Source organism: Mus caroli, unplaced genomic scaffold (genome assembly GCF_978045245.1).
Source record: "Mus caroli unplaced genomic scaffold, Mus_caroli_1 scaffold_14, whole genome shotgun sequence".
Lineage (NCBI taxonomy): Eukaryota > Metazoa > Chordata > Mammalia > Rodentia > Muridae > Mus > Mus caroli.
In genome coordinates, this window is record NW_028227269.1 from 20,236,353 (window position 1) to 20,352,500 (window position 116,148).

Below are 116,148 nucleotides of genomic sequence, written 5' to 3' on the forward strand. Positions count from 1 at the left end.
GTGCAGGCTGGGATGCAGGAGATAAAGAGCAAGCAGGGACCAACCACACCCTAACTCTCTCATCTGTGCTTGCATTTGTATAATCTACTGGTGCACAGACATAGCCAACAAGTTTGGATTTTAATTGATGCCAGATGCAGTTAAGATAACTGGCCAAGATCAGTGGTCATGGGGTTAAAAAGAAGCTGGGCAGCACTTTCTTCACTGTCACCAGTTGGATACCAACTCGGATGGATTTTGTTAAACCTGGAACGGTGCTGGCATGGAAGAGGTGCACAGTGAGAGTTAACTGTGGCAGGGAGCTTGGGTAGGAGGTCAGCAGTGAAGACAGTCAGTCCATTCAACAGACACTGTGCTCAGGGGCCAGAGCCGTGCTACAATGGTGGCTCTTGTCAGGAGTTCAGGCTCCACTGTGGAAATGGACATCAGGAGTTGGCTGTAATATGAAACTATAGCCTGTGGGGATGTGGTCTCTGAAGGGGTATAGCAAAGACTTGAGGAATGATGCTTGGGAGTGGGCACCTCACTCTAATGGAGACTCCAAGCAATTACACACTCAGTCCTTCACTGAGCCACATCTGACATCCCCTAGGGCAGATCTCTTAGAGACAGTTCCTCAGCTCAGAGTGGCTGAGCAATGCAGCCAGAGCTGGAAGGGTTTGCTGGTTTCTTCTCTGGTGTCTGTGACCAAATATCTTCAAAAAGCAACTCATGGGAGAAAGGGTTTCTATGGCAGATGGTTTAAAAGGATGCAGTCTATCATAGCAGCAGGAAGCCCAGAGAGATGAGTACTGGGACTCAGCTGGCTTTCTCCTGTTTATGCTCTCTGGAACGCTAGCTGGGGGAATACTGCTGCCCATATTTAAGGTGAGTGACTCTTCCCATTTCAATTAACCTGACAGATAATCCCCTGAAGACATACCCTGAGTCATATCTCTATGGTGATTCTAGATCAGTGGGTCTCGACCTGTGGGTCTCAACCACTTTGGGGTTGGTGGTGGGGGTCACATATCAGATATTTACAATCTGATTTGTAACAGTAGAAACATAAAGTTTTGAAGTAGCAACAAATAACTTTGTGGTTCGGAGTCACCACAGCACAAGGAACTGTATTAAAGGGTCGTAGGGTTAGGAAGGCTGAGAAGAGAATTGCTACACTAGATCCTGTCAAATTAACAACTAATATTGAGCAACCACAGAGGGTCAATCACAGATCTCTTCCAATGGAACTCCTGGCCCACTGAGCCTCACTGCGCTGATTCTTAAAATTTGGGTAGAAGAAAAGTTGCCACCAATGTGTCTCCCCAGTGGGCACAGACTAACGACAGGGAGATAAATGCCTTTCCTGACCTCCAGTAACCACTGTGAGCATGGGTTGTCAGGGGCCTTGGAGTGAGGAAGGCCAACATTAGGTACTATAACTATAACTCAGCGTGGAGATGACCGCCCCTTCAGGTCTTGGGGCTGAGCAGAAATCAGTGTCAGAGGACCAAAGGAGGAAGAAAACTCTATCGTGCTCAGGGCTGCATGGAAAAGGAATGGAGGTCAGAGAGCCACAGTCCAGAGATGCAATTACACTGCACAAGTACTTAGAACTGACGATTCCCTATGTTTCTCCCCAGCCATGACAGGCAGCTCTGTTAACAACAGTGTTAATGTTCAAGGTGTGGTTGATCCATTATTCCTGCACTAGCTGTCAGAGCATGGCAGCTAAGGCCAGGACTATACAAGACTTCCATTCAGAGTTTCAGCTGATACCTGCTAGTGAAGATCTCCCAGGCCCAGAAAGACAGACATGCCAGATAGTCCTGAGGTAGCCTCCAAGTTCTGAATGGGACCCTGCTCAGGTCACTGTGGGACCTGGAAGAGAGATGCCCAGTCTGACCTGGAATGTTCATACAGGTTGCCTGAAGCTGGTACGGGGAGTTATGGAGCTTAGGTGGCAAGCAGGGCCACCTGGGGAAGAACAAGATGCATAAGATAGAGGCAAGATGATCAGTGGGAGGGGAGGGGAAGGGAGGGGAGGGGAGGGGAGGGAAGGGGAGGAGAGGGAAAGGGGAGGGGAAGGGAGGGAAAGAGGAGAGGAGGGAAAGGGGAGGAAGAGGGGAGGGGAACGAGAGGGGAGGGAGAGGGGAGGGAGAGAGGAGGGAGAGGGGAGGGAGAGGGGAGGGAGGGGAGAGGAGGGGATGAGAGGAGAGGACTGTCTGGGTCTTGCTGGTATTTGTTAACAAGCTATGAGATGAGCCAGGGTGCAGGTCAGTTAGAGGTCAGAGGGAGGAAGGAAGGAGACTAGACTGACATCAGAGCTTTCTCCCTCAGCCACACAGACATAACTGGCCAACGCTCACTAGAGCATTCTTTGTCATAAGAACTGAACATCAATCCCGAGAGATGCAGTCAAGCAATTTTGGGGTATGGAATGCAGTATGCAGAATATGATACACAGAATGTGATATACAGACATAGGTACATACATTCACAAGACTAAGATATATCTAAATAGCCACATGAAAAACCTTGGCATGCTTCTGTGTATAAGAATAAGGCACCAGGCAGTGGTGGAGCATGGCTTTAATCCCAACAGGAGGCAGCAATAGCTGAATCTCTGAGTTTGAGGCCAGCCTGGCTACAGACTGAGTTCCCAAACAGCCAAGGGTAACCAGAGAAACCCTTTCTCAAATAAATAAATAAATAAATAAATAAATAAATAAATAAATAAATAAATAAATAAATAAATAAAAATAAAGGAAAGAGATGAGAGGCAACCTCCTTAGGGGTCCTCAGGGGTTCCAACCTCAAGCAACAGGTGACTTCTAACATCTAGTGATAAAACAGGCCCCTGAGTTGGTCTCTATCAACTTATTGCCCACTCATTATGAGGAGGGAGGCTACCTGCCAGTGTTAGGAGCCCTATAGAGAGGCCCAGGTAGCAACAGCCCACAGGAACCAGGGCCTGCCGGCTGCCACCTGAAAACACACAGAGAGAAAGTTGCCCTGGCCACAGCCCAGATTCTGGGCCAGCTGAGCTACTGCATTCCTGAGCGACAGGAATGCTGGGAGAGCAAACACTAAGAGTTTAAGGGTAACCTTGGGAGGAGGTCCACTGTCTAAAGGCACACCAGTGGGGACCCATGGGGAATGTGAATGCTTCCTGAGAAGTCCTGGGCTGCTGACAGTCACTAAGGGCTCTTCAACAGTTACAGACAACATTTAAAACAAAAATAAGACACGCTAGAGAGATGGCTCAGTGATTCAGAGCACTGGCTGCTCTTGCAGACAACCCCATTTGGTTCCCAGCACTCACACAGCATCTCACAACGGTCAGTTTCTCCAGTGACTCCCTCTTCTGGTTTTCAGAGGTACTGCACTCATGTGGCACACCTACATACATGTGGACCAATGCTTATACACATAAAATTAAACAACCCCTTTAAAAAAAAAAAAAGCAGAAGCCAGGCACGGTGGCATATGCCTTTAATCCCAGCACACAAAAATACAGCCTGATCGACAGCCTGTATCTACATAGTGAGTTCTAGGACAGCCAAAGTTACATTATAGAGAGACCTGGTCTGTGCTGAGAGAGGGAGAGAGAGAGAGAGAGAGAGAGAGAGAGAGAGAGAGAGAGAGAGAGAGAGAGAGAGAGAGAGAGAGAGAGAGAGAGAGAGAGGGCGAGGGAGAGGGAGAGGGAGAGGGAGGAGGGAGGGAGAGGGAGGAGGGAGGGGAGGAGGGAGAGGGAGGGAGGGAGCATTGGGCTGAAGTAAAGAAATGGCCCACTCATCCCATCCTATTTCCCACCATGACAACTGCTGGTCTCCAGCACAGACTGGCCAGCAAGTAACAGGGAGAATCAGTCCCAAGAGTTTCTCAAGACACACTGAGATAGGTGCTCAGTGCTCTCACCTTCTGTCTGTCTGTCTGTCTGTCTGTCTGCCTGTCTGTCTGTCACTGTCTGTCACTGTGTCTGTCTGTCTGTCTGTCTGTCTGTCTGTCTCTCTCTCTCTCTCTCTCTCTCTCTCACACACACACACACACACACACACACACACACACACACACACACACACACGAGTCCATCTCACTGCCTCCTCTGCCCACTCGCCTACTCCAGAGTTGTTAGTGACGTGGGCCTGCCTGTCTGAGAGCTGGGATCAGTAGAGGAAGCACAGCAATTGACTGTCTATGGTTTTGTATGAGAAAAGAGAAACATTTGGTCTCAGAAAGGATGGCATTGCTAGGAGTACCGGGGTGGAATGGGCTCCCATCCTGGCAGGGACTATGAGGAAGTCACCTCCCTCAGGGTGGGGAGAGGGCCCTTAGGGAGCTCACCTGGGACTGCAGTTGACCCTCTGCTGTGTGATCTGAGGCCAGTTTGGAACCTAGGAGAGTCTAACCCACAGTTCACCTGCTTTAAAAGGTCTCTTATTTGTATGGGATATCCTTTCTCACAGCAAAATACAGACCTAATACATCAATGTAAGTTAAACCTTCTCTTTACCAAGGGAGGGACTTAGAAGGGCCACGCTGTTCCTGTACTTCTACTCCATCCCAGACACCCTTGCCCCATTTTGGTCCTTAGAGCCAGACCTTTAATGTGTCCCATGTAGAAGGGTCTGTAGCAGTGACATTACAGAATACTATCCTATGGGACAATTGTTTCCTCTTTGTGTTTCCTCATGATCTTTAAATAGACAGGCAATCACAGTGACACTCTCCCTGCCACCAAGACTGTGCTGTCCCCTGTCCCCAGAAGACAGACTGGTGAATCACACAGAACCATAAAGACTGTCCCCTTGGCCATGATCTCCATGCCTCCTCCTGTCCCCTGTAGCTTAGGGTTTCATCAGTACCAAGAGTGTGTTTTGTTTTTTGTTTTTTGTTTTTTTGTTTTTTTTTTTTTTGGCTTTTTCGAGACAGGGTTTCTCTGTGTAGCCTTGGCTGTCCTGGAACTCACTCTGTAGACCAGGCTGGCCTCGAACTCAGAAATCCGCCTGCCTCTGCCTCCAGAGTGCTGGGATTAAAGGCGTGCGCCACCACGCCCGGCTCTTTTTTTTTTTTTTTTTTTTTAAGATTTATTTATTTATTATATGTAAGTACACTGTAGTTGTCTAGATATTCCAGAAGAGGGAGTCAGATCTCATTACGGATGGTTGTGAGCCACCATGTGGTTGCTGGGATTTGAACTCCGGACCATTTGGAAGAGCAGTCGGGTGCTCTTACCCACTGAGCCATCTCACCAGCCCTCCAAGAGTGTGTTTTAATGAGTAGACTCCCCACAGCAGTACATCAATTAGTTTAAAATTGCACCCGACCCACCCCACACACACCTTGTGAGCTTGGGCTGAGGCCACGTCTCCAGAAAGAGCATTGGCTGCCCTCCCACATCTGTCTCCTCTGCTGGCCAGCGACTTGTCAAAGGGTAGAGGGAAACAGCATCTAAAGTTAGGAAGAAGAAATGCCTTTTGTGTCACTGACCTGCATTCTTTCCATATATTTGTTTTCATAGCAACAAACCAAATGTTTTAAAACAGAAACCAGAATTGATGTGAAGCAATTTCATCACCTGCCTTCCACAGAGCAATTGGCGCCTCCATATTAAGTCCTGTGTGTCCTCTGCTTCCTCCTTTTGGGGCCTCTGTTGGATACAGTTTTCTCTTTTGAGCTACTCACTTGCAGCTGAGAAAGAACCTTTCTTCCATAGTAGCAAGACTCAGAAGTGGGTAATCCAAGACAGCAACATGTCTTTATTGCCATCATCAGAAAAGAGCCAGGCCCCCTTCCACCGCACAAAGTGGCACAGACCTAGGAAATTCCCAGCTCCCGCTTTCTCCACAAAGCTAGCTCAGTGACATTTTCCAAGTGAGGAGGCAGGAGAGGAGGTGCAGTCTGTCTAGACTAGACTGATGAATAGGCTTTCTCAGCACACCTACAGCAGTATGTGTGGACACTGACATGTGGGGCTGCTTCTTGACTTTGCCCCAGAAGACACAAGCCCCACAGAGCCTCACCCAAGAGCCTGAATTCAACTAAGTATTAACTAACTCTCTTCCTTACTCACAGATACAGCTCAGTCATGGGCAGAACAGACATGCTCATGGAAATTCAGAAGGGAAAACTGTTAGCAATGAGATGGGTCCTATCCTTCCTGAGGGACCTGTTACAAAATTCAGGCAAGGCAACCTCTGAAGAACAAACATGTCATGCTTATGCAACAAGGAGAGACCTGGCCCTGATAGAGCCAAAGAGGATGTTTGGAGTAGGAGAGGGACAGAGAAGATTATAAAGAGACCTGTAGATGGGTATGAACAGGAACACCAGCAGCAGATACATCTTCCAGAAGTTAATACATCTTCCAGCAGCCAGGGATTTCAAAAAGAGGTGAGGGCAAAGAACGAGAACCATGCCTATGGTTCGTGAGGTACAGGCATCCTTGGGGCTTTTGAGGCTTTAGGTGACTCTCAGAAACCTTATGTCATGAACCCAGGTGGAGATGGAAGTTGTTGGGTAGAAATTTAGAAGTCCTCATTTGCAATAGAAGTGTCTGCCTTCTCACCACCCCTCAGCAGCCCAAGAAAGTTCTTCAGGCTCCAGCTTAGCAAGGCTTAAGCAACTGCTACGAATAAGAACAGGTTTATTTTTAAAGCAAAATCTCCCTTGAGTTACAAAAATAAATCATATTCGGGCTGGCATGTAGCAAATTTGGTCGAGGGCTTGCCTAACTTTCATGACACCCTGGGTGGAGTACTCAGTGCTACATAAAACTAGGCATGGTTGCACACATCTATAGTCCCAGAACACAGAGGTGGAGGCAGGAGGATCATAAATTTAAGGTCATCGTCATCATCTGAACAGCAAGCATGAAGTTTGGGTCTACTTTGGGCTATATACACCCTATCCTGGAAACAAACAAACAAACAAGCAAATAAATGACACTTGTAAAATTTCAAATAAGCCAGGCAGTAGTGGGGCACACCTTTAATCCCAGCACTTGGGAGGCAGAGGCAGGTGGATTTCTGAGTTGGAGGCCAGCCTGGTCTTCAGAGTAAGTTCCAAGATAGCCAGGGCTACACAGAGAAACCCTGTCTCCCCCCCCCCAATTCTTCAGATGGTTCCAGCCCCCTCAGGAGCCTCTCATTGCCTTTTAATAATCATATACCTCTCTCTCTCTCTTCCTCTCTTCCATTTTGGGATATTTTTTCACTCCATAGAATTCCCTAGACATTCTTTATGGCTAAGCTGCATTCCACAGCACCAATGCATGGCATCTGGGTTACCAAGTCACTATTGAAGGACATCTGGACAGTGCTTATGGCCATTACACACAATAATTGTGAATATTTACAAAAAGGTGTATCTGTGAACACCAGTTTCCATGTCTGTGGGATAACTGCCCAGGAACACGATGGTTGGACCTCACAGCAATTGTATGCTCAGCTCAATTGTTTGTTTTAAAATTTTATTCATTTACTTCTTTCATAGATGGAGTGTATGAATGTGGAGGTCAGAAGACAAATTGAAGGAGTCAGTTTTGCTACATTGATCCTGGGTTTTAGCCTCAGGTTATCAAGCACCATTACCCACTTAGCCATCTTACCAGCCTGTGTGCTGTTGGGCATTGGGCTATACACTGACAGTCTGGTCTCCAGTCAAGCTGAGGTGTAACCCCGGGACCCAGTGGGACAGAAGTTCTCTCATGTCTCCAGGAACTCTGGCTCCTGTCAAAGTTACCACCCCCACAGCCCTCACAAGAGAAGCATGGCTTTAGTCAAATAGGCAATGCCCCAAGCTTCTGACTTTCAGGTTAAACTCCTCCCCAGTTACCTAGCAACAGTAAAGATAACAGCATACCATAAGAGGGGCTGTTTGGCCCCTCTTCATTCTCTTGCTCTCTTGCTCTTACTCCTCTTACACTTACTCTCCACTCTCCTCTCCTCTCCTCTCCTCTCCTCTCCTCTCCTCTCCTCTCCTCTCCTCTCCTCTCCTCTCCTCTCCTCTCCTCTCCTCTCCTCTCCTCTCCTCTCCTCTCCTCTCCTCTCCTCTCCTCTCCTCTCCTCTCCTCTCCTCTCCTCTCCTCTCCTCTCCTCTCCTCTCCTCTCCTTTCCTCTCCAACCTCTTACTCACTCCCTCTTACTCTAGACTTTCTTCTCTCTCTTCTTTTCCTCCTTCTCTCCTCTTGGCCATGGCTGGTCTCTCTCTCTTTCTACCTTTTCTCATTCTCCCTGCCTTTCAATAATAAAGCTCTAAAACCATAGACTCTCGTTGTTCATCTAGGCCTGCTGTGCTTACTCTCACCTGCATGGGAACCTCTCTCCCTCTGCCCTCACTCCAATAACCCCAGTGCTACAGGGTGTCGTCCCTGGGCCCCAGGTCAGGGCCTTTTCATCCACCACCACCACCACCCCCCTTCAAGTGGGGTTAGTGGCTTAGATGCCCCCCCGGGTCTGGGTGGATAGCATCTGGTAGCCCTCCTGCATCTGCTTGCCCAGAGCATAGGAGGAACTCTGGCCAGACGTGGGCTATCCTTCCTTCCCCCTCCTTCCCTTGCCCCTCTTTAGTACCCACAGTGTGCTATGTTTTGTTTCTTACAGAACAGCTGAACTCTTTTCTAGGAAGGTGAATTAGGAGACCTAAACAGATAGAAAATCTATACAGAGACATAAAAGGGGGATTTATTATAGTGTATTCCAGGCTGTGGTCTAGTTAGTCCAACAATGGCTGTCTACTGGTCCAGGAATCTAGTAGTTTTTCAGTTCATGACGATGGGCATCTCAGGTGGTCTTCAGTAGACTCTGGAATCCTGAAGACATAGAAGACATAGACTCCAATGCCAGTGAATGAATGAGCTTGCCAGTGAGAGCAAGGGCAAGCAGGCAAAGAGCAAAAGCTTCCCTTTTCCATGTTCTTTCTATAGGCTGCCACGGGAAAGTGTAGCCAGATTAAAGGTGAACATTTTCATCTCAAAGGATCTAGATTACAGGTTGGTCTTCCCACCTTGGAAAACCTGGATTAAAAGTGGGACTTCCTACTTCAAAAGAAAAAAAGTTCTCACAGGTGTTCCCAGCAGTTTGGGTTTTACTTCATTCCAGATGAAGTCAAGTTGACAACCAAAAGCTGCCATTACAGGTGGCTGGGACATTGTACATCCACACCCACAATTTATGAGAAATTCAGTCACTGTAAATCTTTGCCACTGTTTGGTGTGTCATTGTTTTTATTTTAACTATTTTGACACATAAGCAATGATAGTTCACTATGGGGTTTATTGGATTTAAATACAAAGAGAAGGGGCTAGAGAGATGGCTCAGTGGTTAACAGCATTTTAGGCTCTTCCAGAGGACAGAAGTTCAGTTTCCAACACCCCCATCAGGCAGCTCCCAACCAAGTGTAAGGTCAGCTCCAGGAAACCAACCAACTCTTTACCTTCTTTGTGCACTGCACTCAATTGTGAGCATCTGTGTGTGTGTGTGTGTGTGTGTGTGTGTGTGTGTATACACACACACACACACACACAAATCTCTACATAATTAAATATCAAAGAAAATTTAGATAAAACATTCACTGATGTAAAATGTCCAGGGAAACAGTTTTTATGCATTCATGCTAGAGCTATACAGTGCATGTGTGTCTGCTGCCTGTGGAGGACAAAAGAGAGCATAAACCCCACCCCTCTTATCTGGAACTAGAGTTACCATTGTTGTGAGCAGGTGCTGGGAATCAAACCTGGGTCCTCTGCAAGAAAAACAAGGACTTTCATTGATCCATCTCTCTTGTCCTGGAGAACTTGTTGGGTTTTGTATGTTTGTCTGGATTTTTTGTTGTAGTTTTTGCGTTTGTTTTTTGGTTGTGTGTTTGGGTAGTTGGTTGGATTTTGGTTTTTCAAGACAGTGGTTTTCTCTGTAGCCCTGGCTGTCTTGAAACTCACTCAGTAGACCAGGCTGGCCTTGAACTCAGAGATCTGTCTGCTCTTCCCCACACTCCAAGTACTGGGATTAAAGGTGAGAGGGCAGCCACCACCATCACCACAGCCTGGCTGAAAAAGCTTGTCTTTTTCTTCATGCTGAAGTGCATTCTTTAGTTTTCTTAGTTTATTTAGTTTTCTTTAGGTTCTTTCGTTTTCAGGTAAGACTTAACTTTCTGTCTTTAGGGTCCAATCCCCTGAGGTGCTGGGTGTAAAGCCCTGCCAATGCAAGACATTTTTCAGTTGATTCATGATAAAACTAAACTATCTCTGTTCATCTTCTCCCCACCTCCTCAGAGTTATTGCTGATCTCCCTGACACCCACACAGTCATGTGTGGATCTACGGAGGATAACCTCCCTCCAGTATTAACTGAGCACAGCTCTTCATGGTCCCCAAATGCCAATAAAAGCAACTCACTGAACTACATTGCTTAGTATTGCTGCGTTAAACACTATGATTAGAAGCAAGCTGGGGAGGAATGATTTCATTTCATTTGGCAGCTCACAGTCTATTATGAAGGAAAAGAAGGGAGAAACTCAAGCAGGGCAGGGACCAATAGGCAGGAACTAAAGCAGAGACCATGGAGGAGGGCTACTTATGGTCTTGCTCCTCACAATGTGCTCAGCTTGTTTGTTTGGGTTTTTTTTTTTGAGACTTATTTATTTTTAGCGCATGTATGTATTTATTTACTTATTGCTTGTCTGCATAAGATGTACATGCTATGTTCTAAGCAGCCACTAGAGGGCGACAGATTCCCTGAAACTGGAACAACAAATGGTCATGAGCCACCATGTGGATTCTGGAAGTTGAAACCAGGTCCTCTAGAAGAGCAGCCAGTGTTAACCACTGAGCCATCTCTCCATCTCCTCAGATAGCATTTTTTATACACACCAGTCCCACTAATCACAGTGGCTGGGCCTTCCGACACATTAACCATTAATCAATACAATGTCTCATAGACTTGCCTACAGGACATCTGATAGAGGCATTTTCTCAATTCAAGTTCTCGATTCTTAGATGACTCTAACTCATGTTAAGCTGACAAAACCACTAACCAGCACATGCCCTATCAAAGAGTTAAGAGAATCCATCTTGTTTTACAGGTGAGCAAGCTGGAACCCTTACAGGGTGTTGCAACTCACCACAGACTAAATATCGATGGATGTCAGAATGCCAGAATGTGTGTCTGTGGTACGGCTGACATCTTCTATCTGTCCAGTTGTCTGTCCAGTCTATCTGGTCACCCTTTCTAAGGTCCAAATCACAAGTTTCTTTCAGGCTACAAAGACTCTCTCTGATCACTGATTTGAGTATCCAGACTGAATCTGTCTCTGTCAAACAAGTTAAAATCTTTGACTGTTCCCTGTGCCTGAGGATGTAATAAACTCTGTAAGCCGAGTCAGATCCACCTAGTGGGAAACTAAATAGCTCTCCCTGGCTCCTGTTTGGACCTAGGGCTCAGGCACAGGAATGCAAAGACAGGCCCACCCCCATGTCCCTTCTCAGGTGCCCTACCTGACTGTTTCCTTCCTTCTAACTCAGGAGCACTGCTCCCCAGTCCCTTACTTCTCTAATCCTCCTTCCCGGGTGAACACAGTCAACATAGATTTTCACACTAAGACACATGACTCCCAGCCCTGATGTGAGGTAAGATCAGTTAAGTAGAATGTTGAAGAATATTCATGAGGTCTGGCAAGATGGCTTTAGTGGGCAAAGGAGCTTATTACCAAGCTTAATTGAACCTGTGGACAAATGTGGTGGAAGGAGAGAATGGACTCTAGGAAGTTGTCCTCTGACCATGCACACGACCCATGTATACAAATACATAAACAAAATGTTAAAAAAAAAAAGACAACTGTGGGCAGGTTCCAGGTCCCAAGGTTCTGGTCCAATCCATGTCTGCTGGGAATGTTTAAATCATCTGGGTGATTCTAGTATGGCATCAAGGATGAAAATCAACTTCACAATGTAAATGAAAAATTAAATAGTAGAGGGGGCATAACTACTCCTAAAGCACAGGGAAGGTTTTCATTGTAGCTATAAGGAAGAAAGCAGATAGAGGAAAGAGGCCAGACTGAACTTGCCAGCAGAATAAACCATGTGAGAAGGGAGGGAGGGAGGGAGGGAGAGAGAGAGAGAGAGGGAGAGAGAGAGAGAGAGAGAGAGAGAGAGAGAGAGAGAGAGGGAGAGGGAGAGGGAGAGGGAGAGCGAGAGAGCGAGAGAGCGAGAGAGCGAGAGAGAGAGAGAGAGAGAGAGAGAGAGAGAGAGAGAGAGAGAGAGAATCACTGACCAAGAGAGGTGTCCAGCGCCAAGAGAACAGCATAACCCAAATGGCTGAGTTATACAGGGATCAGGCTTGGGGAAGGGAATCTAAAGTCTAGCTCCCAGGAAGGAGAAGTTTAGGATAGGGGATGGGGTGAGAAGTGCTAGGAAGAGCCATAGGTATGGAGGGATGTTGGGAAATCTGGGAGGAGCCAAAAGTACTGAGGGATGCTGGGAGAGCTGGGAGGAGCCACAGGCACTGAACAACACTCCTCCCTGGTCTCCTAGAGACCCTAAGTCTATTCTTGGATGGTGTGCTCATGTCTTCCCCCTGATCATGGGGGCCTGGACTCTAGAAGGTAGATTCTGCTGTCAAGGGAGGCAGTAGGGCTAGTGACAAGCTTTCTTCTGCCCTATAAAACAGATGTTTCTGTACCCATATCTGTCTGCCACTGACTCTTCCTTTAAGCAAAAACCCTTCTGGCTTTCAGAAACTGAAATCCCAGAACTACGGTCCCAGCCACCTTGTACAGTGCCTAGGTCCTGGCCCTGGTCCTGAACTGGGATTTTATTGTGAAAAGGAGGCAAGAATCTTCCCTGGGGTGGCAGACATCAGCAGAAAGATCTAACTACTCCCCTCTACCATCAGAGAATGTTCAGAAGCCACAGCTGGGCAGCAGGGTCCTGAGAGGACAAACACCTATGTACACAGTGGACATGTGGTTCTGGTTGTGTAGTGCCTGACCTAGTCTGGGCCCCTCTGGAGATCTGGGAGTCACCCAGATCTCACAAATAAAATCCCTTACTACTTCCATTAGCCAAATTAGGATGCTGCTTCCTTGGAACAAAGAGCCCATTGGCTGTGAAGTCAGTGGAAGGAGCAAAAACAAAAAACGAAACAAAACAAAGCAAAACAAAAAAACAAAGCAAAACGAAGCACTTGTCCTTCATGGGACCAGCCAGTCTGAAGAGCATGCTCAGATCTAGGGAGGGTTCTCTTCAAGCCATCTCCTGGCCTGTAGGCTTGTCAGACTTCATTAGCCAGAGAGGCAGCAATGTGCCTGAGGTTGGGTCTTCTTGAATGCAGCTCCGTGGAACTGGCCCCAGGCCACAGCATCACAGTACTGGAGTGTGGCACCTGGATTCCTACACCTCTCCTGCGGCAATTCCTTTGGGAGCTGAAGCTTGAGAGCCTTGGTCTTAGCCTTCAATGCAAGCCTGGAGCAGCCCTTGAGAATACAGGGCTCTCCTAATGAAAAGAGACTGAAGTCTCCCAACATAAAAACCTTCATTTTTCAATGAGAAAACTGAAGCTGGATAGCCAAGATTTATTCAAGAGCCATTGATTTGTGAGGATGGGAGTGTAGACCATAGGATACTAGAAGACAAGAGCATTGTTCTGAGAAGAGGGCGCCCACAGCAATCACTCTAGATTGCACCCCAGTAGAAAAGCACAGAGTTCATTGTGTAGATAGGGCAGGTTGGAGATGCAAACTCTGTTGAAGTTATCAGATTGGAAAGCAGGAAGAAACTGTGACTGTCCTGGCAAGACCAAGGTTATTCTAAAAACACACTTGTGCCCTCCCTTCAGCTTTCTGAGAACAGTGATAATGGACCCCAAGGAACTGGAATTTTCACCAGGAATTTCAAGGTGACATAGGGAAAGTGCTGGGACCCTGACACTAGCTAAAACAGGAGTCTGTCTCTACTGCTGACAGCCTGCAGAACAGATATGGGGAAGGGTTGTGTGCTGAGGAGAGACGAAGATGGGTCGACCATGGGCTGAATCCTGACCACAATTGCCAAACCTAAACACATCTGTAGTCAGGAGCAGAGAGAGATGGATCCTGGTGCTCAGTTGCTTTCTCCATTTTATTCATCCCAGGATCCCAACCTACAGAAGGGTGCTACCAACATTTAGGGTGAGTATTTCCTTTTATATGGTGCTACCTAGAAATTCTCCTGCAGATGTGTCCACAGGTTTATCATCTATGTAATTCTAGATTCCATCAAGTTGACAATCATTATCCACTGTCACAGAGCAATCAGTGAGTAGGTGGTGATCCTCGTTAGTGGGAGCACTGGATGTGGAGTCAAGGGACCTTGTTCTTGCAATGGCCTTGCTGTTAGTCACACTTGTGGGAAACAGCCAGACTCTGCTGTCCTTCTTGCTTAGCCCTGGGTTCCAGCACCATATAAAATGGGTTTGGAGGTACATGCCTGTGATGCTAGCACTTGCAAGCAGTTTGTTATTGTTTGTTTTTCAAGACAAGGTTTCTCTGTGTAGCACTGGCTATCCTGAAACTCACTCTGTAGACCAGGCTGGCCTGCAAATCAGAGATTCAGCTGCCTCTGCCTCCTGAGTGTTGGGATTAAAGTCCTGCACCATCACTGTCCAGCTCAAGATTATCTTTATATCAGACCAGCCTGGTATGCATAAGACTCTGTTTCAAAGACAACAAACAAACACAAAGCCCCAGCGTCTCCCAGAACAGTAGTTAGTTTAAGATGACTGTACCATTCATCAGTGTCTTCTTCACTTCCTGCCGCTATTGTAAAAAAAAGAAAAATAATGTCAACAGTTAGGATGACTCACATGGTAATGTATCATCTTAGCATTCTAGACGCTAAGGGCCAAGAGCAATGTGCTGAAGGGGTTGATTCCATGTGAGGCCATGTACTGGCTGGTTTTGTGTTGTCAACTTGGCTAGGGTTATCACAGAGAAAGGAGATTCACTTGGGAAAGTGCCTCCATGAATCCTGCTGTGGGGCATTTTCTCAGTTGGTGATCAAGTGGGGAGGGCCTATTGTAGGTGATGCCATCCCTGGTCTGGTGGTCTTGGGTTCTATAAGAAAGGAAGCAGAGCAAACCATGGAAGCAAGCCTGTAAGTACCACCCCTCCATGGCCTCTGCATCAACTCCTGCTTCCTGACCTGCTTGAGTTCCAGTCCTGACTTCCTTGGTGATGAACAGCAATGTGGAAGTGTAATCTGAATAAACCCTTTCTTCCCCAACTTGCTTCTTGGTCATGATGTTTTGTGCAGGAATAGAAACCCTAAGTAAGACAAGCCTGGAGGCCGAACTTTGCCCAAGTCTCTCTTTGGCTTGTGTTTAGCCATCTTCCTGTGTCTTCCTTCTTCTATCTGTATTTGCTTCTGTGTCCAAATTGCCTTTCCTAAGAAACAAATGGAGCAAAAGTCCTTGTAGGCTGAAGTGATGACAAGGTGGACAGAGTGCTTGCTGTGTGAGCTTGAGGTCTGGGATCCTTTTCCCAGGACCAGCATAAGAAACCAGGAGTGGCCCTGTGAGCCCAGCACTGTGGTGGGTGGAGACATGAGGATCACTGAGAGCACTGGCCACCTGCCTAGCACCAACTTCAGTGAGATAACCCCTGCCTCATACATTTAAAAAAGTAATTTTTAGAAGTCCTTGATTGTAATGGCTTTTAAACCAAAATGAAAATGAAAAAGAAAAGGCACATTTTTCTTCTCAGAAAAACACGGATGCTATTAGGTCAGACACGCTGTGCTCACTTCAGCCAAGATCTTATTTCTAAATAAGTCCACACACTGAGGCACTGGGGCCAACTTCTTCATAGCTCTTCTCTGGGGAATACAGGATGTTAAATGATTTCTGGGTGTAAGCACAGAGTGCATGCAGGGAGCCCGGGATTACAGTGACAAGCCTAGATTCTAAGTTTCAGCTCTGTACAGTGTGAACAAGCTGCTGACAAGGGGAACCGGGACCTGCACTCACTGATTGTTGGTCACTGTCTTCTGAGTTGAAGGTTTCTTAGAGTTTGGGCAGGAGGCGCAGGTGGCAGGCATAAGATGGCAATGGTTTGTCATCCCTGATTTGCGTGATTTCTCAGTTCCTCTTCATTGGGCCAAGGGTGTATAAGAAGTACTTGGTAATTTCTTTCTTTCTTTCTTTCTTTCTTTCTTTCTTTCTTTCTTTCTTTCTTTCTTTCTTTCTTTCTTTCTTTCTTTCTTTGTTTCTCTCTTTCTTTCTCTCTTTCTGACTGTCTGTTCATCTGTATATGTCTGTCTATCTATCCAACTATCTTTCTTTCTATCTATCTATCTATTTATCCATGTCTATCTATCCAAACATCTATCTATCTATCTATCTATCTATCTATCTATCTATCTATCTATCTATCTATCTATCTATGTCTATCTATTCAACTATCTGTCTATCTATCTATCTATCTATCTATCTATCTATCTATCTATCTATCTATCTAACTATCTATCTATCTATGTCTATCTATTCAACTATCTGTCTATCTATCTATCTATCTATCTATCTATCTATCTATCTATCTATCTATCTATCTATCGTGAGACAGGGTCTATGTAACCCAGCCTGGCCACTATTCCCTGTAGATGCAGTGCTGAGGGTAGAGGTCAGGGCCTCAGGTATGCTTAGCATTCACTCCATTGAGCTACATCCTGTCTCCCTTTCAATAATTGATTTTATTTCTTTCTAAGACAGGTTCTCTCTATATAACCTTGACTAGCCTGGAACTTACTATGTAGGCCAGGCTGGCCTGGAACTCACAGAGATCTGCCTCTCTCTGCTTCTCAAGTACTGGGATTAAAATCACGTGCCGTGATACATGGCCCAAGAATTGAATTTAAAACATGTGAATGTTTATATTATTATCAAATGAGCCGGCACTGGTGGCACATGCCTTTAATAACAGCACTTGGGAGAAGGAGGCAGGTGGATTTGTGAGTTTGAAGCCAGCTTGGACTTCACAGTGAGCTCCAGGACTGCCAGGCTACACAGAGAAGCCTGTCTTGGGAAGAGAAACCTGTCTCAGAAAAAAAAAAAAAAAAACTGTTTCAAATGAGCATCCTTTCCATACCTCTCAATTTTTAAAGCCATTTAAAAATTTGTTTTATTACTATTTGTGTGTTTGTTTCTTTGTGCATGCATGTGCACATGTGTGTATGCATGTACTATGGTACATTGAAGTAAGAGGACAACTTTCAGGAGTAGGTTCCCTCCTTCTACCATGTGAGTTCTGAGATGGAACTTGGGTGTCAGGTCTGTGCAGCAAGTATCTTTATCTCTGGGCAGTCTCACAGGCTCTACAGGGCCATTTATTTTCTTAAGGCAAAACAGAAACATTACGCAGGGAGAGGAGACCCAGCCTCAGAGTTCTGGTGTGAAAGCCATAAGAAGCAGCAGTACATGTTATCCAAGCTCAATCAGTGAATGGTCCCAGGACCATTCTCTACCTCACATAACAGGCCCCACATAACATCTCAGTTAGCCCCATTAAGTATCCAGTAGTTTTTCTATCCCAGTGTTTCAAACTCCTTCCACAATCCTTCCCAAAACACAGGGCCAGCTCTTAACACTACCTACTTCTGGTACCAATTTCAGTTTCTATCTTAGTTACTTTTCTGTTAGTGTGATAAAACACTGACCAAAAACAGTGTGAGGACAGAGTGTTTATTTCAGCTTACAGTTTATGGGCCATCTGGAAGGGAAGTCAGACCACCAACCCAAGGCAGGAACCTGGGGGTTTGTGGACTGCTTCCTGGCTTTCTCCCCCTGGGTTGCTCAGTTTGCTTTTTTATATCCCACAGCATCACATCAATGGAAATCAAGAACATTCTCGATGATCTTGCTTATAGGCAGTCTGATAGAGGCATTTTTTTTCAATTCAAGTTCCCCCTTCTCAAGAAGACTCTAGCTTATGTCAAGTAAACAAAAACAAACACAGCAGACAGGGATTCTGTTACACATCTTGCACTAATAATAAATGTATAAAATGTATTTTTATAGAGCCATCGGGTAGTAGGGACTTAGTGAGCTGTCCTGTGGGAGTTTGGAAGGGAATATTGAGAGCAATGCAAACAATGGAGGCCTGGCTTGTGGGGTTTCAGAGGGATATTTGAGAATCCCTTGAAGATTCTATCAGGGTAGTTTGTATGATATATTTGATTTATGAATCTGTGGGACTTGTCCATTGGAGGTGAAAAATCTGGTATGATGAATAAGAAACCAGGACCACTAAACTGAAACCTTTGCTTTACTGGGATAATAGAGAACTGATGAAAAGTAGCTGGAACTGGGAAATTAGTGGTGATTAAGAAGAGACCATCATCGTTGAGGTGAGGTTTGGGAGTATTTCCTTAAAGTAAGCACACTAAAGTGGTTGTTCAGAGGGAGCCAAGCCCAGAGGCCATGCTGGTAGCCAAACTCAGTAATGATTCAGAGTCTCTCACATCTAACTAGTTTTGAAGACACTGTGGGGTCATGGAAACAGCTGAAGTTTGGCACTCTGAGATGCCAGCAGAGGTCATCTGTGAAAGTGCAGCCTCAGCTGTGGTGGGAACCCAAAGACTGAAGGAGCCTTGGAGGGAGTCTGAGGCTTGGCACTATATGTCAGGGTGAGGGTCCCTGAAGACTGACCAGAAGGCTATGTGAAGGTGCAGATTTTGGAGCCCCCAGCAGATGCAGATGTCAGGATGGTGAGGCCAGTGCCCGTGAGTGCAGAAGCTATAGAGTGGAGCTTGTCTGAGTCTGTGAGTTGAGTTGAATTTGTGTGTTTTAAATGTCAGAACCTGTGAAGTGGAGTTACATAGAATCTCTGGAGCCCAGAAGATCATGAGTGCCAGGCTGTGGGGACTGAGTCATTTGCATGGCTGGAGTTTAGCTTTGCTTTGTTCCGACTATGGCTACACCCTGGGTCTTTCCTCATGAAATGAGAAAAAAAAATTTTTTTTTTATTTCACAGGAGTCCACAGTTTAAAGACGTTGAACTTTTTACAAATTCTGTACTTTTAAAAAGACTTTGGACTAAAAGTCTTGGAAAATGTAAAGATGGCTGGACTTTTAAAGTTATTCATGCTGTAATATTGACATTAATATATGAAATATTGAGGATAAAAAAGGAATGAAGAGTTCCGGCTTAATACTTGTGTTGGTATATCAAGTTGACAGGGGCCAAATGTTCTGATTGACATAAGCTAGAGTTATCTGGGAAGCCGCACCTCAGTTGAGATGATGCCCCCATCAGATTAACTGTGGCAAGTCTGTGGGGGCATTTTCTTGATTGGTGATTGATTGGAAGGCCCCACAGTTCCATCCCTAGACAGAGGGTCCTGGGGTGTATAAGAAGGCAAACTACCACCAAAGGGAGAAAGCCAGTAAGCATCATTCCTCCATGGTCTGCACTTCAGTTCTTCCCCCAAGTTCCTGCCTTGAGTTCTTGCCCTGACTGGCCTTCAAGATGGAGAATAAACTGTAGACTGGATGAACCCTTTCCTCCCTAAGTTGTTTTTGTTCCATGTTTTATCACAGAAATGAAAACATAACTAAGACATTGTCTTCTTAGGTCATGACACCTTTCTGTCATTTGACACTCCAGTTGAAGACCACTTCCTTTTCATCCCCACAAAGGACTCTCCTATGCTGACAACATCCAGAACCATCTTTACAGATACTTTCCTTTGACAAGTCTTCTTTTTAGAAAGGAAGTTCTCTCAAAAATCATGTCATGATAATGACCCAAGCTGCTATGAACATTTTTCAAAAATGGAAACTAATTAAAAACCTGCCATGGATAAATAGGACCTAGATCCATCTTGGAGCTCATAATTCATCATTGGAGAGGATGGGCTTCCAAGCTGCAGCCATGCAGATGCCCCAAGAGACATATGACTCATCAGTAGCCAAGTGCATCCACTGCATTAGGCCAGCCATGACAGCTAGTTAGCATCTAGTTAGCATCTGGATACTGGTGGAGCCACGCTTTGTTCCCTAGTCTGTTTCCTCATTGGAAGACAGAGGCAAAAATGTGAGACTGAAAGCTGCTAATTTTCTTTTCTTCTATGTCTTTTAAAGGAAAAAAAAATCCTTTATGTGTCTCTGTGTTTTGCCTGCATGTATGTATGTGCACCATGGGTGTGCTTGGTGCCTGTGGAGGCCAGAAGAGCACATCTGCTCATCGAAGCTGGAATGGCAAACAGTTGTGAGCTACCATATAGATGTGGGAACTGAACCTCGTTCCTCTACAAGAGTAGAAAAAAAATGTCTCCTCACTACTAAGCTATAGCTCCAGTCCTCTCTACCTGTTCTTCAACATTAACTTTCACTTCAAAAGTACACTCTCATTGAGTCATCTGAATGTTGTCAGCATAGGAGAATCCCTTGCAGGGACAAAAGGGAAGTGTTCCTCCCTGTGAGCTCTCTGGAGTGTCAAATGGGGAACCAGGGCCATGACTGATTGTGGAAAGAAGACAGTGCCTTAGTTACTTTGCTATTGCCATGGTAATACACTGACCAGATGAGTAAATGTACATTTACAGTTAAAATAAATGTCTAAGAACAGGCAGAGATGGCTGTAGAAGTGGATGGAGAGATGGCTGGAGAGGTTGCTGGGGAGATGGATGGAGAGATGTATGGAGAGATGGCTGGAGAGATGAATGTAGAGGTGGCTGGGATGATCAGTGCTCAAAGGCAGCTGTGCACATTCTTTCATCTAAGCCAGTGGTTCTCAAACTGTGGGTCATAACTCCCAATCAGATATCCTGCATATCAGATACTTGCATCAAGATTCATAACATAAGGCAGGTGTGGTGGTGCACTCCTTTAATCCCAGCACTCGGGAGGCAGAGGCAGGCAGATTTCTGAGTTCCAGGCCAGCCTGGTCTACAAAATTAGTTCCAGGACAGCCAGGGCTATACAAAGAAACCCTGTCTCAAAAAACACAAACAAACAAACAAACAAACAAAAAGATTCATAACATAGCAAAATCACAGTTATGAAGAAGCAACAAAGTAATTTGATTGTAGGTGAGGGTCACCACAATGAGGAGCTGCATCAAAAGGTCGCAGCATTGAGAACAACAGCTCTAAGATGAAGTTGCTGCTTCTATATAACTCTATTTACACCACGGATTTACTGCCTACAAATGCATAATAAAATCATGGACTTAGAGTCACAAGCAGGAGGATATAAAGTGGCTCAGTGTGAGCAGAGGCCCTTGGTGAGTACCATGCTTGGCTCTCAAGAGCTGAGTGACAGTAGCCTGGAGAACAAGCCATTTGCTAGAGGAACAAGGGCCTGTCTGCCACAGCAGCCCAAGGGAACAGCAAGCTGTTGTCATTACATACACTTTGCATGGATGTTTTCTCTTACTTCACAGGACTCTGGATCCATTCTACAGAAAAGGAAATTGAAATCAAAGCACTTTTTGTCTTTTGTGATATCAGGAAATGAAAGCATGGCCTCATGTGCACTATGCAAGAACTGTACCCCTGAGCTATACCCTCGTGCTCATTTTTATTTATCTTGAGATAAATAAGACAAATAAGGCTCACTATGTTGCCTAGACAGGCCTTAAACTTGCAATCCTCCTGCATCAGCCTCCCGTGTAGTTGGCATAACAAGCATACCCTAGACTGGGGAAATGCCAGGATGTGAAGTGTTTTGCTCTAGAGCACAGGAATATGTGGTGGGCAGGGATTCCTAGGATCTTTGGTTAATTTTAGATTTTATCCTTTCCCTGGGCTCTCCTACTCTGGAGAGATGAAAGCAGACAGGCCCCAGAATTTGTGCAGTGTCTCATCAATACCAATAGATTCTCCAGGCTTCATCTTTTTCTTTTTGCTTGAGACAGTCACACTCTGCAGCCAGGCTAGGCTAGTGTGGACTTCCTCATGTAGCCTAGGCTGGCCTTGAACTTGTGACAATGTTTCTGCTTTCAGTTTCCCAAGTGTTGAGTCTGCAGGTGCAAGTCACTGGGCCTGGCAGCCATGTCACTGCTGGCTGTTAAAGGGCCTTAGTTACCTTTCTCTTACTGTGCTTAGGGTTAGAAGCTATGCTGGTAGAGCAAAGGGATGGCAACAGGACACTGAGGCAGCTGCTGGAAGATCACATCTTGATTTTGCAAGTAAGAGGCAGAGAAGAAACACTGGGAATGGCAGGAGTCTTTTGAAGCTTAAAGCCCACCCCCATAACACACCTCATCCAACAAATCCACACCTCCTAATCCTTCACAAGCAGTTCCATCAACTGGAGCCCCAGTATTTAAATATATGAGACTATAGGAGCCATTCTCCTTCAATCCACCATACTAGGATGGACAACAGCTATATCTTCAAATAGAGGTGATTCCAGGAGTCCCTTTCTCATCAGGACTTGTTCATTGAGATATTTGTGTCTAGGCTGGTTTGCCTAACAACAAATCCCCAACAAACTGCTTTTCTCAAGAGGGATCCAGGGACATTAACAAAAACTGAGTCCACGGCTGGATTATTTGCTCTTTAAGATTAGATTTAGCCAGAACAAACTGGGTAACCTGCAGTGAATAATCTTGTTGCCCCCAGACCACTTAGCCATTGGGCCAGTAATTCCTGAGAACAGAACTCTCCTTACAATGGCTGTATAGCTCCCAGGATCCAGATACCAGTGAGACAGTCCCTTCCCCCAGGGATTTCACAGTCTGGTGGAGACAGACAAGGGACCAAGGAAAACATAAGGAAGGAAGCAATGAAAGATTCCATAGTAGGCTGGGTGAACTTCAGAGGGCATGGTCCATGGTGAGGATGAGGGGGCAAAGGCCAGGGAGGCTGGAAGAGCCAGCAAGATTCTATAGGGAAGATGCTTGTGCCAAATAGAGAGCACAGATTATAGTTCTTTAGTCCTTGGATGAGGTATGGAAGACTGAGGGCGTCAATGGGCATCCCCAGAACTTCAGGGCACTCTCCAGGAGATTCCTGGGATCCTGGCTCAGCCTCCATCCAGGTCACTTTTGCTGGTTACTGCCCTGCTCCCTCCATCTACCATACTACTGATAACAGTTTGTCCTTTAGAATGTGTCACCTCAGCTCTAAGAGGCAGAGATAGGGACATTTCATAGCTCTGTTGCCTTGGATGGACACAGTGTCTGGAAGGCAATGGCCTCACCATGCTCTGCAGTGTTGTGAACAAATGTGTTAAGTAAGTGAAAGAATGAGCAAGTGGGTCAGAGAATGGAAGGTGCAGTAAGCCGTGCACAGACGCTTGTGTTATTGTCCTGATGGTTTTAGGGAGATGAGATCACACATTGTCCTGGTTAGGACACCATGACTAAAAGCAACTTGGGGAGGAAAGGGTGTGTTTGGCTTACACTTGCACATGTAGTTAGTTCATCATCAGAGGAAGTCAGGACAGGAACTCAAACCGAGCTGGACCTTGGAGGCAGGGCCTGATGCAGCAGCCATGAAAGAATGCTGCTTTCTTGCTTGCTTCTCATGGCTTGCTCAGCCTGCTTTCTTATAGCTCCCAAAACCACCAGCTCCGGGAAAGTTACCACTCACATGGGCTGGGCCCTTCTCTATCAATCATTAATTAAGAAACTGCCTTACAGATGGAGGCATTTTCTCAATGGAGGTATGACCCCATCCCCGAGATGACTCTACCTTGTGTCAAGTTGACATAAGGTAACCAGCATACACATGATCTTAGGGAGCAGAGAATGAGTTCCAATTGCTGAGAACAGAGGAAGAAATTGGGTGGTGGTGGTGGTTTTCGTGGTATTGCCGGTGTTGTTGTTGTTGCTGGTGGTGGTGGTAGAGGCAGTCAGGACAACATGCTCTTGAGAACAGCATGTAACCTCTGTTCTGGGCGTCTTCTGTATCAGATAAGGGACCGTGCTTTTCATGAAACCCTGAAACAGGGTCTGATCACAAGGCCAGGGAGGAAAGCCGGCATCCAACTTGTGCTCTTGACCTCTGGGCTCTCCCAGCTAATAAAGTGGCGTGTGGTACGGGTGTCCAGGGAACCCTCAACTGGAAGCATGCTTGAGATACATAGGGTGAAGGTATCAGAGGCCCAGGGAACAGTCTGGAGTTTATTCTATCTCCTCTCATCCCATCTGCCTTAGGTATCTTTATTAATCCTGGGGACTGAGTGGAGAGTTGTCTCCCAAAAGAGTGTATACTATCCTGAGAGCATGATGCTCCAACAGTGAGCTAGCCTGGGGAAACACACTATGTCATTTTTGTTTGTTTGTTTGTTTGTTTGTTTTGGTTTTTTTCGAGACAGGGTTTCTCTGTATAGCCCTGGCTGTCCTGGAACTCACTTTGCAGACCAGGCTGGCCTCGAACTCAGAAATCAGCCTACCTCTGCTTCTGCCTCCCAAGTGCTGGAATTAAAGGCATGTGCCACCACTGCCCGGCTTAACACATTTTGTCTTACCCAGCAAGCTAGCCTGGGGAAACACATTGTGTCTGTCTTTCTTCCCTGACAGAACAATCCTATGACTGCTTCCCTGCCAGACAACATCTGTGAGTAAAGGATGCTTAGAATTCTGATGTCACCTCTGTAATGGCCTGTCAGAACAGCCCCTGCTTTCAGGTGCCTGTGGGAATCTCTGGGGCTTGTTTTCAGATCTTAAAAGATTCTATGCACATACACTGTTAAAGGTGAATTACCTGGAAAGTGGCAGACTGAGACGTCTTTGTTTCTGTTAAATGCCTCATGGGTGCCCTTTAAAAGGGAACGAAACAGACATGTTTTGATGGGAAAAACACATGAAGAATGCAGCTGTTTTTTCCCCAAAACAGCCATCAGCCCATCTAATTTAGGCCAATGAGGGGAAACACACCCAAAGCTCCCAGTTGACCTTCCCCATGAGGATCTGTGTCCTGGTCCTGGGCCCAGAGTGGGGGTTGGGGGTGGGGTAAAGAGCCTGGCCCTGGTGGCAAAGGGAAACAGCTCCCCCAGGGCTGTTTAGAAAAGATGCTGTGTCTACAGTCTGCTGTGCTTCTAGGCAAATCACTTTCTGTAGCAGTATAATAGATATTCCTGAGTCCCCTTATGGAACATTTAGTATATGTACAACGCAGTTCTGTGTGTTGTACAACCAAGTTTCCTAGCCTCCCAAAGAAAGAACCAGGGCTCAGAAAGAGTTAGAGACTTGCCAGGGTCACATAGAGGATGTCTCTGTGGGGACAACCAGGCAGCAAGATGCAGTGTCTTCACTCAGGCTTCGAGCCCTCTGTGTGCAGTGGTTGGGTGGAGAAGCAGAGGAAGCAGCCAAGGTTTCTATGGGCCTACAGCACATCCTGATCTGTTGTGATGAAAACTGCCTGAATGTACAGTGATGGTAAATGTGCCCCTCCTACACACACAGCCAACAGGAACCCATCAGCTGTGAACCACAGTACTCCATGCCAAGCACAGACTAATGGCTGTCATGCTTGGTTTCATCAACTTGTCCTGGGCTTCCATGGGGTTTCCAGGAAATTCGGCTGGTTTGTATCAGCCTCTGAATGGGGGAAATCCCATGTTGACAAAGTGGAAGCCACAACAAATCACAGTGAAGGAGGAGAAAGCAGCTCTCTGATTTCTGGCCCCAAGTGTAAGTTATCCAGGGCAGCCCTGGTCCTGAAGCTCTCTCCTTGATTCCTTAACAGGAAGGAAATGATATCCACATGGAGGAGGAGTTTCTTGTAAATGACTTGCTCTGGGTGGGCATTCTTGACCGCTTTACCATCTCTCCTTCTTGGGAGTGTTTCCCTCTCTACTTACCCTAACTAGGGAAGTCCTATAGAAAGTCCTTAACATCCACTGGGGGGCCACCCAGAGAGACAGCAGTAGGCTGCCCTGCATGCCCATGTGTGGTGATGGCATCAAAGCCAGAATTCAGAACAATTAGTGCCACACATCCTATTATTATTCTCCTTCTTCATTCCCCCATAACTGAGTGCAACTCCTAGGTCTTGCCTCAGGAAGCCAGGCATGTGGTAGCCTCTCTGTGACTCCCCTGTCAGCACTTCTTAGTGGGCAGGTAGGCATGAAAGCCAATCAACATATGTTTCTGTAATTAAGTCCCTTAGAATAGGACTTTGATCTCTCAGAACAGAAAGAGCCCTGAGTAATACAGAGGGATTTTAGACAGTATGTGGAATGCTGAGCAGTATGAACTGGTAGGAAGAGGACACCCCTGGGAGGTGTTGGAGCCTAAAGGGACATCCTCATATGTGTTCTGTCACCCAGAGCATCTCCTCGGTGCTCCTATGTGTGTGTTCCTGTGTTGTGTCCCTATTCCAAGTATGATCCTTTCTAGGAACACCCTCTAATCCTCAGTTGTTAACTGCTGATTATGTATAAAACACTGTGTGAAGTCCTTATACAAATAAGGTGCTTACAGCAACACAGAGGCAAAACCTGTATTGTTAGAAAAATCAGACTGGTTGAACCAGCTTCAGGAGTTCCAGAAGTCTGAACAGAGATATAAATGTCCCTTTGGGTGACTCTGAGAGCCCAGCTGTGAGGCTGGAAGGTGACAGGAAGGACAGGCAGAGTTGTCTGGTGCCTCCCAAGCTCGGGAAAAGACAGGAGAGACCCACTAAGGAAGACAGGTGTTTCCATGTGTCTGCTTGGGGAAAACTTAATCATAGACTCTGTGATCAGCAGTGTCATTACAGGAGAGGCTCATGAAAAACATTGAGGATAATGCGCAGGTTGCTTTGTCACATGACCCTTGAGCATCAGGTATGGAGGCATTTCTTACCTGTGGGCTGAATTGGGGCACAGTGTCTAGGCAGAGCTTGAGAACTGAAGGATTAAGTCAAGCCCAGCTTTGCTCTGCGACAATGAGTGTGCCACTTTGCCTTTCTGAACTTCAGAGGGCATATTAGTGCCCACCCCCATTTTGTCTACCTACAGGTAAACCAGATAAAATCTTATCACTCATTGCATACCATTTGCATATCTGTTACTAAGGTAGCAATAAAAAAGCTACAAAATGTGTAAGCATATTTTTACAAAAACCTGAAAATAAAAGTAATAGCAATTTGTGGACTGGAATGTGGGGACCATTCCATTTTCTGGGATGACTACAAAGACAGATGGAGTTTGGGGTCTAAGTGATGGAAATAATCTTGCAGGTCTAATTTAAACCCAGGCCTGAGGATAGGGTGAGAGTTTGGACATGCTTTCTCTACTGCATGCTGCTGCTGTCCCAAGGCAAAGCTGTCACTCAGGAAGCATGGCATGTAAAACTTCATCTGTTCCATGAAAAGTCAATTATCTCTTCCCAGACATTGCCTTCCCTGGGTGATAGGTGGGAGCTATTAGCGTGCCCTTGGCAAAGACCTTGCCATGTTTTAATTCTGTCTTTCTGGCTGGACTGTCCCTGGCCCAGACCCTTCTGGGAACCCAAGTCTGGGATCTGCCGAGTCTGTGGAAACTTCCCAAACTCACTTAGACCCCCAAAGTCTCTCCTGTGGGCGGTACAGGGACCTCAGTGCCCTTGGCTCTTGTTACTCTCCTATGTGGCTTTTGTTAAATCATCTGTGATCAGAGCAGTTTATACAAAGAACTTTAACATCAGGAGATGAAACAAATACCCCCCTTATATGGTCAGAGCCCTGTGTTGGTTCCTTTTTTGCAGAGCAACCTTGGACATCTTCACCTTGTGACTATGACAATGGAGCAAGCTGGTTGCTGAGACCTATTTGAGATCACATTCTATTTTAGTTAGCTCAGGCAGGCAACTCTGAATAGTCTCATTGGGACTGACTGACCTTCCAGCTTCCACAGAGAAAACTTTAATGCTCAAGCTAGGAAGAGGGGGGCTGGTGGAGGTGGCCAGCCTGCAAGGCCAGGCCTACTCCTGGGTTTTTCTCTGGGAGATGTAACATTTTGGTATCACTATCCTTCTTCTTGGTAGTTATCAAGATGGTAAGGAGGACTCTGAAGTGTTATCTCCAAGAGCAGGTAGGCTTCTGGCATGTTCCTCCCATGGACAGACCAAATACGGCTGTCTCTTCTCCCATCTGATTTAGGCAGCTTGTTTTTATTCCCTTGCCAAGGAAGGTGCACTGTGCACTGTGCAGCCAGCTTAGTTTGAAACCTAAAAAGAAATATTCCTTTAGCTTAGGTTATACCACCTCCATATGGACCCTGATCCTTAGAGTCTGGCTTATATAGAACATTCACAGAAGGACAACCAGACAGCAGGGAAGCTCCTGTGCTTGCAGATGGGCGAGCACCACTTTGAAGTGATGTTAGCTCACAGAGCCAGCTGACTCTTGTTTATAATGTGTGGGTGGAGAGCCTATTTCTCAGATAGTTAAAATGGTGAAGTATGACAGAACACAGGCCACACCTCCTTTCTATAGTGGTTTGAATTAGAAATATCCCCTAGAGCAACAGTGCTTCTCAACCATCCTGATACTGTGACCCTTTAATACAGTTCCTCATGTTGTGGGGACCCCCAACCATAAAAGTATTTCACTGGTAATTCATAATTGTAATTTTGCTACTGTGGTGAATCATAATATAAATATCTTATATGTGATCCATATGAAAAGGTCATGTGACTCCCCACAAGGGATCGCCACCCACGGGTTGAGAACCACTGCCCTAAAGGGTCAGGGATTTAAACAGCAAATCTCCAGTTGGTGGTGCTGTCAGAGGAAGTTCAGGAGGTATAGCTTTGGTGGTGCAAGCATAGCATAGGGGTGGGCTTTCATACATACAATACAATACATACATACATACAATAGATACACCTTTAAAAAAAGAAAGCAGGAACTGAATGAGGAAATGCCTGAGTCAATAGACTATGGTTCAATCTCTGAGTTCAAGAAAGGTTGGAGGAGAAGTGAGGCAGCACAGTCAGGCATTCTGGGCCATGAAGGATCGCTTAGAGCATATTGAAGAATTTGGGGTTTATTCGTAGACTGTAGGGAGACCCTGGATGATACTGAGCCACTTAAAACTACATTTGCTTTTTAGAAGGATCACTATGGGAAAGAGTCTGGCACTCAGTAAACAGGGTGATTGGAAAGTTGATTAACCCAGAGATGGGAAGATTTATTATAAAATAACACTTGCAGATGAGGAGAGACCTAAATGGATAAGGGCACAGTGGGAAATGAGGGCTCAGGACCACAGTGCCCGTGGATAATAAACTGAAATATCCAATCCAATGACACGTGGATTCGTTACCAACTGATTGTCATTAGTTGAAGAGGAAGAGCCCGGAATGTGGTGCTGAAGCATCTGCTTAGATAACTAGAGGGAGAAGAACAAAGACAGGGAACAGTGGGCAAGAGAAGCATCCACTCCCTGTGGGTTCGCAACAACTCGGTCCTCCGTGAAAGTGAGCATGTTTTACTGCCCCACATATTTAATCTGACAAGGGACCTGTTGAAGTCAGGGGTACCATTACCGTGCAGAAACAGCATGATCAAAGCATCTTGGGGGAGAAAAGGGCTTATTTGGCTTAGGCTTCCACCTCACAGTTCATCATCAAAGGAAGTCAGAACAGGAACTTGAGCAGGGCAGAAACCTGGAGTCAGGAGCTGATGCAGAGGTCATGAAGGAGAGAGTGCTAGTTATTGGTTTGCTCCTTCTGGCTTGCTCAGCCTGCTTTCTTATAGAACCCAGGACCACCAGCCCAGAGATGACAGCACCCTCAATTGGCTGGGCCCTCCCACATCTAAATTATGAAATTGCCTTAATTTCTTTATTAAGAAAATACCTTACAGATGGATCTTTTTTTTAAAGGAAGATATATAACTGTTTTTTTTTAAAGATTTATTTATTTATTATATGTAAGTACACTGTAGCTGTCTTCAGACACTCCAGAAGAGGGAGTCAGATCTTGTTACGGATGGTTGTTAGCCACCATGTGGTTGCTGGGATTTGAACTCTGGACCTTTGGAAGAGCAGTCGGGTGCTCTTACCCACTGAGCCATCTCACCAGCCCACAGCTGGATCTTATGGAAACATTTTTCTAAATCTAGATTTCTCCTCTCAGATGACTCTAGCTTGTGTTAAGTTGACATAAAACTATCCAGGACAGTATCTGTAGGATCAGACTTCAGACAAGGGAGAAGCCTGCTTATATGGGCTATGAGTCCCCTGAGACATGAAGATGGAGGTTACTCCTGGCTTGCCATCAGTGCTCTTCCTGGTTCACAGTAGTGAGCAGCATCTTCCAGGGATGCTGCTTGTTCCTAAAAGCTTCAGGCTGGATCACTGTGTCATCTTTTTTGGAACAAGGGGCAAGGACCACATTGATCAGCTGGCAACCATGCTGTCAAATCCCTTGGTCTTGGCCTTGCTGGGCTCCCATCTCCAGCTAATTACTCAGAGGGACCCAGAGAGCCTGCCTAACCAGACATTTCTACAGGTCTGGCCCATGCAGGGGCCTTCTTTGACACACTCAGGGGTTCTACCCAGGGGAGGGTTCAGGGCATGACCCTGGGGAGGCTGGGAGCCCCTATGAAACTTTGACCAGGACAGGAGCTAGTTGCTTCTGCGTTCACTTCTTGGCATTAGTATGTGGGACTCACCAAAATGCAATGCAGAGTCAGCCAGTGAGATCAGCATTGGCTGTGAAGCCCAAGCTGAGTGGGAGAGGTCAGCAGAGAGAGGAGAGGAGTACTGGAACAAACAGAACCAGAATGCAACCCTGTTTTTTAAGCACTAACATAAAAGGGAAAGTTTGGGGGCAAAGTGCCTGGCTCCCCACTGCTGTCTGGGGGGATTATGCCCAACCCTCAGGCTGCTAGAGTTAGTTTTCCAAGCAAATCAAAAAGCCTCAAGAAAACAATCTATAAGCTTTTTGCAAAGAAAGCCCCCCACAGGGCATCAGACACTAGGAATTCCACTGCACTGAGAAAACAGTCTGTAGGGACTAGGTGGCCTCTGTGATTTGGGCATTTCTTCCACTTACAGGTAGTTCAGAATCCTACAAGCAAATCCCTCTGCCTCAAACACATACCAGGAGAGCAAAGGAGTGATCCAAGCATGGATATTAGACACTTTCAGCTCCACTGGGAACGCTTTTGGTCTTAAAAATATTTCTCATTATATTTGTGTGAGCGTACAATAATGTGGAAATCAGAGGGTACTCTGCAGGACTTGGTTCTCTCTTCTACCATGTTGGTTCTGAGAACTGAACTTAGGTCACCAGGCTTTGTGGCAAGTGTTTTTCCCTACTTTTTGGCCATGTTTATTCTCGAGTCATTATTTTGTAGACGGATCCTCAGAGGTTTGCTGGATTGTGGGCTCTGGAATGGGCTCACTGCTCACTTACCTCCAAGAATGACCCCCTTGCCTCCCTACACTCAAAAAGAAATTCCCAACACTCTGGCTTTGAGTTTCTCCACCTAACTGCCACATAAAGCTTCTGAATTTTGTTTGATGGAAAATCCTGGAAATCCTATTAAGCATACAAACTACCTGAGCTCTTCTCCTGAAGACTAATTTTAAAGGTCTAAATAAGGCCTCCCAGAATCTAGATTTCGAAAATGAGGTCAGGGCAAGTGTACTTATTGGGCAAGCATGACTTCAGTTCAAAGCCTAGCACACATGTGGAGAGGAATTTTAATTCAGCAGCATGGCAGCTCTGGCAAGGGATCACATCCAAAGATATCATCATGGCTTGGACCATGGTCATTGCAACCATAGCCCCAGTAGGTGAGAAAAGATACTGAGGACTGTACCTATGGCAACCCAGGAGTGGAGAGGCCTAGGCTGGCCATGAGAAAAGACACAGCATTCTGAACAGGTGGAGAGGGGAGGTTTTGCTGGACTATTCTGTGTGTTGGAGTTTATAGCCCATTCTTGGATAATACTTCTGAAATAACGTGGGGCTGATGTTGATGGAATGAATCCCGAACTGAGCACCCACATGGCAGTTCACAACTCTATGTAACTCTAGATCGAGGAGATCAGACAGCCTAACACAGAAATTCATGCAGGTGAAATACCATTGCACTGGAATGAAAAGAATATTTTCTTTAAAAAAAAAAAAAAGAAAACTATTGTGGAAAAATGAAGAAAAAAGATAGACATGAGCTCTGGACTACTGGTCATGGTGGTTTTTTTTTCTCAGCAATAGGAAGTAACTAATATGACTGCTGTCCTTATGAAAGGAGAAATGTGGAAAGCTTGCCCAGTTCCAACTAGGCTGTCCTCTCATTCTGTGGTCTAACAATTCCCATGCTCCCTTACCAGACCTTCCCTTATATTTGTTCTATCTTAATCTACTTCTCCAGCTAATCTTATCTTCTAGTATCTGTCTCTATTAACTACAGATCTCCTGTATGACAATCAATCTCTGTGATATCTTCTTCTATGATCTAGACCTGTCATCTATTTCATTTGCATTTTGGTTTTCTTTTATTTTTAGTTTTTCAAGACAAGCTTTCTCTGAATAGCCCTACCTATCCTAGCACTCAGTATTTAGATCAGGCTGCTTTGAACTCACAAACATCCTATTGACTCAGGCCCCTGAGTACTGTGGTTAAAGAATCAGACTATCGAGTTAGGGAAGCAGAATGCCGGCCTGAGTGGGGCCACAGGCCTCTTCCTGTCTAACCAGCACTGGGGTGGCTGGGGCGCGGGGTCGGCTGACACCCGCCAGCTACCCACGACACCCGCCACAAGATCTTGAGAATTCTGGTGAGTGGAACACAGCTTCTGCTCCAGTCCAATCGCACGGGACCTGAGACTGCTTTGGTTGGGGAGGCAGAAAACTGGCCTGAGAAGGGCCACAAGCCTCTTCCGGTCTGACCAGCACTGGGGTAGCTAGAGCGCAGGGTCAGCTGACACCCGCCAGCTACCCACAACACCCGCCACAGGATCTTAAGACTTCTGGTGAGTGGAACACAGCGTCTGCTCCAATCTTTAAACAGTGACAACGATAACAACTAACCCCAGAGATTACCAGATGGCGAAAGGTAAACGTAATAATCTTACTAACAGAAACCAAGACCACTCACCATCATCAGAACCCAGCACTCCCACGTCGCCCAGTCCAGGGCACCCCAACACACCGGAGAAGCTAGACCCGGATCTAAAAGCATATCTCATGATGATGGTAGAGGACATCAAGAAGGACTTTAATAACACACTTAAAGAAATACAGGAGAACACTGCTAAACAGGTAGAAGACATTAAAGAGGAAGCACAAAAATCCCTTAAAGAATTGCAGGAAAACCAGACCAAACAGGTGATGGAATTGAATAAAACCATCCAAGACCTAAAAAGGAAAGTAGAGACAATGAAGAAAACCCAAACTGAGGCAACGCTGGAGATAGAAACCCTAGGAAAGAAATCTGGAACCATAGATGCGAGCATCAGCAACAGAATACAAGAGATGGAAGAGAGAATCTCAGGTGAAGAAGACTCCATAGAGAACATCGGCAGGACAATCAAAGAAAATACAAAATCCAAAAAGGTCCTAACTCAAAACATCCAGGAAATCCAGGACACAATGAGAAGACCAAACCTACGGATAATAGGAGTAGATAAGAATGAAGATTTTCAACTCAAAGGACCAGCAAATATCTTCAACGAAATTATAGAAGAAAACTTCCAAAACCTAAAGAAAGAGATGCCCATGAACATACAAGAAGCTTACAGAACTCCAAATAGACTGAACCAGAAAAGAAATTCCTTCCGACACATAATAATCAGAACAACAAATGCACTAAATAAAGATAGAATACTAAAAGCAGTAACGGAAAAAGGTCAAGTAACATATAAAGGCAAGCCTATCAGAATTACACCGGATTTTTCACCAGAGACTATGAAAGCCAGAAGGGCCTGGACAGATGTTATACAGAAACTAAGAGAACACAATTTCCAGCCCAGGCTACTATACCCAGCCAAACTCTCAATTACCATAGATGGAGAAACCAAAGTATTCCACGACAAAACCAAATTCACACATTATCTTTCCACAAATCCAGCCCTTCAAAGGATAATAACAGTAAAAAACCAATACAAGGATGGAAACCACGTCATAGAAAAAGCAAGAAGGTAATCCCTCAACCTAAAAGAAGACAGCCACAAGAACAGAACACCAAATCTAACAACAAAAATAAAAGGAAGCAACAATTACTTCTCCCTAATATCTCTTAATATCAATGGTCTCAACTCCTCAATAAAAAGACATAGACTAACGGGCTGGCTACAGAAACAGGACCCAACATTTTGCTGCTTACAGGAAACTCATCTCAGAGAAAAAGATAGACACTACCTCAGAATGAAAGGCTGGAAATCAATTTTTCAAGCAAATGGTAGGAAGAAACAAGCTGGGGTAGCCATTATAATATCTGATGAGATTGACTTCCAACCCAAAGTCATCAAAAAAGACAAGGAAGGACACTTCATTCTCATCAAAGGTAAAATCCTCCAAGAGGAACTATCAATTCTGAATATCTATGCTCCAAATACAAGGGCAGCCTCATTCATTAAAGATACTTTAGTAAAGCTCAAAGCACACATTGCACCTCACACAATAATAGTGGGAGACTTCAACACACCACTTTCACCAATGGACAGATCTAAACAGGGACACAGTGAAACTAACAGAGGTTATGAAACAAATGGATCTGACAGACATCTACAGAACATTTTATCCTAAAACAAAAGGATATACCTTCTTCTCAGCACCTCATGGTACCTTCTCGAAAATTGACCACATAATTGGTCACAAAACAAGCCTCAACATATACAAAAATATTGAAATTGTCCCATGCATCCTATCAGATCACCATGGATTAAGACTGATCTTCAATAACAAAATAAATAATAGAAAGCCAACACACACGTGGAAACTAAACAACACTCTTCTCAATGATACCTTGGTCAAGGAAGGAATAAAGAAAGAAATTAAGGACTTTCTGGAGTTTAATGAAAATGAAGCCACAACATACCCAAACTTATGGGACACATTGAAAGCATTTCTAAGACGAAAACTCATAGCTCTGAGTGCCTCCAAAAAGAAACTAGAGAGAGCACACATTAGCAGCTTGACAACACACCTAAAAGTTCTAGAACAAAAGGAAGCAAATTCACCCAAGACGAGTAGACGGCAAGAAATAATCAAACTCAGGGGTGAAATCAACCAAGTGGAAACAAGAAGAACAATTCAAAGAATCAACCAATTGAGGAGCTGGTTCTTTGAGAAAATCAACAAGATAGATAAACCAGACTCACTAGAGGGCATAGGGAAAGTATTCTAATTAACAAAATCAGAAATGAAAAGGGAGACATAACAACAGACCCTGAAGAAATCCAAAACACCATCAGATCCTTCTACAAAAGGCTATACTCAACAAAACTGGAGAACCTGGATGAAATGGACAAGTTTCTAGACAGATACTAGGTACCAAAGTTAGATCAAGATCAGGTTAATGATCTAAACAGCCCTATATCCCCTAAAGAAATAGAAGCAGTCATTAATAGTCTCCCAACCAAAAAAAGCCCAGGACCAGATGGGTTTAGTGCAGAGTTCTATCAAACCTTCAAAGAAGATCTAATCCCAGTTCTTCACAAACTATTCCACAAAATAGAATCAGAAGGTACTCTACCCAACTCATTCTATGAAGCCACAATTACTCTGATACCTAAACCACATAAAGACCCAACAAAAATAGAGAACTTCAGACCAATTTCCCTTATAAATATTGATGCAAAAAACCTCAATAAAGTTCTTGCTAACCGAATTCAAGAACCCATCAAAACAATCATCCATCCTGACCAAGTAGGTTTCATCCCAGGGATGCAAGGATGGTTCAATATACGAAAATCCATCAATGTAATCCATTATATAAACAAACTCAAAGACAAAAACCACATGATCATCTCGTTAGATGCTGATAAAGCATTTGATAAAATCCAACACCCATTCATGATAAAAGTCTTGGAAAGATCAGGAATTCAAGGCCCATACCTAACCATGATAAAAGCAATATACAACAAACCAGTAGCCAACATCAAAGTAAATGGTGAGAAGCTGGAAGCAATCCCACTAAAATCAGGGACTAGACAAGGCTGCCCACTCTCTCCCTACCTATTCAACATTGTACTTGAAGTCCTAGCCAGAGCAATTAGACAACAAAAGGAGATCAAGGGGATACAAATCAGAAAGAAGAAGTCAAAATATCGCTTTTTGCAGATGATATGATAGTATACATAAGTGATCCTAAAAATTCCACCAGAGAACTCCTAAGCCTGATAAATAGCTTCGGTGAAGTAGCTGGATATAAAATTAACTCAAGCAAGTCAATGGCCTTTCTGTACACAAAGGATAAACAGGCAGAGAAGGAAAGTAGGGAAACAACACCCTTCTCAATAGTCACAAACAATATAAAATACCTTGGCGTGACTTAACTAAGGAAATGAATGATCTGTATGATAAGAACTTCAAGTCCCTGAAGAAAGAAATTAAAGAAGATCTCAAAAGATGGAAAGACCTCCCATGCTCATGGATTGGCAGGATCAACATTGTAAAAATGGCTATCTTACCAAAAGCAATCTACAGATTCAATGTAATCCCCATCAAAATTCCAACTCAATTCTTCAACGAATTAGAAAGGGCAATCTGCAAATTCATCTGGAACAACAAAAAAAACTAGGATAGCAAAAACTCTTCTCAAGGATAAAAGAACCTCTGGTGGAATCACCATGCCTGACCTAAAGCTGTACTACAGAGCAATTGTGATAAAAAAAAAAACTGCATGGTACTGGTATAATGACAGACAAGTAGAACAATGGAACAGAATTGAAGACCCTGAGATCAACCCACATACCTATGGTCACTTGATCTTTGACAAGGGAGCAAAAACCATCCAGTGGAAAAAAGACAGCATTTTCAACAAATGGTGCTGGCACAAATGGCGGTTATCATGTAGAAGAATGCGAATTGATCCATTCCTATTTCCTTTACCAAGGTCAAATCTAAGTGGATTAAGGAACTCCACATAAAACCAGAGACACTGAAACTTATAGAGGAGAAAGTAGGGAAAAGCCTCGAAGATATGGGTACAGGGGAAAAATTCCTGAATAGAACAGCAAAGGCTTGTGCCATAAGATCGAGAATCAATAAATGGGACCTCATAAAGTTGCAAAGCTTCTGCAAGGCAAAAGACACCGTCAATAAGACAAAAAGACCACCAACAGATTGGGAAAGGATCTTTACTTATCCTAAATCAGATAGGGGACTAATATCCAATATATATAAAGAACTCAAGAAGGTGGACTCCAGAAAATCAAATAACCCTGTTAAAAAATGGGGCTCAGAACTGAAAAAAGAATTCTCACCTGAGGAATACCGAATGGCAGAGAAGCACCTGAAAAAATGTTCAACATCCTTAATCATCAGGGAAATGCAACTCAAAACAACCCTGAGATTCCACCTTACACCAGTCAGAATGACTAAGATCAAAAATTCAGGTGACAGCAGATGCTGACGAGGATGTGGAGAAAGAGGAACACTCCTTCATTGTTGGTGGGATTGCAAGCTGGTACAACCACTCTGGAAATCAGTTTGGCGGTTCCTCAGAAAAGTGGACATAATACTACCAGAGTATCCAGCAATACCTCCCCTGGGCATATATCCAGAAGATGTTCCAACTAGTAAGAAGGACACATGCTCCACTATGTTCATAGCAGCCTTATTTATAATAGCCAGAAGCTGGAAAGAACCCAGATGCCCCTCAACAGAGGAATGAATACAGAAAATGTGGTACATTTACACAATGGAGTACTACTCAGCTATTAAAAGGAATGAATTAATGAAATTCCTAGGCAAATGGATGGATCTGGAGGTCATCATCCTGAGTGAGGTAACATATTCACAAAGGAACTCACACAATATGTACTCACTGATAAGTGGATATTAGCCCAAAAACTTAGGATACCCAAGATATAAGATACAATTTGTTAAACGCATGAAACTCAAGAAGAAGGAAGACCAAAGTGTGGACACTGTGCTCCTTCTTGGAATTGGGAACAAAACACCCGTGGAAAGAGTTACAGAGATAAAGTTTGGAGCTGTGAAGAAAGGATGGACCATCTAAAGACTGCCATGTCCAGGGATCCATCCCATAATCAGCTTCCAAACGCTGACACCATTGCATACACTAGCAAGATTTTGCTGAAAGGACCCAGATATAGCTGTCTCTTGTGAGACAATGCCAGGGCCTAGCAAACACAGAAGTGGATGCTCACAGTCAGCTATTGGATGGATCACAGGGCCCCCAATGGAGGAGCTAGAGAAAGTACCCAAGGAGCTAAAGGGAACTGCAACCCCATAGGTGGAACATTATTATGAACTAACCAGTACCCCAGAGCTCTTGACTCTAGCTGCATTTGTATCAAAAGATGGCCTAGTGGGCCATCACTGGAAAGAGAGGCCCATTGGACTTGCCAACTTTATATGCCCCAGTACAGGGGAATGCCAGGGCCAAGGGGTGGGGAGGGGAGTGGGGAGGGGGGTGTATTGGGGACTTTTTGGATAGCATTGGAAATGCAATTGAGGAAAATACCTAATTAAAAAAAAAAGAATCAGACGATCATGCTCGGCTACTTTATTTATCTATTGTCTTTGTTATCTACCTAGCTCTGTCTTCTCTTTTCTTACCTCTTCATCTGCTGGTCATGTACCTTATTATTCCCAATCATCTATAGATAGTATCATATCTGTCATCCATCTCTCTTCTATTGTCTTTTACCTATCACCTATATCATTATTTTCTATCTTCTTCTCTATCTATCTATCTATCTATCTATCTATCTATCTATCTATCTATCTATCTATCTATAATTTATCTATCAATCTATCTGCTCATCTGTCTTCTATTATTCACCACTATCATCTATAATCTATATTTGTCAACCATTATCTACTTTCCTATTTTGTGGTATTGGGGATGAAACCAGGGTTTCCTGGGTAAATGTATTTATTTATTCATCTATCTCTTTTAGTATATGAACTTGACGCAAGCTGGAAGAGTGAACCATAATTTTTAAGAAATGCCTCTACAAAACTGACCTGTAGGCAAGACTGTAGGGCATTTTCTTAATTAGTCACTATTAGGGTTAGGCCCTACCCATTTGGGCATCTCTGGGCAGGTGGTCCTGGAATGTATAAGTAGGCCGAGCAAGTCATGAAGAAGAATCCAGTAAGTAGCCCTTCTCACTGGCCTCTGCTTCAGTACCTGCCCTGAGTTCCTGCCCCTACTTCCTTTAACAAGGAACAGTGATGTGGAAGCAAAAGATGGAATTAACCCTTTCCTTTCCTTCCCTATTTGCTTTTGTTCTTTGGTTTGTTTGGGGTTGTTTTGTTTGTTTTTGGAGACAGAGACCAGTTTCTCCATGTAGGTCCAGCAGCCCCAGAACTCCCTCTGTAAACAAAGCTGACCTCAAACTCAGAAATCTGCCTGCCTCTGCCTCCCATGTGCTGGATGAAAGGTGTGTACCATCACCAGCTTTGGTCATGGTATTTTGTCTCAGCAACAGGAACCCTAACTAAGACACAGGGTTTGTTGCATGCTAAATAGTCTACTGTTTCCACTGAACTTTAATTTGAATTTTCAGTCATTCCTAAATTTTTTTAGGCTATACCCCAACCCATTTGATTTACAATTTTGATTGCGATAATATTTGTAGATGGATATACACACATATTCATATCTGTGTATATGTATATCTCCAGATATGTATTCTCTACCTATACAAATCATATACTTTATATAACCTGTAGGCAAGTTTGTAGGGAATTTTCTTCACTTGATCTTAGCCAGAAGGCCGAGAAGCGATGTAGGGAATTTTCTTAATTAGTGAGTAATTAATTAGTGATTAATTAATTAGTCAGTGAGTAACATGCAGTTGACTGTGCCAGCTATTTTTCAGCAAAGCTTTTAGGAAGTCCCAGATTGGTCTTGGAGGAGACACATGATGAGAATTAAGAATCCAATGAAAAGTTAGTGCTTGGTCAGGAGGGATTCTTCCAGAGCTCTGATAGGCTCTTAAAACCCAGCATTCAACAAAAGCTTCTAATTCTTGCATTCTGAGGCCTGTAGCTCATCACAATGCCCACCTCCATCGCTTGCTTGCTTAGCAGCAGGCAGCAAGGCCAGCACTGTGAGGAACCCCCTTTATCTGGAGCCCACTGTGGCTCCTACCTTTACTTCCTTGATGTGTGCTGCCAAAGCACACCCATGTATAATTTCATAATGAACCCTGTCATTTTGTACAAATAACATAAGGTAATTAATTTAACAGGTGGATGTAATCTGACTTTCTATCACTAATAAGTGTTTTACCATCTGTTTTGGCTCCACCCTTAACCCATGATATCATTTCTCTACAAGCAGCCAAAGGAATATTAGTGTGTGTGTGTGTGTGTGTGTGTGTGTGTGTGTGTGTGAGTGAGTGTAGTGTGTTGTGTATGCATGTGTGTGAGTTTCTGGAGTACTGTTAACATTGGATTGTTGGATATCCCCTTTCATTGCTCCCCTGCCCTCTTGTCTTGTTAAGCTTAGACAGGGTCTCTTGCTCAACCTGACGCTCACCAATTGGCACAGTGCTGAGCAGTGTGTCCCTGGGATTCTCCTGCCTCTGTCTATCAAAAACGGGATGAAAAGCTGCCACACCTAGTTTGTACCCGAGTGTTAGGGATCCCCATGCTGGAGCAGTGACCGCTTTACCTGCTGAGCCATCATCCCAGAGTCAAGTCTTCTTTGTTTTTAAAGTGAAAGGACAGTTGTGTTAGTTGCAGACATGAAAAACCACACTCTAGAAGGTTCTAGATCCCTGTGCAGTCAGTGCCTGCCAATGTCTGCAGCATCAGCTTTTGTCAGAGACCATCCCGTGAGAAAGCAAGCCCTTCACAATCTCCCTAGGCGAAATGGCCTTTGATAGGAGCTGGTTATCATCCCCTCCTCCCTATTCCCTTCCTGACACCTGAGGCTGTAAAAGCTGAATTATAGTCCCCTCTTCCCTATCTCTTCCTGAACTCCCATGCCATCCAAGGCCAGGAGTTATGCCTGAGCCCAGTCTGACACCCAAGGCTGTCAAGGAGGATCTATGTCCCGAAGATAAGGTGCAGAGTGCCCGCTGCCTGGTTCCTGACTTCACCCCCATGTCAGCAGATGCCCGCTGCCTGGTTCCTGACTTCGTCCCCCATGTCAGCAGATGCCCACTTCTTTGTTCTTTGTAAAATTCCCCCTCGACCCCTCCCCTACTCCCCGAGATGTATGCTTTAAAAAGAAAGCACCTCAGCATAATAAATGAGACCTGGACAAATTTGCTTGGTCTCCTGCTTTCTTTCTCTTCCTCTCATCTCCTTCCAGGTTTGTGGTCCTCCTCGCAACCACGAATAACTGAATATGGCAGGATGGGATAGGCTTTCTTTTCCTTTGCGGGAAGGACTCTAACCCATGTGTGGCCTCCCTTCCCCCAGCCTGGAACCTGCTTGCTCAAGGGTGGAGCTACGTGCCCATTCGTCCTGCCACGCCTACTGTTGGAACCTGCCTTTGCTGCCTGGAGGCACACACGTGTTCGTCCTGCTACTGGACCCTGAGTTACTTTGCGGGAAGTTGGGTTCCCTCCCCCTTCCTTTATAACTGAGTGTCTGAAAATAGTAAAATTGAGCCTTGATCAGAACTTGTTGTCTTGGCTCCATTGTTTCTTCCGCCCCGTCTAGATTCCTCTCTTTTCAGCGAACTGCCATTCTCAGTTGAACCGTTCGTGTTGTGGACTGCGGGCAGGCCGAAACACCCATGTAAGGCCTTCTTTCTCACAGCTAACAAGTTCCCACCTCAGGGCCTTGGCTCTCTACATTCCTTTGGAGGACTCTCCCCAGCCCCTTAGGCTCAGCTGTTTCTTCTCTTCATCTCAGACTTAGCTCAAAAGTTGCTTCCTCTAGGAAACCTTTTCTGACTGCCAATGGTTATGTCCTGCCCTTGCCCTGAAAGAAGAAAATTACTGACCACCAGAACTTCTCACCCCAGAGTACATTCTGAACTCTCACACCAGAGTCAGACCCCCTCTCAAATGAAAACTGTTCCGGGGACATTTCTGAGATAAGGGTCTCCTGGAACGAACCCAGTCCAACCCCTCCCAACTGAGGACTGTGCCAGGGACATTTTTGAGATAAAGGGTGTGAGTAAAAACCTCAGTTTCAATGAATCAAGTACATGGCCAAAGTGTGGGACGCAGTTGCAAAAGCACTTTGGAAAAACCCTTGTTTGAATCACTTAGTGACGTAAAAACTGTATTTTCCCTGCCCTGCTCCCCCCCTTGCCCTTTTCTTATAAAAGTCTGTGAAAATTTGGGCTAGGGGCCGGATCTCCTCTGCACCTGCTGCATGAGGTCCGGCCCCAGATATCTGGTATATATGTGCTTTTTGTTTGTTTTGTCTGCTTTCTTGTCGTTGCTGTATTAAATCTTGCTATCTACACATCTTAAGTACCGGTCTCAGTGTCTTCTTGGGTGCGCGGCTGACCCGAGGCTTGAGTAAGTGCCTCCCTTTGGGAGTTTTGGAGTCTTTCATTTGGTGCATTGGCCGGGAATCAGCGCGTCTACCCAGAAGTCCTGGACCCACTCAGAAGTAAGATTTACTGTTCTGCTTTGGTCTGGTGTCTGTGTTCTGTTAGTTTCTGATCTGGTGCGATCGCTGTTTTGGTTTGGCAGACGCTCAGTGTGCAATGTGCACAGTGAGACCGCGCTCCGGGTAGGAGCGTAGGGTGTGGAAGGATAGACGTGTCCAGGTGTCCACCGTCTGTGCGCCCTGGGAGACGTCCCAGGAGGACAAGGGGAGGACTAAGGACGCTTAGTGGACCCCTCGGTGCGAGATCGTGGGTTCGAGTCCCACCTCGTGCCTCTGTGCGAGATCGTGGGTTCGAGTCCCACCTCGTGCTTCAGGTTGCGAGATCGTGGGTTCGAGTCCCACCTCGTGCCTCTGTGCGAGATCGTGGGTTCGAGTCCCACCTCGTGCTTCAGGTTGCGAGATCGTGGGTTCGAGTCCCACCTCGTGCTTTGGTTTTTTCTTTTTGTCTCAGTCTCGTGTCTGCTTTTGTCGTGTCCACTCTTATTGTGTCTGCTATTATTCTAGAAATGGGACAATCTGCTGGGTGTGTAGGTGTGGAACTGCTGCATTTGTGTATTCTGAGATTGTGGGTTTATTCTGGCAGTGGCTGTGAGAAGACGACTGTCTATGGCCTCACAGTTTGCACCCCAAAAAGATGTTCCAAGGGAGACCCTGGAAGGAGTGCCCAGGGTACAGAACAGTTAAAAAGACCTGGCTGTTGCCTGGCAGAGTGAAGGAGAGAGAGAGTGTCCTCTCTGCCAGAGCGGGAGTGAATGTGGAATCCCCACCCCTATCAGGAAAAAGAGTCAATGTGGAATCCGACCCCGTCAGAAAGTGGCGTTTGGCTGGTTGTGTTTGTGTCACGTGACAAGACTGTGTGTGTGTGTGTGTGTGTTAACCCTTTGTCGACTGTAGACTTGGACTGACGTCAGGACAAAATTTGTCAGCAACAGTTTTGAAAAAGAAAGGGAAAAAAAACTCAGTGCCGGTGAGTCCCAGGCTGCTCAAAAGAGCTCTGAGATTGCAGAGCTGGGCTAAGAATTTTCGGCTTTGGCAGCACGGGTAGGGCTTTGATAGCAGCAGTGGTGCTGAGGTTCTGAGTTCTGCAGACACAGCAGCAACGGAGGCTGTCTGTGCCTTGCGAGTGAGTTGTAAAATGCTGATAGTGAGTGCAGCGGCCTGCCAGCCCCCGCCTACCAGTCCCGGAGTGGCCATGAAGCTTGCCACAGCTGGGGAGGGGCCGACTACAGCGTCCCTCTTTTGGCCCCCCCCCAGAGTCTACCCGCACTCCCTTGTGCCGGCCTGGCTGCGTGCTCCCTCCCCAAAGACAGTGCAGGGAGCACAGGGCATCTATCAGGTAGTTAAATAGTTAAATTGGTTCCTCTGCCTGCCAGCGTTTGTTTGCCACTCCCACATTTCCGCTGTGGCGCGTGGCGGAGACTCAGCCTTTGCCTGCCTCCTGGGTGGGAGAAAGGCTCATTCTCCTGTCCCCTGTATCCTGTCTCTTGCTAACTGTTAACAGAAAAAATTGTGTTCATTTTGAAATATCAGTGGTGCAGCCAAATAGAGCTGCACTCCCTTCTCTGCCCCATGTGTTTTCTCTTCTCAGGCTCTGCCCTGAGCTGCTGACAGTGAGTCTGTGAGGGAGATATCCAAGGTAAGGAACACCTGCGGGTCTAACTGCCAGGCTCTGATAAAGGTCTCGTCTCTGTGGGACTAAAAAGTGCCCCAACGATCTGGTTAAGAAAAGGATAGAGGTCTGCAAAAAAGAGCTGAGAGCAAAGCTTCAGCAGACTCAGAAGAGATAGGTTAACAGTGAAAAGAGGTAAAAATAGAGATAAAGAAAATTAGGTCTGAAATGAGAAAGATACTCTAAATGAGAAATATTTAAAAGAGGAACCAGTAAAATGAGGCTGGCAAGTACAGAGACCAGAGTCAGAATCAGAAATGTGCTGTAAGACAGAAAAATAAACCAGGGTAGTCAAACTATGGAAAAAGTTAAGTGACAGAATATAGATGTAATAATTAGATAACATTCAAAGTAAGCAAAGACAAGAAAGAGATATATATAGATAGAAAGAGAGACATTATATGAGATCTCCATTGCAGTTAAGAAACAGGAGCAAAGAGAGATAACTGACAAAGATTAGAACTTAGCACAGTGATACTTGCTAATAATACTAGCACTTAGAGATGATCTGTAAGAAATAGGGAGCCAGAAAATTTTAAAAGAAGATAAGAAAAATGAAATGCTGGTCACAAAAGTCAGGGAGACTAGAAAACTTAGTACCTGGCAACAGAAAAAAAGAAAGCTTTTGGCTGAAGATCAAAGTGTTTACTGTTATCTGTTAAAGAAAAAGAGCACTGGGTGAGAGACTGTCCTAACAAAAAAGAAGAGGAGCCCCCCCTCATGACCAAACCCTTCACCTGTTTGTGGCTGAAAGTAAGGAAAAAGCAGAAAGGGTGCTAACACAGAAGCTGAGTCCTTAAAAGAGACTGGTGGTCTACCTGTTAAAAGCAGCTAAAAAGAGACTGTGTTTTCATATTCCTCCACTGACCAGTGCAAAGTAAGTTTAAAAGGTTCCTGGACACTGCAGGCCTTTGCAGACTGTGGATTCCAGGTTTTGCTGAATTAAAAAGATAAACAGCCTTTCGTATAAAAAATAAAGAACAACCTTGGATGGCCTTAGATGCTATTGAGACTGCCCTAATGTTGTCCCTAACTTTGGGACTCCTAGATGTGACTGAGAACAAAAGTATTGCCAAAGAGGTTCTTACTCAGAGATTGGGACCCTGAAAAAGACCCACGGTGGCATACTTGTGAAAATTAGACCTGGTGACTGTAAGATGACCTGCTTGTCTGCACATAGTGGCCAAGGACGCAGATAAACTGACTCTGAGACAAAACTTGGCACATGCCCTAAAAGTGTGGTTCAGCCCCCTGACCGATGGCTGACTAATGCTCTGGAAAACATGAACTCCTGGCACTAACCCAAGCCCTGCGGTTGGCTAAAGGCAGAGACCGAGGTGCCGAGACGACGAAAAGCGGTGGCTCACCGAGGCCAGGAAAAAGACTGTGATGCTGATCCCAACCCCCACCACCCCGCGCCAAGTACGTGAGTTTCTGGGGACGGCGGGCTTTTGCAGAAAGAAAAAGTCCCATTCACCTGGACTGAGGAACACCAAAAAGCCTTTGACAGCATAAAGGCAGCCCTGCTTGTTAAAGACGCTGACAAGCTTACTCTGGGTCAGCATGTGACTATACCCACTACCAGAGTTTACTGCTCCTTGGCGGATGACTCCACTCCTGTACATCAATGTGCTGATGTCCTGGCTGAGGAAACTGGAACAAGGAGAGATCTGACTGATCAGCCTTGGCCAGGTGTGCCTGCCTGGTACACAGATGGCAGCAGCTTTGTCACAGGAGCAGCAGTAGTTGATGAAAAGCAGCTCATATCCATGGGGCCATCTACCAACAGAGGGGGCTACTTACCTCGGCAAGTAAAGATCAGATCAGCCTTGGCCTGAGAGTTTGAGCTGGTACACGGACAGCAGTAGCCTCATGATTGAAGGTAAGAAAATTTTTCCAAGGTTCAGAGTGCCAAAAGCAATAGTGTCAGATAATAGCCCTGCTTTGTTGCCCAGGTAAGTCAGGGTGTGGCCAAGCATTTAGAGGTCAAATAAAAATTACATTGTGTGTATAGACCTCAGAGCTCAGGATAGATAAAAATTAGTTTAAAACTCTATGACAGACCTTGACTAAATTAATCGTGGAGACTGGCACAGACTTGGTGTTCCTTCCCTATGCCCTATTCAAACGTATTCAGTTTTACTCTGTTTAAGATCTTTTATGAGACTCCTATGCCCATCATAGTCTCAAATGATGTGTTTAAACCTATGTTGTTATAATAATGATCTGTATGCTAAGTTAAAAGGCTTGTAGGTGGTCTGGTCACAACTGGGAAAAATTGGACTGAGTACGCGGACGACATTGCTCCAGGGATCCCAACAGCTGAGACAGTGAACGAGCTGGGTACCCCAAGGACATCTCACCAGTTCCAGCCAGAGATCTGATCTACGTGCACCTACATCGTGCCCAGACCCTCAAGCCTCGCTAAAAGGGCCCCTGCCTAGTTCTGTTTACTAATGCTTCTTGTTCTGTTTTTGTTCCCATGTTAAAATAGAGTCTTTCATTTGGTGCATTATGCAGTATCTGAAATTCTAAGATTAGAATTATTTACTAAAAGAAGGGGGGAATGAAAGAAGAAAATTACTGACCACCAGAACTTCTCACCCCAGAGTACATTCTGAACTCTCACACCAGAGTCAGACCCCCTCTCAAATGAAAACTGTTCCGGGGACATTTCTGAGATAAGGGTCTCCTGGAACGAACCCAGTCCAACCCCTCCCAACTGAGGACTGTGCCAGGGACATTTTTGAGATAAAGGGTGTGAGTAAAAACCTCAGTTTCAATGAATCAAGTACATGGCCAAAGTGTGGGACGCAGTTGCAAAAGCACTTTGGAAAAACCCTTGTTTGAATCACTTAGTGACGTAAAAACTGTATTTTCCCTGCCCTGCTCCCCCCCTTGCCCTTTTCTTATAAAAGTCTGTGAAAATTTGGGCTAGGGGCCGGATCTCCTCTGCACCTGCTGCATGAGGTCCGGCCCCAGATATCTGGTATATATGTGCTTTTTGTTTGTTTTGTCTGCTTTCTTGTCGTTGCTGTATTAAATCTTGCTATCTACACATCTTAAGTACCGGTCTCAGTGTCTTCTTGGGTGCGCGGCTGACCCGAGGCTTGAGTAAGTGCCTCCCTTTGGGAGTTTTGGAGTCTTTCAGCTCCAGTTATTATTTTGTCACCTCATTTTGTTTCTCTCAAAAGGACTCATAGGAGGACTGTAGATGTAGCTCAGTGATAGAGTCCTTCTCCAGCATGCACAAAACTATGACTTGTAACTCCACCCACCCCTGCCCCCGCCCTGACCCCAGAACAAAATAAACTGTGCATAGAGTGTATTCCCACATATGAGAAGTAGAGGCAGGAGGCTCAGGAGTTCAAGGTTATCCTTAGCTATGTATCAATTTAGAGGAAAACCTGGGAGACACATGAGCCTAAACACACACATACACACAACTTCAAAATGACACATTCTTATGATCGAGACCCAAACCTCTGATTTTTCTTAGATTAAATCCCAATAGTACAATAGAATTCACATGCTTTGAAATTGAACCCTTCTGACAAGATGAGAAAACAAAGTCCTTGTTTTTGGTGTATGCCTGTGTAAGCTAGAAAAACATCTCTCAAAGGTTAAGTGCAAACGAGTTAGCTCAAGGTCTCCCTAAGTCTTGGTAGGAGTGAGTTCTGCATTTCTACCAGGCTCCCAGGCAGCTGCTGCTCTCCAGACCACAGTTGGCACACCACAGATTGAGGCAGGGGTTCCTTTATTCATATGGAACTGTGTTCATGGCTGTCATCTTGAGCCTTAGGCTTCCAACATGGAGGAGGAGGAGACTTGAAAGTTACTGTGTCTGATTGGGGGCAGTGTGGGGAAGTGCAAGGTGGTTCAATCACCACCCTCGCAACCAGCATGTTCATTCCTCTGTAAATAAGTTTCCCAGACTACTTGAGCAGCTTGCCTAACCTATCATGGGTGAAGACCCCATTCTGTCTTGGCAGATGGCAGACCAATGGCTTTCTCAGTAAGGATTTCATGTCGCCTCACATTCTGCCTTCCAAAAGCTAAGTGGTGCCATGCAATTAGTTTTCTAGTAATGGTTATGGAGTCCATAGAAAGACCCAGTCTCAAAAAGACATATGAAATTTATGGAGGTCCTACTCTGTGTCTGCCCCATTTTAGAGCTTCCCAGAAGCTGAGTAAAAGAGGTGAGCATCAAGCAGCAGATTCTGGAGCTGGTGAGTTGGCTCAGTGGTTAAGAGTGCCGACTGCTCTTCCAAAGGTCCTGAGTTCAAATCCCAGCAACCACATGGTGGCTCACAACCATTGGTAACAAAACCTGATGCTCTCTTCTGGAGGGTCTGAAGACAACTACATATAAGTGTACTTACATATAATAAATAAATAAATAAATAAATATTAAGAAGCAGATGCTTTAGCGATAAGTGCAAATCATTCTATAATGGAAGCTTCTAGAACAGATTAGGGTTGAGATGTATTGTAAGTTCAGTGAAATGAGTGCTCTCACCTTGTCTGACTCAATATTTGGCCAAAAACCAATCACTTCACATGCCAGTGAGGATGGAGGCAGGCAGAGAAATGGGTGGTAGGCGTCTCACTGTGCACCAAGATCTATTATTCTTATTCATATTAACAATAATTCTTCTTTCTACATTCCAGTCATTATCCTCCTCCTTGTCTAACCTCTGACAGTTTCTCATCCCTTTCCTCTTCCCAGTCTCCAAGATGATGTCCCTCTACGCTGCCCACGTGCACCAAGATCTTAGTGCTGTGCTCTGCTCTGTTTCTTTTCTGCTGCCTTACAGATTCTCTGCTTAATGCTTCAAGGAAGGAGAGTAGCCAAGACCACCAATTTTTCCCAGACAGGCTGAGAAAGAATTGAAAAGAGCTGGACCCTCAGGCTCAGGTTTGGGGTTGACTCTGAAAGATGACCAAGACACTTCCCAAGCAGTCAAGAAAAAGAAAGTGTTCCAGGCCAAGGATTTGGTGCGAGGTTATGAAGTTGTGTGAAGATGAGGAAGCTCACAACAATGTTCCAGGGTCAGAAGCTAGCTAGCTTGTCCTACAGGAAGGCAATGAGGAGCAGAGCTGCTCTCAGTGGGTGAAACACAGAGGGGCGCTGTGAGCTGCGGGGAAGGGCAGCTTGAAGTCTCAAGGATGTGGCTGACACTCTCTGCTGAGCAGGTCTAGTGTACTGCAGATGCTTTAGTGTGGGGCTCGTGGGTGAGTGTTGCAACTTCTCAACTCTCTACAGGTGAATGAATGGTGTGGTCAAGAAAGTTTCTCAGGGGAAGAGAGGTAAAGCCGGGTCACCTCTGAGGAGCCAGTGATGGGTTGGAGTGTGAGTAATGGTGTGGAGTTTTGGTTCTAGATTCTCCCTGGACTCGACATTATGGGGGTGTGCTTGATCATCCCTGGGGTGTCCACTGCATACATCCACAATTTCACCAACAGGGGCAAGGAAACAGAGCTGCTCAAGTTCAGTCCCAAGGGCCTGGAGAACATTGACTAAGGAAGTGTTTTCCTGGCTGATGAGAAAAATCACTCAGCTATGTTCATCTGTTCCTGTTAGAAGGTTATGCAGCATATTATGTACTATGTGCACGTTATGAAATGCATACTAAAAAAAGTTTCCCAGTCATTCATGGCTGAGTCCTACTGAACCTGTCAAAGTTATTCTTAGTGGAAGGCCCCTACACAGGCAGGCAGGGTTTGGAGGTGCTTAGAGGTCAGAGGGTAGCTGGCAGAAGGATTGGGGGAAGGGCTAGAGTAGAATCGAGAGCTTCACTTTTATTTCATAGACAATAGGAAAACACTGGAGAAATGGCTTCCCCATCTAAAGGAGAGGGAGAGAAACCTATGAATGCATCCACACGCTGAAGGAAGAGCGATTTTTTTGTTTGTTTGTTTCCTTGTTTTGTTGTCTAGAAACAGGATCTTACTATGTCTGGCTTCTAATAGGCTCTGCTGCCCAGAATTTGTAGCTTCAAATTCCTAAGCTTCGCACTCAGCCTCACTGGTGTTGGGATCACAGGCATGCACCACCACACCCAGCAATGAAGAGAGTGCTGTGATCTAAGAAAAAAAAATAAAGTATTGCAAGCACTCTTTAAAAGCTTTAGCAAAAGCTATCTGCATATGGAGTGCTAATTAAACTCTTTTTTTTTTTTTTTAGTTTGTTTTGCTTTCCCATGAAAACAAACCCTGCCCTCTGCTGGCACTTGTTTGTATTATTCTAAGAGCTTGAAAACAACAAATGGCATTCCCTTAATTGCTGAAAGACAAGTAATATTTATTTACACTAGTTGCCTTTGCTTGCATTTCAGTGTACCAGGGCTTTAATCCTATATGTATTTAATTCCAGGAACATGAATCAGAGTTGGGAGTGCCCCTGCTCTGTCTGTTGCTAGGAAAGATAGAAATGTATTCAAAGTGGGCTTGTAAATACTGAAAGCCTAGGCTCTGAAAATAAATGTGTGTGTATATCCATAAATACACTTACTTTATGTTTGCTGACTTAAACACTGGACAGCACACAACCTGCAAAGCATTCAGAGATATTAGCTACTCTATAGTGAAGCCTGTGTAGCTAATTGATTCTCATAGATGCCTCTATTGATTTTTGCCAAGTGCTTGCATCAATACCCAGCTTGCAGTTTAACCATGTCTGGACAAAATAAGATGTAGAAATGCTTATTATCCAACTCAGTCAGCAAAGAAGTAGCTGCTGTCATTGACAGATGAGTCTCTTTCTGACATCAATGTCAGTTAACATTTGTTTATGTTAATGAGCAAGCAAGGCTGGTAAAGATGTCTGGTGTAACTTCATCTGCCCATGACACCTGTGGCCTCCTTGCTATAACAGAGAGGATTGGCAGCGTTTTTCCTCAAACCTCTTTGCTACTCACAATGCGGTGGCTCAGATGTGCCTGCCTGTGAATATAATCCTCAACAAAGTCACAACATTCCCCTGCCTTGTTTGGCTTAGACAATCAGTTAAGTAAGAACTCCAGTCACAATCAGTGGCTGCCCATTTCTCTGGTGTAAATACTCCTACGAAGCAATTTCAAGCTGCCAGACTATTGAACTGGGAAGAGATGCACAGTGACATACAACCATGTAGTATTTCTACCATATACACAAGTTCCCAAACCCAGCTTTCCTGACTGTGTGGCAGAGCTCACCTGACTAGCCCCCAGAGACTCCAGTTTAAGGCTCCTTTATCTAGGACTGTCTACTTTATTTCCGCACGGAGAGTCTACAGACTTTATTAAAATGAAAAAATGAACAGTCTTTGTGTACTGTTCTGTAAAATAAGCTGAGGATAGGTCTGCTTGTCATTCATTTTTTAAATTCAGTCATAAAGGTGATCCAGAATACATACATTGTCAAATGTTGAGGCCTAAACTGGGCATGATGGCACGTACTTTTAATTCCAGAACTCAGGAAGGTAGAGGCAGGCAAATCTCTGTGAGTTTGAGGCCAGCCTGGTCTACAAGAAAATTCCAGGCTATCCAGGCTACAAAGTTGACCCTGTCTCAAAAAAATAAGAACAAACACAAGTGTCTGGGCCCAAGGATGAGCTTCCTACAGTATTTTCTTTCTTTTCAGAAACAAACACAAAACATGGATAATGGGATCGTGAACACTAGAGCAGAGACTCGTGGTGTAGACATGAGCACATCTAGGACATAGCTCAGTGGAAGAACACCTTTTAAAGGGGGCATGATTCAGAGGTTGAGAGCAGGTTCAACTCCCAGCACAGAAGTTTACAATCATCTATCATTCCAGATCCAGGGGATGTGATGCCCTCTCTGGTCTCTGAGAGCACTGCATGCCTGTGGTGCACAGACATACATGAAAGCAAAACAGCCACATAAAATAATGACAAGAACTTTAAAATGTGTGTGTATGTGTGCATGTATATGTGTGCACTTGTGCATGTGTGTGTGTACATGTGTATGTGTGGACTTGTACATGTGTGTGCATGTATGTGAGTGTGTTTTAAAGATAGGGGTGGGGTGGAGAAATGATGACTTGGCTGTTAAAAATACTTGTTGCTCCTCCAGAGGAATGGGGTTCAGTTCCTAGCACCCACATGGTGGCTTACAACTATATGGCCAGGCAGTGGTGGCACATTCGTTTAATCCCAACACTTGGGAGGAAGAGGCAAGTGCATTTCTCAGTTCGAGGCCAGCCTGGTCTACAGAGTGAGTTCCAGGACATCCAGGGCTATACAGAGAAACCCTGTCTTGAAAACAAAACAAAACAAAACAAAACAAAACAAAACAAAACAAAAACAAAAAACAAAAACAACAACAACAAAAAAAAAAACAAAACAACTATCTGTAACTCCAGTTCAAGGGGATCTGACACCCTCTATGGTCTTTGGGCACACCAGCAAAAGATTGACCCCCAGATCTAAATTTCTATCTGTGTTATAATTGTGTGCTGCCCCTCATGGTACCTTCTCCAAAATTGACCACGTAATTGGGCACAAAACAGGACTCAACAGATACAAAAACATTGAAATTGTCCCATGCATCCTATCAGATCACCATGGACTAAGGCTGATCTTCAATAACAAAATAAATAATAGAAAGCCAACCTTCACGTGGAAACTGAACAACACTCTTCTCAATGATACCTTGGTCAAGGAAGGAATAAAGAAAGAAATTAAGGACTTTTTAGAGTTCAATGAAAATGAAGCCACAACATACCCAAACTTATGGGACGCAATGAAAGCATTTCTAAGAGGAAAACTCATAGCTCTGAGTGCCTCCAAAAGGAAACTAGAAAGAGCACACATTAGCAGCTTGACAACACACCTAAAAGCACTAGAACAAAAGGAAGCAAATTCACCCAAGAGGAGTAGGCGGCAGGAAATAATCAAACTCAGGGGTGAAATCAACCAAGTGGAAACAAGAAAAACTATTCAAAGAATCAACCAATCAAGGAGCTGGTTCTTTGAGAAAATCAACAAGATAGATAAACCCTTAGCCAGACTCACTAGAGGGCACAGGGAAAGCATCCTAATTAACAAAATCAGAAATGAAAAAGGAGACATAACAACAGATCCTGAAGACATCCAAAACACCATCAGATCCTTCTACCAAAGGCTATACTCAACAAAACTGGAGAACCTGGATGAAATGGAGAAGTTCCTAGACAGATACCAGGTACCAAAGTTGAATCAAGATCAGGTTAATGATCTAAACAGCCCTATATCCCCCAAAGAAATAGAAGCAGTCATTAATAGTCTCCCAACTAAAAAAAGCCCAGGACCAGATGGGTTTAGTGCAGAGTTCTATCAGACCTTCAGAGAAGATCTAATCCCAGTTCTTCACAAACTATTCCACAAAATAGAAACAGAAGGTACTCTACCCAACTCATTCTATGAAGCCACAATTACTCTGATACCTAAACCACAAAAAGACCCAACAAAGACAGAAAACTTCAGACCAATATCCCTTATGAATATTGATGCAAAAATCCTCAATAAAATTCTTGCTAACCGAATCCAAGAACACATCAAAACAATCATCCATCCTGACCAAGTAGGTTTCATCCCAGGGATGCAGGGATGGTTCAATATACGGAAATCCATCAACGTAATCCAGTATATAAACAAACTCAAAGACAAAAACCACATGGTCATCTCGTTAGATGCGGAAAAAGCATTTGACAAGATCCAACACCCATTCATGATAAAAGTCTTGGAAAGATCAGGAATTCAAGGCCCATACCTAAACATGATAAAAGCAATCTACAGCAAACCAGTAGCCAACATCAAAGTAAATGGTGAGAAGCTTGAAGCAATCCCTCTAAAATCAGGGACTAGACAAGGCTGTCCACTTTCTCCATACCTATTCAACATTGTACTTGAAGTCCTAGCCAGAGCAATTCGACAACAAAAGGAGATCAAAGGGATACAAATTGGAAAAGATGAAGTCAAAATATCACTTTTTGCAGATGATATGATAGTATATATGTGACCCTAAAAATTCCACCAGAGAACTCCTAAGCCTGATAAACAGCTTCGGTGAAGTAGCTGGATATAAAATTAACTCAAACAAATCAATGGCCTTTCTCTACACAAAGAATAAACAGGCTGAGAAAGAAATTAGGGAAACAACACCCTTCTCAATAGTCACAAATAATATAAAATATCTTGGCGTGACTCTAACTAAGGAAGTGAAAGATCTGTATAATAAAAACTTCAAGTCTCTGAAGAAAGAAATTATAGAAGATCTCAGAAGATGGAAAGATCTCCCATGCTCATGGATTGGCAGGATCAACATTGTAAAAATGGCTATCTTGCCAAAAGCAATCTACAGATTCAATGCAATCCCCATCAAAATTCCAACTCAATTCTTCAACGAATTAGAAAGTGCAATCTGCAAATTCATCTGGAATAACAAAAAACCTAGGATAGCAAAAACTCTTCTCAAGGATAAAAGAACCTCTGGTGGAATCACCATGCCGGACCTAAAGCTCTACTACAGAGCAATTGTGATAAAAACTGCATGGTACTGGTATAGTGACAGACAAATAGACCAATGGAATAGAATTGAAGACCCAGAAATGAACCCACACACCTACGGTCACTTGATCTTCGACAAGGGAGCTAAAAACATCCAGTGGAAGAAAGACAGCATTTTCAACAAATGGTGCTGGCACAACTGGTTGTTAACATGTAGAAGAATGCGAATCGATCCATTCCTATCTCCTTGTACTAAGGTCAAGTCTAAGTGGATCAAGGAACTTCACATAAAACCAGAGACACTGAAACTTATAGAGGAGAAAGTGGGGAAAAGCCTTGAAGATATGGGCACAGGGGAAAAATTCCTGAATAGAACAGTAATGGCTTGTGCTGTAAGATCGAGAATTGACAAGTGGGACCTCATGAAACTACAAAGCTTCTGCAAGGCTAAAGACACCATCAATAAGACAAAAAAACCACCAACAGATTGGGAAAGAATCTTCACCTATCCTAAATCAGATAAGGGACTAATATCCAATATATATAAAGAACTCAAGAAGGTGGACTCCAGAAAGTCAAATAACCCCATTAAAAATGGGGCTCAGAACTGAACAAAGAATTCTCGCCTGAGGAATACCGAATGGCAGAGAAACACCTGAAAAAATGTTCAACATCCTTAATCATCAGGGAAATGCAAATCAAAACAACCCTGAGATTCCACCTCACACCAGTCAGAATAGCTAAGATCAAAAATTCAGGTGACAGCAGTTGCTGGCGAGGATGTGGAGAAAGAGGAACACTCCTCCATTGTTGGTGGGATTGCAAGCTTGTACAACCACTCTGGAAATCAGTCTGGCGTTTCCTCAGAAAATTGGACATAGTACTACCGGAGGATCCAGCAATACCTCTCCTGGGCATATATCCAGAAGATGTCCCAACCGGTAAAAAGGACACATGTTCCACTATGTTCATAGCAGCCCTATTTATAATAGCCAGAAGCTGGAAAGAACCCAGATGTCCCTCAACAGAGGAATGGATACAGAAATTATGGTACATTTACACAATGGAGTACTACTCAGCTATTAAAAAGAATGAATTTATGAAATTCCTAGCCAAATGGATGGACCTGGAGGGCATCATCTTGAGTGAAGTAACACAATCACAAAAGAACTCACACAATATGTATTCACTGATAAGTGGATATTAGCCCAAAACTTAGGATACCCAAGATTTAAGATACAATTTGCTAAACGCATGAAACTCAAGAAGAATGAAGACCAAAGTGTGGACACTGTGCACCTTCTCAGAATTGGGAACAAAACACCCAGGGAAGGAGTTACAGAGACAAAGTTCGTAGCGGTGATGAAAGGATGGACCATGTAGAGACTGCCGTACCCAGGGATCCATCCCATAATCAACTTCTAAACGCTGACACCATTGCATACACTAGCAAGATTTTGCTGAAAGGACCCAAATATAGCTGTCTCTTGTGAGACTATGCTGGGGCCTAGCAAACACAGGAGTGGATGTTCACAGTCAGCTATTGGATGTATCACAGGGCTCCCAATGGAGAAGCTAGAGAAAGTACCCAAGGAGCTAAAGGGATCTGCAACCCTATTGTTGGAACAACATGATGTTCTAACCAGAACCCCGGAGCTCTTGTCTCTAGCTGCATATGTATCGAAAGATGGCCTAGTTGGCCATCAATGGAAAGAGAGGCCCATTGGACTTGCAAACTTTATATGCCCCAATATAGGGGAATGCCAGGGCCAAAAGAATGGGAATGGGTGGGTAGGGAAGTGGGGGGCGCTATGGGGGACTTTTGGGATAGCATTGGAAATGTAATTGAGGAAAATATGTAATAAAAATATTTAAAAAAAAATAATTGTGTGCTGCCAAATCCTTCCCTGCCTCTGTCCCCAAAGCACAAACCGTGAGGTGAGTGACCCATACATGTGGCTGTCTCTCACCTTGGGGTGTAAATGGCTTGCTTTCACAACATTATCTGGGGGTAAGTACTCCATGAGGTGGAGGTGAAAGTCCCAGTGACATTTCCAGTGTTCACATCATCACGGGTCCTTGTGGGTGTCCCTATTTTATTGCATTGTTTACCACAAAGTTCCTTTAAGACTCAGACCTGTTCATTCCAAGAGTAATCATTTACAAGTTAACTGCAAGCAAACTGGAAATGTCTGTGTTAAACCAGCCAAGCCTCCAGAAAATTCCGGAATTGAGAACATTACCTTTTCCCTTGGCTGGACAGTGAGAAATCTCAGGTTCTTGGGAATTACTAGAGGCAGAACATTCCTCTGGAAAATGGGCTGTTACCCAATCTTACTGTGCACCAGGCATGGGCTTTTCTATCCTTCTTCCTTTGGTTGCCTTAGCTGAATCGAGTAAAGGATGAAGCTTATGTTGGCTCACAGGATTAGAGGTTTCTGTCCTTTGGTCTTGCTGGTTTGGGGCCTGTAATTGAGGCAAGACATCGTGGTGGAGGAATGCAGGGGAGGGGAGATGCTCACAGCATGACAGAGGTGAATCACAGAGAGGATAGAAGCCAGACTTCCAGCATTTTCTTCCCTGAAAGGATCTAGTAACACTTCCCCAACAAAGGCCTCTCTGCTAGCTTCCATTTCCTCCCAGAAGCACTGTTGAGAGGATGCCAATGATGTCATCAGAGGTCTACAAGTCTTTATCCAGACCTTTTTAGCTCTTCAAAGTCTCAAAAAGAATCCACTTGTCTGAGAGAGGGTCTCACTGTGCATCCCAGGTTAGCCACAGCCTAAGAGAGATCTGCCTGTTTCTTTCTTCAGAGTGCTGGGATTAAAGGTATGGCCATCACACCTGGCAAAGGTCTAGTTTTTAAAAGTAACTCTCAGTGGTAAAACTGATCTAAAGTGTTGGGCATGGTGGCGCTTGCCTTTAATCCTAGCACTTGAGAGGCAGGGGCAGGCAGATTTCTGAGTTCGAGGCCAGCCTGGTCTACAAAGTGAGTTTCAGGACAGCCAGGGCTACACAGAGAAACCCTGTCTCAAAGAAAAAACAAAAACAAAAGCAAAACAAAATAAAACTGATCTGAAGTGAACTTGTATGAATTTATGCATAGTTCTTGCTTATCCCAACTTCTGGGATAACAAACCCTTACTCTCTGTGCTACTGCTCTGATGTGGTTTATCCCCTAATGGTCCTCGTATTTTAGCCTTGGCCTTGGTGTCATGGTGGGGCTCAGGTGGGGACTAGGAGGAGTTAGGGCACTGAGGGTACTATCCTTGGAAGCAATTAAGGGAGTTTTCTTGGGAACCTCCATTAGTTCTCATTAAAGCAAGTTCTAAAGTAGGAAGTTTGATGTCTGTTTTTCTGGCTTCCAGCCTGTGATCAATCTTACAAGTAAATAATGTCAACATTATGTTACCACCTACATGAAGCTACATGGAAGGGGCTGCTTGATCTTAGACTGTACACCTCTGTCCTAGTTTGTTTTCTGTGCTGTGATAAAACACTGATTAAAATGAACTCGAGGAAGAAAAGGGTTTATCTGGGCTACAGATTCTAGACCATCATTCAGGAAAGCCAAGACAGGAACTGAAGGCAGGAGCTGAAGCAGAGACCTTGGAGGAATGATGCTTACTGGCTTGCCTTCCTTGATCTACTTAGCATCTTTCTTACACAGGCCAGGCTCACCTGCTAGGAATTGTGCCACCCACAGTGGACTGGGCCCATCCACATCAATTAATAATCATGAAAATGTCATACAGACATGTCTGAATCCCAATCTGATGGAAACAATTCCTTGACTGAGATTCCCCTTCCAATTATATCTAGGTTTGTGTCCAGTTGACAAAACTAACCAGGGCAGCTTCCAAAACCATTATCTAACTTCCTCCCCTTTCCCTTCCCCTTGCTGTTCGTATTTTCTCCCAGTGTAGAGATGAACCCATGGGCTCCATATACTCCAGACAAGCACTAACAATGTACCATTTGGGCAACATCCTAGCCAACCTCCTCTTCTTCAAAAATTTCAACCTCAGGTATATTAGAGCAACAGAAACAGACCAGTACACCCCCAAAAAAATAATAGGACTATAGTCTTTTATATGAAAATTATAGGCTGAAATATATATGGATTCATAATTTCTCAGACTTTAAAAGTAACATATTTTACATGGTATGTAAATTGAACCAGCCCCTAGTGAGGTCTAAAAGAATACTGTATGATCGATGGCATTTATATTTTACAGCAAAACATAAATGTTTGTATGGGTTAATTGAAATTGTATATGCCTCACTTCAGTTTTAGTACAATTTTATCCTTGAGAATCATTATATATTTTTTGAGTCAGGGTTTCTCTGTATAGAACACTGGCTATCCTGGAACTCACTTTGTAGACTTGGCTGTCCTGAAACTCATAGAGATCCACCTGTCTCTGACTCCTGAGTGCTGAGGTTAAAGTGATGTGACACTATGCCCAACAAGAATTATTTTTAAAAATAGATATTTCAGGTATGTTTTAAAATAAACTTAGTGGTGTCCGTGTCTGTAATGGTAATACCAGCATCTTCTTTTCTCAATGCATTAAAAATATGTAAATGATGGCTGAGGTAGTAACTCTGTGTTCGAGCACTTGCCTATAGGTTCAAGGCCTTGGATTCAATCCTCAGCACCACATACAAAGGAGTGGGTAGTGTTCTCTTGATTCCTGTTCAACCTTTAAACCTTAAATTATGTTCATGTCTGGGTGTGTGTGTGTCTGTGTGTGTATGTGTTTGTGTGTCCCTTCGTTGTGTCTGTGTGTGTGTGTGTGTCTGTGTGTGTGTCTGTGTGTGTGTTTGTCTGTGGGTGTATGTGTCTGTGTCTGTGTGTCTGTGTGTGTCTCTGTGAGTATGTGTCTGTGTGTGTCTGTGTGTGTGTGTCTGTGTCTGTGTGTGTCTGTGTGTTTGTATGTGTCTATGTGTGTGTCTGTGTGAGTATGTTCCTGTGTGTGTCTGGGTGTCTGTGTGTATGTGCCTGTGGGTGTGTGCCTTTGTGTGTGTGTCTGTGTGTGTGTGTAGGTGTGTGTTTTTCTGTGTGTATGTGTGTCTATGTGTCTGTGTGTGTGTGTTAAACACATTGATTTATTTGATTGGTACTATATTATGCCAAGGAAAACCACTATTTTCTTTTAACTTCCCAAGACATCAAAGAGACCAAGTTTCCAAAAATAAACCCTTGAAAAGTTACATGGAATATTCTTCAATTTCAGAAAAGAACAAAATGACTTATAGGTGAGAAGAGAGGCAGAGGGATCAGAAATTGCCTTGTGAAGGAGAGCCTGTACTACAACACAATACCCTCGAGTTATACATGCTGAGATAGGTGTGTCCCTGAGACACTAAATGGAAGGATGTTCACAATGGTGGAAAGTGGCAGAGAATTAGAGAGTTTTGGGATTGCAATTTATTGCCTATCATAGGAATAAAAGCTACCCACTGGCACAGCTATTTTTGAAGTCTGAACTTATTCACAGGCAGTGCTGGTAAAATACCAGAAGCCATACATAATGTCTGAACCCAGCTGCCACCTCATACAGCAGATTTGTACATGGGAGCCTTAAAAAGATTGACTGGTCTACTGTCCTATGGCAGTAGGAGACCACTTTTATTTCCCATGTTGGGTTTACAATGTCTCTCACATTCCCTCCTTTTCAGACACACAAAAGGTTTTTGTAAAGTTTCTCTATGCTGTATTGTTGACAGCAGCAGTAACCATGCCTCTTTCCTCGGGGAGTTAGAGGGTGTGATTTTTGACTAGTGTCTTCAGAACCTTTGGGTTTTTAAAATACAGCTGAGAATTTCTGAATGAGATATAGACGAAAATGTCCTAATTCAGATGATTTTTGGCCCAGTTGTGTCTGTGATCAATCAGCTATGGGTTGGAATACTCTCTGAGAACCATCAGGTACAATACCCCCCTCATGCTCTACCTCTGGTTCTCTTGGATATCCCTCACTTCCGACAGCACATCAGTGCATTCTATGATTTTCTCAGGGTGAAGCCTGCCCTACCACCCTAAAACTGTCATCATGTAACTGGGAGTGTCCCTAATTGTACAAGCTTAGGGAACACGATGCTTACTAGGGGTTGGAGTATTCTTCCAAGTCGAAGGACATGGGTTTGAATTCCCATTCGGCTTGTACCATGGTCAACTCCCTATGCAAAACACCTGCCTTTACCCATGGCTTCTTAAGGCTGCAGAAGGCGCACAGACAGAACATGGTCCCTATCATTGCATCCCCAACTAACTGTCTACATCTTGTCCTGCTAAAGTGCCCTGGAGGATTTCACTGTCCTGTAGGGGGCGAGCTACCCACACTGTCTCACTGGCCCTTCCCTGAGGTTCTGGTGGGGAATTCAGGGGATCCTGAGGCTAACGGTGGGATTGGGGAGCAAAAGGGTGGGCTCCTCTCCAGCCCGGAAGCCAGTATTCCTGGTTCCACTCCACGCCTTCTGGGTAATGTTGCTAGAGGTCATGGCGGGTGCAGGGTGGGAGCTGGGCACTGCAGCCCGGGAGAGGCGCGCCCTCGAACCCCAGCACGTCCCGAAGGCAGACACAAGGCGGTGACCCACAGCCACTGACAGGCCAGTGCGCACATCGCCCTTCTTCCTGTGGCCTCCACTTCCTGGCAGCGCGGAGGCGGCAAGCGCCCCGATTGGCGGCCAGACCTTTGCCCCGCCCCGCCCCGCCCAGCCCCGCCCGAGGCCACCGCTCCCCCCCCACCCCCCGCCGGTTCGGCCCCTCTCGGCGGGAGGCCTTCCTGCCAGCCACTTGGTGGTGCGCAGTTTCCCCTAGCTGTGCGCACTCGCTGAGAACTAGGCATAGGCGTCTCCCGGAGCAGGGTGGGCAGAGCTGTGGGCTGCACGCCCTCTGCTGCCAGGGCGTGTCCCGTGGAGGCTCTGGCGCCCTGCGGCGACTTCCGGGCCCGCGCTCCCCTTTGTCCGATTCCCCAAGCAGCGGCTGGGTCGGAGCCAGCGCCCTGGGCGACTGAGGCGGCCGCAGTCCGCGCCCCGGCGCCCTGGCGATGCCGGACCAGATCTCCGTGTCGGAATTCGTGGCCGAGACCCATGAGGACTACAAGGCGCCCACGGCCTCTAGCTTCACCACGCGCAAGGCCCAGTGCCCGGACACCGTGGCGGCCATCGAGGAGGTGAGCGGTAGCGTCGCCGGCGCGGGGCGGGAGGCAAGGCGGCTGGGATCGCGCTGCGCCTTGTGCACTCGGTAGGCTTCCGCGCCTGGTGCCGGATACCCAGTGCCCTCCACCTGCGCCCACACGGCTCTGTAGGCTTTGTGCGTCCAGCCAGAGAACGAGCTGGAGAACGAGACACACACGTGTAGCAAAGTGAACCCAAGCCTACATTTCCTTTGCTCAGAATTTTAAGATGGGGTAAATATTTTAAAATACTTGTGCCAGAGCTTGTTGTTCAGAGAGTTTTCAAATTAAGCTGTGTCGTTACATCCTTTCCCCTTGCCTAAACAAAGCATTTGCTATTAGGCTTCGCCTGAAAAACAAACAAAAAACTAGACTATTATTAGTTCGTGTAAAATATTTGTCTTTGTAGACCTACACAGTCAGGACTAGACTCAATGAAACATACTAGGTTCAGCATCCTGCTCTTGGAAGTAAGCTCGGGTATCCATTCTTCTCCTTCATCCTCGTCCCCTTTCTTTCCTCTCACCCCTCTTCCCAAAGATCCGCTTGTAAATCTGTTCTATCCAGTTCAGTGAGAGCAGATTGCTTAGTCCACTTTTCTCAGCCTGGCCTTTAGGTGCCACTGATGCCTTTAATGAGGCAGGTGGAGGATGAGAGGGATGAGAGCCCCTCCCCCACGAGGGCCCTTGAAAAGCACTAGGAAGATAGTCACAGTGTTTCGAAAATGCATCATTAATGCTTATGAAAATAATTACATCAAAAAAGGTAGGATTCCCTCTGTGGAAAGGACACTTGTGTGTGTTGTCCTTAAAAGACAGCCCATGTTTATAAAGTTAGGACGCTTCTCTCATTGTATTGAATCAGTTAGGTATCAGTAATACTGGCAGATGTTGGAAAGCCAGGAAAATACAAGTTGCAATTAAAGTAGGCATGGCCTCTCTCTGATTAATTTTAGTTTATTTTGGATGAACCGAAAGCTGCTTTTCCAGGCAGTGCAGGAGATTACCCAAGAGCTCAGTTACTGGGTAGATTAAAGAGAGACTGGATTTGGTCATTCTGTTAAATTGCAGGCTGGCTTCACTCAGCCTCCTAAGCAGAAAATGGATTTGAGTTGGAAACAGGGAAAACCTGAAATCTTTGCAGGCCTGTCTCATTTTAAGTAAGCCAGCATCCACTCTAAGATAATAGTGTGTATGAACTAATTTGAAGTGTGAAAGGACTCAGTGTGGATTACTTAAAATAATGCTTTCTTTCTCCTCCTACATTATTTAATGTTCACTTCCAATACAAAATGTTCTCTCTCTAGTGTAGTAAGTAACACACCATGTTCACAATACTTGGACTTTAAGCAAATGGTGAAATGAGACATTAGAATAGATTTTGTGACATACAAAATGTTATGAATTTCATAGAAATAAAACTTAAAAAATGAGTCTCTGGTCTTCTACTTAATGAGTTAAGGAATTAGTAAACTTATCTGATTAACTTTGGCAAACCTGTTTGCTTCCAATGGAGAATATGTCTAGCCGTTGTCATTTTCTGACTGAAATAGTCTTTCTTGGCTTGCACATCTGTAGCTAGAATGTCAGTAGTTCGCCAGTGCGTGGCCTGTATTACAGGTATCAAACTGTTGTGTTTAATATCTATCCCTGCTGTGCAGATAAGGAATTTGAGGCTAGGAGATTAGTTCAGGTTATAGACACATCAAGTGGAGTTTGAACTTGGCTGGATGCTGCATACTCAAACTGCATGGCTTTTTCTAATGCTTAGTGATGGTGCATTCTCAAAACTGCCCATAGCTAGATCAGCCACCTCCGAGTCAGGCTCCCTCACTTTCCAGTTGTATGAATTGGGATGAGACTCTCCCCACCCACACACTCATTTGCCGTTTTCAGTCCAGTTCACAGTCTAGATAATCATGTCTATTACTGAAGGTTCTGGTACAGTACCCAGTAGACTTAGTAAATGGTAGCTGCTTTACCAGATTTCACTGTAGTTACTGTATAGACCCTGGAATGAGAATGGAGCAAGGGAGAAGAAAATGGATGAATGGATGAAGGTGTGCATATAAATGGAAATTGTTGTCCTTCCCCCTAGTTGTGCCTGTGTGTGCCTGTGAGAGTGTGTGTGTGTGTGTGTGTGTGTGTGTTGGCTCCTGTGCTGACTGAGCACAGAGGCTGAACTTGCAATGCTTTGCTGAATAAGTTCCCCACAGCCTTTCTCTGCTCCCCATGAATCCTGGGGATCCCCTTGCAGGTTCACAAGCTTGTGTAGCAAGCACCAGACCCCCTAACCCCCTAAGCTGCCTTCCCAGCCCCCATGTATTCTTTCTAAGGAGCTTATTGTCTTGGTAACAGGTCAGAGTGTAGCTGGTTTGAAACTTTTGATTTCCTGTTGACTTTCTCTGGGTTACTTACTCTGCACAGTTTGCAAAGTGCAGAGCGCAACTGGTGTCAGCTTTGTGCTTTGGAAATAAGGGAGAAAATAAGTAGTTGTGGCATAAATCTGAAAACTGAGCTGCGCCACCCCCCACCCCCTTCCCAGCTTTGATTTTTATGTCTTAGTTTATTTAAGCCTCTGGTTACTTCAAAATACTCTGGAAATAGAGAAACATTGTGTGCATTCTTGAGACACTCCTATTGTTTGTTAGGGCTTCTTCATAGCTCCATTCATCCCTACCCTGCTCATTTGGCATTGATGTAGTTTTAAAAATAAATTTGATATAGACTCTTAAGTATTAAAATTTAACTTTTTCCTTCCATGGCCATGACTCTCTTATTCTATTGTCCTTGGTTACCTTGGAAATCGCTTTGCTGTTCTAACTGCAAAAGGAGAATGAACATCTAGACTGTACAGACTCCCAGGGGATGCTGTTCATGGGGCCAGGCTCCGCCTAGCAGTTCCAGTGGGAACTGGCCTTGCATTTGATTCTGAGTTGCAGTCCTTTGTGACTTGTTTGTAAACCAGCTCCTTCAGAATCCCAGGCTAACAGATTTCGTATCTATGGTCAGAAGGATGCCCCCTTTTTCTCAGTGTATCCTTGGAAGGGAGTAGGTTAACAGGTCATCATTTTATGCTTCTCCTAAATTTGAATTGGTGTCTCTGGAACGTCTTGAATCAGTTAGGGTGGAATTGGTTTCCCTCCAGCAGAATTCAATTTCTCTTTTATGATTAGTAGTGCAGTTACTATGATACCATTCCTTCTGCATCCCAGCGCTTGCTGTGGTTCATTTGGGACCTGCTGCTGTGTGTTAGGTGAAGGGATTAGACATCTCTTCTCTTTGAAAGAATATGTGATTCCATGGGGAGAAACCGATTTTCCAGGCAGATCAGTGACGTGAGGCCATGTCTGTGAGAGCATCTATGGTGATGACATAGAGAACAGGAAGACTGGGACCACTTACATGTGATCAGAGCATCTATGGTGATGATGTAGAGAACAGGAAGACTGGGACTGCTTACATGTGATCAGAGCATCTATGGCAATGATGTAGAGAACAGGAAGACTGGGACTGCTTACATGTGATCAGGGATGTGCATGAAAGGGCCTTGAATGGAAGCCTGGTGTAAGAGGCTCCAAGGTGATTTAATCCAGTCTTCCATATCTCTGTCCCTACCTTAGGGAAGTATCCACTCTTGGGCTGGTGATCAACTAGGCCTTTGGTGGAATTTTCCTATCCATCCAGGGTGCAGAAGGCTGCTTAGGCCAAGAAGTTACAGAGGCCTTTCAAGGTGGGGGACTGCGCTTTTAGCTTTTGGTCAGCATTGTAGCCCAAGAATGAATTCACCTCTTTGTTAACATTACTTGGTCTCAGATGCTTGGTGGCCACATGGGTTGGTGGCCACTCTGTTGTGTGATGTAGATTCAGGATTTTGTTTTACATACTTGCAGGAAGTCCTGTTGATGAGCATAGGCCCTTGCAACTGCAAAATGCTTCACCTGACAGCACCAGTCAGTGTGGTGTGCAACTTGCAGAGCCTCGGGTTCCATGACAGAGCTGTGGAAATAGAGTGTGCATTTTAACAGCACTCTCAGGAGCAGTGTGTGCACCAGGGTTTGAAAGTACTGTTGTAGGCTGCCCTGAGTCCTGGCTGTGTTCAGAGTTGCCGGGTGGGGGAGGGGGGGTCTGTGGACTGGAAGAACCTGGTTCTGTCTCCTAAATTCTGATTTCATATGATTTGGGTGAGGCCTGGAGCTTTTATATTTGTAAAAGGCTCCTCCCTAGTTGATAATCACTGATAGACAGGTGATTATGTCATGTTGTGTGCCATGTAGTGATGAATCAAGGTTATGCATAACTTGGGGATAGGATGTGGTTTTGGAAGGGAGGAAACTGAAGTCAAGACAGGCATCTCTGCAGAGGTGACCTTTGAGCAGTCTGGAATGTAGAGGCTGCCTGCTTGCAAAGACCTGTGCATAGATGAGTCCTGGAAAAGGGCTGAGATGTGAGTATCAGGGCAGACAGAAGGCCTGTGATCAGAGGTGAGGGAGAGCAATGGGGCCTGTGTGGAGGGGTGGCTTAGGTCCAGATAGCACTGGACCTTGGGGAGAGAATTTGCACGTTGGCTGTGGAGTGGCACAAAGCTGTTAGAGGGTTTGGGGCTCAGACTCCCATGGTCTGATTTCCTCTTTAGGATTTACTTTTTATTGATTTGTGTCTGTGTGTGACACTCAGAGTGCAAATGCCCTCAGAGCTTATGCATCCGGAGTTGTAGGCAGCTGTGAATTGCTTGGTTGTGGGTGCTGGGGATGAAACTTGGAACCTTCAGAAGAGCAGGAAGTTCTCTTACAATAAACCATTTCTCCAGTCACTGCTTCACAGTTTAAAGACATTTCAGTGCTTGTTCCTAGGCCTAGGAGAAAAGTGGGGAGACCAGCAAAGGAGTAGGGGTTCATTTGTGTCTGCAGTAGTGGCAGTGTAGAAATGTCCTTTGAACTGGGTTTCATTCCCTGATGATACTTGAAGCATCATCTCCAAGGTAGAAGTGGCACTGTCCAGCATGCCTTAGTGGTAGAGAACAGGTTTACTGTGAAGATTGGCTGGCTGGAGGACTTGTCCTTTTTTGCTTGTTTGTTTGTTTGGTTTTGGTTTTGTTTTTTTATTTTTATTTTTGTTTTTTTTTGTTTTGTTTTTTTTCCGAGACAGGGTTTCTCTGTATAGCCCTGTTTGTCCTGGAACTCACTCAGACCAGGCTGGCCTCGTACCCAGAAAATCTGCCTGCCTCTGCCTCCTGAGTGCTGGGATTAAAGACGTGTACCACCACGCCTGGCTATAACCAGTATTTTTATGTGCTTTAATTCTATGTTAAGAAAATGTGCTTTTGCCAGTTGGTTGCCAGCCAGACATATAAATAATATTATACAGATTGTGCAGGCTGTGTTTATATATTTAGGGAATATACATATATGTATAAAATAACAAATGAAAAGAGAGGTAATGAATTTGAAAGAGAGCAAGCAGGGATATATGGGTTGGTTTAGAGAATAGAAACGATGAGATTATATTACACTTTCAAAAAATAAAGAAAATAATTATAAAGTAAGAAAGCATTAAATGGGCTTATTTAAGATTATTCATTTTTGAGATAGGTCATATAGGCACAAAGAAGTCATGTGACTCTGGGTTTCAGCAGTTGACAAAACAGGAGTTCTGACCACTCTGGTTGGTTCTTCTATGTCCTTTCACTGTGCAGAGGTGGGTTTCCTTAGTGCAAGTACTGAGTACTTATTTCTTCAGAATTCTGGTACATAGTGAATATCAGCTGCAATATCCTGCAACATGAGATAACCCGTCCTTGATTTTTCTAAGTTCCCTTGGCTGATAGCCTTTCTATATTAGACATTAGAGAGACATTCTATTAAATTTCCTTTCTGTATCCATAGAGAAATTCATTCTGATTTGAGATATGTTTACCTAGAGAACCTGTCCTAATTCAACTGTGGCTTTTCTCTACTTTGCCACTGATGGCGATGTGCTGGCTACCAAGAAGGCTCAACAGTGTTTCCCTTACATTTCTGGCTTTCCTCCCAGGGTTGTTTGGTATCATCTGGTGAAAGGGAGCTGCAGTCTCCTTGAGCCCAGCACTGAGCCACAAACAAAACTCTTGTTTCCTAAAATCCCTCTTTAATGTTCATTGCCTGGGCTACCTCCCACTCAGATTGATAACCCCACTGCACCTTGGGTAATGGGCTATGCAAGCTCTTCCCCTGGATTTCAGGAAGAAGAAGGCAAGTGCTGTGAGGCAAGCTCAGGCAAGGTCGAAGTCAGGTCCTGGTAATGCAGGATCATTGCTCACAGAGGGCAGGAGCAGGCAGCTGACTAGCCTGAGCTGGAATGTGTTGGGAACTAAAAGGGGGCCCTGGGGAAGAAAGGACAGGGGGGAAGGCCCACACCCTGCCAGAGTTCCACCTATGATCTGGACAGAGATGTGGGAGAGCTGCCATACACTCCCCTCTCAGCCCCAGGTGTGCATCTAAGCCTTTGACCCACTCTTCGGGTCTGAACAAGGGGCAGCCCAACTTGGGAGCCCTGGGGCTACTTTCCTAAAGCCTTGGGGTTATGGGAGAGAGGGATGAGGGATGAGAGGTTCCCACACCTGTGAGAGTGAGCACAGTGGATCTTGACTGGCCCACATGAAGGCCTTGCATGGGGAGATTAGAAAGGGCTCATTAGGAGAAAGCCTATCCCGTCCTCCAAGCTCAGTGGGCCTTGATGAGCAGAGACTTTCTATGGTTTTAGAGCTTTATTATAGAAAGGCAGGGAGAAAGAGAGAAGGTAGAAGAGAGAGAGAGAGTCCCCCCTAGAAAGCTAGAAGGGGGAAGGCTAGATAGAAAGAGAGTAAGAGGGAGAGAGGAGAGGAGAAGACAAAGAGAAAGGAAAGAGGAGAGAGGAGTGAGAGAAGTGAGAGGTAAGAGAACAAAGGAGCGAGATCAAGAGAGATAGGTGGGGCTGAACAGTCCTTTTTATGGGCTTTACTGTTGCTAGGTAACTGGGGAGTAGTTTAGCCTGAAGGTCAGAAACTAGGGGCATTGTCTAAGTGACTTTTAGCCAGGCTTCTCTTGTGGTGGCTGGGGTGGGGGTGGGGGACAGTAATTTAGGCAGGAGCCTGAGTTCCAGAAGCATGAGGGAATTAATGCCTTCCTTGTCAAGTAAGGAATTATCACCCTTCTGGTGTTCAGACCTCAGCTCAACTGGAGACCAACCTGTCTGTGCATAGCCCAATGCCCCACATGAATGTTGAGTTCTCTCCCAGGGCTGGGAGGGGTGAGAGTCCACTTGTAGGACAGGCTCAAATGCTAATGTAGTGCAAACCACATCTGAGATCTGGAAATGCTCTGGCCCTGGACTTGAAGCACACTTTAACCTTGAGCAAGGGTGAGACCCATTGGCCAATCAAGGAGGCGGGATCTTCCAGGTGCTTTTCCCCAAGTTCACTGTGGAGGCTTGAATGGTTCTCTGTGTCCTGCTCTGAGCTCTGCTGTTGGGTGCTGTGAGAGGACCTCAGGAAGCTCTGATTTCGAGGCATGATGAGCACAGGGTTACTGCCCACAGAGGATAGGGGCAGGGTGGTGCTGAGCAGTGGAAGCTGGGGTGGTGAGTCCTCTCTGGGGCTGGATGGGAAGTATAAGTCATATGTGAGCATCTGTGAGGTCTCTCCTGTTGCTCCTCACTTGCTCCATCGGGGATGACCTCTGAATAACTTCCCTATCATTGCCCAAATCCTTTAGACCTTAGTTAGGCTGGCTTGTGAAAACAAGTGTGGTTTCTTTGAGTCTGTAGCACACATGTCCAAACCCCTTTGTCTTTTAGTATACATTAAGAAGACAGGTAAAAATCTAATAGGTCTGATTTCATACATTATACTTGTTTTGGTTTTGTTTAGGTTTTGTTAATTTTTGTTCTGCTGCAGTTTTTTCATATTTTTTACTTCATATGTTTAGTGATTTGATTATTTGGCAAAGGGACTTTAATAATTTCAGAATTTTTTATGGTTTTATTGAAAAATTATTGACCTCTGAGAGGATATTCTTATATTTCAATCGTTTGTAATTTCGCCTTAACATGTTTTGCAGAAGTCCCAGTTGTTTATTGCCATGAAACTTTTAGAATCCACATTTTTTAACTGAGATATCAATTTTTTCTCTTCCTCTTGAATCCCTGAGATTCTGTCTTCCTTTCCTGTTCTGTGGGTGAACATTGCCTCTGTAGTTGTCAGTGTACAAGTAATCTCATGTGCTGCTCAGGGACTTAGCAACTGCTTATGTCATTTCCTGCCTCCATCCCCTGTGTTTGTTATCAGGCGTGCTTTATATACATCAGCCCCCAGCTATAGCAGCTCTCTATTTTTGTTCCCTGTCTCTGTTCTCTGCACATGTACACTCTCTGTCATCTCTCCCCTCATGGCTCTCTTTCTAACCGGTCTGTGTGCCTGTCTGCAGGTCCTCTTGTCTACTTCTATCCCTTCCCCAGGTTCTCACTCCTCTCCCTTCCCCCAAAAAACCTCTTTTGCACTTTATCTGTTGCATGCTTTAATTTCTCAGACCTGCTGTGATGGGATAGCTTGGATTTCTTGGTTGCAATTGTTCCTGGCTGTTACTCTCTATGTTGCTATGCTGGTGTGTAGCCATCTCTGTTGGGGTGATTATTGACCTAGGTACTGGCCTCTGGGTTTGTCTTTTCGGGTGGGAGTTTTGTTCCTGGGTTACTGTTTGATGCATGGATTTGAAGAGAGTGTTCACTGACAGTTTCCTATTTTACTGACTGGTGGGTATGGTCAACAGTGGATGCTTTGTTATATAAAAGCTGGGAGAAGAGACAGGCAGGAACAGAAGATCTTAGTAATCCACAAGGAGACATAGTCAGGAGAGAGGTCAAGTACCCCATCCTGTTTAATACAATGTTGGAACAAGTGGGAAAATTGAATCTGGGATAAGAAATCAATCAATCATGAAGTTTATCTATGGAAGCTTACCTTGTGTCCTTTCAGGCATGGAATGTGGTTGAACAGGGAATATCTGCCCAAGTGGGGGCTGAGACACAGGGATGAGGCAGGAATGGATGTGCAGGTGGGGATTGTCTATGGTGTTTATAGGAGGCGTGCACAGGAGGATAGGAAATTTCCAGTGGTATTCTGTTCCAGTGGTAAGGGCAGCTGATATTAGTGTCTGCAGTAACAGATAGTGAGGTAGTCTTTGGACAAAGTCTAGTCTACAGACAGGCATGGTTGTGGTTAACCAGGAGTTTCTGTCGATAATCAGGGGCTCAGGAACAGAGATGAGTTTGTAAAGCCCAAACAGTTTGCTTTTTAAGAATGCACATTTGTACATTCCATCCAAAATCCCATGACAAAATCCCCTTATCAACAGCCAGTTAAGGTACATCAGCAGGGTGAATCTACATAGAGATAACTAAGACCTCCTATAGAAAACAAAAACAGAAACAGCTTACCCATCATGGTTGTCAGATTTTTTTTTTTTGTCCCCCTTGCTTGGTTCCTGCACATTATGCCAGACATACAATTTTCAAAATATTAACAATGCTGATTTGTATGCAAACTCCCCACTCTTGTTGTAACTACAATATATACTCTAAACCTCTAGACTTGATCTCTCAGTTTGTACCTAATGTGAGTTTGACTGCTGAGAGTCCTTGTTACTGAGCTCATAAAAAGACCTCTGTGTGTTTGCATTGCAATACGCTCTGTGCTGGTCATTGCAGTTTCTGTGAGTTGGGCATAGAACCTTGATGCTTTGACTGGAAACCCAAGACCCTTAGAACTCCCATCGTAAGGGTTGAAAGACCATTGTTAGGATGTGTCATTAGTTCTTTGTATCCGTGCCCTGTCTGTCAGAAATGTGTCTGGGTACCTTGGTTTTTTGATTCTTCTTGAGTACTCATGGAGGGAGATGAACAAAGTGAATGTGGAACTCCAGTGAAGTTGAAATGCTGGAGAGTCATGGCAAGAATGGGCTAGGAAGATGTTCCAGGGCCTGCAACAGGGGTTCTGTGCCCCTGGTCTTAATTTCTGGGAAGTTACAGAAGTCTTGGAACCCTGCTCCATGGCTCACAACTGCCATTTTCTCCTCTGTACAAGAGGTGGAATCTGCTGCGTAGCCTTCACTGCCCCCTCGTGGCCCTCTGTTATGTGTGTGCCACTTTAGTATTCTCTTACTGAGAGAGGAAGTGAGACTGTTTCCATCCCAATTGATATAGTTACTCACCCTCCACCTTGGGTTGAGTCCTTCTTATCAAGAGCACCTGTACCCATTAAATTGCCCCTGACAGAGAGCTCTTTATGACCGCTTTCAGGGCAAAATCAGACTCTGCAAAATGGTGGAAAGGACAAAGACCTCATTTTGCCCCTGTTGCGGCCCGCCCGCGGTCCACAACACGAACGGTTCACTGAGAATGGCAGTTCCCTGCAAAGAGAGGAATCTAGACGGGGCGGAAGAAACAATGGAGTCAAGACAAAACTCTGATCAAGACTCCATTTAATATTTCCAGACACTCAGTTTATAAAGGAAGGGGGAGGGAACCCAATTTCCCGCCAAGTAACTCAGGGTCCAGTAGCAGGACGAACACGTGTGTGCCTCCAGGCAGCAGAGGGCAGGTTCCAGCAGTGGGCGTGGCAGGACGAATGAGCCGGTAGCTCCACCCTTGAGCAGGCAGGTTCCAGGCTGGGGGGAAGGGAGGCCACATTTCCCCCCATTAGATAACAAAACAAAAATAAAAAAGGGGGTGGCCTGTGGCAGAAAAATTATCTATGTTCAATAGTTCTGCCTGAGTTCCTAGGGCTAAAGAAAAAACCTATTTCCGTGGGATTCCCTAACTATTCTAATGGTAAACTGTATCTGGCTGAGACTGTCTTAAAAGCACTGACTGAAATACCAGCACTGTGCTGTAGGCTCTGACTTTATAATGCTAATTAGTGCTGAATAGGTAGCTACCTGTTTGCCTTTTAAGTAGGGCGTTGGAACCCTGGCTGAGTTTAGCTAAACAATTTTAGAATAACACTGAACTGATAATTATCCACAATTTTGGGTGACAGGCAGGGGAACAGTGAGAAGAGATTAAGACTGGCTGGCTCCTAGTACAAGGCCAATTGGCTTTTTTATTTTTTGGGTGGGAGGCAGTGAAGGGCCTGCTCTTACAACAGCAAGGTCTCCAATCTGTCTCCCCCCTATTAATTAAGTTTAAATAGGCAATGCTCAACAGAGGTGATCAAATGATTTTCTCATCCGTAGATGAGTGGGCCTTTAACCTTGACTTGGGTGGACATTGGCCTGATTCCTCCCGTGAGCATTGTAACAACTCACATCTGTGGCTCTTGGTATCTTTTGGGGAGGGGAGGCAGAGCCGTAAGTATTTTTGGTTTTTAGCTGGAGTCAGATACCAACCTCTTTCAAATCAGGTGTGTCACACAGGGAACTCAGAAACGGTCAAACTGGACCTTCCCTCCGCAGTAATCTCCTGCGCCAAGCGGTACCCATACCGTATTCATATGATTATGAATCAGTATCGCAATTCTGAGTTATTGCGAGGTCTCTATGTGAGACTTGTCAACCTCAGATTTAGCAAGGCCTAGACAAGAATTATGTCACTATTAACACCATTAATTTTGGTTAAAATAGGAGCTGAAAGTCTTTCCTCTTCATCCCTGTTATTCCCAGTAGCCTGAGGAACTAGGGACACCTTGCAGTAACAGCAAGGGTGAAAAGCCAGAGGCCAGCTAAGGGACTAAGCCTATATCTATCAAAATAAGAACTAATCTTTGTAAATATATATGAAATTTCTACTTCCCTAGCTCTCCTGGTAAATCTAAATCTTATCTTAGACTGAAAAGCCACATGCTGGGATGTCCCTGGAAGGGAGATTAGCAGAACCACCTGTTTGCTCTTAGGGGTGGGGCGGAGAACCAGATAATGTAGATTGACCTGCTTGAGAGAAGGAAGAATACTAAACAATTAGAGTGTAGTAATGTAAATTTTCTGTTTGGAGAAGTCAAGGTACTTTATTTAGATGCAAATTGTAAAGCTAAAGTTAATCTCCGGCCTCTTGTAGGGGAATTGGCTCAGAGGAAACAGTGTTTTTTGAGAGCTTCCACTCCCAGCTCAAGAGGAATTTTAGTCTTTAGAATGATACTTACGAGGAGAGACAGAATCTGTGTTTACCTGACGAATTAATCTCTCTGGTAGCCACTGTGCTTCATCTTCATCTCGTGAAAAAACACAAACCGAGCCTCTTCCCCAGATTAGAACTGGATCTGGACCCTTTCATTTATTAGTCAGGGCGTCCTTCCATTTTACCAATGCATAAGAATTAGAAGTAACTGGGTGCCAGTGGCGTTCCGCTGCAGACTGACCTTTAATGTCAGTTTGCAAAAAGTTTAGGACAAATAAGGTAAAGGCAAGGTGAGCCTTTGGTGACCTTGGGGGATATGCTCTGAGTTAACTTTACTAGGTAATTTAGAATATAGGAATCTCTAATAATTGAACTGAATATTAGACCAGTTTAAGATTGAGTTAGAATGGCTGGTCACACTGAAGAAGAGTGAAAAATCATTATGACTCTATTAAATGACTAATTTTACTAAGTCTGAATATACAGTCTCTGATGTACTATTGCCATAAAGTTAAAAGGCTAGAAGCTAGTCTAAACTGGAAAAATGACAAGCAAGGATGGATCTAAAACATGAATTTAATCTTTTAGTCCTTTTAATCAGGACACTGAGTTAACTTACCTGTCAGCTCGGCACACGAATTACCAATATGCTTCTGTAGAGTTCTGTGGAGAGAACTTGTTTTTCCCTTTCCTAATAAGGTAGCTGTTTTAGGATCAATCTATAAGCCAATAAGTAGACCCTTTTAAGATACTAAAAAGCATTTATTAAATTTGACATTTTAATCTCAAATTTTGAAAATAAAGGTATGTTTTAAATAGTGTGCATGGAAATGCACTAAATAGTATATATGGGGATACAATTTCTCTCTTTTGTCTTTTAAGAGGTTAAAGTTTAAAATTTTACAATATCTAACCTTTTGAATTAATAACTTTTTGGACAAAACATTTTAAATATTTGGCTGTAAAGGGGCAGTGACTAATTGCACTTTCAATCATTTTTCTTAAGGAACGGTTGTAACTAGAAGGCTAGAAAAGTTATTAAGAGTCACACGTGCATAATTTATTTATTTATTAACTAGAAATATGTATAAGCAATTGTAAATTTGAGAATTAATAGTATCTGAGGGACGAACAATTTTAAGTAATTATGAGCTCAGAGATATAGCATTGACTATTAATATATAAATTAAGGTTTGATTGTTCAGCATTTTAAAACACCATCTACAGCACACAACCAGATTATTTGTGCTGGAATAGGGGCAACTGTGTGTCTTAAGACTCCGCCCCACAGCAGCTAGTTGGGCCCACGTGGCCAACGATCGGCTGGGAGGATGAGAAAAATGACTTTACAATAATGTTTTTTCTGGCCAAAGAATTGTCTTGGGCACAACTAATTTTCAATTACCAATTAACAACAATTATAAAAGCTTTCTTTATTTTTTGTAAAACCTTTTGTAGTAAACTAAAACACTAAGTAATAAAAGGATACTGTCTCTGAATCTTTTGGGTGAGAGCAAGGATTTAAGGTAAACTTCCCTTGAGAAGCATTAGTTAATAAAATACTTTCCACTTAGGAAACAATATATTCTGAAAGATTAAAACTTTTGGCTTCTCGTAAAGAAGCAGAAACAATAAACATTTTTCTTACTTAATGTAAAGCTATATTAGCCATACATAGAGGCAAAATTTTCTAGTGATTACCAGTTTACTAGAAGCAAAAATCTTTGAATTTAAGCATTATTTTAAACATTTGAATAGATCTGTAACACTGTTAAAAAGAAATTTTCTTGAACACAGGGAAAAACTTTTTTAGGCATTGTTTGCAAAACAAAAGAAAGGGCCACAAGCCGCTCTGGGACTGCCCAGAGCCCTGTATTGACTCAAAGGTAAAATACTTTTTAATCTGAGCATTAATCTTAAATTTGCAATCAAACTGCAAGCTGCAGTCAATGGAACAATGGCAGTTTTAACCATAATTTTTAAGTTTTTTGTGCAAGGTTAGGATAATACCTATAACTTTGGGAAAGCAAAACCTACGTTTAAAACAATTTATCACTGTTAAAATCAATATTAGAAGCATTACTATCATATTACGAAGTTTGGATATCAATTAATACCTATGAATACCTATTAAAGCAAGCTTTAACGCTTTAATAAAGAGGCATTGCTTTATATATTATCTTAAATTTTACTATTTAGGATAGGAACCACATTAATCATTATCTAAACTAGAAATATCTTAAGAGACTCAGCCTCTAGGGCTGCCTTAGGCCACGTGTCGGAAGGACTCTAAACTTGAGTTATCAAATTTAACATTAACCATCTGTAGCAATGTAACAATTATTAATTTTAACCAACAACTTATGAGCTGAATGCGAAAACATGCAGAGCACATTTTTAATAAAGAACCAAATGAAGCAGTTAATTTTAGACCAATCAGAGAATATTAATCTTTGTAGCTACAATCATAGAATAAAAAAGCACTTTACCATTGTCAAACACATTAATCATGAACCATTTATCAGATTCGAAACTAAGAGGCTGTGTACTCGCTGCTTTTTCTTAAAACGAACATTTTTTCCATCAGGGGCCCTCCTGCCACGTGTCTGGTTTTTGGCTGAAACACGTGGCAGCTCTCGGCCTTGCAGATAAAGTTTTTTATACCATTTTTATTATCCAACATAAAACATAGAACATTCATTCATACAGACTGGACACGAACATACATGAATTGAACACGAGAACAGATTGGTGCACCAGACATAAACAAGACACAAAATGGGGCAGAGTACTCCTGCTATTTGGGACAATTTCCTCCCTCATGATGCAGTTTTTATAACTGCGGCAATCCGCCTGTATTAATTTCCTTTTAATAAACCCTTTCCTTTCTCACACCTAACAATGTAGCTTTTTTCTAGCCACGGCCTACCGCCTGTGCCTAGCTCCTCTTAAGCTTCACTGCTGAACCTAACTTTTATAAATAAAGTGGCTATGAACTTAGTGGAGCAAATGCCCTTGTGGGTATGTGCCTATGAAGGTACCCTAAGTGTAGCACTTCCTCCTGCTTGTTTGTTTTAAATTAATGGGAGGAGTATTCACAGTGTTTCCTCATCCCACAATGGAACCTTAAACAAAACCTGCTGCAAATGTGGTCCAAGTGAGGCAGGGTCCTTTAATTTAGAAGTCAGACTTCACAGGATCATCCACATTGTGCCGCTTCTGGAAACTGAAAGATGAAAATACCATGGTCATAGATTCTTTCTCTATGGTTTCAGTTTAGCACCACTCTAGCCATCTTTTGACAGTCAGGATCCCAGGGAAGACTCTGTTTGAGTTCCTTGCTTGTAAGTGGTGAGGTTGATGCTTGAGTTGCATTTTGTGACCACAGGTTGTGGAGAAAACTAACGCATTGAGAAATCTGCCATGGAGAGATGCTTACAGGGAGATGAAGTACCCAAACTGAGAGATGTATGAGAAGTTACAGGAAGAGCACCATCTATGCCTTTAGGAATTGAAGTCCAATGTGTTTGAGACAAAGCTATAGGATTTGATGTTTGCCCTGCTGTTTTTCTTGCCTTTGTCCAATCTTCTCTCACTGTGTGCACATTCCTATTGATTGGAATGGGAAGGGGTATTCAGTGCCATTTTATGTTGGAAAGATATAACTTGCTGTTTGATTTTGCAACTTTGCTTTCTGATGTGGCTGTCAAAATATTGTTTTGAGTGTCAGCAGAGACTTTAAACATTTGAACAGTTCAGGAGCATTTCTAGATTTATCTTGGGGAAGATGAAAGTGTATTTACACTCAAAATTTTCCATTTTCTTTCTTTCCTTTTTTTTTTTTTGTTTATCCTGTAAATTAGATATTCATTATCACCCTGATCACTGTCCCTACTCTAGGTCCCTGCCCTCATAGACTCCCTCCTCCCAATCTCCTCTGTTTCTCCTTTGAGTGGGGTTGGGGCCCCCTATGTACCCCGTGGGCACATAGATTATAGTCTATTTTTTAGGATGGCATATGCTCATGACATCAATACTGCCTGAGGCTTCAGAGTCATTGGATTTTGGGTATTGATGTTTCCCCAAACTCTTGTGTTTGTTTTGAAATTTTTAAATAAATAGGAGTGTTTTGCCTGTGTGCGTGAATATGAATATCATTACTTCTTTGTAGGAACTGTAGTACACAACTGAGTTCTTTCTATCATTTTTGTCTCAGTGGTTGATTTTTGCAGTGGAGTAAGGGTCTTAATATGTTACCTTTGCTGTCCTGGAATGTGTTACATAGAACAGACTAGGATCCAGCTCAATGACTTATACCTGCCCGTGACTCTGGGATTAAAGACATGAACACATACACCCTGCTTGTCCGTGATTTTTCTCGTTAGTGATTCTTCTTACAATTTCTGGGATGTGTCCTCAGAACTGTTGATCTGTTTTACCCTACATCTCCCTCTCATTGGAATTCTGCTCGAAAGACTTTACGCTATTTATTTAAATTTTTCATAAGCAACACAAGTGAACCTTCAACTCAATTTCCTTTAAAATGTTATGGTACTTAGATTATAACTTCTGTGTCAGGAAGTCAGTGGAGGAAGCACCAGAATTACATGAATATATGGTCAAGGAAGCGTACATTTACTTTACAGTGATGTCAGTACCATGCTTTGTGATGTACACATGTATGGGACATTTTAGGATGCAGTGACTTATGATGATGTGCATGTGAACTTCACTGGGGAAGAGTGGAATTTGCTGGATCCTTCCCAGAAGAGTCTCTACAAAGATGTGATGCTGGAGACCTACTGGAACCTCACTGTTATAGGTATGACTGTGAATTTTCTTTTGCTTTTCAAAATAGTGGGAAGACATGTCTCTTGGTGAGTGATGGTGCTCTGTTATTACAATTGAGAACAAGGAAGACTGAGCTGAATAAATAGTGTCCAGTGAAGTGAAAATTCACAGTATCTTGAATTTTGCCTCATTTCCAATACTGTATCATTCATTTTTCTGGTACTGTCTTTTAGGCTACACTTGGGAAAACCATCATATTGAAAGACATTGTCAAAGTTCAAGAAGAAATGAAAGGTAATTTTCACGTGAAAGCTTGTGCAATTATGCCTCTAAGGAAATTTTACTATGATATGGAAGCTCTAAATCAAAGCAGGAGTGTAAAATGTCAATACTTGAAGTATAACTATAATTACAATTTTTTTAATATTTATTTATTTATTGTATATAAGTATACTGTAGCTGTCCGCAGATACTCCAGAAGAGGGCATCATATTTTGTTACAGATGGTTATGAGCCACCATGTGGTTGCCGGGATTTAAACTCAGGACCTTCGGAAGAGCAGTCTCTGCTCTTTATCACTGAGTTATCTCTCCAGCCCTAATTATAATATTCTTTAAAAAAATGTACTGCCTAGATGTAGTTATGTGATTTATTTAACAAAGCATTCCTTTAAAAAAAAAAAAGACGAGGAAACATTGCCTTAAGAGACACCTTTATTCAATTTGTACCTCTATTAGAGCTATACTGATCTGACAATGTGTATAGACTCACAAGACTTAGATATTGCACATCGAATAGTGATAAGTATATATGCAAAACCTTCCGATAAGCCAATAATCCATGGGAAAGTTGGTGATACTCATATTCTTATAGTGAAATTGATCATTTGTTTAGGGTACAGTTTATGAGAGTCAAGAGTGTTGTCATAGGAAAAACCTTAATTCATATATTACACATCTATGAGGAACAAAAGGTCAAACAGCATGAATGCAGCATGGAACCTTTCATCTGTTACTCTTCTATTAATATATATATATATATCATGTGTCACAATGGATAAAAGCCATGTGAGCATAGGGATATTGAAAGAAGCAATGTACCGCTTTCTATCCCAGAACTGTGAGAAAATATGTCAGATTCCATCTTTGGTAGACATTCTGAATATGATAAAAGTTTGCAATGAATTGGTTTTCTAATTTTACTGGGAACTTCCCAAAGCTCACACTGTAGAAAATCTTTATGGGTACTAGGAATTTGTAAATTTTTTTGTTTGTCCTGGTTCACATTCAAATGTGGTACAATTCACGTACAGGAAAAATTATGAAAGCAATTACTGTTATAAAGCTATGAGTTGTTCTATTTTCCTTCTATAGATGAAATACATCATATAAATATCCCATATAAAAAGGATGTTATAAATGTTAGCCATGTAATAACCATCACAGATATCTCGAAAGATGCAAAACAACCCATAATGAGGGAGAACACCATGAACATATAAAGTGATAAAACCAGATGATCTGGTCCACCTTTATCAGTAGACCAATTTGTAAACTTTATTCATCTTGATGAAATGATTGAACAGGGAAATTAATATAGTAACCATATCACATGTGCCAATTTTCATTGCAGGTATGTAAGCAATCATAGTGGAGAGAAACTCTATGAATGTAATGAACGTTCTAAAGTCTTTTCATGTCTCAGTCATCTCCAATGTCATAAAAAAAGACAAATTGTAGAGAAAACATATGAACATAACCAATGTGGTAAAGCCTTTCCAACACCCAGTCATCTTAAATATCACAAAAGAACCCATACTGGAGAGAAACCCTATGAATGTAATCAACGTGGTAAAGCATTTACAAGTCACAGTGGTCTCCAATATCAAAAAAGAACACATACTGGAGAGAAACCCTATGAATGTAATCAATGTGCTAAAGCCTTTGCAAGACCCAGTCATCTCCAACGTCATGAAAGAACACATACTGCAGAGAAACCCTATGAATGTAATCTATGTGGTAAAGACTTTGCGGTTCACAGTCATCTCCAATATCATAAAAAAACAAATACTGGAGAGAAACCCTATGAATGTATTCAACGTGGTACAGCCTTTGCACTATGCAGTAGTTTCCAATGTCATAAAAGAACACATACTGGAGAGAAACCCTATGAATGTAATCAATGTGGTAAACCCTTTGCAAGACCCAGTCATCTCCACCGTCATAAAAGAACACATACTGGAGAGAAACCCTATGAATGTAATCAATGTGGTAAAGCCTTTGCACAACTCAGTACTCTCCAACGTCATAAAAGAACACATACTGGAGGGAAACCCTATGAATGTAATCAATGTGGTAAAGCCTTTGCACAACTCAGTACTCTCCAACGTCATAAAAGAACACATACTGGAGAGAAACCCTATGAATGTAATCAATGTGGTAAAACCTTTGCAGGTCACAGTCATCTCCAATATCATAAAAGAACACATACTGGAGAGAAACCCTATGAATGTATTCAATGTGGTAAAGCCTTTGCACTATGCAGTAGTTTCCAATGTCATAAAAGAACACATACTGGAGAGAAATCCTATGAATGTAATCAATGTGGTAAACCCTTTGCAAGACCCAGTCATCTCCACCGTCATAAAAGAACACATACTGGAGAGAAACCCTATGAATGTAATCAATGTGGTAAAGCCTTTGCACAACTCAGTACTCTCCAACGTCATAAAAGAACACATACTGGAGAGAAACCCTATGAATGTAATCAATGTGGTAAAACATTTGCACGTCACATTGATCTCCAATATCATAAAAGAACACATACTGGAGAGAAACCCTATGAATGTAATCAATGTGGTAAAGCCTTTTCACAATATGGTCATCTCCAATGTCATAAAAGAACACATACTGGAGAGAAACCCTATGAATGTATTCAATGTGGTAAAGCCTTTTCAAGTCACAATGGTCTCCAATATCATAAAAGAACACATACTGGAGAGAAACCCTATGAATGTAATCAATGTGGTAAAGCCTTTTCACAACACAGTCATCTCCACCGTCATAAAAGAACACATTCTGGAGAGAAACCCTATGAATGTAATCAATGTGGTAAAGCGTTTGCATGACCCAGTTATCTCTAATGTCATAAGAGAACACATACTGGAGAGAAACCCTAAGAATGTAATTGGTATCATGTGCAAAGTCAGAAAACTAAATGTACTGGAGAGAAGCCCTATGAATGTTATCAATGTGGTAAAGCCTCTACAGGTCACAGTCATGTCCAGTATCATAAAAGAACACATACTTTCCTGATATAGCTGTCTCTCGTGAGGCTATTCCAATACCTGGCAAACAGAAGTGGATGCTCACAGTCATCTATTGGATGGAACACAGGGCCGTCACTGGAGGAGCTAGAGAAAGTCTCCAAGGAGCTGAAGGGGTCTACATCCCTGTATGTAGAACAACAATAGAAACTAACCAATACCCCCAGAGCTCATGTCTTTAGCTGCATATGTAGCAGAAGATGGCTTAGTCTGCCATCATTGGGAAGAGAGGCCCCTTGGTCTTACAAACTTTTTAAGCCCTAGTAAAGGGGAATGCCAGGGCCCAGAAGTGGGAGTGGGTGGGTAGGGGAGCAGTGTTGGGGGAGTGTATAGGGGGACTTTCAGGGTAGCTTTTTAAATGTAAATGAAGAAAATATCTAATAAAAGATCGAAATGTAAAAAAAAAAAAAAAACATACTGGAGAGAAACTCTATGAATGTAATCAATGTGGTAAAGCCTTTGCAGGTCACAGTTGTCTCCAGTATCATAAAAGAACCCATAATGGAGAGAAACCTTCGAAACCTAATCAATGTGATAAAAGACTTTTGACAAAGTTATTGTCTCTATAATCAATGTGATAAAGACTTTTTACAACTCTATAGTCTCCATTATTTTTAAAGAACACATAGAAGACAGAAACCTTAGGAAGGTAATCGCTGTTGTAAAGCATTTGATGTCACGGTCATCTAAGATGACATAAAAGATCACATACAAGTGAGAACCCACGTGAATGTTATGAATGTTGTAATGCCTTTGCATGTCATAATTCTTTAGGCACACACAAGACAAACTGCATGGCAGAGAAACCCCAATTTAAATATTTGCTTTTCTGAGAGTTGGTTTGGTCATGAGATCTGTTCCTAGCCATTGAAAGGCTGAGGGAGAAACCCTCTGAGTATATTTAATATGGTAAAGCCTTTGCACAATTTTGTAGTCTTTTTCATCATGGAAGAATTTGAACTGGGTAGAAACATTGTGAATCTATTTAGTATGGTGAAGCTTTTTCATTGAGCTTCTTTTTATGTATATACTCCTTTTTATGAGACTATTCATACTGGAGACAGATGCTATGAATGTCAGCAGAGTGGTAAAGCCTTTAAGTTGTTGGGTCCAGTAAGGCTCAACACAACTCACACACCAGGACAATGCAAAGGATAAGATTTTATTGGGCTGGGTTGTGGTGGTGCACTCCTTTAATCCTAGCACTTGGGAGTCAGATGCAGGCAGACTTCTAAGTTCGAGGCCCAACTAGTCTACAGTGTGTTCGAGGACAGCCAGGGCTACACAGAGAAACCTTGTCTGGGGAAAAAAAAAGGGAAAAAAAAAGAATTTATTGGAATTAAGTCACTACTGATCAGTGAGAGACACAAAAGTATACTCAGAAGTTTATCTTCAAAACCCCACCGCCCACATGCAACCTGAGACAGAAAGTTGTATAGCTTTCAAACACAAAAACCTCAAAGTCCTGTGCCAACTTACAGCTACATTTTCTCCCAAATCAAAACTTGTTTTTATTGAATGAGTCAATAAATGGTGATTGCTAACTCCTTGTATTTTGTTGTTGTTGCAGCTGCGGGTGGTGTTGGTGTTGGGCTGTGTGTGTGCTTTCCCTTCTTTTGTAGACAGTAAGAGATTATTTACTACCTGTGTTTTCATGTGTATCCTTTACTTCCTCGGGTTAGATTCTACCTCTATCTCTTTGTGTTGGTCAGTATATTTAGAGAGAGGTTGTTTAAATTTGAGTTTATCGTGGACTATCTTAATTTTTTTCATTTACGGTGTAGTCATTTTATTACATATTAAAATCAAGGCATCTGTTGTTTCTGCGGCGCATGTGTACAAACCCTTCTGGCGTCTACAGACTCCAAGGAGAAGACATCTGTGATCTTAATAGATCTTCCTTTATGTTTTTCCTGGCTTTTTACCTTTGCAGGTTTTAGTATTCTTTCCTTGAACTATATGTTTTGATTATTACACAAGAAGAGACTTTATTTTTTGGTCCCTTCTGTTTGGTGTTTTGATGATTCTTGTGTTTTCTTTTTGTTAGGAAGCTTTTCTTCTATGATTTGGTTGTCAATACTTTCTGAGACTTTGAGGGAGCATTCTCCTTCCTCTCTTCCTAAGTATTCTTATGTTTAGTCCTTTTACAGTGTCCTGGATTTCCATGATATTTTATATCAGGAAGATTTAGACTTAATATTTTCATTGTCTGATTTACCCATTCCTTCTATTGCTTATTCAATGATTGAGATTTTTCTTCCATGTCTGTGTTCTGTGGGTGAACCTTGCCTCTGTAGTTCCTTTTTGCAGTCCTAAATTTTTATTTTTACTATTTCCTAAGATTTAGTTTTCTTTTTTGTTTCTATTTCCACTTTTATGTATTGAATAGTTTTGTTTACTTCACCCGTTGGTGTGTTCTTTCTGGACTTTATAGGAATTTTGGCTTCCTCTACTTTTTGGTTTGTGTTTTCCTGGACTTCTTTGTGGAATTTATTGATTTCCTCCAATTTTTTTCTGTTTTCCTGGATTTCTCTAAGTGATTTGGTCATTCCCTCTTTAAGGTACTCTGTCATCTCCTTACATTTGGGGCTATAGTGTTTTTCTTGTAATGTAGCTTTGTTGGAATATTTAAGACCTTCTTTGACAATATAAATGAGCTCAGAGTCATTAGCCAGAGAGTGATTAATGCTGGTCCTTATTACATTATCGAGTACCAATGTCATGGAATGGAATGGCGCTATCTAAGCAAAGTGTTCAGCTTAGATTTAATCAGGTGTGTGATTGATTCCAAGGTTGTTCTTTCTCCTTACACTGGACAGGGAGTCAAGTGAGGCACTTTTTGAAAGAGTTACTTTTTGTGAGACACCTGTTTTTATCTCTAACCTTGAAGTCACCATTAAAAAAAAAATAGAGCTGATGGTGACAGGGTGAGCAACTTTGTAATTTTCCAGCGTGTATTTATTCATGTCTTGTGCATGAAGTCAGACCAGATTGGTAGATATGTAAATTGGGGACTTTAGCTTGGTCCAAGCAATATTGAGTTTCTTACTTTGGAGATATGTCCAATGCACTTTCAGGGTTTAGTCAGCTCAGATGATTATGACACAGGCCTTATTAGCTGTGTCATATGATTATTGGCTGTAGTTGTGTGTCATGTGACAGATCATAGTAACTGATATTGCACACAGGAGCCAGGTCAAAGAATATTGAATTAATGCCATTTTTTTCTGCCAGATAACACACACACACACACACACACACACACACACACACACACATATATATATTCAATTATGTTTCAATTTTTCCTTTTTTAATTAATTTTTTTATTTATTTAAGTACGTCCTGTTCCTGTCCCATTGTGGACAGAGAGACATGTACCTGGGGTAATGAACCAGCCCCTGGATGCTCCTTGGTTTTTGGCTGGGAGGTCTGAAGTGTCCAGGTTAGCTCACAGATTTGTTCTTCCTATCTGGTTGCCATCCTCTTCACCCCCTGAAGTCAGTACACTGACCTGTCCTTATGGACATTTCCCCCTATGACAATATATATATATATATATATATATATATATATATATATATATATATTTCTATATCTATCTATTCATCTCTATATCTACATATCATCTATAGATCTTCAATCTATACATCTCTATATATATCACCTTTAAACCTATATATCTACATATCTATACATCTATATGTATATATCTATATATACACCTATCTATACACCATATATCTATACATATATCATTATATATTCATATATATATATATATGTATATATAAAAGTCTATCTATAAGTCTGTCTATATGTTTAGCTTGATGTAGCCTTGTCTAAAAGGACTGTTATGTTCTAGGTTTTAGACGTTCAGCCTGAGAGGGAACAGTATGAGTAACATTTGATCTAATACCAGATCCTCGACTCTGGACCCATATTTTACGATAATTTTGGGGATTATGATTACATCATTCCTACCTCCTGTGATCATCAGTAAACACATCTAATGCCTGCAGCTGGCAAGAAGAAAGGTTGATGGCATTTCAGTTCCCGGACTTGGTGTCTTTGGAAGAGACCATGAAGGAGAGGGAAGAAGAAGCGGGGGAAAAAGGTCCCATGGGTGGATGGATTGGGAGAGCATGGCCAGGAGGGCTAGCCTGAGAGTATGAGCAGCCTGGGCAGAATATGGCAAGTGAGCCGGGTGTGGTGGCACTCGCCTTTAATCCCAACACTTGGGAAACAGAGGCAGGCCGATTTCTGAGTTCTAGGCCAGCTTTGTCTACAATGTGAGTTCCAGGACAGCCAGGGCTATACAGAGAAACCCTGTCTCAAAAAAATAAATGAAACAAAACAAAAGAATTTGGTGAGTGATATCTCATAGTTCTTAGTAAAGAAGTAGAGAAATTAGCATAGAGGAATGGTATGTGCCCCATGATGTTGCTTTAATGCTTATAATCATTATTAGTCATAATCATTATTTCTTATTTTATTATTTCATATTATTTCACATTATTGTTTAATATGTTATTACATCATATTAATATTATTTCTTATTTTATTATTTCATATTATTTCTCATTTCATATTATTTATTATTACTATTTCTTATTAGTAGTTTATTATTCTCTTCGATTATTATTATTATTATTTAATACCTCTATAATTTATGTGGTGGTAAGAAATCCACAAGTAATATTTACCACAACAACTTGGCTGTAAAAATAGCTTGTACCCAATGACTGAAATGCAATTGAAAGTAAGATGTGATTTTGCACACTTGTAACCTCAGAACCCAACAGACAAAACAGAAACATGGTCAACACTTATTTTCCTGCGATAAGAAACAGTTATTTTCTTCAGAGGAAGAAAGTTCTCTGGGATCTCTGCTAATAAGGTCACACATACACACACACACACACATAAGCACACACATACCTCCACACAAACATGCACACATACTACATACATACATTCACACATATACACACACACACCACACATAAACATACATGCACCACACATACACCAAACACACACATAAATATGCCCCCACAAAAACACCCACACACATATATGCCACTTACATACATTCACATATATATATATATATGCACACACACCACATACTTATATTCACACACATATATCACACATACACATGCACACACACAACGTACAGCCACACACATACACACACCACACATACCCCTACACAGTCACATACATTCATTCACACATATATACATACACCATACATACTTACATTCACACACATGCACACACACATACAACCACAGCACATGTACACACATAACATATACATATATTCACACGCATACATACAAACACACCACACACACCTCCCTTTTTGATTCTGGTTCATTTTGCTTAACAATGATTTCTAGTTCCTTCTGTTTCTGTGCAAGTATCATGATTTCACTTTTCTTCCTGACTGCATGAAATCATGTCATGTATACACCCTGTGATCAGTTTGGTTAACAAGAATGAATGCATAAAGCAGGGCCTGGGCTGAGGAATTTGCATTGTGGGTGTTCCACTTAGCCAAGAGTGACATGGAATGTCCCAGAGTCTCTTCTCCCTCAGTGAGCCCCTTGGAGCATGGCTCTTGACCAAGGTTGTGGTGAAGGCAGGATGAGGAAATCAGTAGATGACATTGTTTGTATACCTACTTGGCTGGTGATTTCTGCTGCAACCACCAGGTTGTGTGTCTGATGACCTTCCACAGGTTCCACCATCTGCCTGCACTTTGACCCCATGAGTGTCAAATCAGAACTCCTGGAAGCTATTGAATCTTGGGGCTTTGAAACACTTTGAGAAAATATGGACAAGGTGGAGCACGGGGTATCCGAGGTCAGTGAAGCTGGTCTGTATACATTATAGAGGACATGGATCTGTGAACCCAGAACATGCTCAAAGCATGAATGCTGTGTAGGCTGTAGACTGAGTGAGGGCAATGATTGTCCATGCTACAGACGCCCCATTCTGGTGGAGGGTGTTGACCAGATGGGCCCAGGGAATGTCTCTGTGCCTGTCTCTCAATGTTTCTATTAATCTAAAACGGCCCTAAAGTCAGTTAAAAATATATATGGGACCCAAGGAGATGAAGGGGTTTGCTGCCCTATAGGAGAAACAGCAATAGGAACCAACCAGTACCCCCAGAGCTCCCTGGGACTAAACCACCAACCAAAAAGAAACCCATGGCCCCAGCTGCATATGTAACAGGATGGACTAGTCAGTCATCAATGGGAGGAGAGGCCCTTGATCCTGTGATGGTGCTATGCTCTAGTATAGGGGAATGCCTGGGCCAGGAAGCAGGAGTGTGTGGGTTGGGGAGCATAGGAAGGAGGGAAGTGATAGGTGATTTTCAAAGGGGAAACAGGAAAGGGGATAATATTTGAAATGTAAGTAGTGAAAATATCTAATAAAAAATACATATGGGGACTGGCAGGGTGGGTCCCTGCTTAAGAGTTCTTACTGTTCTTTGAGCAGACCCTAGTTCAGTTCCTCCCATGTTGAGAGGATCACAATCACTGGTAACTCCAGCTCTGGGGGATCGGGAACCCTCATAAGGCCTCCGCGGGCACCTGCACTAACGTGCATATTCCCACACTAATGTGCACATATCTGTTAGGGATGTGCATGGCTTTTCTAGTCCAGATCTTGGATTTTTGGTCTGAGTCTGAATTCAGGTGCAGTCCTTTGTAAAGCACTGAGTATTGAGTACCTGCTTTGTTTATAGCTCCTGGCTAGGCACTGATGCAAGGTAATGAATGAAGTGATGCCCTCTTGACTTCATGGTGTTCAGTCAACCTGGCTGGGTGGGAGGAGGGCAGACACACAGTCTCCACCACTATCCTTAGTCTGCAGAGCAAGGGGAGTCCTAGGTCCTCCTGCTCTTTAGAACAGACTCTGGGCCAAACCAGTGCTTGGTTCAGTAAGAACATTGCAAGTATGATCATTGCTGTGAATGGAGAGACTGTACCATAAGGGGAAACAGAGACAGTGCTGTAGCCTAGAAAGAGAAGTTGTGCTCGGGTGACAGGACTTTCCTGTCCCATTCTGACTGCCACTTAGCTCTTGAGTCAATTACTAGCCTCCCTGTGAGCCCCATCTTCCCTCTCGAAGAAATGGAGGTAACACTGGGCCTCCCTCCTTGGTCTGTCCTGAGGATCTCAGGGGACAATGACAGCTTTGAGTGAGGTACAAGACTATTTAGGAACATCCCATAATACTGTTCACTGGAAAGAGGCCTCCAGTCCCCATGTGGGGAACAGACAGGGAGGAAAGAGATGGCCTTCAGGGCTGGCTCTACAGGGTAGCTAAGTAATATTCATGATGCTGACTGTGTATCTTTGACCAGATTGGTGATGGTAGTGTGCTGTCTGAGTTGGGATATATTTTTACTCCATGTGTACATTTTCTATGTGCCATTTTCTGAGCCAGCGAAGCACGTCTGGGCAATATGGGCTTTGAAGAAAAGACCTGGCTCTGGCACTCCCAATTAGGTCCAGAGCAGGACCTTGGGCGCTCCTTTGAGCCTTCCCAAGCCCAGCCAGGATACTCTATCAAGCATCCTAATGACCTGAAAAGAAAAAGTTCTAGGAGCCACACACAGCTGCATCTGGATAGCCCAGTCACCTGAATCCATAGAGCAATGGCCATGACCATCACCCACATTGGCTTTGTGACAATGTTATTCCAGCTGAGGGTGACCAGTATCTCACCAGGCTTCTGTTAATGGGGATCATAGGAATTACACACACACACACACACACACACAGAGAACATGCATACACAAATGCACACATAGTACACCCGTGCATACTGACATAAACACACACACATTCAGCTTCACTTGGGCACTTGGGATAAGTGAAGGGATGTTGTGAGCTCATCCATGTGCCAGTGCCCTGTGATCTGTGGTCTTCTTTTCCACGGGCATGGTCTAGCAGCTTGTCGAGCCTGTGCATCATCCCCCAGTGGTTCTGATCCCTGCTCTGCCTTGGCCTCCATTTGGTCCTATATAAGTCACCCCAAGGCCAATAGGCCTGCAGAGCATTAGAGCTGTGAATGAAAGGGGTGCCATTTGCAGAGACTGTGGGGACAGTCTATTCAGGGATCTCAGAGGACAGGTCATGAAATGGAGGCTGAGAGGTAAGAAGAACCCTGTAAGTACCAGGATCAGCCAGGCCTACTTAACCATGAGGCCAGCATCACCACCATTGTTTCAGAGTTTGTGCATGTTTCATGGTTCTTTCTAATCCCAATGGCTGCTACCTCAAGAGGTCTGCAAGATGCAGAGGCAAATGTCAAGTGGTACTTCTGTCCCTGGCTCTAGTAAAGGTAGCTAGTTCCCTAGAGACTTAGACCAGGTGTTCCCAGCAGACCGGGGAGTGGCTGGGTCTCCCTCACCCATACCCCCAGCCCCAGACACTCAAGCTCCTATAGCATTCATAGAGGGAATTTCATGTCACAGGGTGTCCTCAGGACTTCTGTGGGTGGAGTTCCTTTCTGGCCTTCATCTCCTGGAGGGAGGGGATATCTCCTGCTGCCTTTTTCTTCACTCCCCCACATTCCAGACACTCTGTCCAGGTTGTCAGTAAGTCTGAAGGAGATAACCAGAAAAAGGCCCTTGTGTTCAGAAAGAGGGTCTTTGGGTCCCCTCAATGGAAAATAAACACAATGGAATATGGTGTGCACTGCTGGGGCTAAAGAGAGCAGTTTCTGAGTCTGTATGACTGAATGTCACCTCCATATATACCTCCAGGCCCCAGGGTCCTTGACTCCAGATGCCATCCATGCACAAGTGTATGGTAGGGTCCAGTCAAGCCTGGAAACTGATGTCTGGAAGCTGGAGCAGACAAAGAGGTCAGAGGAGTACAAGTTCTAGCCTATAGTGGCTCTTCTCATCCTGGGGCCCTTGGATGCTTTGGTGTACACCCAGTGACTCCTCTGTAGCCAAACACACCTGGGCACTGAATGAGGAGAGTCTGGGTCAGATAGTTCTTAATCTTATGTCAGAACTTTGCTATATAGTCAGAAGTCAGAGGATGATCAGTAGAAAGATCCCTCTGATGATGGGCACCTCCTCCATTCCCACCCACCTGCCTGTGGATGAAAGCATGTACAAGTCTGGGGCACAGCCTTCCTGCTAGCTGTCTACCTTGGCAGTCAGTATGGCTGTGCTCAGCATGTGTTAAGGATATACTCTGTCCCCAGTGATCTTGAGGGCTCTGGCTTCTAATGGCAAAGAAAAGCAAAGTAAAGCCTGGGCCTTTAATTCATTATATAATATTGGAATAAGTAATGCTGGAAAGCGGTTAGGCTTAGAAGGTTGTGTGTAGAGGCTTCCCTTTTCGTCAAAGTATTCCAGGAATGCTAAGAGATGTGAGCTCGGAGAGACCCTGAAGAAGGTCTGGGAGCAAAGGCCCAGTGGCAGCCATCGGGATGGATACCGAAGCAGTGGAGATATTCGTGGCCTGAGAGGATGGGAAGATGGGTCAGGCTGATGGGGTGCAGTGAATCTCTGCAGCTCAGAGCTCAACATGTACTGAGTGACAGCTCTGCAGTAGTAGATAATGACCTGCTCCCTCCCTCCCTAATTTCTCCACATGTTTCTCCACATGCTCCCTTTGTGTCACAGTGACTCACCTCTGAGCACAGTGAGGCTTCCTCTGAGCATCCATCTTTCCTGTCCACCAGTCAGCATCTTCTCCATATGCCCAAGTTTAGGGTCATTCGCTCAGCACATCTTCAGGCCAAGTCCATGCATACTTGGTAAAGGTGGCTGGATGAATGAATGAGCAAAGGACTTGTATTGCTGTGTGTAAGAATAGCGAGCTCCCAGGGCAAATATCTTCCGGAGTCTTATGTAGTGCTCTGAGGAGTCCTCCTTCTAACCGCTCTTCCTCCTGTGCTATCACTGGAGCCAGGAGGGATGGGAGATGGGAGCCTCTGAATAGTAAGTGAGGTAACACATCTCTGTGTTGGTGAAGGGGTGTTCGGGTGTGTGTGTGTCTGTAAACTTTGCAAGGTGTATGGTATGAAGTGTGAGCCACTGCCTGAGGGTCCCTAACACTCACACTCCTATTCCCAAGCAGTAGGCATGGACTTCCCAGGATACCTGCTGCCATGAGATAAGGGGCCTTCCTCCTGAAACCCCATCCCTGTGTCTAGCAAGCCCTTGGTCTTGGGCCCCTGTACTAGACCTGCCCCTCAGCAACAGGAGCCTCTGCACTCCCTGCCCTGATATTTGCCTGGCTACATCCTTCCTTCCCTCCCCTCATTTCCTCTTTGAAGTACAGGAGTTAGGACGTCACTGGCCCTACCCATGGATGCTTCCATATCACAGTGACCCCAGGCTCTTTACCAGCACAGAATACGGTTTTTAATGGCACTACACTAGGTGTGACCTGCAAGAGAAGCTTTTCAGGTCGGTGGTTTCCCTCCTCACAGGGTGCTGTACTCAGATGGAGCTCATTGAGGAAGCCTGTGGTCTTTCACAGTAAAAGTCCTCCAATGTCCCCACCGAGCATTTGCCTGGTGGTTCAGTTTGTCTCTGTCTCCTCATAGCTTCTGTTTCCCTTCCTTTCATAGAAATAGGCTGTAAACTCCACACACAGGGACCTTCACTCTTGGTTTACAGCTAAGGAGACAGGACTCAGAGAAATCAAGGTAGCAAGAACATATGGCTAGAAGGGAAGGCTGTAGTCAGGGATTGACCCAGGGACCACCAAATCTGGATGTCCCATTGCAGCCTGACATAGTAAAATGCAGTTCCTTTTAGAGAGGGACACACAGAAGTTCAGTCACGCGCAATGAGAGATATTCTACCCTGCTGTATGCTAGGCCTGCCTCAGCACTCTTGGGTTACTGCTGCACCCTCACAGGAGTGTTGGGTGCTGGCTACTGGCCAGGGCAACCTGAGTCATTGACCATGCAGAACCAGTCCTAGAGGCCCCGTGCCATTCCCCTGGCTACTGGGGAAAGGCCATTGCTGGCTTCTTGGCCTGCAGCATCAAAACAGAATTGATATGACCTGTCATCCCAGCCAATCAGGAGCCCATGTGCGAGTCATTCCATAGCTGGCTCATGGACCCCAAAGAACCTGCTGCATCAAGCCTGGGGCCAAAGTGCCAACCTGATCCTCGGTGTTGAGCAGCAAGGAAGAGAAGCCTATTCTGGCTCAATCCTACCAGGACTGATTGCACAAGACGTCCATCTGTAGAGGGACTGTGGGAATGAAATGGAGGTCTCTGCCCTCTCCTGCTTGCAGCAATGTCTTTCATATCCTTCAAAAGAGCACTTAAGTCATGCTGTGCTCCTGTAATTTCAGGAGACTGAGGAGTGTCTTGAGTTCAAGGCTGGACTGGGTTGTATAGAAAGACTCTATCATAGCCAGATGGTTGTGAGGCTCTCCTTTAATCCCAGTACACATGAGGCAGAGGTAGATGGATCTGTGTGAGTTCCAAGCCAGCCTGGTCTCAGAGGGAGTTTCAAGACAGCCAGGGCTACACAGAGAAAAGACTGTGTCACATGAAAATGGGAGGGGGAGGGGGAGGGAGAGGAGAGAGAATAGGCTGGAGTTGGCTACGACTGTTGGTAGAATGCTTGCCTAAGATTCACTGAAGTCTAAAGTCTATCTCTAAGTGCACCACAAAATGCATTCCTCCATGAGTCTCTCTAAAAAAACTGAGGGGGGCTCAGTTGGCCCCTGGATAACTTGTCTTACCTTAGCCAAATTTGTGGGCCTACGAGTGGGCCCTCTGAGACCCTCAACTAGTGCCCGTCGGTAATTGGACAGCCGTTCTTTCCCTTGTGCTGTGTTATAATCCCACTGAGGACGAGTCAAAGGAAATCCTTTGTCTATCTCGACCAGGGTCTGTACTGGCCGACCGGCCCCTTCTCGGACGTTCTTCCGTGCCTCGAGGAGAATTTTTTCTCTCTCCTAGGTGGTGTACAGGGTTTGTAGGAGCTGTTGGCAACCATCCCAGGTAGGCTGTTATGAGTACATCAGAGACTCTATCAACCCTTTAAGCCCTGTAGGATTTTCTGAGAAAGGGGGGTGGTTTACTTTCCAGTCATAGACATCAGAGGAAGAAAAAGGCCAGTATTGCAGAAGCTGTGGAACGTTCTGGCTGGCAGGGGGAGCTCCAACAGCCCTAAGGGGAAGTGCCACCATAGAATCGGCTGGCCCCTCGCTGGGTGCTCCCCGCTGGCTTCTTGTTCCTGCTGAGGGACCTCCCTCCCAGATCCCTAGAACCAAAGGTGGAGCCATGGAAGCTGAGGGTTGGGGTACAGGTTGGAGAACCAGGGGATGAGGTGGTGGTAGTGAGTCAGGCCATTCAGGGGGCCACTCTATATCTGGGTGGATTTTAGAAATGGCCTCTGGCTGCGGTGGAGTAGATTTTTTGCTGCCTTCTCCAGATAGTAGTTTCGATTTCCCCTTCTCAGCATTCTCTCGGACCATCAAAACCTTGGTACCTGGACATAGGGGTGGGAGAAATGGATGAACCCACGCAGGCAGAAATCGCGCTAAATCTTCCAACACTGTGATGTACAGTTACTGGTCCGGGTGCAATCATGGTCCTTCCTGAAAAACTACGGCCTTTACAGTCCTAATGGTGGGGAGATCACACGTTCCTTCGGAAGGCCAACCCACCCCAAAAGTGGGCCATTCTGAGGTATAGTAAGTCTGCCAAGGTTTCTTCTTAACTATTACTGATAGATTTTGCCCTCTTGCCCTAACGTCCGTCCGTCCAATTGTTCTCAGTCAAAGATAATGGGGTTGAGACAGTCTGTCCCATGACAAAAATTGGAAACAGAGACAAAATGAAGACAGAGACAAGGGACACTAGAACATCCAAGCACACTCATCCCTGCCTGGACCTATACAACCAGCCAAACGCGACCTCTGACAGGGTGGGATTCCGCGTCCACTCCCGTTCTGGCAGAAAGAGCACCTGATCTCCCTCACTCTGCCAGAGGACTTCCTCCAGGGTCACCCTTGGAACGTCTTCCCAGGGTTGCAGCTTGTGGACTCAAGACATCTCCTTCCACAGCCACTGGACCCACACGGACCTCAGCGGCAGCTGCCAGAATACTAAAACTGGAAAACCGACACACAGATTCAGTGGCACCGCACTCAGACACACCAAACTCACACAGACATACCTCCAAGGGGTTTTCTTGGGGTTCTGGGTGCTCCCAAATCCCGGATGAGCCCCCAAATGTAGGACTCCCCCCATATGGTAACCCCTACTCTAATCCAGGGATAGGGTGCACCCGTGAACACGCAAGAATACTTCTTGTTGCAATACACACGCGGCTTTATTGGCAGATCTCTGGGCCAACATGTACCTCACACAAAAGGCAGGGGAGTCGACTCCGAGTCTCCAGAGCTAGGGGTTTTTATGAAAGAAAAAGGGATAGGGGTGCAAGGAATTTCAACAAAGGTATGGGATTGGCTCATTCAAACATTAACAGTAAGATTACATGTCAGCCAAAGGGCATCAGGACCTTGTTCCTGTGGGCTGGTGCCTTATCATTGTTCACATAGCAACCAGTTGTTGTATGACATTACCCCGGCGCCAAGGGGCAGTAGACAGAGAGGAGGTTCCGATCAGATGGTGTAAACTCAGACAAAATAGCCTTGCCTGCATCCTTGCATTCTTTTTCATCTTTACAGAAGAGCCCTGCCCTGGCATATGGGCTCCTAGACAACTCTTTTACATGAATCACAAGTTACAAAATCTCATTTTCCTTCACTAGCTGAGGCATGTGAGACAGCTTACCACTCACTGGAGGCTCTGTCATCTTCCAAAATCCCCTCTAGGCCTTCAGTTTTGGCTCTAAATTCCATCTTCTTGGCCAGAGCACCTAGTTGTCCTGCCTAGGAATGTGCATTTGTAGTGCAGGGCACTCGAGAGTAGGGACCACAATCCAGCATGACTCAAGCATCTATACTTCAAGAACCCAAGAGACTGGAAAACACCGAAGCAGGTCCTAACTGTCTGCTCAAGTATGGGCTTCTCTGGTGATACACTCTCCCAGTTAACGGGGTGTATCTGTCAAGAAAGAGGATAAGGTGGGGTTAGGGGGCTTTCTGCTTCTGGGAGCCTGCTTTCTTGTTTTTCTTGGAGGATTATTTGGCTATCTTGCTATATGACTGTTGGTCCTCTGTCCCAAGTATCTGTACTGAATCCTTGTCCCCTTTGGAGCGAAATAGGGGTCACTGTTACTGACTGCAGTAGCTGAGAGTTCCTGTGGCTCAGGGCTAGCTGCTGGATATTGAAGAGTCTCAGCAGCACTTAGCATTGTAAAGGTGTGTTTTCCTATCTGGGTGTAGTGGAACATGGCAGGGCGGGAGGACTATGCTCCATGGAGTCCCTCCAGGACTGAGGCTTCTTTACATAGAGCCCTTCTTTACTGGAGTTTCCGAAAAGGGTCAATCCTACCCTCTCTTCCTCCTTATCTCATACTGCTTATGCCATTAGTTCCAGGTGCTTAAGATGGCCAGACACATTCCTATTGTCACCACCCTTTCTTTAAATGACATTGCATGCAGGAGAAGATCTTCAAGCCATTGCTCCTCAGAACCAGATCCCGAGGCTCAGACCCTTCCTTTTCCCTTTTCTACATCCCATGAACCCCCAGCACCTCAGGGGTAGCCCTGAAACATGGATTGAATGTTCCCTGGTAGTCTCCATCCTCCTGATGCTTATGCCTTGTTCTTTGCATCCACAGAGGGTCACTTGGGATCTGCTTCAATGTGAGCTATGTCAAGGTTCTTCCTGCCTCCAAATTAGTATTAGTACATCCTGAGAACAAGGGCATGTGTGTGTGTGTGTGTGTGTGTGTGTGTGTGTGTGTGTGTATGCAATAACCACAACAGCAAGAATGTCCAAAACCAATGCAAAGCATGAATTCTAATTAGCAGCCTGATACCAGGGAGGAGACAAAGTCTGGGCAGAGGCACAGCCCTGTGTTCTGGAGCTCCTACCTCCGAAATATTTGGTAAAGAGCAGATCTTCAAGCCATTGGGAAGGGAATGAGAAATAAGGGAAACGAAGCCTCTCCTCCAATATCTCCAAGGCTGTCTGCACTGCAGCCTCCTCCCGGCAGATATCTGCAGAGCAGGTACAAGGAGTTTGGCATTCTAGTAGCTTCTGTTAGATGACAAATCACAGACACTGCAGTGATGTGTGTTCAATGAGGTGAGTGGATGCTGCGTGTGTGAGCTGGACACCACGGGTCTGTGGCAAGGCTGTCGGGTGCAGGACTGTTGATCATGAAGAGGAGCCACAAGCACAGGGCTAGCTATGGTGGCAATGCAGCTGTTTACACATTGCACTCTCTGGGACAATACCAGCACAATCCCATACCCGGGTATCCTGGAGTCAGGTCCTGGCTCACTTAGGAGAGGTTCTGCAGCTCTCTGATGGTCAGTTCTCTGGTTAGCAAGATGTATCTGATGGGTGACATATCTAAGTGAACTCCAGGCCAGAGACACATTGTAAGTTTCCCTGTGTGAATGGTTCAGTGCTGAGGGCCTTGGAGCTACATGGATTCACTGGGTACAGGTCTTTTCTCTCCAATACTAGTATTTGAGCAGGGGACCCCATACCTCCCATCTTGGTCCAACCTGGCTTCTCTACCTTTTACCTGCTACCACCCCAAACTCTGCCCTCTTTTCTGGGGTCTCCTGTTCACATTGTTTCACAGTTTTGTCTCCTGCCTGAGGGCCTGCCTCTGACAGTAACATCCTAGTAGCCACCTCCTGGGCTCAGCTCATTGTCCCTTCCTCTAGGTACTCCAGTTCCCTTCTCCCTCTCATGCCCTCCTTTTCCCTCTCCCTCATTTCTTCCTTCCTTTCCTCCTTCTTTCCTTCCTTCCTCCTCCCCTCGTTCCTCCCTTCCTTCTCCATCAGTATTCCTGGATTGTCCCCAGACGTCTTTTTGCACCTCTTTTCCTGCTCCACTAAGGGATTCTTTGGACCAACCACCACCAGGTGTACCACCCTCCCACTGTTGGCTGCTCCATTCTTACCTACAGCTCCGCGTTCCCAGGGTGGCTTCAACTTTACATGTGTTTTGTTAATTGAGTTTCCAAAATGAATTACCTACAATAAAACCAGGGCATTTCTATCCCTTCCCAAAGAGTCATGATATGGTCTTACTCTATGTTGGGGTGTGGATTAGAGCCATGGGTAGTGGGTATCAATGGTGGGCAGCTCATCTGTATGCTTATCCTAGGCCTGTGGTGACCCCTCAGCCACCAGCAGTCGCATTTGTCCTCTTAGGGCAGACTCTCTGTGGCTGGAGAAGTTGGTATTGTGTGCTCCTGTTCAGAGATGGATGTAGCTAGCTTCTGGGGGTACTTCCAGCCAGCACTGGCCACCCTGTCAAGCTCAATGTCCAGTGAACCAGGGAGAGGTTGGCTGACTCGTGGTTGAAGCCCAGGCTGTAGGTGATAAGGAAAGTGGACACTAAACCGTGGTAGAAGCAAGGCTGTGAGATAGGAATTGCATGTGCTGCCAGTGTAGAAGCTAATACGGGATTGTATCGAGGAGAAGGAAAGATATGGAGCAGAAATCCAAAAGGGCAATGAGGCCTGAATCAGGTGAGAGAGGCGCGATCCCAAAAGTCAGAGGCAGAAGGAAATTCTATTTATGGGGATATGTCTGAGGACAATCTGGAGAGTATAGCCAACAGTCTAGAGAAAGTAAAAATGAAGGTAGAGCCTTCAGGGCCAGGGCCACCGTGGCCGCGTCCGTAAGCCCCTGAAAGAGGATCCAGGTGTAGTCTGCATTCAGAAACCTGGAGGGAACTGGGAACCCAGTGCTTTACTGTATTTCAGGATGCACAGGGAGGTCATCATCATGAGCCGCTTGATTGGAAGATTGTTCAAAGTATAGAGGAAGGGGTTCATACTTACAGTGTCAGTGCTGCTTTTGTAAGAGCGCAATTAGAGAACCTGCACCACTACTGCATGTCTCCAAGCAATTGGCAGAACCTAGCTCTCGCCTGCTTGTCACCAGGCCAATATTTAGACTAGAAGGCATTTTTCATTGAGTTTCTTGCCGAGCAAGCAGCAATAAATGCTGGCAATGGCCATCCAGCCTGGGATCAAGACATGCTGCTGGGACAAGGGAGATTTGTAGCAGCTCAAACTAATTATCCCATCCAAGGGTACATTTTGACTGGTTGTTGGAAGGGCCCTGACCCAGTGTTTGTTTGGGAGAGAGGGTCTGTTTGTGTGTTTCCCCAGGATCACCGACAACTGCTGTGGATCCCAGAGCGGCTGACCAGAGCAATTCAGGACAAGCAGAGCCATGAGGACATGGATATTCCTGTGGCTGGGAATGGTCCCGCTAGTGAGAACTGAAGAGCTACATTGGGGAATTATGCCTGTGTTCCCGAAAACCATGCCGTTGACGCATTCAGCACAAGTGTTTCCTCAGTTCTTTATATCCTAATGCTTTGCTACAATTGCCTTTTTTTATCATGGGATGGAGAGATAACTCCAGTGAGGGAATCTATGCTGCTTCAGCTAAGGGGATTGTTGTGTTTTCAGATGGTTCAAAATATTTCACAGATGAGTGATTGTGTTCAGCTGTATCTACTAAAGCTAATGCTACCTGGTTCCGAGGGTTGTGGCCTGCCAGTATATCCAAGGGCAATAGCACTATACCCTCCTAACCTAGATGGGCCCCTTTTTTGTAGGAGTGTTCGCAATTCCCTTCCACCTTGGACCTGCTGTCAATCTAGAAAAGTACCTTGGGCAGTGAAGAATTATTTTTCATTTTCCCCTTATATAGGTACAGTCCATAATAGTTCCTTTTTAGAGTATAATTGGACATATCAAAATCCAGCTCAAGTAGGAGCTAGTAATCCTTTTAATGTATGGTGTTAGGTGGGGTGAATGGTAGTTGCACTGATCTTCCCCCCTTAAGCATGGTGGTGGGAGGGGCCTGGGGCAATGCAAGTTTTTATTGGAATGGTTCTAATGTGTTTAAAACTTCTGTATTTCAATTTGCTGGACGGAGGAATGCTTCTTTTCAGGCTACACCTGTTTGTATGTGGCCTCCTTTTGTGTTTATTGTTTATAATGGTAGTTATGAGAATAATGTTGTTAATTGTAGTAGTGATATTTGTTATTATAGTATGTGCTGGAATGCATCTGAATATCATTTAGCTGTTGTGACTAGGATGTCTCGCTTTGTACCTTAGCCCTTTCAGGCTCCTTCTGCTATGACTTTGTTTGGACCTAAGAGGGATTTTTGGCATTGCTGCAGTTATTGTCACTGCTGTAGCAATCTCTGCCACCACAGCCACCGGTGTGACCATATCCCTTACAAACTGCCGCGGCTGTGAATAATTTAACCGTTGATGTAGCAGAAGCTTTGGATTGCTGTCCGCTGTCTCCCGCTTGAAAGAGTGAGCTGGAATTGATGGACTTGCTCTGTATCTGATATTGATCAGCATCCTGGCCTTCTGGTGCACCTGATGCATGCAGAGTCGTGAGTGCAGAGCCCAAGCCTTGATGATACAGGCTTTTGCGGCAGCGAAAACAGGACAATCTCCTCATGTGTGGCTTGGCATGCTAGAGAAGTAGTCAATGATGGGTAAGATGCCCTGGGCGTGTCACCAACCTAAGACAGGGATCAAACCAATGCTCTTTGTCTCCCAATGATGGGTAAGGGGCATTGCCGCAGGGTGCAACCTAAGACAGACATTCTGTCTGCCAATAAGTACAGAAGGGGGAGATGTGGGGAGTGGGTGTGGCAGCAGTCCCAAGATGGCGCCTGGGACTGCAGCCAAGTCTTATGACTTGCACCCGACTTCCTCATACACCTGAAAATAAGCCACGACCATCGTGAGAACTGCTCAGGTGCACCATGATGCAAGATCAGACCATATGACGAGTGATGATTCTGGCCAATGGACTGCTGTTACATGGACTGGGCTGATGGGGCGTGGTTGAGGGGTTATATAATGGATTGCGATTGGGGGCAGAGAGATAAACAAGATACTATTCCTGGAGAGAGATTCATGCATGCATGTTGAAAGGTTCCTGAATAAACTGCTTTGAGAAGACCGTAGTGTCTTCGCTCCTTTCTAGCTACAGGAGACCCTATCTCAGAAAACAAATAAACAAATAAAATTACAAAGGAAAACATGACAAAAGGGCCTACAAGATACCTGTCCATTCAGCCAATCCCCCACTTCAGTCAACTTTACCTTTCCAGTAAGTTCTTCCACAGGAGGCCTCCACTCACAAACCCGTTGGACTTCTTCTCACAGATGGCATCATTCACCACATGCCCTTGTGCATAATCTTCCATTTGTAAATCTCTCTGTCTCTCTCTGTCTCTGTTACTCAGTCTCTCTCTCTCTCTCTCTCTCTCTCTCTCTCTCTCTCTCTCTCTCTCTCCCTACCCGCCCGTGTGTATGTTTGTGTGTGTGTGTCTTTGTGTGTATGTCTTTGAGAGAGAGACAGTGTTTCTCTGTGTAGTCCTGGCTATCCTAGAACTTGCTCTGTAGCCCAGGGTAGCCTTCCTTGAACTCTTATTTGTCTTCACTGTCACTGAATGCTGGGGTTAAAGGCATGCACCACTATTGTACTTCCTGTTCTCTTTCTTTTAATATAACATTTTTACACAGGGTCTCATGTAGCTCAGGCTGGCCATGAACTTTCTATATAGTCATAGATGACCTTGAACTCCTGATAATCCTGCCTCTACGCTCCGGTTCTGGAATTACAGATGTGTGGCACCTGTCTACCTGAGTTGATGATTATTTCTGATCAAGACACTGTGGACATTTGAGTTGGTTGTTTGTACAGGGGAGGACATGTTTAGATAAGTAAGTGTGTGCTCTGAAAGACAATATCAAGCTGCCATATGTCTGTGTTGGACAAGGAACTTTAAATATCTCCTAGTCGTGTAGATAGATAAGTAAATAAAATTTGTACAATGGCTATAGATGTTAATAATAATGTGTATTATTTGGGAAATAACAAGAATCTGTGTACCTCCAGTTTCGTTTTCTAGACTATTTCCTACCTGTAGTTTGTTGAATCTGCAGATTCAGGACCCATGGGTGGGCAGGGATCAATGTATTTCCCCTTTGACCTTCCCTCCAGGATTTCCCAGCTCCCCACCAAAGATCTTCCTTTCAGATAGATGCTTTGCCACACAACCTCCCCTCTAGTCTGAACCAAGGAGCCCTCCATTCTTCCACACCCCAGCTGTATCCTGTGCTCTTGAATGTCACTTAAAGTTTCCTGGTTCCCTTTGCCCAGAACCTTGTCTGTGAGACTTGTTCTGGTGAGAGAAGGGTCCTGACTCTGCCCTGTCGTTGCTCCTTGGTTAGCTGAGCGAGGACCATAACTCACCCTCCGTCCTCCACAGCACACTCACAGATGCCCCTTTGCAGGCCATCTACAAGATGGTGTCCTCTGTGATGAAGATGCCCGAGGACAAGTCTATTCCCGAGAATCGAACAGACAAGATCTTCAGGCAGATGGACACAAACAATGAAGGTAGGAAACATGGTAGGAGTGAGCAGGTGGGGTGGGAAGAGGGGATTGGGAGAGGGGGTGGGGGTGGGGAGAGGGGAGTAGGTGAGCCTGTGAAACTGTTGATGGCACAGAGGTGTTTGGTATACACTCTCTGCCCTATGCAGGCCTGCCCTTTTCCAGCCCACTTGATTCAGCTCTGATAGAGGGAGGGAGACTAGAATTCAGGGTCAGGTACACCTAGCCTGCATCCTGCACCCTTCCTGGGGCTCTATAACCATGGGCATGTCAATTCAAAGATTTTTGCTTCTAGTAAACTGGTAATCACTAGAAAATTTTGCCTCTACGTATGGCTAATATAGCTTTACATTATGTAAGAAAAATGTTTATTGTTTCTGCTTCTTTACAAGAAGCCAAAAGTTTTAATCTTTCAGTATATATTGTTTCCTAAGTGGAAAGTATTTTATTAACTAATGCTTCTCAAGGGAAGTTTACCTTAAATCCTTGCTTGTCATTTTTCCAGTTTAGACTAGCTTCTAGCCTTTTAACTTTATGGCAATAGTACATCAGAGACTGTATATTCAGACTTAGTAAAATTAGTCATTTAATAGAGTCATAATGATTTTTCACTCTTCTTCAGTGTGACCAGCCATTCTAACTCAATCTTAGACTGGTCTAATATTCAGTTCAATTATTAGAGATTCCTATATTCTAAATTACCTAGCAAAGTTAATTCAGAGCATTTCCCCCAAGGTCACCAAAGGCTCATCTTGCCTTCACCTTATTTGTCCTAAACTTTTTGCAAATTGACATTAAAGGTCAGTCTGCAGCAGAATGCCACTGGCACCCAGTTACTTCTAATTCTTATGCATTGGTAAAATGAAAGGACACCCTGACTAATAAATGAAAGGGTCCAGATCCAGTTCTAATCTGGGAAAGAGGCTCGGTTTGTGTTTTTTCACGAGATGAAGATGAAGCACGGTGGCTACCAGAGAGATTAATTCGTCAGGTAAACACAGATCCTGTCTCTTCTCGTAAGTATCATTCTAAAGACTAAAATTCCTCTTGTGCTTACAATTCAGCTGGGAGTGGAACCTCCCAGAAACGCTGTATTCCTCTGAGCCAATTCCCCTACAGGAGGCCGGAGATTAGCTTTAGTTTTACAATTTGCATCTAAATAAAGTACCTTAACTTCTCCAAACAGAAAATTTACATTGCTACACTCTCATTGTTTAGATTTCTTCCTTTTCTCAAGCAAGTCAATCTACATTCTCCGGTTCTCCGCCCCTAAGAGCAAACAGGTGTTACTGCTAATCTTCCTCCCGAAGACATCCCAGCACGTGGCTTTCAGCCTGAGATAAGATTTAGATTTACCAGGAGAGCTAGAAAAGTAGAAATTTCATATATTTACAGAGATTAGTTCTTATTTTGATAGAGATGGGCTTAGTCCCTTAGCTGGCCTCTGGCTTTTCACCCTTGCTGTTACTGCAAGGTGTCCTTAGTTCCTCAGGCTATTGAGAATAACAGAGATGAAGAAAAAAGACTTTCAGGTCCTATTTTAACCAAAATTAGTGATGTTAATACTGACATAATTTTTGTCTAGGCCTTGCTAAATCTGAGGTTGACAAGTCTCATATAAAGACCGCGCATAACTCAGAACTGCGCTACTGATTCATAATCATATGAATACAGTATGGGTACCGCTTGGCGCAGGAGATTACTGCGGAGGGAAGGTCCAGCTTGACCGTTTCTGAGTTTCCTGTGCGACACACCTAATTTGAAAGAGGTTGGTATCTGATTCCAGCTAAAAACCAAAAATACTTAAGGCTCTGCCTCCCCTCCCCAAAAGATACCAAGAGCCACAGATGTGAGTTGTTATAACACTCACAGGAAGAATCAGGTCAATGTCCACCCAAGTCAAGGTTAAAGGCCCACTCATCTATGGATGAAAAAAATCATTTGATCACCTCTGTTAAGCATTGCCTATTTAAACTTAATTAATAGGGGAGAGAGAGGTTAGAGACCTTACTGTCATAAGGGCAAGCCCTTCACTGCCTCCCACCCAAATAAAAAAGCCAACTGGCCTTGTACTAAAGAGCTGGTCTTACCCCCTTCTCCCTGTTTCCCCTGCCTGTCACCCAAAATTGTGGAAGATTATCAGCTCAGTGTTATTCTAAATTTGTTTAGTTAAACTCAGCCAGGGTTCCAACGCCCTACTTAAAATGCAAACAGGTAGCTACCTATTCAGCACTAATTAGCATTATAAAGTCAGAGCCTATTCTGTTGTTAGTGGTTTACTAGGATAATAAAGACAGTCTTAGCCAAATACAGTTTACCATTAGAAAAGTTAGGGAATCCCACGGAAACAAGTTTTTTCTTTAGCCCTAAGAACTCAGGCAGAACTATTGAACATAAATAATTTTTCTGCCTCAGGCCACCCCCTTTTTTGTTTGTTTGTTTGCTTTGTTAACTAATGGGAGGAGATGTGGCCTCCCTTCCCCCAGCCTGGAACCTGCTTGCTCAAGGGTGGAGCTACCTGCTCATTCGTCCTGCCACGCCTACTGCTGGAACCTGCCTTTGCTGCCTGGAGGCACACACGTGTTCGTCCTGCTACTGGACCCTGAGTTACTTGGCGGGAAGTTGGGTTCCCTCCCCCTTCCTTTATAACTGAGTGTCTGAAAATAGTAAAATTGAGCCTTGATCAAAATGTTTGTTGTCTTGGCTCCATTCTTTCTTCCGCCCCGTCTAGATTCCTCTCTTTTCAGTTCGAACTGCCATTCTCAGTTGAACCGTTCGTGTTGTGGACTCTGGGCAGGCCGCAACATGTGAGCTCAAGGCTAACCTGGTCTAAAAGGTGAGTTCTAGGACAGTCAGGGCTGTTACATAGAGAATCCCTGTTTCAATAAACAAAACAAAACAAAACAAAACAAAACAAAAGAGGGAAAAAGAGGGAGAGAGGGAGGGAGGTACACAAACACAAAGAGAGAGAGAGAGGGGGGGGGAGAGAGAGAGAGAGAGAGAGACTGAGAACGCCCTACAAGTTTTCCTGCAGACATTTTATACAGACATTTTTGCAACTGAGGCTCCCTTTTTCCTGATAATGTAAACTTGTATCAAACTGACATAAAATTAGCTAGCACACATGTTGACAGAAACAGTGGTCTTACTATTTCCACAATTATATATGCAGAGGGGAGGAAGGTCATACTGGTGGCTGAGAGGTGAGACACTGAATCAAGTGGCATTGAGTCTTGAGATTCTGAACCAGGCCATCATCCTGGGATGTGAGGAACTGCGGATTCTCATGGGGCTCATCAAACATAGAAACCACTGAGCCTCATCTTACCTAGGAGTCTGAGGTTCTACCACAGATGCAAAAAGGCTGGTCTCAAAATGGTGCAAAAAGGTCCTTCTGTGCCTTGGCTGAGTTTCTCACAGGACCTCAGCAAGGGTGAGGTAGCTGCATGGTGAGTTAATTCTGCCCCTCTGTGGCTTTGTAGAGCCAAGACTGGTTGGGTTTTGTTCCAACAGGAAATGCAGCATTAAGGCATGAAAGGCTCCCCAGGTCGCACTGAGATTGAATGTAAGCTAATGCACAGGAAAGAGCAGTGAACAGCCTCCAGTGCTCTGTGCAGGTGAGCTGAGGACAGGACTCAGTGGGACTCAAGGCTCCAGGGAACTGTAGACAACAAAAAGCTTCCCAGACATCAAGGAAATGCTTTTCAATGCACACAAAGCAATGCAGCCTCTTGACTGGTGCTGCCTTTCAGCCATTTTCTAAAGTGTTCTTTACTCTCTTGTGTACTCTGACACGGAGGCTTGTGTTCCAATAGACCAACTGTACTAAGACTTGCCCACTTCCCAGGTTTGGCTTTCTTCTCCGTGAAATGGGGATAAGCCCACTGGTGTGGGTGTGAGGCTGAAGTAGCACTATGTTGGTGGCACACTTAACATGGAGGGCCATTGTTTCTGATTGTCAAAGCCAGGAGCTTTAGCAGTTTCAGAGTGGAGACCGTGTCCCCACTGTGCACTTGTCCAATTGTTTGTGTCTCACAATGGAGGCCACTGAGTGCATACTCTGCCCTGTAAGCCAGGGGCCACTTGCTAGCACTCAAGAAAGGAGAAGTCAGGGCTTTCAGAGAAACTGGTACAGAATAGGACAAGAATAGGACAGCAAAGGTGGATAGCTCTCAACACCCGAAGCTGACAAGAGTCTACACTAGGGGGCGCTGTGATAGTTTTAACTGTTAACTTGACTCAGTTTAGAATAACCTCAGAATTCTTTTTTTTTAATTATTTTAATTTTTATTTTATTTTAGAAGTAGTATTTGTTTTCTACGTGAGCGTTTACCTGAATGTATGTTTGTGTAATGTGTTAGAGGTCAGAAAAGGGCACTGGGTCGCCCTGGAACTGGAGTTACAAATGATTGGGAACTGCCTTATGGATGCTGGGAACTTTATCCAGGACCCTCTGCAAAAGCATCAACTGCTCTTAACTGCTGAGCCATCTCATCAGCCATAAAGGAGAGTCTTTTTTTTGCTTGTTGGTTTGTTTTTTAGAGACAAGGATTCTCTGTGTAGCTCTGGCTGTCCTAGAACTTGCTGTTTAGACCATGTTGGCTTCAAAGTCAGAGATCCACCAGTCTGCCTCCTGAGTATTGGGATTAAAGATGTGTGCCACCACTGCTCAGCTCAGAAGAATCTTAATGAAGAATTATCAAAATCAGTGGTTCTCAACCTATGGGTTTCAACCACTTTGGGGGATCAAATGAACTTTTCCCAGAGGTAGCATAAGACCAACAGAAAACACAAATATTCAGATTCAGATTCATAACAATAGTGTAATTACTGTTATGAAGTAGCAGTGAAAATAATCTTATGGTTGAGGGTCACTACAACACAAGGAACTGTATTAAAGTGTCACAGCATTAGGAAGGCTGAGAACCATCCATCTAGATCATGGCAGTCTATGAGCATGCCTGTTGCTTGTTGTGTTGGTGGTTAATTGATGCGGGAAACCCCATTACTATTCTCTAGACAGGGGGCCTGAACTGTGTAATAAAGGGAAAAGAAGAGTATCAGAAAAAAAGTACAGAGTCTCATTATGAGCCAGGTGCTCATACCTCTATTCTCTCTGCCCCGTGAGGTTTTAAAGCCTTGACTTCCTGAAGTGATGAATTGTAACCTAGAAGTAAACCAAAGAAAACTTCCTCCCTTAAGTTGCTTTTAGTCAGGGGATTTTTGTCACAGTAACAGAAATGTAATTTGACCTGCAGCCATAATTTGTCCTTTCTCCCCAGCTGCCCCAGATCATGGTGGCTCTCCAGGCCTCTATCTGCTTACATCAAGCCAAAGAGTTCATTACCAAACCTAACCTCATGACTAGGGCTTAATCCCCACAACCTATTCCTTGAAAGGAGAACCAGCTCTTACAAGTTGTCCTCTGACCACATGTGTGCCTCAAAGTGGCATGTGTTCCCATATGTGTGTGTGTGTGTGTGAGTGTGTGAGTGTGTGTGTGTGTGTGTGTGTGTGTGCGTGAGAGAGAGAGGGAGAGAGAGAGAGAGAGAGAGAGAGAGAGAGAGAGAGAGAGAGAGAGAGAGAGAGAGAGAGAGAGAAGACTGGACATTGTCCATTTTCCAGAGGGTTCCAGACTTTAACCAGAGCACTGGCTAATCCTAAGTCTCCCTCTTCCATTCCTCAGGCAAAATGTCCCTGGAAGAATTCAACAAAGGCGCCAAGAGCGACCCATCCATTGTCCGGTTGCTGCAGTGTGATCCAAGCAGTGCTAGCCAGTTCTGAGGGGAATGGGCTTTTACACACTTGTGAGAAACACAGGCTTGACCTACCATCTTCAGCTTTGCTTGCAAAAGTGGATTTCTCCGTGATTTCTCCTGCTCTCTAGGGACCTGGGTCCAGGCAGCACATCACACTCACCTGGTCTGGCTGGATGCAGCTCCCTCCTCTATCTGACCCAATAGATGTACCTCCCCATCCAGTCCAGGCTGGTTCCTTCCAAGGTTTCAAGTGTTCTCGGCTGTAGGGCTCCTTCCCTGCCCACAGAGGGCCTGGAGGCCCTTAAGGACACCAGACAGGACATTTCAGTATCTTACCGAGACCACGTGATTTATTCTATGATCCCAGCTGACTTTGTGAGGATGAAGACGATGGACAGTAGATAGGCAAGCCCTTCCTGTGCATGGCTCCACCTCCTTTGTTCATTTTCTCCGACCAAAGCTGCTTGCATGTGTATACCGTGGTATCCTTAATTTTAATATATAAGTTTTGTATAAAGTGAGAAGTTTCAGCCCCTGTATTTAAAGCCTCTGACTGACCTAAAAGCATGGTCCCCTGTGGCTTGTGATTCTCCCCACCCCCAAGTCTGGCTGTGCTGTGGTATTTATGTATTCATTTGCCTAATTACACAGGAGATACATGCATGCCCAGGGCTGTGGACATCTGCCCTCCGTCCTGCAAACACAGGTTTTCCTGTGTGCTCCGTCCTTCCTTTCCATTGACCTGGCATATCAAAATGATCAAATAAACCAAGGTCTGTGAGTTTCCTATGTTTCCCCAAGCACCCTGTTCATGGTTCACTCTGCAGTGAGTGTGGAGATGAAGGAGATAAGTGGTAGACATGGGGAAAGTCCTTGGATGTCTGGAACAGCCGAGAATTTAGTCAGAGAGGAGTCCATGCCAGCCTTTCCCCACTCAGTGGGCTCCACACACAGCAAGGCCATTGGCCCTCCTGCTTTAAGCCACAGAACCTGTAGACTGAGGCCCAGACTGTCTGAAGATGTTGAGGAAACACCCACTGAGTATCTGTCCTGGGTAATCACTGGAGACTCTGAGATTGGCCAGACATTGTCTTTGCTCCCACCTCACCTCAAGGAGAAAGGTGCTGTTGGCTAAAAGGTGTTTTAGATATTGGACACAATCAATCCCTCAGGGCCAAACAGGGCATGCGCCTTGGCTAATGTCACCCACTAATCTTGCAAGCCGTCCAGTGGCTCACATGTACAGGGTACACCTGAGTGGCAGGCTGGCACTTAAAGAAAGGGAAACTAGGAGGAAGTGAGAGAAATGGAGCCAAGACAATGTTCTGATCAAGGTTCAAATGTTTAATGGCAAATGCGCTTATAAAGTGGGGAGGGAGGCCCATTCCCACCAATTGATCTTTGGAACTGGCTGCAGGTGATGATATGAAGGATAGGGCATAGTCTCCAGAATAGCTCTGGCGCCTCTCTGCAGGTAGCAGTATCTTGAAGAGGAACAGCAACAGTGGCTGAACAATTGTGTGATCTACGGAGGAAGGTTCCACCCTAGGTAATGTCCTTAGTGGCAGCAAGGTCAAGGTCTGGCTCAGCCAGCTTCAGGCTGAGCGAAGGTTACACAGCAAATTCAGGATCACTAATTCAAATAATGGGGAATAAAAGGATCAATGGATGTGTCTGCCCAGTTATGAAGACCTCTCTCTCTCTCTCTCTCTCTCTCTCTCTCTCTCTCTCTCTCTCTCTCTCTCTCTCTCTCTCTCTGCCACCATGTGATTGCTGGGATTGGAACTCAGGACCTTAGGAAGACCAGTCAATGCTCTTAATAACTGAGCCATCTCTCCAGCCTTGGGAGTCTTCTCAAATGAAGAACTCAAAGACACACAAGATGTGAGAGTACAGTGAGGGGTAGAAAGAAGAGCACAGAAAGGGGCGGCTGAGGCAGCAAAGTCATGAGTTCTAGGACTCTAGCTCAAAAATACAAGATCAGAGACCAAGTCTGATCTCCCAGAACCCGCATGGTGAAAGGGAAGAACCAACTCCCATAAGTTGTCCTCTGGCCTCCATCTGTCTTTACAACCCCAGCAGTCTGGGAACCTGACAATCACATCAGGAGTCAAAGGCCATTCCTAGCTACATACTGAGTTTGAGGCCAGCCAGGGTTCAATAGTGAGACCATGCCTCAAAAACAAAATTTGACAACTGTCATAGAAAGTACTAATTAGGACTTGGTGGTTAAGAGCACTGATGGCAAGTCCAGAGGCCCTGAGTTCAATTCCCTAGCACCCATATATCACCTCACAACTGTCTTTAACTCCTGTTCCAGGCGATGTGGCACCCTCACACAGACATACATACAAGCCAAACAACAATGCATGTGAAACAAATTTAGATAAACATTTAAAAAGAAAAAGAAGAACTTATTCAAGGAAGAAGCTCTCTTGTGGAAAAACAGTGAGCTAGCCTTATCCATGGGACCCCAGAACACCCACAGGATGTCTTGTTGGGAGTGAAGGTGCTAATCAGCTTTCATAGAATTAGGGACACTACCAACACATCCATAAGATTACAGTCCCACAGTACATTTTCAAATCTAAAGATGAACTTTCTGTTAGGAAGCCAGGGCCATTCAAGCACGTGAAGGAAGCACCACCCAAAAGGGACAAAGTCTTGGTGAGCCTTGCAGAATGTGGCTTTTGCACTTCTGTGGCTGTGGGTGAAACTAACCACAATCCACTCCTTACCCTATACCAAACCTTGTATCCAGACAGTGTTGGAAACAGTGGTAGCAGGAAGCCCAGAGAGGGAATGTCAAGGTGGGGAGGTGAAAGGTTGGAGGAAGTTTGGAAGCAAGATGGACTCCTGAGCCCTCCTGGAGGTTCTAGCCAAACTCACCTGTTCTATTTCACTCAGTGGATTTTTAAGATTTATTATTTCAATTGTGGCCATGTGTGTGAGAGAGAAACACTACATGCATTTGCATATATGCATGCAGGTGCCTGTGGAGGCCCAGAGCAAGATATTGGATCTCCTGAAGCTGGAGTTACTGACAGTTGTAAGCCCTGGTACATGGGTGCTGGGAACCAAACTCTGATCCCAGCAGAAGCGGTAAGTGCTCTAACCATTGAGCTTCTCTCCAGCCATACCTCATCCACTTTGATCTTAGACCAGGCCAAACTCAATGAAATGCACTCAGCACAGTGGGACAATTCTTAATAAAATGACTTTGTACACATAGTACCTGCATCTGGACTGCCCTTCCCCCTTAGAATGGAAAACTCCTACTGACCCTGTAAAACCTTGTCTCTCTGTCTCATTTGGACAGACTCAGGACTCAAACCCTGTAGCGTTCCCTGTCCCCCATACTTCCTTCTTAGTCTTACTAGCGACCAGTCAGTAAGAACTATATATGCCTTCCATTTGGAGGCTCTATTATGTTCCTTGTGGTTCACATATTTTTAATGGCCATGCTGGCCTAATTAGGGTCAGATTACTAGTACTGTTTCCCACTAGGTATTAAAAACACAAGTCTCCAAAAGCTAAAGTGGTACAGTCATGATGGTTCACCCTTCTAATCCCAGCACTAGAGGAGCTAAGGCAGAAGAATCTCAAATTTGAGTCCATGTTTGCCTCCCCAGGAACACCCTGTCTCATAGAATGAATGAAGAGGCCTAAGTATCTTGTTCTAGGTCCAGTAACTGACAAGGGACAGACTCAGGACTCCAACCCTGTGCTCCCTGACCCAGAGCCCCTAGATACGGTCACCAATGCTTGGCTCTGTTCCCTTCCAAAGGGTGTGGGAAGCCTTGTCAGCTTCATCTCAGGGTCCCCTTGACCCCCAGCTTCTCTACACTAGACTTCCTTTTTCTGGGAGCCATTGAAGTTGACTAAATTGTTCCCATTGAAAGGCCAAGGAACAGTCTAACAAGGCTCGATTCCAAGATATTTAAGAGCCACCCTATGGTGCAACACTAATGGTGAGCCTTAGATGGCAGTGGTGCACTACTCAATTGCTGCTTCTGCAGCCTGCAGGACTATTTTTTCCACTGGGTGAGTCTGGGGCTTCTGTTACAGACCTCCAACATCAGAGTTCATTGGTGGAAAAATTCATATGCTAGTGAGTGACCAAAATTTGTGGATCAGAAAATTGATATCAAGAAGATAGGATGTTTCCGTCACCCTTGTTTCCGTGGGAGTTCACTTGCTAGGTTTCTCAGAGACTGTCTCAGTAAGGAAAGACCCCTCAAAGTGTAGAATTTAGCCAAAAAACAGAAGCACCCCCAATGGGGTCACTTGTGCACGGAGCTATGCTGTAAGCTCATGACACGGACTTAAAGGTCATTCCAGGGTCAGCTGCAGCTGTTAAATGTAATCGACAAATCATGAAAGTTTATTTTCTTTGATTCAAGCTAAAATTAGTGGAAGGCCCTGCAAAGCCTTCTAGAAATGTAGCCTTTTCTGGTAAATGCAGCTTAGAAACTAGTCCATTGTGATTTCTAAGCTGGTTATTTACCACAGGATGGACCACAGGGGGAGTGTACTCAGAAGTGAGCATGAGCAGAAAGTCGCCTGGACAAAAGGTACAGAGAGAAGGATGGGGCATGAAGGAAGGGTGCAGAGCCAAGGATGGGGCAGGAAGGAAGGGTACAGAGCCGAGTATCGGGCAGAAAGGTTCATCATTAGGAGACCCTATGGTCGCCTCCCCACAGAATCTTTTCTGCAATTTTCTAACCATAGGAAGAGCAATCAGTGACAGTGACAACGCAGATCTACACATGCTCTGAAACTGCATCAGATACCATGCACACAGCATGCATTTGTCGGGGCGCGCACACAATCATGATATGAGAAAGCTGTGTGGATGGTAGCAGTGTTCCTATCCCTGACTTCAATATCACTGTAGCTGTGCAAGACAGGACCAGGTGTGAACCTGAAGGACAGATTCATGGACCCAGCTGCAGCTTCCCTTGGGTCTGTCATTACTCAAACATCAAAACTTTTATTTAATTTTTTAAAACAGGGCTGTGGGGAGACAATGGCTTAGTGCATAAAACATGCTAGATGTAAGCATGAAGACCAGAAATCAGATCTCTAGAACCATGTAATAGCTGGGCAAGTATGGCAGTTACCTGTAATCCCAGCATCTGAGAGGCAGACAGGACGTCCTCAGGGTCAGCTGCCTGGCTGCGATCCTTTAATACAGTTCCTCATGTTGTGGTGACCTCCAGCCAAAAAAAAATTATTTCCCTTGCTACTTCAGAACTGTAACTTTTCAGCTATTATGAATTCTAATATAAATATTTTTGGAGATAGAAGTGTACCGAAAAAATTAACCCTTAGGTTGAGAACTGATGAATTTGCCTTGGTCCCATTGGGGTTTGTTTCTCCATCTTTAGACCTGTCAAGAGTGCAGGCTCTTGACAATTGTCATCTTGAGCAATCGACACTGAAAATAGACCCAAAGTCCAGACCCATATCCTGGCCAGGAGCCTTTCCCAGCAGAAAAATCATCTGGCATTGCCCCCTGTGGGCTGGGCACCTGCCTTACAGGGTGGCCCTATGGTGGACACAGGGTTTGTCTCCGTAGGTAATGTCCTCCTCTTTGTGGAAATTTTAGATAAACTCAGTGTCTGAAGCAAAAGACATGAAGATTTAAGGAGAGTTCCAGGCTGAAAGACAAGCAGTCTCTAGAGAGACCAGGTTCTGTCTGGTCAGAACCAACTAGCCAAACCCGATCCTCTGGTTCCAGAGCCAGGGCAGGCTCCAAAAGTCCACTCAGAACCTCTCAGGCATTAGGCACCAGACAAGAGGCCTGGAGCAACTTCCAAGGGAGCAGGTGGCCATGTGATAGGGGAGTATGGAGTTTAAGGACATTTTGTAACTCAGCGGCTTTTCTCACCCACAACTAGGACCCGTGTGACATATGTGTGAGACCACAAATCACACAACTTCCCAAACCTCTGCTCCTTCCTTTGTGAAGTGAGACTAACTAAACACATGCAGTACTAAAATCCCTCTGCTGGGGAGACAAAATGGTACAGTTCCCCCTAAGGTCTCAACGTCAAACGGAAACAAGATTTGCCAAAGTCCATTCTGTAAAGCCAATGAGGTTATTGAGCTTCCATAGAGAACATAAGGTGGAGGTGTTTGCAGTAGTGTGGGTGCTCTTCACCCAAAAGGCTGCTCATAGAAAGCCTTTATCCTACAGGGACCAGTTTTTCTCCATAGCCATATGGATGACTGAGACCCACCCCTAGTCTTCCCAGATGTCCTGGCCATCTTGGAGGGTGTTTGTTTAAGCCAGAGTGGGGCAGTCTTCCTCAAACCCACAGACATGCAGGCTGGGATGCAGGAGATAAAGAGCAAGCAGGGACCAACCATCCCCTAACTCTCTCATCTGTGCTTGCAGTAGTTTAATCTACTGGTGTACATACATACCCAACAAGTTTGGATTTTAATTGATGCCAGATGTAGTCAAGATAAATGGCCAAGATCTGTGGTCATGGGGGCAAAGAGAGGCTGGGCAGCACTTTCTTCACTGGGGCCAGTTGGATACTAACTAGGATGGATTTTGTTATGCCTGGAACGGTGCTGGCATGGAAGAGCAGCACAGCGAGGGTTAACTGTGGCAGGGAGCTTGGGTAGGAGGTCAGCAGCGAAGACAGTCAGTCTATTCAACAGACACTGTGCTCAGATGTCAGAGCCATTCTACAAAGGTGGCTCTTGTGGGGAGTTCAGGCTCCACTGTGGAAATGGACATCAGGAGTTGGTTGTAATATGAAACTATAGCCTGTGGGGATGTGGTCTCTGAAGGGGTAGAGTAAAGACTTGAGGAATGATGCTTGGGAGTGGGCACCTCACTCTAATGGAGACTCCAAGCAATTACACACTCAGTCCTTCACTAAGCCACATCTGACGTCTCCTAGGGCAGATCTTTTAGAGACAGTTCCTCAGCTCAGAGTGGCTGAGCAATGCAGCCAGAGCTGGCAGGGTTTGCTGGTTTCTTCTCTGGTGTCTGTGACCAAATATCTTCAAAAAGCAACTCATGGGAGAAAGGGTTTCTATGGCAGATGGTTTAAAAGGATGCAGTCTATCATGGCAGCAGGAAGCCCAGAGAGATGAATACTGGGACTCAGCTGGCTTTCTCCTGTTTATGCTCTCTGGAACGCTAGCTGGAGGAATACTGCTGCCCATATTTAAGGTGGGTGGCTCTTCCCATTTCAATTTACCTGACAGATAATCCCCTGAAGACATACCCTGAGGTATATCTCTATGGTGATTCTAGATCAGTGGGTCTCGACCTGTGTGTCTCAACCCCTTTGGTGGTGGTGGTGGTGGTGGGGGTCACATATCAGATATTTACAATACAATTTGTAACAGTAGAAAGGTTTGAAGCAGCAACAAATAACTTTGTGGTTCAGAGTCACCACAGCACAAGGAAATGTATTAAAGGGTCGCAGTGTTAGGAAGGCTGAGAAGAGAATCGCTACACTAGATCCTGTCAAATTAACAACTAATATTAAGCAACCACAGAGGGTCAATCACAGATCTGTTCCAATGGAACTCCATCCATACCTGGCCCACTGCGCTGATTCTTAAAATTTGGGTAGAAGAAAAGTTGCCACCAATGTGTCTCCCCAGTGGG

At 44.4% G+C, this 116,148-nt stretch overlaps 2 protein-coding genes across 3 annotated transcripts; both read left to right on the plus strand.

Moving 5' to 3' along the window:
- The first annotated feature begins 61,796 nt into the window (after positions 1–61,796).
- LOC147001175 (hippocalcin-like protein 1) lies at positions 61,797–108,709 on the plus strand. Of its 2 annotated transcripts, XM_085830241.1 has the most exons (3): positions 61,797–61,944; positions 102,651–102,756; positions 108,437–108,709. In XM_085830241.1, exons 1-3 carry the CDS (start codon positions 61,819–61,821, stop codon positions 108,532–108,534), a joined length of 330 nt encoding a protein of 109 aa, XP_085686367.1. In that variant the 5' UTR covers positions 61,797–61,818; the 3' UTR covers positions 108,535–108,709. The 2 variants fall into 2 exon arrangements, 1 of the variants encoding a protein (XP_085686367.1); XR_015045190.1 differs by lacking the exons at positions 61,797–61,944; positions 108,437–108,709 and adding an exon at positions 79,116–79,154 and having other exon boundaries at positions 102,651–102,710.
- Positions 77,061–82,171, plus strand: LOC147001176 (uncharacterized). The gene is given in 5 exon segments (XM_085830386.1): positions 77,061–77,090; positions 78,765–78,891; positions 79,094–79,154; positions 80,649–81,370; positions 81,440–82,171. Coding segments are annotated over 5 exon segments (1,488 nt in total). The 3' UTR covers positions 81,988–82,171.
- Positions 108,710–116,148: the final 7,439 nt, after the last annotated feature.

Coding starts and splice junctions, on each gene's coding strand:
- LOC147001175 (XM_085830241.1), top strand. CDS start 61,819: ATGCCGGACCAGATCTCCGTGTCGGAATTCGTGGCCGAGACCCATGAG. Junction 61,945..102,650: donor CCGTGGCGGCCATCGAGGAG/GTGAGCGGTAGC, acceptor GCCCCTTTGCAG/GCCATCTACAAGATGGTGTC. Junction 102,757..108,436: donor GATGGACACAAACAATGAAG/GTAGGAAACATG, acceptor TCCATTCCTCAG/GCAAAATGTCCCTGGAAGAA.